This window comes from Mobula hypostoma, chromosome 24 (assembly GCF_963921235.1).
Source record: "Mobula hypostoma chromosome 24, sMobHyp1.1, whole genome shotgun sequence".
In the NCBI taxonomy this organism is placed as follows: Eukaryota; Metazoa; Chordata; class Chondrichthyes; order Myliobatiformes; family Myliobatidae; genus Mobula; species Mobula hypostoma.
Window position 1 is genome coordinate 13,794,599 of NC_086120.1, and position 144,179 is coordinate 13,938,777.

General features: G+C 41.8%; 3 protein-coding genes across 4 annotated transcripts in view; 2 read left to right on the forward strand and 1 right to left on the reverse strand.

The window, feature by feature from the left end:
* Positions 1 to 4,881: 4,881 nt before the first annotated feature.
* On the reverse strand, positions 4,882 to 11,613 carry LOC134337181 (procathepsin L-like). The gene is made up of 6 exons (XM_063032011.1): positions 11,592 to 11,613; positions 9,296 to 9,513; positions 7,825 to 8,046; positions 6,982 to 7,150; positions 5,947 to 6,052; positions 4,882 to 4,978 (listed from the first exon to the last, which is right to left on the reverse strand). The coding sequence occupies exons 1-6, from the start codon at positions 11,611 to 11,613 to the stop codon at positions 4,882 to 4,884; spliced, it is 834 nt and encodes a 277-aa protein (XP_062888081.1).
* An 18,120-nt stretch (positions 11,614 to 29,733) lies between these two features.
* yju2 (YJU2 splicing factor homolog) lies at positions 29,734 to 54,727 on the forward strand. Its single transcript, XM_063032241.1, has 8 exons — positions 29,734 to 29,832; positions 31,619 to 31,719; positions 41,319 to 41,463; positions 46,022 to 46,156; positions 47,481 to 47,662; positions 49,309 to 49,432; positions 50,581 to 50,758; positions 52,905 to 54,727. Exons 1-8 carry the CDS (start codon positions 29,809 to 29,811, stop codon positions 53,057 to 53,059), a joined length of 1,044 nt encoding a protein of 347 aa, XP_062888311.1. The 5' UTR covers positions 29,734 to 29,808; the 3' UTR covers positions 53,060 to 54,727.
* Positions 54,728 to 89,853: 35,126 nt separating this feature from the next.
* Positions 89,854 to 144,179, forward strand: part of LOC134337356 (SH2 domain-containing adapter protein F-like) — a 343,478-nt gene continuing 289,152 nt past the window's right edge. For both annotated transcript variants that reach the window (XM_063032282.1, XM_063032283.1), the window contains exons 1-2: positions 89,854 to 90,154; positions 90,431 to 90,752. In XM_063032282.1, the coding sequence (XP_062888352.1) occupies positions 90,114 to 90,154; positions 90,431 to 90,752 (363 nt within the window). In that variant the 5' untranslated portion in view covers positions 89,854 to 90,113. The remainder of the gene's footprint in view (positions 90,155 to 90,430; positions 90,753 to 144,179) is intronic.

Genomic DNA, 144,179 nt, shown 5'->3' on the forward strand with positions numbered 1-144,179 from the left:
GCTGTGGACATCAAGATCAGAATGCTTGAAGTGAATTGATGAGATAAATCAAGATAGATCATAGAACAGAAATAGGAATTCACTCCACAATCTCTTTGCTGACTATGGTGACAAGCCAAACTAAACTCGTATGTGCACACATTGTCTCTATCTCTCCTTTCCCTCTTTATTTATCTGTCTGAATGCCTCTTAAATATTTCTTCCTCTTCTTTACACACTGGTAGTTTCTTTATCTACCTAAATTTCTTATCCATCAAGAAGGGTCTCTTTCATCAGGGCGAATAATAGAGAGGCACTCCACATATGTACTGAAGCAACAGGGCAATAAATGGAACCCAGTTCTTCAGAAATACTGAAAGGATCAGGGCAGCAGAGGCCTTACACTCCCCTTGAATCAGTGGATGTTAATTTGACAGGATTTAAAATGTTGTTCCACCTGATAATGCCTGGAAACATAAATTGAAATGACCTTATTTTGTTCTTTGCACACTTTCAGAAAAATGAACTCTGTGGTAAATTAAACACGGATTACAGAATTCATCACACGTGCATTAATATTAAGTAATTCAGAAGGAATTGAGAAACTAATATGACATGACAACCTCAGAGAAAATAATTAGCAATTTGCAAATCTGGATCGGTGTTTGAAGATCCAAACCTCCACTGACATGCTGGATTTAAAAAAAGATTAGAGATGCAGATGAGGGCATTTTTCTCTAAATGGGTGAAGAAGTTTTGGAGATCTGCACTGGAGGCTGAATCACTGAATAAGTTCAAGGTCGAGACAGGCATATTTTTGATTTATAGGAGAACAGGCAGGATTGCATTGTGTGTTTTATTTGACCAAGACATGATCTACAATCAATCTTACTTGGAGAAAATAGAGCTTGCAGCTATTTCCAGGTGAAATCATGGCAATTTAAACACTTGTATTAAGCTCTTCTGAACAAAATTCACAATCACCAGACACACAGTTCAAGATATAATCGCTTGATATAAACTGGAACTCGAAACTCCAGATAACAACCCGTCATGATACTCTCAGAGAACTGAGTGTATAGCAGGCTTTCTTCTTACTATACTTGTGATTTTAAGGGGGCATTCTGCTGACATCAGGATACTTCGCAAAGCAGGTTTGGAACTGACTGCAAACTGCTCAGGCATCTCCCTAAGTCCACTGGGTATACTTAGACCAGCAGGGAGTGCAGCACTTCTCGTTGGGCTCCTCATTCAGTGGATGTCTCAGTGGCGATCTGCCAGCAGCACTTCAATACTGGAGCCTTCAGGGTAGATACTGCAAGTAACTCAGAGGGTAGGAGACTAGAAATGTTCACCCTTCAAACAAAAAAAATCTCCAGTGACACCAGGTTGTAACTGGACATTACTGATTATTTTGCTTATAGGTTTTCTTGTGTATGAATCGAGAGCTGTGATTTGGCCGCATTCTTGTGTCTGGACTGCTCTACTGGTAGCGGTCAAGGTTGGAGAAGTGAGCCAAATCACAATCCCACTATCACTGAGTTAAATAATGGTACTTGGACCCACAGGCGAAGTTATAATACTGTAACTTCAAGTAGCCTCACGCTGTTTCTCACAAACCCGTCTTCTGTTATTTTCCATTAAAAAATTTCCAATTTACATTAAATTTGGAACACACACCCCTTTGAAATTCTTCCAGTCACACTCCCTGTAAACTAACAAAATCATTCATTCATTCAATTCTCTTTGTGTCTTATATGGCACATAAAGACCCCCGCCAGAGAATACACTTGGACTTCTCCTTGTTGAAAATTGGACTTAATTCTAATCGGCTCAATAAGCTAAGCATATTTATTCTCCTTCCATATTTGTTCCCTTGCTATATGGGCGTCACAACAGAGTAGTGATTGATTTACAGTGACAATGATCTCCAATCTGGGTTCAATTCCACTGTTGCCTGTAAGGAGTCTGTACTTTCTCTCCGTAGCCACTTGGGTTTCCACTGGGTGCTCTGGGTTTCTCCCACATTCCCAAAAATGTTAGTGAGTTGTAGGCACGATACATTGGCATTGGATGAGTGGCAACATTTGCGGGCTGCCCTGTACATTCCTCATAGATTGGATTTAATGCAAACAAAGCATTTCTCTGTGTGTTTTAATGGCTTGATTTACATGTGACAAATATAGCTAATCTCTCGTAGATTTAATTTCTCATGATGTAATTGATTCAAAGAGCTTTGTCAGGGAACTGGATTGTATAGTTTATTGGTATGCTGGAACTTTCTTTGATGCAGCACCAGTGTCAACTTGAGTCCCATCATACCTTGTTTAATATCAGAAGTCCAACAATAATAATAACTAGCTTTGTATCTAGAAACAATTGTAAAAACACGACTTGTGTTGTTGGTTCATATGGCCATGTTAAATTCAACACAGCTGACACATCTGTAATCACCTTATACAGAAAATACAAAAAAAATACAACACAGGAATAGGCCCTTCCTTCCATGATGTCAATATAAACTGCGCATCTGCCTGCACATGGCCTGTATCCGTCCATTCTCTACCTATTTATGTGTCTTTTTAAGTACCTTTCTAATGTTGCTATTGTATCTGCTTTCGTCACTTACCATGGTTTACAGATACCTGCTACTCTCTGTGTAAGAACTTACCTTGTAAATCTCATATAAACATTCCCCCCTCAGCTTTCAAAGCAATATCCTCTAATATTTGACAACTCCACCTCAGGATAAAGACTGACTCTGTACGTTATCTTTGTGTTTCTTAATTTTACATACATATATCAGATCTCCCCTCAGTCCTCAACACTCTGGAGAAAATAATCCAAATTTGTCCAATCTCTCCTTACACCCAATATTCTCTAATCCACACAAGAGCCTGGTGAAGTTCTTCTTCACCCTTCTTGGAGAGACTTAGAAGGTTATGGTCCAAATGCTGGCAAGAGGGACCCGCTTGGATGGACATCTTGTTCGCCATGAATCATGACTCAATCAGTCAATCAGCCTGTTTCCCTGCCGTATGAGCTCTACCTATGTAATTGATTCAAAATGTGTTATCTCCAAACTGATTGTATATTTTTTGGGTGTGCTGAAACACTCTTTGGTATGGCACCAGTGATATTTTGAGACCTATCAAAACATTGTATGACATGAAGAGTCCAAGTGCTGTGAAGAGCAGGACTATGGCCCAGGAGCTGGGCAGTGAGATGAATCTGGTTCATTTTGGCCTGTATGGGCACATTGGACCAAATGGTAAGTTTCTGAGCCATATTTTTTATGATTTATGTTAATCTGAGTAAGCATCTCCCATAATAGGCCAAGCAGCACCATCTTCTCCTCACCTTATCAGTATTCTATGGTTTCTTTCTCAAGTCCGACAGCCTTCCCTAGCTCTTATGATCATGCCCATCCCTCAGTTTTTCCTGGGTCTACTTAGATCTAGAGTATATGCATTCAACTACTCCAGCAGCAGACCAATTGCTAAAGTAGTTGGATGATTTAGTCTCTTGGACTTCAGACAGAAAAAATAATTATATTACTTCTGAAGAATGCTTGATTCAGTGATGTGAATGATCAGGCACCCAAGCCTTTTGCAATGGCTATTCAATTGCTGGCACATTTCAGTTAGTGTTCATTTAATTATTGAGCAGCAAACAGAAAGAGCTGTTACTTGATGTGATTTTAACCCAGTTTCTTTATTCTATCATTCCAAAGTGCTGAGAATTTTTTACAGGAATCTGGTTTGCTACTGATAGAGCACTCTGCAAACAAATATGTAAAAATTGACATAGATATACATGGACGTGGAGTTATACAGAAATAATCATTTAGACAAATCAATGGAAACATTCTAGGTTGGAAATCTTCCCATCTATCCTTTTACCATGGATTTGTGAATTCTGAGGATTGATGGTGCTGGCTGTGAAGAACATCGGAGTTGGGATCTCCTGAGAAGAAGCTTACTGGGCCTGGGGAGGTGTTAATGTTGGTGTCTTGTGTGGGCACGTGGCCAAGTGGTTAAGGCATTGGACTAGCTACCTGAAGGTCGTGAGTTCGAGCCCCAGCCGAGGGAACGTGTTGTGTCCTTGAGCAAGGCACTTAATCACACATTGCTCTGTGACGACACTGGTGCCAAGCTGTATGGGTCCTAATGCCCTTCCCTTGGACAACATTGGTGACGTGGAGAGGGGAGACTTGCAGCATGGGCAACTGCTGGTCTTCCATACAACCTTGCCCAGGCCTGCACCCTGGAGAGTGAAGACTTTCCAGGCGCAGATCCATGGTCTTGCAAGACTAACGGATGCCTTTTTTGAACACAAGAGTTGGGGAGATGAGGGAACCTGGGAAAGACTCCAGACAGTACTCATTGTTATTGATGGGATGGGAATAGATGGATTTATTGGCAAGTAGGGCAAAATTTGTGCCGAGGAGCTATTGAAGTGGGAAGAAGATTGGTCTTGAAGGAGACCGCTTATTAGGAAAAAGTTGGTTGGAGTAAACCAGGATATATGGTGGTTTCCTCCAACTCACATGAAAATCATTAGAACTCTTCTTTGTTCTCTTATTGCATCAGCTATCTCACTCGCTTACCCAATGTAGACAACAAAAATCAGATTCAATTAAAATTGTCTTTATTGATCACAAGAAGCTAACTGAAACATTCATTATTACATGAACAAAATAAATGAACAAGGGTTTGAAAAATAGGTAACATAACTATATATGCTGATCATCAGGGATTCACGTTCAACTAGCATCTAGAGTCAAATGAATCATCATCACAGAGATTTCAGAAAGGCTACAATAATGTTATTCACATCAATCAACTTCTAGATGGTCTATCCTCTAAAAATAATCATTCCTGCTATTGAAGTCTAAAATCTTCAGATTTCAGGATATGCAGCACAAAAGTTAATTTCACACATGCTGTTGCCTTTAATAATTCTCAGGTAACCATTCTCACCCCAGGATGTTCCCCAGCTATATAAAAAAATAAGAAAAATCGCAAATATCTGAGTCTACTCTACCCACATTGAAAGTGAAAACTCTACTTTTTTTTTGTTTATTTATGCCAAGCATGCATTTTCTTTTAATTTGCTTGGATGGACTTTAGCTGCAAATGCTGACAAAATGGCTAGGTCATTGAAATTTCGGGGATGTCAAGGTAATATGACATGGATAGTTCAATGCAACACCAGCTGATACTAAAAATATAAATTAATTCAGAAGATACTAGGAGTTTTCAGCAGAATACTGGAACTGAATTAATGCTTCATGTTGAGGACCTTTCATTAGAATAGTCTGAATTGAAATGTTAACTCCATTTCTCTCTCCGCAGATGCTACCTGACCCGTTGAGCATTTCCAGCATATTCTGTTTAATTTCATTTTTGTCCATAGATTAGTTGTAAGCCAATGAAAATCCATTCAACAGAAGCCAAAGATTGTTGCCCCTCGAAGGACAGGACAAAGGTTTCAGCTGCTTGGATAATGCAGTGAGCTCCCATGTCAGCTCAAGACAGGACAGAGTCTATTCAAGGGTGAAGCATTACCTGGCATTTGGCCAGAGATTGAACTGAAGTTGACCAGAGGCAGTCAGAGCACTAGATTTCACTTTATGATGAGCCAAAACAAGGCAAGATATTTCCATGTAAAGGAATGTTCATGTGAATGAAAAGATACCTGGTAGGTCAGGGATTTTGTCAGAGAGCTTTAAACAGCAAGAGGACAAGTAACATATTCCCTTATGTTGTAAACATTACTGTGGAAAAATAGATGGATTCTGATATGGTCCACAAAATTTCAACTCAGGTGAAGTCTCTGTACCTTAATCCACCCTTCACTGGGAATTCGAATCCCCAGCACTTGGTACCAGTATCATTCTCATAAAATATCCAGGATTTAAAAGTGTACCATCTTGACAGATGTTCACCCACAGTAGTTATTTACCTGTTTTTAACAATCCAGAAACTCTTTGGGTTCTGATCCACGTATCCCACCAAGAGAACGAAATGATCAATATGCTTTTTGTCACAGTTTACGTTGTCATAGATACCTGCAAAACAGTCAGAGTTATTGCTGATGTCAACGGTTCCGAAGTCATATCTCAAATCTTGTTCAAATAGATTGTGAACTCTGAGTACAATCATGTGTTGTTTTGTCCCAGAATCACTAATGTGGAGAAGTGTGAGGTTATGTGTTTCAATAGGAATGAAAAGGCTATTGTCATCTAACTGGAGTGAGACTGCGAATTACTGAAGTTCAAAGTGAGGTACATTTTTCAGTGCTTGAATCACAAAAAGTTAGCAGTCAGGGCCAACATCATTTCGAACAACAATGACCTTATTCTAGCATATAAGACACTAAAAGGGCTTGATAATGCAGACAGAGTCAGAGCATCTTACAGCAGGGAGAAACGCCTTTCAGCCCAACTCATTCAGCCCAAGCTAGTCCCATCTGCCCTGTCATTTAAAGCCAAGATTTGTAGAAATTTCCTCTCTCAGGTGGTAGTGAATATCTGGAATTCTCTGCCACATTTAAAATAGCCAAATATTTGAAAGATCGAGAACAGAGAGTTACGGGAAGCTGGCACAGCAGAATAGTTGAGGTCAGCATAGATCATCCTTGACATTACTGAATGGCGGGATATGCTTGGGGAGGTTGGTGGCCTTCTCCTGCTCCTATGTTCTTATTAAGAAGACAGAAACAGTCTTCTTGTAAAGAGAAAGCTGAAGGTTTGTGGTCAGAGCGGGCACCGTTCAATAAAGGATTGAAGGATTTCAATCAATGAAAGAGAGGCTGCAAAATAAAAGTGGTTAGTCGAGGAGAGAATGTAATTTGAGAAGGCAGTGGTATGATGACAGCAAATCCAGACTCTGAAAATATTTTACATCTCCATTCTTCTTCCTAGTCGTCTTCTGAAGAATAATTGGGGAATGAGATCTGAATGACAGTGAAGGAATATAAGGTTACAAGGTTCTTTACCTGACTTATAAAACCTCCAGCTACTATGTGAACAATGAACAAGTACAGATATTGGTCCAACGTCTGCAACCATTTGAACCAATTTTTTGTCTTTATTGTTCATAAACCTTCTGAATTTCTTAATTCTGATGACACTCTTATTGCTCTTGAATAAGCATTTATTATTTTTCTGTAATTAAAAGAAATAAATGCATTTTAACAAACTGATGAATAATAATTTCAATGAACTTAAAAATCCTTCACATTGTATTGGACAAAAACTTCCATTCTTTCATTGTCCAACCCTTGCTGATGACTTCTATTATTCCCACAGGATGCAGGCATAAAAATTCCCAAACTCCTCCTCCTAAACATCCACTTCTCCACTGATTTAGTGTAGCCCACCTACAAAATACACTGCAATTACTCACCTCAGCTACACTGGCACACCTACCAAATGCACAAGTCTACTGGTGAGAAGGAATATCAACACCCATAAGTTCTACTCCATGTTGTAACATACCTCTGTTCCTTCATTGTCATTTTCTAATTCCTAGAACTTCTTATCACCATCAGCAGGACTGCAGAGGATTAAGGAAAGAATAAACATCACTGAAAGATACTATAATTTAAACAGAACCACTTAATGAAAGTGATAATCAAGTGCTTGGCCCACTATGGGGATAAATGACATCCCAACTCCAAACTTTTAGAGTGGCTTCTGACTATGATTTCATATAAGATTAACTGACTTCTGAAAACACAAGTTGTTGAATGTTGTCATTAAACTGGAACGTCTCCAGAGATCGTTGCGTCAGCTGCGTTAAATTACATGAAGAGGAAACAGTTAGATATTGAATGTACCTTTGCTTTGTATGGGTATGATTTATGAGTCTGAATGCCGTGATCACGTATGCATTCAAAGGCATGATATGACAAGCAACCCCTGCAGCCATAATTCTTATTATTTGCAGAACAGTCAGTGATACTTTGTTCACTCAGTTCCATGTGTTGCTGCTTTATCTTAGCCAGTTGTCCTTCCAGAGCACCAACAGTACTAAATGCATAGCAGGAATTACAGCGGCCCTGAGGGAAAAGCAAGTAAGTTAGAGATTGTCAAAGTTTATTACTTGTATTGAATTATAATGGTGTGAATAGTAGGAACTGCTCCCATGAGGACAAGAAGCACCAAGGTTGTTCATCTAATTATTTAATTTCATACTCCTGCACTTTCCTATGAATTGATTCATTTTTAGTTGCTTAAAAACAATGCATTGCACAATGACAAAGCAAAAGCCCTGGTCCACCATACCAACTGTTGCAAACAGAATTCCAGCCCTCAGAAGCCGCTCTCAGGGCTTGAGAACAAGAAAAGTGTAAGGTGACGACGGTGACAGAGGAAAACACGTGGGTAGTACGTTCCTCTTATGACTTCCTGCAGTTTCTCAAGATCATCAATGTGGCAAAACAGTGCAATCCACATTATCCTTCTGGTCTAGGAGAACCCAGACTCCAAATCCATTTGCTTTTATTTGTTCAAAAAAACATCATTTGCAGGGGACCATTTATTGTCCTTCCCTATCACGGATGCTCATCCTTCTCAGTGAGAAGATAAGAGATAACTACCAGGAAAAATATACAGGCCAGGCAGCTGAGGGAGACGGGTCTCTTCCACTTCAAGCAATTCAGGGGCAAGATTCTTTTTTAATTCCAGATTATTCATTATTAGCAATTTAACTGTGCCTGAGATGCCTTTTGTGTGATGGTGGTAATTGAACGTGTCCAAACATCATTCATCCAGACCTCTGGATTGCAAATCAAGCACCTTATTCCCACTATAACTATACCCCTCGACCTCCACTCTCTTTTCCTATCTTATCCGTCTCCTACCATATTTCAAGACCACTGCAGCATGGTTTTTTCCTGTAGGTAATTCTATGATTTAAAACTCTAAAATTCCCCATCAATCAGCTCTGATTATATTGTGTCTGAAGTTCCTTCAATACCTTCAGATAACCACAAAGTTAGATCTGAATGTGGAGATTAAGAGGTTCCAAAGGTCATGGAGTTATAAAACTGAAATTTGGTAGCTAACATGAAAATATACTTCAATGCAATTTGGAGTAACACTTTTCACCTAATTGTACTATAATCACCTCATTGCCAGTATCTTCTCAAACAAGAATGTACTCAAAGAAGAAGTTTTAATGCCAGTCTGTTTTTAAGGGTAAAGCACAACTTCTTCAATAAATCACCTGTGCCTACTAAAAATCCTCAGAGACAAAATATTTAACATGAATCATTCTATAGCCCCTACTGACTCCGACAAACTAACCTTTCTGCGTAATTTAATGGAGCAAACCTTGTGAAAAGGCAAAGGTACGTGACCCTTTACAGTTGTGACCCATTTTTTACTACGCCAGTCTACTTTTGAGGGCAAAGCATCAACTTCTTTAACTTCATCCTGTTCTTCTTGTCCAACATCAAATAATACCTCATTGGTGTAATTTGCCAATTTGTACAACCTCAGGTTACTGAACAACTGAACCAACTCTATGGATGTCCAGAAGGAATTATTATTACAAGATTATTTCCACAAAGTATAAAAAGGCAAGATCTATTTGTTTCTGCAAAACTCATTCATATTGGTCCAATAATCTCATAATTCACAAAAGAAAATTGTACATAACAGAACAATGATATTTCTTCTTAGATGAACAATGGATAAAAATTCTGAAAAAAGGGCAAAATCTATCAAAGGAAATAATCGAATTTTTGGCTTCTACTCTCATAAGGAAGAAATTGGCAAGATATTCAATGCCAGTAAGACAAAGATATAAATAGTAGGTGAAATTTTAATAATTATCTTCAAATTATAAGGTTGAACCAGCTACAAAAACTAAACCAGAAGAATATAAAGACAAAACATACAAAATGCTGGAAGAACTCTGCAGGTCAGGCAGCATCTGTGGAAAGGAATGATAGGTGAAGCCAGGTGTGGGAGAATATAGGTGGGTGAGGAAGATATCATTTGCCAACATTGCACCCATTTCCCTCTCCCTACTTTCTTAATTTTGCTTCTTTCCCCCTTCCTTTCCAGTCATGATGAAATGTCTTGGCCCAAGACATCAACTGTTTATTCCTTTCCACAGATGCTGCCTGACCTGCTGATTTCCTCCAGCATTTTGTGTGTGTGTTAAAGCAGAAATATAGCAAGAGATATTACCAAGAAACATTAACTATTCTCCAAATACATTCCCAGAAAGCAAGATGAAAGAAAGAATAGCGGAGGTATTGACTTATCTTAAATATGGCACAAAAACAAGTGAACAAAATCCAGAAAATAACTTACATCAAAGCAAGAAATCTGAATATCGGTTATAAACATTACTTGCCAGATCACCAAACTAATTCATTTCCATTTTATAGGAGGCATTTCCTTGACTATACGGAATATTGTGAGCTTGGATCTTCTCCAGGTTTTCCAGCCACACTGCTTGCCTTGCCTGATCTTCTTCCTGCACAAGGTATGTTTAGATAGGGCTAATGTACAATCTCGGGAGAAAGCGAAGTCTGACATAGCAGTATTTCAGTGGAGTAAAGGAAATTAGTGGTTGAGAGAGGAGGTGGCCTAAGTAAATTGGAAGGAACTGCTGGCGGGGATGACAGCAGAGCAGTAATAGCTTGAGTTTCTGGGGAAAACTGAGGAAGGTGCAGGACAGATGAATTACAAAAACAAAGAAATACTCAAATGGCAAATAGTATGACTGTGGCTGACAAGGGAAGTCAAATTTAATGTAAAAGCAAAAGAGAGGGCATACAACGAAGCAAAAATTAGCGGGAAGATAGAGGATTGGAAAGCTTTTAAAAACCTACAGAGAGCAACTATAAGAATCATTAGGAGGGAAAAGATGAAATATGAAAGTAAGCTAGCAAACAATATCAAAGTGGATAGTAAAAGCTTTTTCAAGTATGTAAAAAATAAAAGAGAGATTAGAATGGATATAGGATTGCTGGAAACTGAGATCGGAAAAATTTTAATGGGGGACAAGGAGGTGGCAGATGAACTAGATGAGCATTTTTGCATCATCTGCACTGTGGAAGCTACTAGCAATGTGCCAGATGTTGTAGTGTGTGAAGGAAGAGAAGTGAATGCAGTTACTATTACAAGGGAGAAGGTGCTCCAAAAGGGTACACAAGTCACCGGGACCAGGTGAACTACACCCTAGGGTTCTGAAAAAGGTAGTGTTAGAAACTCTGGAGGCATTAGCAATGATCTTTCAAAAATCATTGGATACTGGCATGGTGTCAGAGGACTGGAGAATTGCAAATGTCACTCCACTCTTTAAGAAAGGAGGCAGGCAGCAGAAAGGAAATTATAGATTAGTTAGCCTGACCTCAGTGGTTGGGAAGATGTTGGAATCAATTGTTGAGCATGAAGTTATGGAGTACTTGGTGACACAGGACAAGACAGGACAAAGTCAACATGGTTTCCTGAAGGGAAAATCTTACTTGGCGAACCTGTTGGAATTATTTGAGGAGATAACAAGTAGGATAGATGATGCAGTGGATGTTGTATATTTAGATTTTCAGAAGGCCTTTGACAAGGTGTCACACCTGAGGCTGCTTACCAAGTTTGTGTTTGTCCATCATCGTTGATGAGGACCTTGACACCATTATGATGGTGTCGAGACTAGCGCGTGATTTGGATTTAAGTGAGGGAGAGCTGCGCAGCGTCTGCCTCACTCTCTCTTCCCAGTTCCCATCTGGATCCAGTGGCAAAACAGAGTCGAGACGGCTGGAGATTAAGAACCGATGGTATTACAGGAAAGTTGCTAACATGATTCAAGCATTGGCTGATGGGTAGACGGCAGTGAGTGACAACAAAAAGATCCTAGACTGTTTGGCTTCCAGTGACTATTGGTGTTCCACAGGAGTCAGTGTGAGGACTGCTTCTTTTTATGATGGAAAAGGTAGCTTTGTTACCAAGTTTGCAGATGATATGAAAATTGGTGGAGGGGCAGGTAGTGTTGAGGAAACAGGTTGGCTGCAGAAGAACTTAGACAGATTGGGAGAATGGACAAAAATGTGGCAAATGAAATACAATGTAGGAAGATGTATAGTCATGCACTTTGGTAGTAGAAATAAATGTGCAGACTATTTTCTAAACAGGGAGAAAATCCAAAAATCTGAGACGCAAAGGGACTTGGGAACCCTTGTGCAGAACACCCTAAAGGTTAACTTGCAGGTTGAATCAGTGGCGAGGAAAGCAAATGCAATGTTAGCATTCATTTCAAGAGGGCTTGAGTACAAGAGCAGGGATATAATACTGAGGCTTTCCAAGGCACTGGTGATGCCTCACCTTGAGTATTGTGAACAGTTTTGGGCTCCTCTTCTAAGAAAAGATGCGCTGGCATTGGAGAGGGTCCAGAGGCGGTTCACAAGGAGAATTCCGGGAATGAAATGGTTGTCACACGAGGAATGTTTGATGACTCTGGGTCTATACTCGCTGGAATATAGAAGGATGAGGGGGGATCTCATTGAAACCTTTCGAATGTTGAAAGGCCTAGATAGAGTAGATGTGGAAAGGATGTTTCCCATGCTGGGGGAGTCTAGTACAAGAGGGCACAGCCTCAAAATAGAGTGGCATCATTTAAAACAGAGATGTGGAGAAATTTCTTTGCCAGAGCGTGGTGAATTTGTGGAATTTGTTGACACAGACAGCTGTAGAGGCCAGGTCATTGGGTGTATTTAAAGCGGAGATTGATAGCTTTTTGATTGGACATGGAGTCAAAGGTTATGGGGAGAAGGCCGGGGAATGGGGTTGAGGAGGGGGAAAAAAGGATCAGCCATGATTGAATGGCAGAGGAGATTCTATGGGCTAAGTGCCCTAATTCTGCTCCTCTGTCTTATGGTCTTATGGTCTGAATAACACCTAATGCCTTACTTTATTAACTGGCTTCATAAACTGGGAAGTGAACTCAGCTTTATGACTATTTCTTTCCTTAAGAACATTATATTAAACACATAATTCTCATAGCTTCAAAAAAGCTAAAAGCAAGTGGATGCACAAATATCACATAAAAATGGCTGGTGATATTCAAATTTGCCATTCACTGGCTAACTTGGAGATCTCTCCAGTCCTTTAGGCATCAGCAGGTTAGATGGTGGGGGTCTCTGATGCATCTCCAGGTCTCTCCAGACTCATTCCTTGATGACCTATCAGGACTGGCTACTTTGCTGACCTGACTATATTTTTTTGTCTTACAAATTTGATTGTATAAGTGGCAAATTGCCACCATTGCTTGGTGTTAAATATCAAAAATGCTGTGGAGATGTTATTCTTCAAATGGTGAAGCTGGATTTCGTCACATCCGACTGAAGAACATTAGCTGACAATGGGCATGTAGAATAGACAGAACTCCCAAACTACCCCAAAAACAATGCAATAACATCTCAGTACTTCAGTAGAATATCAGCCTGTATCTTTTACTATACTAGAGTAGATCTTCCCATAGCTCCGCTTCCAGATTTCCCATTCCTCATTTATGATTGGATTGGCCAAGGCCTTCGATATAACAGCCAGGACACACGTCACAAAGAGAGAAAGCTCCATGGAAAAATGTTAACGTATAAAATGACTGAGCTAGAAGAAACGTAATAAGATTTAAGTGAAGCAATGAGGTAAGTGTATAATTGCACCTCTCTTTCCCTGTTTCAGTGATTCCTTTTGTGTGAGCTTGCCATGGCCTCTTCTCCATTTAAGCACTTCAACTAAACAAGTGATTGTTACCATTCAGGTGTAAGACGTGGTCAGTTCCCTCAGCCTCCCAGTTCCTGCCTTCCTGTCGAGCAGAGGCTGGATAGCCATGAGCTGCTATTCTGATCAGGGACAGCAATCGGTTGGGTAGACACGGGCTAGCTGAAATCACAGCTTAAGAAGATAAAAGAGCCATCTATTCCTTCTGCAGGAAAGTAAGAAACAAGATTTATACTTCTTGATTCAAATAATAGGAAGGAAAGTTTGTCACTGATTATTATTAATTAATTTGTGGAGAAACACAGTTGATGAGACTTCTACTGAACTTATCTTCAAAATAACTGAACTTAGAAAGTAAAATCATTAATTCTATTGTAATAAACACCACATATTATTCATGTCGTTCCAACATTATCTGCTTAAGTGAAGGTACAAAGCCATTCATTTTCTATTAATTCATCTGGTCCATTATCTAAACCTCATTGATTTCCATATTTCCTTTTGACATAAGAGGAGGCTGTTCAGCCCATCAAGTTTATGCCAGCTCATAAAGCAATCCCATTCCCTTACTAACTCTCCTATTCACAGATCACCCTACAACACTGCCATTTCCATCAATTCCACTCCACAACCCCCCCCCCCCCAAAGATTCTACCACTCACAAAATTTACAGTGACCTATTAATCTATGTACATGCACTACTCCAGCCTGTGGAAGAAAACAGGAGCACAAGGAGGAAATCTACATGGTTACAGGGAGGATGTGCAAACTCCACATACATGGTACTGGAGGTCAGGATCGAACTTGGGTCTCTGGAGCTGTGAGGCAGCAGCTCTACTAACTGAGCCACTGTGCCACTCCTTTAGTTTCCTATCGCACAAACCAATAAATTACATGACACAATTTTATGGTACAACCTTTCTACCCAGAAAGATTTTCATTGCTCTGTTAAATCACTAAGGTTACTTCAGTTATCATTTTGGTTATTTCATTTGATCAAGTGTAGATTACATTATCGTCAGACCATTCACAAGAATACAATAGATTAAAGAGACTATATGCTTCTCACCTTACACTCTTTCTTCAGCCACTCAGCCTTCTTGAGTCTCACTTGTGCTCTGCTGGAGATTTGTCTGGGGTTTATATACCCTTAGAAGTTACAAAATAAACTAGTTCTCTCCCAAAGTCCATCAGGCTCCCCATTATATTTGTTTCTTTTCAGACAAGATAATTTAACACCTGTTTTGAGTCTTCAATCATCAAAAGCCTAGAGTTAGCCAATTGAGACAAGAATATTATGCATAACGTAAGTATCTACTCTTAAATGATTTTGTACCTAAATTGTGATTGTTCGATGGCTTCGCCATGGAAAATCTCATTTCGTTTTGTGAATGAATTGCCTAAGCATTTTGGTCAAGGTACTCCCATGCTCCAGGACCGTTACCATGACCACAATCCATTTGAATGGTAACCTGGGAGTGTGAACGATGACAGGGCCCTACAGTCTCAAGAATTTAAAATAATGAGAGGTGATCTCATTGAAGTGTGCAGTTATCTTAAAGGATTTAGCAGAGTACTTGCTGATCTGATGTTTCCCTTTGCTGAGGTAGGCAAAACCAAGGCTGTTAGTCTCAAGATAAGCGGTTAGCCACATAGGACAGATTTGAGAATATTTTGTGTTCCGACACAAAGGATAGAAAACAATTGAAATTAGGGCTGTGGTGTTTCAGTCACTCAAGACAGAAAATATATGTTTAAATATTAAGAAAATCAAGGGATATAAGAACATTAGAACATAAGAAATAGAAGCAGGAGTGGATTGTCTGGCCTGCCGAGTCTGCTCCACCATTCAATAAGATCATGGTTGATCTGCCTATGGACTCAACTCCATCTATCCACCTTTTCCCTATTACCCTTAATTTGTCTGCTATACAAAAATCTAACTCTGTCTTAAATATATTTAATGAGGTAGCCACGACTGCTTCTCTGGGCAGAGATTCCACAGATTCATTACTCTCTGGGAAAAGCAGTTTCTTCTCATCTCCATCCTAAATCTAATCCCCCAAATCCTGAGACTATGTTCCCTAGTTCTAGTTTCACTTAATACAGGAAGTAACGTTCCTGCCTCTGTCTTATCTATCCTTCCATAATTTTATATGATTCTATAAAATCCTCTCTCATTCTTCTCAGTTCCAGTGCGTATACTCCCGGGGACTCAATTGCTCCTCATAGTAGGGAGACCTGAACTTTACAGAACCACCGGTACCCTGTCCAATTGCAGCATAACCTCCCTGCTCTTTAATTCAATTTGTCTAGCAATGAAGGTGAATATTCCATGTCCCTTCTTGATAACCTGTTGTATCTTTATACTTCATACTATATATATATATATAGTATAAAGTATATGTAGTATATATAGTACCACAGACTACCGGTCAACCTGAACGCTTTGCAATTTGCCCACCGGAGCAACAGGTCAACGGCAGATGCCATCTCTCTAGCCCTACATTCCTCCTTAGAACACCTGGAGAATAAAGACACATACGTAAGGCTCCTTTTCATTGACTACAGCTCTGCCTTTAATACCATCATTCCAAATAAACTGATTCCTAAGCTCCGGAATCTGGGCCTTAGCACTCAGATCTGCAGCTGGATCTTCAACTTCCTCACAGACAGGACCCAGGCTGTAAAAATAGGGGACAAGCTCTTCTCTACAATCACTCTGAGCACCGGTGCCCCACAAGGCTGTGCACTCAGCCCCCTGCTGTACTCACTGTACACACATGATTGTGCAGCCAAGTTTCCATCAAACTCAATATATAATTTTGCTGATGACACAACAATTGTAGGCCGTATCTCGGGCAATAATGAGTTTGAGTACAGAGAGGAAATTAAGAACTTGGTGGCATGGTGCAAAGACAATAACCTATCCCTCAACGTCAGAAAGACGAAGGAATTGGTTGTTGACTTCAGAAGGAGTAGCGGACCGCACAACCCAATTTACATCGGTGGTGCGCAAGTGAAACAGGTCAAAAGCTTTAAATTCCTCGGGGTCAATATCACAAATGACCTGACTTGGTCCAACCAAGCAGAGTCCACTGCCAAGAAGGCCCAACAGCGCCTTCACTTCCTGAGAAAACTAAAGAAATTTGGCCTGTCCCCTAAAACCCTCACTAATTTTTAGATGCACCGTAGAAAGCATTCTTCTAGGGTGCATCACAACCTGGTATGGAAGTTGTCCTGTCCAAGACCGAAAGAAGCTGCAGAAGTTCATGAACGTGGCGCAGCACATCACACAAACCAACCTTCCATCCGTGGACTCACTTTACACCGCACGCTGTCGGAGCGGTGCTGCCAGGGTAATCAGGGACACGACCCACCCAGCCAACAAGCTTTTCATCCCTCTTCCCTCCGGGAGAAGCTCAGGAGCTTGAAGACTCATACGGCCAGATTTGGGAACAGCTTCTTTCCAACTGCGATAAGACTGCTTAAAGGATCCTGACCCGGATCTGGGTTGTAAAACCCTCCAAATATCCGGACCTGCATCTTGTTTTTTTTGCACTACCTTACTTTGCATTTTTATATTTTCTATTTATGATCTATAATTTAAATTTTTAATATTTACTATCGATTTGTAATCCAGGGAGCGGGAAGTGCAGAATCAAATATCACTATGATGATTGCACGTTCTAGTATCAATTGTTTGGCGACAATAAAGTGTAAGTATATATCTGCAAGCCAACATTTTGCAGTTCATGCACACACAGTCCCAATTCCCTCTGCACAGCAGTGTGATCCTTTTATTTCAATTCCTTAATTTATTTCCTTTGTTATCTACATCTAGCTCTCCCTGCTTTTACTGCCCTTGTTTTTAATTGGAAAATACTTTTGTTGAGCATGGTGAAAAATCTTTTCCACTGTTCCTCAACTGTCCCACCAGTCTACACTAACCAGCTCCTCCCTCATCCCATTGTAGTCTCCCTTATTTAGCCATAAATCAATGGTTTTAGATCAAACTATTGCACTCTCCATTGGTATGAGAAATTCAAACATACTGTGATCACTCTTTCCAAGAGGATCGCTGACTACAAGGTTGTTAATTTTACCTCACTCATTGCACAAGACCAGATAGCGTTTTGCTTGAGCGTTTGGACAGCAAAGCAGTGCTGAGTGACAAAACAAGTCATAACATATTGAATGAGAAAGTATGCAAAAGAGAAGGAACAACTTCCTCTTGCATCTATTTCTTATGTTCCTATATATTTTCTAAGCACCTCTGCAGCAGAACTGCCAATTATTGCATTCCAGTACAGTGTACTATAGAAATTCATTACAATTCTGTTGCTTCAGATCTTTTGTAATAAGTTTCTCATTTCACTAAATATGATCTTCATATGGGCTGTATGGGGTGTCAGGGAGGGGTAGCACCTCTGGTGGGGGAACATGTCATGCCTTTTTCAAGGCGGTTAGCCCACCTTTGGTCCCCACCTGGCACTCAGCTCTCTCCTGTGGCTCCCCGTAGCTGTTTGCATGTGACAGCAGCCACACCCTGGGCAACGGCTTCAACAAGCCGGCTAAACCAGGTGAGGGTAGCCAACGGGTCTCAAACCCTCGGTGAGATAGGGAGTTGTCTATCCCAGCATGTGAAGACAGACTCCGGCGGATTGAGCAGACGAGACCAATGGAAGGTCCAACAGTCAAGAAGGCAGTCTCTGCAAGCATTGTGGAACATGTAGAGCACGACAAGACACGGAAGACGTCCTGGTCATCCACTGCACCTAGTCCCATCTCCAGCCGTCTCGACTCTGTCCTGCCACTGGATCCAGATGGGAATTGGGCAGAGAGTGAGGCTGATTCTCCCTCACTTAAATCCAAATCTCGCGCTAGTCTCGACACCATCATAATGGTGTCAAGGTCCTCATCAACATCGACAATGGGCGAACACAAATATGATCTTCATAAGTTCATTAGCGTGCATTGGGGAACAGAAAGCTTTTAGTTATAGTTGTGTAGACTCTTCACAGCTGAAGTATGTAAGAGAATGAAGGCATTTTTCAAACTGATATCAGGTTTGTATCCTTGTGGTTTAGTCAAAAAGTCTTCATTGTCAATCCTTACAAGAACAGATACCAAACCAAAGAGCGACAAGTAAGCAAGTGTGAAGATCACTCAGACTGCCACTGTCAATTAGACCCAGTGGTGCATGACGGGCAGGAGTCTCATGGGTCTCAGGAAGTTCTGATTTAGCTTATCTTATTGTGCATTATGTAATTCTCCCATCCAAATGAGTTTCTCAGCAATATCGCCCAGAATTTATTACTTTTTACAGGTGTCAGTGTCTCTGTGGAACATCTATCATCCATATTCTCTCACAATGACAGCATTCTGAAAGTGCAATCTGGTTACTTATTGAGAGGAAGGATTGGTCTGAGTGTCCCAAAATCCTTAAAACCCCCACAAGAGCATGGATATCCAGAACATTGATGATATTAATATAACTTACATAACAAACATATACTGTACTGTAGACACCAGTGATAGATTTTGGGAGGCTTCTGCTGTTGCTGCAGTGGAGATCTCAATACCAGGCACAGTTTGATATATTGCTGCTTGCTGGAAAGGAAGGGATCTAAACTCCATGCAAATCCCTATGGGAGATTAAAACTCTCTCCATTTCACCTTTCATTCTAAATCTATGACTTCTAGTTCTAGTCTCACCCACTCGCAGCATAAAGTCGACATGTACTTACTCTATCTATACTCCTCACAGTTCTGTATACCTCTATAAGATACCCTTTCATTCTCCTGCGCTCTGGGGATAAAGGCCTAACCTGCTCAACCTTTCCTTATAACTCCGATCCTCAAGTCTCAGCAACGTCCTTGTCAACTTTCTCTGCATTCTTTCCAGCTTATTGTAAACACAAAATAATCTGCAGATGCTGGGGCCAAGCAACACTCACAACACGCTGGAGGAACTCAGCAGGTCGGGCAGCATCCGTGGAAATGTTTCCACAGATGCAGCCTGACCTGCTGGGTTCCTCCAGCGTGTTGTAGGTGTTGCTTTCCAGCTTATCGATATCCCTCTTGTACATTTGTGACCATAACTGTATACAACAGCATATTACTATGATGGAAGCACTGTCTGCCATGGATGCAACAGAAACTGACATGAGATCAAGAAGTTGCAAGACAAAAAAAAGTAGAGCCGTTTAGGGGCACACCATTTAGAGCTGCTGCTTCAGTTCTCAAGGGGGATGGTTTCACTCTTGAACAGGGTGGTTCCTGTGTGGAGATTTCACGCTCTCTCCTTAAACACTCCATGGTCCAAGTGTTCTGCTTTCGAAAAGATCAGTCAAGTGAACTGGCAATTCTAATTTGCCTCTTGGTGTAGGTACATGGCAAAAAAGAATTGAAGGGGAGTTGGTGGGAATGTGTGAGAGAGAATAAGTTTCAGAGGTATAGGGAAATAAGGAAGTGAGATTGGGACTACAGGTTTTGGGATTGCTTCCCTTGGGGAACTGGCATGGACCCAAAGGCCTCTTTCATAACTGTAAGTATTTTACTGTATATTTGCACAATATTACCATAAATCTTTTTTTGAACTATGTGCTTACAAAAGCGAATATAATTAACAGCAGGTTGTGATTTCTGCTCCATGTTAAAACATCCATTGCTAAACCAATTACACCAGATAATACAGATTTTCAAACAGGATTGACAGTAAAAGAACGTTTCTGTGAATTCTGACATAGCAAATAATGGGAAAATTTTGAGTCATTATTTCGTGAATATTTCTTCAATCTCGGGCTCAGGAAGCATGCAAATCAATGCATATTCTGCCTGAGATTAGATTGTCTTCTCCTTATCCTCTGTAAAATGTCTACAATTAAATATTTCTGCCCCATGAGCTAATCTTTTAACAAGCATTCAGCTCATTTGGATAATTTCTGCAATCCATGTTTTCATGAAATTATCCTGCTTCCTATGCAGGTGAAGTCACTCACTTTAACAATTATAGTTAATTGTTCATCATTTAGCCTGATTTACCATTACTGACAGTGTGAAAACGGAGCTAGTCTTAGACCGATGCAGCAGAGAAGTATTGGTTCCTTTCAAGAATAAATGAGAGGGTCAGAGATATGATCATCTCAATAAATTCATCCAGATTTCAATATAAAACGTGAACTAACATAAGTAATTCTTTAATGGCAAACCAATTAGCAAAAAGTATAATACATTATAAATGAAGAATTGGAAATAATTACAAAGGACAATATGTTACTTGATTTGAGATAGAAATCTAGGTTTTCAAAGACACTCGAACTTTAAGGAAGCCTATGGTAATCTGAGATGCAGTCAGGTTAAATTGGATGTCGCTGAAGCGATGGATGTCAAAGAACACTGGACCTTGCCATCTTTTGGGCTGAATGATGTTGGCTGTAGCCAGCATTTCCAAATGCAGCCCAAACTTTTGCTGCCCAGGTTTATGCTGTAAGCCCATGACTTGCTGATTGACCAATGCCAGTGTACCAGTTACTCCTGTCAGTCATTGGACTCTGGTTGGGTACAATGATAGACCCCAGTCGTACTGGGATTTCCCAGAATTGTTCAGAGAAACCTCTGAATATCAGCCATATTAAATGCCCCTCCCTAGGGTGTTCTGGCCAGTGGATAGACATTTAGCAGGATAAGGCCAAAGCAACACCACTGCTGAGGCTACGTAACATCTTGCTGGATGTCTCTCTCCATTTTCTCATCCATTTATTAAAAAAATCATAAAGAAAAGGTGTCCGTGTGCAACACCACTAGTCACTGGCCTCCATGCAGAATACACTCCATCTTCTGCCACCCTCTGCCTCCTGTGGGCAAGCCAGTTTTGAATCAACCCGACCAAGTTTCCATGGATCTATATTTCATGACTTTCTAGATGAGCCTACCATGAGGAATGTCATAAAAGGCATTAATAAAATCCATATACATCGCATCTACCACTCTACCTTCATCAATTTGTTTTGTTACCGCCATAAAATACTCATCAAGCACAACTTGCCCCTCACAAGGCCATGTTGACTATCTCTAAAGAGACAATGGTTCTCCAAATGCTTGTGAATGGTGTCCTTAAGAATCTTCTTCAATAGTTTGCCCATCACTGATGTAAGAGCCGTAATTCCCAAGATTGCCCCTATTACCATTCTTCAAGGTACATCTACAGTAGCATGCATGAGGCCTCCATCTGTCTGGGTTGACCATGGATATTGCATGGAAGATATTACGGAAGAAATGTGGCAAATGTTTAGGAGATATTTGTGTGGAATTCTGCATAGGTACGTTCCAATGAGAAAGGGAAGTTATGGTAGGGTACAGGAACCGTGGGTACAAACCGTGGTAATAAATCTAGTCAAGAAGAAAAGAAAAGCTTCCAAAAGGTTCAGAGAGCTAGGTAATGTTAGATATCTAGAAGATTATAGGGCTAGCAAGAAGGAGTTTAGGAATGAAATTAGGAGAGCCAGAAGGCCTTGGTGGACAGGATTAAGAAAAACCGCAAGGCATTCTACAAGTATGTGAAGAGCAAGAGGATAAGACATGAAAGAATAGGACCTGTCAAGTGTGACAGTGGAAAAGTGTGCATGGAACTGGAGGAAATAGCAGAGGTACTTAATGAATACTTTACTTCAGTATTCACTATGGAAAAGGATCTTGGTGATTGTAGTATTGACTTGCAGTGGACTGAAAAGCTTGAGCATGTACATATTAAGAAAGAGGATGTGCTGGAACTTTTGGAAAGCATCAAGTTGGATAAGTCATCCGGAGCAGATGAGATGTACCCCAGACTACTGCGGGAGGCAAGTGAGGAGATTGCTAAGCCTCTGGTGATCATCTTTGCATCATTAATTGGGATGGGAGAGGTTCCAGAGGATTGGAGGGATGCGGATGTTGTTCCTTTATTCAAGAAAGGTAGTAGAGAAGCCCAGGAAATTATAGACCAGTGAGTCTTACTTCAGTGCTTGTTAAATTGATGGAGAAGATCCTGAGAGGCAGGATTTATTAACATTTGGAGAGGTATAATATGATTAGGAACAGTCAGCAAGGCTTTGTCAAAGGCAGGTCGTACCTTACGAGCCTGATTGAATTTTCTGAGGATGTGACTAAATACATTGATGAAAGAAGAGCAGTAGATGTTGCGTATATGGATTTCAGCAAGGCATTTGACAAGGTAACCCAAGCAAGGCTTGTTGAGAAAGTAAAGAGGCATGGTATCCAAGGGGACAGTGCTTTATGGATCCAGAACTGGCTTCCAGAAGGCAAAGTGTGGTTATAGACGGGTCATATTCTGAATGGAGGTTGGTGACCAGTGGTGTGCTTCAGAGATCTGTACTGGGACCCTTACTCTTCGTGATTCTTATAAATGACCTGGATGAGGAAGTGGAGGGATGGGTTAGTAATTTTGCTGATGACACAAAGGTTGGAGGTGTTGTGGATAGTGTAGAGGGCTGTCAGGGGTTGCAGCGGGACATCGATAGGATGCAAAAGTGGGCTGAAAATGGCAGATGGAGTTCAACCCAGATAAGTGTGAAGCGGTTCATTTTGGTAAGTCGAATATGATGGCAGAAAATAGTATTAATGGTAAGACTCTTGGCAGTGTGGAGGATCAGAGGGATCTTGGGGTCCAAATCCATAGGACACTCAAAGCAGCTGCGCAAGTTGACGCTGTGGTTAAGAAGGCATACGGTGTATTGGCCTTCATCAATCGTGGAATTGAATTTAGGAGCTGAGTGGTAATGTTGCAGCTATATAGGACCATGATCAGACCCCACTTGGAGTACTGTGCACATTTCTGGTTGCCTCACTACAGGAAGGATGTGGAACCAATAGAAAGGGTGCAGAGGAGATTTACAAGGATGTTGCCTGGATTGGGGAGCATGCCTCATGAAAGCAGGTTGAGTAAACTCGGCCTTTTCTCCTTGGAGCGACAGAGGATGAGAGTTGACCTGATAGAGGTGTATAAGATGATGAGAGGTATTGATTGTCTGGATAGTCAGAGGCTTTTTCCCAGGGCTGAAATGGTTGCCACAAGAGGACACAGGTTTAAGGTGCTGGGGAGTAGGTACAGAGGAGATGCCAGGGGTAAGTTTTTACTCAGAGAATGGTGAGTGTGTGGAATGGGCTGCCGGCAACGGTGGTGGAGGCGGATACAATAGGGTCCTTTCAGAGACTTTTAGATTGCTACATGGAGCTTAGAAAAATAGAGGGCTATAGGTAAGCCTAGTAATTTCTAAGGTAGGGTCATGTTCGGCACAACTTTGTGGGCCGAAGGGCCTGTATTGTGCTGTAGGTTTACTATGTTTCTATGTTTCTATCCTAGTTGTCTAGATATGCAAGCCAGGGCACTTAGACATGGAGAGCAAGTTGTTGCCCATACAGTAAGCTCCTCCTCTCCTCACATCTGACAAGCCCAAAGGGACAGCAGAGGCTGATACAGTTTGGCACCAGCAGCATCACACGAGTTGCCAGTCAGTGTTGAACTCAATGTAGGACTGCCTAAGGGACTCCAGCTCCAGAGTTTTCCCTTGGGTTTACTCCCAAAGCCTTCCCCATGAGTGGGTATAGCCACAAGGCAGCAGAGGTTCGAGATCAGAGTGTAGAGCTGCCAACCATGGCCAATGAGCCCCATCTGCCCGAAGTGACCGGTCTTAAGGCACCTGTAACCCGCCTTTGCCTCTTCTGTCAGTAGAAATGGTTCCACCGGGTTTAGTAGCTAAGCCACTTGTGAAGGCCTGGAGCTAGACTTGGATGTCAGAGGCTATTTCAGGCGGACGTCATTGGGGGCACTTAGTACATAGTGGGAACTTGTCCCCATTACCAGCCCCTGGCTATAACAACCCTAATGAACCAACATCTATAGTTAGGGTTGCCAACTGTCCTGTATTAGCCCGGACATCCCGTATATTGGGCTAAATTGGTTTGTCCCATACGGGACTGCCCTTGTCCCGTATTTCCCCCGCTAAGGTAGAGCGTTCCTATGAAACCTTTCTTGCCAAGATGGTATAAAGCGAAGAAGCAATTACCATTAATTTATATGGGAAAAATTTTTGAGCGTCCCCAGACCCAAAAAATAACCTACCAAATCATACCAAATAACACATAAAACCTAAAATAACACTAACATATAGTAAAAGCAGGAATGATGTGATAAATACACAGCCTATAAAAAGTAGAAATAATGTATGTAGAGTGTAGTTTCACTGAACAGACTCACCAAAACTGATTTGTAGAAAAGAAACGGCACGTACACGCATGCGCACACAGGTGCCCGCGCAAGGCTTCATGGTCATGGGAGTCTTTCTCAGGGTAAACACAAGTGTCCTGTATTTGACTGCTACTTTTGTCCCTTATTTGGGAGTGAGAAAGTTGGCAACCCTATCTACAGTATATTTTGTAGATGTAAACGTTGCAGCTTACAGTGAGGGGGTGATGGTAGGAAGATTGTGGAGAGTTAGCAGGTGAATTAATTCCCTTAGAAACCTGGCCATTCATCTACTCATCTGAATATATCTTTATTACTGGTCGGGTTAGATTTTTGGTCTATCTGTTGGTGATGAAAATTTGACAATTAAAATGCCATTGAGCAGTAAGGGACATGATTAAACACACTCTTGTAAGGATGTCCATTGCCCGGTTCTTCTATAATGAACATTATTTCCCACTTGTCCTTATTTCCTACCAGGGTAGAAGGAACTATTTGGGGTATTGTGTGTAGTTCTGGTCACCACATAGAAGGATGTGGGAGTTTTGGGAAGAGTGCAGAAGATGTTTACAAGGATGTTGCCTAGTTTTGAATATATTATTTATACGGAGAGGATGGACATAAGTGGAACATTTTCTCCGAAACACTGGAGACTGACCTGAGAAGTATATAACATTATGAGAGGCATAAACAGCGTGATAGTCAGAGACTTTATCCCCAGGGTGGAAATGACAATAACTACAGGGCATATGTTTAAGGTGAGAGGTTGAAAACGTAAGGAAGATTTATATGCTTTTCTTTACACAGGAATGAAAGCTGGATTGTGCTGCCAAGGAGATGATAGAAGCAGGTATGATAGCAACATTTAAGAAACGTTTAGCAGGCACATGAAGCAGTAGGGAATAGAAGGATATTGTCAGAGTGCAGGTAAATGGGATATGTTTACAGTGCTTTAAATTTAGTCCAACCAAAGCTTCCTTTATTTTACAGTCCTCTCAAAATGAATGAAAATATTGCATTGGTCTCCTTACCACTAACTAAACCTACAAATTAACCTTTAGAGAATCCTGTACTAGGATGCCCTTTGAACTCTGATCTCTGAATTTGCTCCCCATTTAGAAAATTGTCTTCACTTTATTCCTTCTACCAAAGTGCATAGCTATACACTTCCCTGCACTGTATTCCATCTCTCTCCTTTGCCAATTCTCCTTAATCTACCTCCAGTCTGATTCCTCACTGTGTTTGAAACTTCTACTCCAGCTCATCAGTTCCTAACCAAAGTTTCTCAATCTGTAGTCACTTGCTACACTAATTTCCAATACATCTCCTCTACTTCCACAGATCAATTTCATCCTTTAAATATACAAGTCTTTGCCAATTCAGAATCAGAATCAGGTTTATTATCACCAGCATGTGTCATGAAGTTTGTTAACTTAGTAGCAGCAGTACAATGCTACACGTGATAATATAGAAAAAATAATTAAGTAAATCAATTACAGTAAGTATATACACGTATATTAAATAGTTAGATTAAAAATAGTGCAGAAACAGAAATAATACTTTAAAAAGTGAGGTAGTGTTCACGGGTTCAATGTCCATTCAGGAATCGGTTGGGAGAGGGGAAGAAGCTGTTCCTGAATCGCTTAGTATGTGCCTTCAGGCTCCTGTACCTCCTTCCTGATGGTAACAATGAGAAAAGGGCATGTTCTGGTGATGGGGTTCCTTAATGATGGATGCTGCCTTTCTGAGGCACCACTCCTTGAAGATGTCTTCAATACTATGGAATTTGCAGTAGGGTTCTGTTCCTGCAGACTGTGAACTGTTCATAACTCAGGCAGTTTGTAACCCAGAAATCTAGCTGCAAGCCAGGTTTCCAGGTGGCAGAAGATGACAGTTCTCCAACAGCTGCCGGCAAGTCCATACCACCAGGCTCTCGATGCTTGTTGGTATGTACATAGGCTGGGTGTTTGTAACCCAGAGAGAGCCTGCGAAGCTGCACCATTGCCCCTGCCTCACTGAAGTCCCACTTCATCAGTCAACACTCCATGGATCATTGTATTATAAAACCGCTGTATTGTTTAAAGTTGCTGTTGAATCATAGTGAATTATTTGATGGAATTTTACAATTGATTTTGAAGCTATTTCTTCTGCCTAGTGAAGCACTAGAGTGAAAGTCAGGGGTTAAAAACTTTACTTAGGCTGACTATAGGAGAAACCAATCAGGTCAGTAGCTTGTGAAAATTTGCCTTAGAGAATTCTGATATTATGTCAAAATATATATCAAGCTGAGTTTTTTTTAAAAATAAGATTCAATGGATATATGGAGTGAGGAAGAGAGTGGATTTGATCTGGAAGGGCAGTAATGCTATTAAAAGGTGAAGTAGACTCCAGGATACCATGAATCAGTTCTGTTCCTATTTCTAATCTTCTGATCTTTTTAAGACACTTCCACCACAATGTGATTGGCTGCCCTGCAAGAGGCAGCCCATTATTTTTACATTCGATTAGAAGGAAAATTTTAAAATGTATTGTTTTGTGTACAGTGTTTCAAGACGTTCTGAGAAAACGATTGGTGTGCTAAAAATGAAAACTCGTCCACTTCTGCTTTCACTTTTCTCTTCATCACTGGAATTGTCATTGAATGAAGAGCCTTGAGCAGGTAATTTCTCCAGCACCTCTCACTATTCTCTTACTATTCTGCTTCTTTACGGTTTTTGTTGATTCTATTATGGTTATTATTCTATTATAAATTTATTGAGTATGCCCACAATAAAATGGATCTCAGGGTGACATATATGTACTTTGAACTTTGAGAAACTGCAGAACATAGTCATCCTTATGACCCAGTGGGGAATCGCAAAGGACATTTCCAAACTTGATCAGAACCTGGAATACAACTTCAGGAAGACAATAACTTACCCAGTGGTTGTAATGATCTTTATTTGGAGGTAATTCGCCTCACTATAGGAAGGATGTAGAAGCGTTGGAAAGGGTAGAGAGGAGATTTACCAGGATGCTGCCTGGTTTAGAAAGTATGCATTATGATCAGAGATTAAGGGAGCTAGGGCTTTACTCTTTGGAGAGAAGGAGAATGAGAGGAGACATGATAGAGGTGTACAAGATAATAAGAAGAATAGATAGAGTGGATAGCCAGCGCCTCTTCCCCAGGGCACCACTGCTCAATACAAGAGGACATGGCTTTAAGGTAAGGGGTGGGAAGTTCAAGGGGGATATTAGAGGAAGGTTTTTTTATTCAGAGAGTGGTTGGTGCGTGGAATGCACTGCCTGAGTCAGTGGTGGAGGCAGATACTCTCGTGAAGTTTAAGAGACTACTAGACAGGTATGTGGAGGAATTTAAGGGGGGGGAGGGTTATATGGGAGGCAGGGTTTGAGGGTCGGCACAACTTTGTGGGCTGAAGGGCCTGTAATGTGCTGTACTAGTCTATGTTCTATGTTCTATGTAATAGGTAATGACATCAGCCAGGGCTGATGAAGATACTTCTCATGGCCTTTTGTAGCTTATGCTAAATCAAAAAACATCTGGGATGTGTTGAACCATTTCAGCATGCAAGCATCATGCCTGCCTTCATGGAATGTGGCATAGATTTCCAGGAATTTTTGAGCTGTATGGATACTGATTAAATGAAGTGCCTTGTGGTTGATAAGTTCTATTGATTGGTTAGTAGATGCTCTGTTTATCATGTGTTTGCTATCAATAAAACTCTGCACCTGTGAGGCCAGGGGAAAGGAGAATTCCAATCCTTGTCCTCAAATTATTGTCTGCACATGAAAGCTTCACTATTTTCCTTTCCCTATGAAAGAACCCATTCAGTATTTGTCTTGTGCAACTTTGAGAATCTAATGAAACTGCGCAGTTCCACAATCAACTGTGATCATCTTAGGCTTCAAAAGCACTTCTTCTCTGATAAGTCAAGAAGTTAAACCTCTGTCTATACATCCTCAAAACAACAAGTTCATGCCTATTATTGCTTCCTTCTCTGCTGACCATTGTAATTCTATCTATTGCTAATCCTTGTTAATATTGAGTTGTATCCTCTTCAGTTTTCTCAATTAAAGGCAACTATTCCTGAGACCTATCTTGAACTTCCCTGTGTGAGTATCTCAAACATCTAAATATCTCTCACTCTTTCAGTGAACTGTAAGTGAAGAACCTTTAGCAACATTGGGCTTTAATCTTCTTGACAATTTTACAAAAAAAAACACTGTAGTTGCTGGAAATCTGAAATAAAAATTGGAATGATGGAAATGCTCATCAAGTCAGGCCATGCCTGGAAAATTAAATTTTTAGATCACCCCAATAAACCACTGAGAAATCTTGAAAAAATTCTCTGGTAACTCACCTTGCCTTCATTGATCTCACCAATGGCCCCGAATGACACTGGAAGAGACCAATTTAAATGTGTCCATAATATTTTGATATAATGCTACTCTTGTAGGTAATGATAGCCATTTAAAATCTGCAAAGAAATTCCACAGATTGGATCTAAATTTGCCAATAATTTTCACCCATAACCTAAAAAGTTAAAGTGTAGGTTAAATCGACGGAGTTAAAGAGTTAAAGGCTTTAAGTTTCCTCTTTTTAATTGACTGGATTCCGGAACAGAAATATGAACTCCTATTGTCAGACGGACATTTTAACGGCGGCCTGCATCCACAATCTAACTTGCTGAAGGGGGCGGGTAGACGTTTAGATTGATTCAGAAAACAACCAATAGAAAATCAGAACAGAAGAAGGAACTTCGTCACGCGGAAATCTGGTGGAGAACCGGCGGTGTTTAAGCGCAGAAGTTTGGTTGAAGTGGTCACTGTGAACGGCTGAACAATGTCGGAGCGGAAAGTCTTAAATGTGAGTGTGGAGGGGTAGTGGCAGTCCCAGAGATGGGGTTCCGTTCCTGATTACGATCCCAGTTTCGCGTGTCCAGTCATAGAGATCTCCCACAGCTGTCCCCCTCACCTTTTATCTGGACACCTCTGCTCTCTCCACCATACTGCTCCCCTGCACCCTACTCTCCTCCTTCCCTCTTCCCCACCAGATATCCCGCACCCTTGAACTTCCCCTCCTTTTCCTCGGCGTTCCACAAACCCTCCACCCCAAACCCCACCCAAATCTTCCACCCCTCGCCAAAAACTCTTTCCTGCCTATTGTAGGACCTTGTGAATTGTTGGGGATGTCTTTTGAAATCTGTTACAGACTAATGATGCATCTATATTTTGTCATGTTACTCCTTAGAGACTACTTCAGCTATACCCACTTGGTAGTATGTTATCTGTTTGAACTTCAGTGCTGAAATACCTCTGATGCCAAGACATACACAAGGGTACAGTGAGTTAAATGTTCCCTTCAAATCCAGTCCACAGTGCTGGATAAATAGCATTTTAGAGGAGGAACTAATTGTCCAGTACCAAATTACTGGAATCACTGATACAGGTAAAAGGGTCAACTTTATTCACCACATGCATTAGGAATTTGCTGTGGTGTGTTGGTCGGGGAACAACATACAACAAAAACAACATTCAACAATTATAAAGAACAAAGAATTATGTATCTAAAAACAAAGTTGGGAGGTTAAAATATGGATATAGAATAAAACTTGCATAAATTCATAAATGCCAACATATATTAACAATGTAGACAGCATTATAAGAAAGTGGTTTATAGTGTAGTGACGGGAGTAATAAGTAGGGTGCCACTTTAGCTTAGCGGTGCAATGCTATTTGAGCTTAGAGCACCAGAGTTCAATTCCAGCCCTGTCTGTAAGGAGTTTGTACATTCTTCTTCTGATCACATGTCCTCTGATTTCCCCCCACCCCCAGTCCAAAGACGGAGGTTATTTGGTCATTGTAAATTGTCCGGTGATGAGGCTGGAATTAAATAGATGAGTTGCTGGCTGGCACGGCTCATTGAGTCAGAAGGGCCTGTTGTGTGCTGTGTCCCTAAGCAAACTACAAAACGTACTCAAATAAATGAAGGGGGTGGAAGAGCTAACTAGAATGGTTGATTAGGTTAACTGCTTCAGGGGAGAACTTTTGAGATGGCATGAATTTTTGTTTTAATAGCCCTATGGTGCTTTCCTGAAGGGAGCATTTGGCAAAGGCAGTTTACAGGGACGGTCAATTATATTTATTCTGCCTGCTTCTTTGTCCTGGACACATACAAAACGAAATGGAAGGAGAAGGTCATAGTCATAGAGACATACAGGCTAGAAACAGGCACTTTGGACCACTGATTTCAGCAAGCATCAACCTAGTATTTACAGTGATCTCTTTTTATGCTCTGCACATTCATGTGACTCCCTCCTGATTCTGCCACTGACTTGAAAGGTAGGGTCAATTTACAGTTAATCTACAAATTAATGGACCTTTGGAATGTGGAAGGAAGATGGGGTACCTGGAGGAAACCATTGTGCAGGGAGAAACTCTGCATTGATTGCATCTGAAGTCAGGGTTGAACCTAGAGCTTTGCCACTGTGAGGCCGCAGTTCTGCTAGCTGTATCACCCTCTGCCATACTTCACCTTGATGCTGTCACTCCATTCCAACATCTGCTTTCTTAATGCTTATCAGAGCATGTACACCAGATGAGATTTTGTTACTGATTGGTTCACCATATATATTGCCTCTTTCTCTCCCTAGAAATACTACCCACCGGATTTTGATCCATCAAAAATCCCAAAACTCAAACTTCCCAAAGATCGACAGTATGTGGTCCGGTTAATGGCTCCTTTCAACATGAGGTGGGGACAATGTTCTATCTGTTGATCAGTTTGTAATTAATTTTGTACTTCCCTTGAAAATATTTGTAACAACAATAATGAAGTTGATTTAGTTTTGACTTGTGCCCTGAGAGAGTTGAAAGGCTTTATATTAGCCCTCAGGAGAGTTTTTATGTCAGAAACTGATCTAATCATATGTTTCATTTTTAACTTTGGCTCAATTGTTATATAATTTGTTTACATTACTGTGCTGCATTATAAATAACTTAATGTTTGAAGGAAACGAGGAAAATGTGAATGTTTTCTGGAACTTCTCACCTCCTTTAGTCTTTCCTTCCACAACCAACAGGTCATTTAAACTCATCCAAGTTCAGCATCGCCAAACTATCGCTCCTGAACTTGGTATTTTTCACTGTATTTTGATCTTTATTAGAATAACAGCAGACGCAGAAGCAGGGTAGGCCAGTCAGCCAGTAGGAGCATGGTTGATCCAATTGGCCTCAACACATTTTCCTGCATTCTTCCTGAACTCAATGGCTTCTTTGCAGTTTAAATATCTGTCAGGCTTCACCGCGAATATTTTCATGTATTCATTTGGTTATGTGCAGGTAGATAAGATTAGTGTCATTTGGCATCGTGGTTGGTACAGACAGCATGTTGTGATGGGCCTGTTCCTGTCCTCAACTGTTCTGTTTTATTTGTTGTCTTTTGCCGCCTCAGCTCTCTGGGGTGGGTGTTGCCAAAGATTTGTGACCCTCTGAGGATAAAGGAATATTTCTCCTCTCTCTCTGGAACAGAGAATCCCTTTATACTGAATCAATCTCCCCTAGATCTCAATTTCCCCACAGCAAAACATTCTCTCAGTATTCACCTTGCCATTCCCCATTTATGTTTTACTAAAATCACCTCCTTTATTCATCAATGCGTATCTGCCCAATCTGCTTCATGTGTCAACCTCTTCACCTCAGGACTCAATCTAGTGAGCCATCTCTGCACAGTCTCAATTATGAGTACAGGTGTCCCCCGCTTTTCGAATGTTCGCTTTACAAAACCTCACTGTTACGAAAAAAAAGCAGCGGGAGATAAAAAATACAGCACGCAAAAAAAATCAGCCAGTGATAAAAGGCAGCGCACGCCCCGAGCAGCCGCTCTCCCCCGGATTCGAAACGGCATTGCTTTAACACGTGCCTGTGAGCAGCCATTTGCAAGATGAGTTCTATGGTATCGGAAAAGCCTAAAAGAGCTTGTAAGGGTGCTATACTTAGCGTAAAACTAGACGTAATTAAGCGTTTCGACTGTGGTGAGCGAAGTAAGGACTAAGTGAGTTTGGCTTGTGGAAGCTGACGAAGATGATGTTGAAGAGGTTTTGGCATCCCATGACCAAGAACTGATAGATGAAGAGCTGATGCAATTGGAAGAGGAAAGGATAACAATCGAAACCAAATGCATTAGCGAAAGTGAAGCAACTACGTGAGATTTTCGCTGCAATGATAAAGTACGACTTTAATTTTGAAAGGGTACGTAGGTTTAGGGGATATTTGCAAGATGGTTTGAGTCCTTACAAAGAACTGTATGATAGAAAAATGCATGAGGCTCAGCAGTCAAGCAAGCCTTCCACATCAGCCACAGCAGACGACGAACCTCAATCTTCGACATAGAGACAGGCAGTCATAGGAGAAGATGAGCTGCCTGCTCTAATGGAAATAGACGACGAGATGACACCCCAGTGTCCCACCACCCCAACACCCAGGCCGCGGACAGATACTGTACCGATTCACAGAGAATGCAGCAGTAGCCGGGAGGCACACAGCACATCTTTAAGAAAAAAGCCAAAATAAACATGCTAATTAATTAGGTGCCACCCAACACGCAATTGTCAGCCCAGATCAGAGACGATGCAATCGGCACTGATCTGGGCCGACAATTACGTGCCGGGCAGCTCCTAATCAATTAGCATGTTTATTTCGGCTTTTTTCTTAAAGATGCTTCCCAGTTACTGCTGCACCCCTGCATGCTTTGCAGCAATGTATCGGTCGGCGGCCTGGAGGGTGGGGGCCACTGCACCAGCCAACCTGCGACGACTCAGTCTAACACACCATCATCAGTGTGCTCAGCACTGTCTTCCCAATTCCAGTAAGTGATACTACCCTGTACATATTATTTCTACTTTATATCGGCTGTGTATTTTTACGTGTTATTTGTTATGATTTGGCAGCTTTATAGCTTAAAGATTACTGGAGAGCGCTTGCGCCGTGTTTTTGCCAACAGCACTTGCGTGAGATTTTCGCTACAGAGAGCAGTGCAGTAATGATTGTGGAAAAGTATTTCTACTTTATATAGGCTGTGTATTTATCCTACCATTCCTGCTTTTACTATGTGTTACTGTTATTTTAGGTTTTATGTGATATTTGGCATGATTTGGTAGGTTATTTTTGGGTCTGCGAACGCTCAAAAAATTTTCCCATATAAATAAGTGGTAATTGCTTCTTCGCTTTACGACATTTCAGCTTACGAACCATTTCATAGGAACTCTCTACCTTCGGATGGCGGGGGAAACCTGTACATCATTCCTTAAGTATGGAGACCAGAATCATTATTCAATCCTCCTCCTGAGGTCTCACCAGTATCCCGTAAAGTTGCATCTTTATAAGGTCTGCTGGAAATCCAAATACACTACCTCTGCTATTTCTATTTTATTCACAACTGTTTTCTAATCCTCAAAGAACTCCAGAAAATTTGTCAGACACCAGTTTCATTTCACAAAGCTGTGTTTACTCTGCTTGATTGTATTATGATTTTCTAAATGTTATGCTCTGCTTCCTTGATGAATTCCAGCATTTTCCCAAGGACAGATTTTAAACTAATTGGCCTATAATTTTCTGCTTTCTGTCTACTTTCTTTCATGAATAATGTTGTGACACTTGCAAGTTCTAATCCTCTGGAATTTGTCCAGATGTTGGAGAATTTTGATAGATTCTAATAAACCCATCCACTATCTCTGTAGCTACGTCCTTAAGATCCCAGGCTGTAGATCGTCGGGTCCAGAGCACATGTCAGCCTTTGGTTTGTAAAGTACGTTTGTACTACTTCATAGTGATTGGGTTTGTTTTAAGTTTCATGCTCTGCATAGTCCCTTGATTATTTGTGAGGAGTTTGTAACATCAACCACAAAGATTGAGTCAAAGTAATTATTTAGTAATTCTGCTATTTCTTTATTTTCCATTATTAATTCTCCACTGTTATGTTCTATAAGGCCAATGTTTACTTCAGCTACTGCCTTTCCCTATAACTATGATGTATATCGGCTTTTATATTACTTGCTAGTTTATTCTCATGCTCTTATCTTCTGTGTGTAATTTTTATAAAGTCATCCTTTGCTGGTTTCTAAGACTCTCCCAGTTAGTTGACTTCCCACTAATCTTTGCAACATTGTATGCCTTTTTTATTTTATATCATCTGTAATTTCCTTAGTTGGTCAAGCATGGAACATCCTCTAGAGCAACACACACACACAATGCTGGTGGAACGCAGCAGGCCAGGCAGCATGTATAGAAGGAAGTATAGCCAACGTTTCGGGTCGAGACCCTTCGTCAGGACTAACGAAAAAAAGAAATAGTAAGAGCTTTGAGAGGGGGAGGGGGAGACCCGAAATGATAGGAGGAGACAGGAGGGGGAGGGATGAAGCCAAGAGCTGGGAAGGTGATTGGCAAAAGGGATACAAGGCTGGAGAAGGGGGAGTATCATGGGATGGAAGGCCTTTGAAGAAAGAGTGGGAGGGGAGCACCAGAGGAAGATGGAGAGGCATCCCCTCCCCCTCCCACTTTCAGATTTCTTACTATCTCTTTTTTCTGTTAGTCCTGATGAAGGGTCTCGGCCCAAAACGTTGACTGTACCTCCTCCTACAGATGCTGCCTGGCCTTCTGCGTTCCACCAGCATTTTGTGTGTGTTGCTTGAATTTCCAGCATCTGCAGATTTTCTCATGTTTGCGTTTTCACATCCTCTAGAGCCTTTCTTTCTCACTAGTATATAAGCTTTATGATATTTATGAAATATCTGCTTAGCTTTTTGTTGCCTGCAATCTGCTATCTTAGCCTTCACAGTCTACTTCGGCTAAGTTTGTCCTCATACCATGGGAATTGCCTTGATTTAAATTGAGGTCACTAGCTTCACCCCCAGATTTCTCACACTGAAATTGAATTGAAATTCTGCCATACTCTCTCTAATACTTTTCCTAAGGAATTCTTTGCTATATTAATCCTGTTTTATTTCACAATACCATTTCTAAAATAGGGTAACATACATCAAAGTTGCTGGTGAACACAAATAAAATAGGGTATTCCCTGGACTGTTCATCAATGTACTGATCTTATAAAGCCATCCCAATTACACTCAGTCTGCATGTCTTCAAGATTGCCTTACCAATTTGATTTGTCTGCTCATGATTCTTTCTTATTGTCATTATCATTTTGCCCATTATTTCCTGATTTATACCCTATCCCAAAATGTAACTACTAATAATCAGCTTGTATATTATTCCCACCATCCCCCACCTAGCTCTATCTACGCTTTATTCTTCTCCCCTCCTTGGCCCATCGTGACCCCTCTCACCATTCACCCTCTCCTCTTTATACTGACTATCTCCCTTCTCCACGTTCAGTCCTGATGTAGGGCTTCAACACAAAATATCGTCAATTCCGTTTCCCCACAGATACTGCTCGGCCCACTGAATTCCTCTAGCAGATTATTTGTTACTTCTTAGCCTTCATTTTCTTTCTCCACTGCAGTGCTCCTATATCTCAAACCTCTGAGCCAGTATCATTTCTCACTACTGTAGTGATTTTAGTCTCTATCAACAGACCTTTTGCTTTCTGCCTATCCATTCAAAATGTCAAGTACCTCTGAGCATTTAAGTTCCCAGCCTTGGTCACTTGCCACCACATTTCTATTATAGCTGGAAGGCTATACCCATTTATTTCTATTTGTGCCAACGACACATTTATCTTGTTTCGAATCCTGCATGCATTCGAATAAAGTGCTTTCAATGTTATCATCGTTTTCTTTATTCTGCCTGATTTTGCTACTGAACACTCATATCACTGTCATTACCCTGTATTAACAATTTTTCCTTTGTCCTTGCCTTCATAAATTCCTTCTGAGTTGAACCCTTATTCTCTATTTCCCACTCTTAACTGCATCCAAAAGGGACAATCTGATTTTGAACGTGAGTGCTTTTGGGAGCTCTTGCACGACCTGTCTGTCATCTAGTTTGTTTTAACAGTGCTCCCTTCATTCTCTGCCTCCATCTGCTTAAGCTGTGATGTGCTGACCTGTCTAAAGATGTTGTTTCCAGACTTATCCTCTCCAAGTAAATTAAGTCAATCAACTACACTAGCTGCATGTATTCCCAGCCAGTATTCCACTAATCTGTTTTTCAAAATCAACACATGCACTTAGGAACAGGCAGATTATCCCTTGACATATCAATTGACAGTAACACTTTCCATCTCTGACACGTTACATACAGCAAGCTATTTTTAACTATTATCTATAGTTAACTGATTAGAGATAATAAAGATCCTTCTTCACTTCCCTGGTAATCCTACCACATTATAAGATTTAAGTCTCTGCACATCTATTTTGGATTTGATTTTTTTTTTATATATATACTAACATAAACAAGATCCATCCCCTCACTACTCCTTTCTTACTTTAATGCCAAATGTAGCCCCTCATTTATTCTAGTCTTCATAACAATAACAGAAATGTATACCAGAAGAGCTATTTCAGAACCGACATACAGAAAAACCATAGCTGTATATTCCAATATAAATTCTAATCTGTGGAATATGATCCAAATCGGAATGTATGCTTGGGATGCATTTCTATTTCAATTTGAATCTACGTTTACTTGTACAAGTTTGTATTGGGCACGTGGCCAAGTGGTTAAGGCATTCGCCTAGTGATCTGAAGGTCGCTGGTTTGAGCCTCAGCTGTGGCAGTGTGTTTGTGTCCTTGAGCAAGGCACTTAATCACACATTGCTCTAGTGTCTGTGTGAGGAGTGGCGCCCCACACAGACTTCCAATCTGTGCCTTGTAAGGCATGAAAATGCCCGACACAGGCCTCTCGTGGTCTGATTCGACGTTCCCTCCCCTCCCCTTGTACAAGTAAACAGAGAAGATCCTTAGTATCATTTTAAGGAATATGAACAGTACAGTACCAAGCAGATCCTTTGGCCCACAGAGTCTGTGCTGAAAAAGATACCAACCAAAACAACTCCCATCTACATGTATGTGGTCTATATTAGTCCATTCCTTGTCTATTCATAAGGATTTCTAAATACCTTTTCAATGTTACTTTTATGTCTGCTGCCACTTTCCTTGGTAGTACTTTCAAAGCGCCAACGACTTTCTGAGTATTAAAAACAACTTGTTTTGTAAATCTCCTTTAATCCTTGCCCTTCTCACCTTGAAGCTCTGCTCTCAAGCATCTGATACTTCCACTTGGGAAAAAGACTCCGAGTATCTACTCTATCTAGAACTCTCATAATTCTATCAGGCCACCCTTCAGTCTCCGACACTTCACAGAAAATAATCCAATCTCTCCTCGTAGCTAATAATCTCTCATCCGGACAACATCCTGGTGAGCAACTTCTGCACCCTCTGCAAGGCCTCCACATCCTTTCTGCAATTCAGTGACCAAAATTGAACACAATAGTCCAAATGAGGTCTCATTAAAGTTTTATACAGCTTTAATGTGACTTTCTGACTTTCATACTCAACAGCCCAGCCGATGAAGACAAGTTTGCTATATACCTTCTTTGCCACCCTATCTATGTGTTTTCACTGTGAGGGAACTTACAGCTTTCGGGGAGCTTGCACCCCAAGTCCCTCTATCCTTCAACGTTCCCAAAGATTATGCCTTTCACTTTCTGCTGAAGAGGAAACTCTTCCAGTACGCTATCTGATATTCTTTCTTCAAGTCACCAAATGTCATCAAAACAAAAAGCAAGTTATCGAAAAAGTTATGGTATAATTACCACTATTAATTATTTTAATGTTCATTCTTGTATTTATAAATGAAAATGGTGATTTTAGCTGTGTCCGAAGTTCAGGCTTGAAGTTTCTGTAATAAAATTTCACTCCATTTGTTAGTATTTGGTGGATAGAAGAATGCTTCTCCATTAGCTGACTTTTCCCACTTTTATTCTCTCAGTGCATTCCCATAACTCTACCTAATGGACAGCATGGTAGTGGTTAGCACAATACTTTACAGCACCGACATTCACCGCTCAGGGTTCAATTCCCACTGCTGTCTGTAAGAAGTTTGCACATTCTCCCCATGACTAAGTTTTCTCCAGGTGCTCTGGTTTCCTCCCACATTACAGAAACATGCACAGGTTAAGTTAGTAAATTATGGGCACGCTACGATGGCACCGGAAACATGGTGATACTTGCCGGCTGCCCCAGCACCTTCAAGATGCAAATGATACTTTTCACTACATGCAAACACGAGGAAATCTACAGATACTGGAATTTCAAGCAACACACATAGAAGTTGCTGGTGAACGCAGCAGGCCAGGCATCATCTCTAGGAAGAGGTACAGTCGACGTTTCGGGCCAAGACCCTTTGTCAGGACTAACTGAACGAAGAGCTAGTTAGAGATTTGAAAGTGGGAGGGGGAGGGGGAGATCCAAAATGATAGGAGAAGACGGGAGGGGGAGGGATGGAGCCAAGAGCTGGGCAATTGATTGGCAAAAGGGATATGAGAGGATCATGGGACAGGAGGCCTAGGGAGAAAGAAAAGGGAGAGGGGGGAAAAGCCCAGAGGATGGGCAATGGGTATAGTGAGGGGTCAGAGGGAGAAAAAGGAGAGAGAGAAAAAGAATGTGTGTGTATATAAATAAATACCGGATGGGGTACTAGGGGGAGGTGGGGCATTAGCGGAAGTTTGAGAAGTCAGTGTTTATGCCATCAGGTTGGAGGCTACCCAGATGGAATATAAGGTATTGTTCCTCCAATCTGAGTGTGGCTTCATCTTTACAGTAGAGGAGGCCGTGGATAGACATATCAGAATTGGAATGGGATGTGGAATTAAAATGTGTGGCCACTGGGAGATCCTGCTTTCTCTAGCGGACAGAGCGTAGGTGTTCAGCGAAAGGATTTCCCAGTCTGCGTCGGGTCTCGCCAATATATAGAAGGCCACATCGGGAGCACCGGACGCAGTATATCACCCCAGCCGCCTCACAGGTGAAGTGTTGCCTCACCTGGAAGACTCTCTGGGGCCCTGAATGATAGTGAGGGAGGAAGTGTAATGGCATGTGTAGCACTTGTTCCGCTTACAAGGATAAGTGCCAGGAGGGAGATCGGTGGGGAGGGATGGGGAGGGGGAACGAATGGACAAGGGAGTCGTGTAGGGAGCGATCCCTGCGGAATGCAGGGGTGGGGGGGAGAGAAAGATGTGCTTAGTGGTGGGATCCCGTTGGAGGTGGCAGAAGTTACGGAGAATTATATGTTGGACCCGGAGGCTGGCGGGGTGGTAGGTGAGGACCAGGGGAGCCCTATTCCTAGTGGGGTGACGGGAGGATGGAGTGAGAGCAGATGTACGTGAAATGGGAGAGATGCGTTTGAGAGCAGAGTTGATGGTGGAGGAAGGGAAGCTCCTTTCTTTAAAAAAGAGGACATCTCCCTCGTCCTGGAATGAAAAGCCTCATCCTGAGAGCAGATGCGGCGGCAACGGAGGAATTGCGAGAAGGGGATGGCGTTTTTGCAAGAGACAGGGTGAGAGGAGGACTAGTCCAGATAGCTGTGAGAGTCGGGACGAAACTGAAGCACTTGGAGGAAACCCATATGATATCAAAGAGAATGTGCAAACCCCACACAGCACAGGGTGTCACTGGAGTTCAGAAATAAACCTGGGTCACTGAAACTGAGGCAGCTGCTTGTACTAGCTATGGTAATGTGCTGCCCAAGCTCTGATTTCCCCACTTCTCCCTCCCTGACTCTGATCCTAGTCCTCTCCCTCCAGCATCTCCAGTCTTTTAGTCATCTCATGCAGTTGCTCTTTTCCAAGAGGGTGACGGATCTATGGCACTGGTTGAAAGTTTGTAGCATAGATGCTATTTCACTGCATTCTTTCAAGAACAACGTGAACCATTATAAGAACAGTAAATACAGCTGGCTTAGACAGGATCCATGGAAAGAGAGAAGAATAAGTACTTCATATCAATAATCTTTCATCAAAACCGAATTCTGATCAGCCAGTAATGTTAATACTGTTTCTCTCTACCTGCTGAGTTATTTTCAGCAGTTATTGTTTTTGTTTGATTTGCAGCACAGTAACCACCTTGTCAAAGAACTGTGTGTTCTGTTCATAAATCATGACTAATGCACCCTCTGAAATAGTTCTGATTGTCTAAAGGACACAGAGGGGAATTTTCCAAATTATATTTTGTGAATTAGCCACCCTTTTTTTTTGTTTCCAATCAAATTAAAGTGGATGCCGGTACAGATGGAACTTCTATAACAAGATGCGTGGTGCGTGACTAATGTATTGGAATGCCTTGGATGGGCCATTTGTCTTTGTTAGTTGGTCAGTTTCTTTTGTTCTTGTTGTTTCAGATGTAAAACATGTGGAGAGTATATTTATAAAGGCAAGAAATTCAATGCACGTAAAGAAACTGTACAGAATGAAGTGTATCTGGGACTGCCTATTTTCCGCTTCTACATCAAGTGCACCAGGTGTCTGGCAGAAATCACATTTAAGGTAAATATTCTTGAAATTTACTTTTATTTCATTTGTAACAGTTTTTTTTTCCCCTCCAAGTTGTATTTGCACTGAATCAGTTCAAAAGGAAAATAATTTGCACGTAGGAAATGGCATTGCTTATTGGAAATAAATCATCCTGGCCCCAGCAGATAACTGCTAGTGTTTCTTGGGGCAGTGTCTTTGGCCCAGTGATACTCATAAACTTCATTAAAGATCGATCTTCTGTAGTAAGGTCCAGAGCAGGGATGTTTGCTGTTGACTGCTTCATGGTCAATTCCATTCGCATAATCCTCAGCAAATGAAGTAGTCCGTGCCTGCATGCAGCTAGAGCTAGACAACATTCAGACATGACTGATAAATGGAAGGTGATATTTATGCCACAACAGGGACAGACAATGAATAGAATCTGACCGCCAAACTTGATATTTGATACCATTGCCAGGCCCTCCTGGTGAATATATTAGTGAACTTTGACACATGCAATACAACTAACACATAAGTAAAGGGGGAATTTCAATTACCCCAATTTTAACTGGAATACAGTCAGTTTAAAAGTTGGAGAAAGCTACTAAGCAGATAAGATTTTTTTAGCTACATGTAGCAAGCCCAACTAGGGGACAGTGCTGATTTAGTAATGGAAGAACATTTTTGTGATAGTTTATGAAAAATGAACTGGAAACAGCTTCATAAGTCAGTATCTGAGCAATGTGTGCATTTAAGATGAAAGATGACATTTAAGTAAACTAATGTATCTAGAGGCTTTTGGAATGGTAAGGTGCATGGAGGGGAAAGAAAGTTGAAAAAAGAAGCGCGTCAGATTCTGAGAGCTTAATATGGTGAAATTAAATAGAAATTTAGGAAGGTATGATAAAAGAGAAAGTATGAAAAAATGTTGGTATTTAAAATCAATGAAAATATAAGTGTATTTTTAAGTACGCAAAGAGCTGATGGATAACTAAGGAAACAATAGGCACTCCTAGAAGCTAAATAAATAACCTGTATGTGGAAGCAGTGGAAGTTGTTAATGAATACAGTGCCTTGTAAAAGTATTCAGCCCTTGCTCACACAAATGAGTACTACAACCAGGGATTTTAACTGAGAATTTCTGTTTGTGAACCACATGCTTTTTTTCACAGTAGAGTTCAAAAACTGTGAAATTCTTAAGTGTGAAAAGCTAAAAATTCAAAAACTGAATTGTCAACAGTTCAAAAGTATTCATCCCCATTTGCTCAGCACTTAGTTGAACCACCTTTTCCGGCTATTTACAGACTTTTTGGATAAGTCTCTGAGCTTTATACAATGTAATGGAGCAAGATTTGTCTGTTCCTCCTTGCAAAGTTGCTCAAACTGTGCAGGATAGTTGGGGAGCGGCGGTGGACAACAATATTGAGGCCTTGACAGAGGCATTTGAATCGGGTAAAGTCAGAACTGTGATTGAACCACTCACGGACATCGATTTTTTTCATTGAAAGCCACTTCATGGTTGCTCTGGCAGTGTACTTCGGGTCGCTGTCATCCTGAAAGACGAACTTTCTCCCCAGTTTAAGCTTATTGGCAGATTTTTCTGTATTTAGCGGCATTCATCTTCCCATCAATCCTGACCAGATTTCCAGTCCCTGCTGCTGAAGAGCATCCCCATTGCATGACGGTACCTCCGCCATACTTTACACTAGGATGGTGTTACCTGTCTGATGTGCAGTTTTAGATTTACGCCATAAGTACTGCTTAATGTTGAGGCCAAAAAGTTCAACTTTAGTCTCATCCGACCATAAAACCTTCCAGATCTTGACAGTATCTTCTCAATGACCCTTTCAAAGTCTTTATGGGCAAGGATATGTTTTTTTTTGCCAGGGTTTCTTCTTTGCCAACCTTCCTAGATACCCTTTCTGTGCAAGGCTTTAGAGATTGGAGCCATGAACTTCACCTCCAATTGCAGCCACTGACCTTTGCAGCTCACTCAATTGGCATCACAATAGCCTCCCTTACAAGTGCTATTCTTGTTCAGTGACTCAGCTCAGGGAGGTGGCCTGACCTAGGCAGTGTAGCTGTGGTTTTATATTTTGTTCAGTTTGTTACGATGCTCGGAGGTATGTTCAGTACCCTAGTGATGGTCTTGGTACCTTTCCCCAAATTTGTGCTTCTCTATTATCATTTCCCTGACCTGAATGCTCTTTATTTTCTTCATTTTGGTTTGGTCTGTTGAAAATCTACCATACTGTTGGACCTTACAGAGAAGGGGGGTATTCTTATGAATTAACTGAAAATAGGTGATTCTCCAATTTTCTACATCAACAAATTAGGTGAGTTGGTAAGATGATATATAGTGTTGCTCCTGAAGAAAGTTGGCGTGGTAATTACAAAGGGGATGTATACTTTTGATTTGACATCGTGCACAATGTTTTGTAGATTAGGTATAAAAATGCTTTCAATATATTTTAAGTTAAGAAAATGAGACAGTAAAATGTGAAAATAGTTGTGGAGGTTGAATACTTAAAGTCCTGCGTTTTGTGACTATTGTCACAAAAGAAGGGATGATGTATATAAGATACACAAGTGAAATATTGGAAGGGATAATGGTAGTAAGAGGGAGGTATGAGTGATTCACCATCTTAGAAAGGGATATGTTTCCAGTCCTGGATGTCCCAAGCTATTAAAATAAACAGGAGGCAATTCTTCGGTTCCCTGTAGTTATAGGGCTGGTGCCAGAGGGTGAGGGGACTGTTAAAATACCATAAAATAAAAGGTTTAAAGGATCAACCAAGTAATTACAGTCCAGTTAGATTAACTTTAGTTCTGGATAATTATGTGAGTATCTAAGAGACATTGTAAAAACTGATTTAGAAAGGTACACATTAATCAAGGACGGTTAAATGGATATGTAAAGGGAAAGTCATGTCTAACTAATTAGGAATTTTCAATGTGGTAACAAAACGAGTAGGTGATGGCAGTATACTTGATGTGGTTTACTTGAATTTTAAAATGACATTTCATATCGTCCCTTATGGCAGGCTGGTTAAAACAATAGGGCTGGGGGAGTGGGTAGAGTGAAAAATTGATTCCAAAACTGGCTTAGTGACAGGAAGCAAAGAGTAATGAATATCAAAAGAAATTGTAAATGACAGGAATTTAAAATAAAAGCAAAATCCTGGCAACAATTGGCAAATCTGACCCCTAACCATTTAATCCCTTTACCCTGTTCAGATCTGACATGTTTTTTTTATACAGTGCTGTCTGACCTGCTGAGTGTATCCAGCATTTTCTGTTTCTATAGCAAAGGGTTGAAAAATGATGGAAATACTCACCAGGTCAGACTACATATGGAGGAAAAGACAAATAGTTAATGTTTCAGGCAGAGATCCATAGTTAAAATAGTTCTGACACATGGTCTTTAACCCGAAATGCTAACTCTGTTTCTCTTCCTACAGATGCAGCTTGACTTGCTGAGAATTTCCAATATTTTCTGTTTTTAATTTAATTTGCAGCATCAGCAGTTCTTTTTTATTTTCATCAATGCTAGGAGATCAGTAGTCCTTGACAGTTATATCATCATTATTATGTGCCGTGTCATATGACCTAGATGATCATGGTCTTTTGACCGTGATTTGTTCTTGGCAGATTTTTCTACAGAAGTGATTTGTCATTGTCTTCTTCTGGGCAGTGTCTTTACAAGACAGGTGACTCCAGCCGTTATCAATACGCTCAGAGATTGTGTACCTGCTACCAGTGGTTGCATAACCACGACATACAATATGCACCAGCTCCTCATATGACCATCCACCACCTGCTCCCATGGCTTTATGTGACCCTGATCAGGGGGCTAAGCTGGGTCTATACGTTGCCCAAGGGTGACCTGCAGGCTAGCGGAAGGTAGAGACGTATCTCCACCCTGACAGTTATATAGTGACTTGACAGTCAACATTAGTGAGTTGTGATAGTACATCAAATAATATGCACTGGAACCACAGTGACCTGGTGATAAAGCGTGTATATGTTTAAGGTGGTAGTCAAACATAATAACATTGGTTTGAATATTTCTGACTATAGATGGAATTGCAAGTGCAGAGGGTACCTTCAGTCCCCTGTGAATTGTGCTGCTGTTCATCAAAGGCCAAAATATATTTGACTATTCCTTTGATTGTAAATGACACGATCTAATGTGGCTTTAAAACTGAATAGTAGAGTGTCCACAGGTGCGTTGTTTCCAGCTAGTGTAATAGATTGGAGATGATGGTCAATGCAGGCTGATTCTCTGTCCTTTGCATCTCCACCCACAAGCCACCCTGTGTGTGCATTCATGCAACTTGTCCACATGCACAGAAACATTGTAGGAACATTAACAGATCTAGGTGAAATTAACTTAGTCTGCTTGAGCCAGTGAGATCTTATATTCTGTGTGCAGGCAAACAAGTAGCTGCTTGTTAATTATATTTATCTTTAACCCACTGTTTAGTATGCATTTGTGATGATTAAGCATTTGGGAAAATATTTTTTGAAAATCTTCCCTGTTTGGGCCAGAGCATGTACAATCATTGTTGTGGTATGTGTAATTTTATAGACTGATCCTGAGAAGACAGATTATGTGGTGGAACATGGAGCAACGCGGAACTTCCAAGCAGAAAAGCTGCTAGAGGAGCAGGAGAAACAAATTCAGAAAGAACGGGAAGAGGAAGAGCTGAATAACCCAATGAAGGTATTGCATATAATTATCAGCACAGAAACAGACCATTCTGTCTGTCAGATCTTTGTACTGCAGATGCCACCACCCATCCCACCCTCACAGATTCTTGCTCTTAACTATCGAGCAGAACTAGTATGGTTTCAGAGCCTCGATAACATTTTCTCTTCAATTATTTTTTGGATGAAGATTTGGAAAGGAAATTCCTTTATAAAGGCTCAGCCCTTTTACTTAGTTGAGTAAACTTTGAAATTCAGACACCATAGAATTGAAAGGGATTGGGGCTATGAGACTGAAGAATGGTCTTAACAGAATTAGAACAATTTGTTTAGATAAAAGGTAAACATGGGTGTGACCAAGAGATGTACTTCCATTTAAATTACAAATTGTACCAGTTGTATTTTGAAAAACAACCAGGCTATCCAAATACTGATTCAGTCATTTAGATAGATTATGGCTGATGTGCACATGGACTTCATCAAGCAGCCTTGCTTAACAGGAATGTACATGTAAATTTTCAATGACCCAGCCTTGATGTTTTTTGGGGAGAATCTTCTGTATTTCCACATTTTGTATAAGGAGTTTCTTTCTGATATTTCCCCTGTATAATATAATACAGGAACACACTCCTTGTTCTGGACTTTTTTTCTAACAGCCTTATCAATTCTTCAGTCATAACACTCCAGTCAGATCTTGTGTACACCAGGGAAATATGAGCCAATCTTTGCATCCTCCAGTGTATAGTTCTTCTGCTTATATTTCCATTCTAGTGAACCAGCATTACATCCCTTTCCCGAGAGGCAATATCCCATTACTAAATATTGCTCTAATTATTATCTAACTGAGATTCTAACACAATAGCACACCTTTATATTGTCTGTTTTTCCTATAATAGCCTTAGATATGCATTGCATATTTGAGTTTTTTTCATGGATGTATAATATATAAGCAATGTATAATGTTGTCAAAGGTAAAGTCATAGTCATATTCATGGTCATACTTTATTGATCCCGGGGGAAATTGGTTAAGACATTCTCCTGTGTGTTCCAGGATCCCAGAATCATTCTTCACTTTTGAGTTTAGCCCGTCATGAAAAAGGGAAAAACACCAGATTATCAAGATGACATTTGATATCACTTATGAAGTGCCTTTGGAGATTACGGAATAGTCTTCAGGGGCAGGAGTCTGAAATCTTCTCTCACAAAACAATGACTCCAAATGCTACCATCCAGTATCCTAACTATGAAAAGAAGCAAAAGTGAAGGAAGCTTGTATAACTTTGTTTTTGCAGGGCTTTAGTTATTCCAGTGCTCACAGGTTCCCTTTTGTAATCATTAAGGTTCTAGAAAACAGGACAAAAGACTCTAAGATGGAAATGGAGGTCTTGGAGAACCTGCAGGAGCTGAAGGAACTGAACCAGCGTCAGGCCAATGTGGACTTCGAGGACATGTTACAGGAGTATCAGAAATATGATGAGGCTCTGAAACGACAACAGGATGAAGACGATGAGCGAGAGATGAGGTAGGTCAGCTTTCAGAATGGAGAATTGTTCAGTTCTCTAAAGGTGATGACCTAGAACATTAAGCTACAAAGAAAATAGTGAATTTAGTTAGTGTTTGTGGAGTTAATGTTATATAAAATGAGTATAGGGCAGCGGTTCCTTCTTTTCAATGTACTTATAGAAAACATCCAGCAGCAGAATTGACTGAGTTTAAAAGCAATTATAATTGGACCTACAGTGATAAAAGTAAGTTTGATACTTCTATTTATGCCAAGTAAATCCTTTTACAGTGGCTCAAAATAAACTAGGCTCGGTAGCTATCTCCAGCTAACAGCCACGTGACTCTGCATTGCATGGGTAACGGTAAGACGGCCCTCTTCAATAAGCTACACACATCTAGGGTTGGTATGATTAGGGTTCAGCATAAACAGGAAAGTTGGAATGCTCCGTTAAGGGAACGAATATTACAGTGGATGCTATATAAATACTGCCCTGTGCGAAGTTATCCTTCAAAAGGAAATAATGGAACTTACACTGGCATAAACTTAAAGTGGAAGTATATTTACAAATATTTCAACTTTAACAAACAGTTAACAGAAAAAGGGTCCAGCCACAGTTCGAACTTCCCACAAAGTCCGTTACAAACTAACTGGCTAACTCAGGAGTATTGGCATTTCCTGCACAGAAAACTTCTTACAACTATGTCTCTCCTTCAGGCGGGGGCCCACGATCATCTTCCACTGTCTCTGCTCCGTACTTCACTTCTCCCCCAACTCCTGAAAAAAGACCCAAAGCCAACCCACAATCTAGAAATCTGATTCCCCCCCCCCCAACCAATCTTTTGAATGTTCCATGGCATCCCTCTGGACAGAATATTATCAAGACAACACCGATCGGCTGACACAACATTCCTAAGCGGATCAAATGACTCCTTGTCTTAACAGTATCCAAAATACTGGGCTGTAAAGTTTGATTAACAGAACACATTGTTTTACAGGAAAGCTGCAGAAAATAAAATACCCAACAGCATAATGGTAGTAATACAATAAAACTTGTCTCTTAACCAGGGTATTACACAAGTTTGATCATTCCCTCCTTAACACTACATATTTTACCTTGTTTTCACCTTGTATTTTTCTCTCTCCTCCCCTCCCACCTTTTAAATTTACTCCTCACCTTTTTTTGTCTAGTCTTGCTGAAGGGTCTCGGCCCGAAACGTCGGCTGTACTTTTTTCCATAGATGCTGCATGGCCTGCTGAGTACTTCCAGCATTTTGTGTGTATTACTTGGATTTTACTATTAGAACATTTCTCTGGTTTGGAACCTCTGAGTCCAGGCAAAATGTTACTATTGGCACCCTCCCTCCTTTGATTGTGGCTCTGACAACAGCCCTGCTTCCTCTCCCGCACCCCACCCCCTGCGTTCCCCTAATACAGCAATAACAAAATACGTCATATTTGATCGAGAATGATCAAACTTATAACTGCACCCCTTTATCTTAATTTTTTAACTTTGCTCAGAAATGTATCATTTTTATAAATTAAAAGAGGGACCTTGCACTCTCCTACACTCCTTATCTTTTCCCAAACATATATTACTGTGTAGAGAGCCTGCAAGAAAAAAAGGCTGCGTTCCAAATTTTTCACACTGGTTTCAATCCCACAAGGTCCATGCTAGAAAGTGCCCAGGTAAAGAGAATTCTGGAAGACTCTGACTCAGATGAAGAGTTGCGTACATCTTGTGAGCAGAAGCCACAAGTGCCAAGCAGGCCCACGGATATCCTCAATGAGGTAGGAGAATTATGTCAGTTTGAGTGTTTAAAGCTAAGGATTGGATTCTCTGCATTGTTATAAAGCAGATATATTTCAGGAAACTCATTCAATCAGAGGCTGCAGAAGAACCCTGTAGTGTTCCTGTTTCTGCCATCTAATACAGAGGTCCTTTCTATTTGTTTATTACTTGTGTATGAGGGATTCCCCCATCCCCGAATTTAACGTGTGTTTTCTGCCGTATCTAAAACAGATATCCTTATCTGTTCCATTTGTAATCTTACCTTTGTGTAGACTCCTCTTGGTTATCATCTTCTGAGGATTAGCACCCCATTTCTCTAGCCTTCACACAAATGATGAGATCCTCGAACCTCAGAGTTGTACCTTCTTCCACTCTACTGCTTCCATCATTTCTCTTGATGAACGATGCAGGACTCAAGTAAATAAAATGGAAAATCCAGTGTTTTTGCTGCAGCAAGTGACCTGAGCTCAGAATGATTAGAAAATGCTGATTTCCCGGCGTGTCACTGGGTAAGATTGAGCACAAAGATCAGAGATTCCAAATTTGTAGTAAGATGAAGATCACCTCCACGTTAAACAAGTAGGTTTGTGACAGTTTCTTTCTGATTATAACATAACTCATTTGGCCCTTTTGGTCTTTGCTGGTTCCCAGTAGAGCAATCCCATCAGCATCAATCCCTCTCGTTATTAACCTGTGGCTCTGCAATTTATTTCCTCCTACTATCCCCTTCCATTCAATTATTTTGCCATTTACCTACACTATGGGGGATTTGCTAAGCCATTTAACCTCTTGGAGCAACTCTTAAGAGAATAAAAGCTTTACTGTGAACAGGGTAGATTTAGTTGAGGTAGAATATGTTAATTGTCATCAAATCATACACTTGAAGAACAATGGCAAGAGCAACCTACTGGCAGGCTGGCTGTGCCTTTGTGAATTGTGCACTGTCCATGTGAACTTGAAGTGAAGTAATTGAGTGACTGAGAAGCCATGGATGAATTATCTAGATATGGGGAATCAGAGGTGTCAGTCAGTTGCCTCATGGACTGATGACGAGCTATGAACAGTCCTGGTTTGGTTTGACTTCAAGAAGTTGCAAAGCACGTCAGACCTTGTTTTACAATTTTATTAACTACTTCTCTTCCTACAGAATTCTGATCATCAGAGTAAGAAACTGAAGCAAGAGAGTTGGGAGAGGAGTGTGGGAAAGCTCAGTGGAAAACTTCAGTTCTCTCAGCTGGTCGTGAAGAAAGCCCAATGCCCAAAAACAGATTCGAAAGATCTGGAGAAGGGAATCAATATGCAGAATGGTTGCCCAACAAGCATTGGTGAGTGTTGTGTCCAAAATAAAGGGAATCAGATCTGTTTATTTCTTTTCATTTGAATTTGAGTCTGCATTATTAAAAGCAGAGGAAGTGTCATTTTATTTCTCCAGGCACTGTGGGGCTCATCACTGAGTATAGCTAATAAAAGTCCCAAAGTGTGCCTAATCTTCTATGAATCTCAATCCTGCCAATCTTTGGATCTTTGAAATTTGATTAACTAGGAATCCTTTTCTGGTAGTAGTGTTACACAGAGTTAGACTGTTGTGGGTTCAAGTAGATGCCAGAGATTTGAGCCCAAGATTTTGGCGAGTACCATGTTTTGTTTGGATGGTTAAACTCCCTTGTTGGCCCCCTCAAGATCTGGTCCTAATTAAAAAAAAGCAGTGAAATTTTCCTGACTGTACTTCCTGTACAGCTTCCTCTCCTGTACTATATCAACATTTCTGGGACCTTATTTGTATTCAAATTAGTTTTGCTTTCCAGCAGTGGACTAAGACCTAATGCTGACAAGCCTGTGTGATAACTGTTGTGCAATGATCATCTATCTTAAAAGTATTCACATACAAGCATCTTCCATTCCTCAGAAGTGGAGTGGAAGCAAATCATCCTCTATCCCAAGGCACTGCCTAATAAGAGACACTAAAAGCACTTGGCTGTAATGTTTTTTAAAATTTTGAAGATGTGCTATATGAAACGCCATCTTTTATAAATTGGAAAAAGCTGGAAATACTCGACAGGTCAGGTAGCAACAGAGTTCACATTCCAGATTGATCCTTCATCAAACATTAGAAAATCTGCAGATGCTGGAAATCTAAGCAACACACATAAAATGCTGGAGGAACTCAGCAGGCCAGTGTGCATATATGGAAAAGAGTACAGTTGATGTTTCGGGCCGAGACCCTTCATCAGAACTGGAGAAAAAAGATGAGGAGTCACAGTAAGAAGGTGGGGGGAAAGAAATACAAGGTAATAGGTGATAGGTGAAACCAGGAGAGGGGGAAGGGGGAAGTAAAGAGCTGGGGGGGAGATGGGCAAAAGTGATAAAAGGCTGGAGAAAGAAGAATCTGTTAGGAGAGGACAGAAGGCCATGGAAGAAAGGGAAGGGGAGGAGCACTAGAGGGAGGTGATGGGTTGATAAGGAGATAAGGTGAGAGAGGGAAAAGGGAATGGTGAAGGGGGGAGGGGCAATACCTGAAGTTGGAGAAATTGATGATCATGCCATTAGGGTGGAAGCCACCCAGACGGAATATAAGGTGTTACTCCTCCAGCCTGAGTGTGGCCAGACATGTCAGTCCATGCCTCCTCTACTGCTGCAATGACGCCCCCTTCCGCGCAATGAAGGAGTACACTAGGCTGGAAAGCACACTTGTATGAATGTAGGAATGAGAGTTGAATTAGGTTGTAATACAAGACTTTATAGTAAAATATTCTGATTCCACAAGAAAGCAAGACAGAATCTGCACTCTTGGATCAACCCCAGCAATGAGGAAAATTTTTGTCCCATTCAAGGAGGACCTTTTATTTTATATTTACCACGTTCCAGGGAATATTAAAATGTTTGACGTGAATCTGATCACAACAGTGCATTATCTCTCAGCCCATTTACTTAAAGAGCCAGCTGACCTATATTAGAGTAAATGGTTCCTGAGTTGCTGGTGTGGAGAATGTGTTACCATATTTGAAACTCCTACCCTGGTTGATTTTAGAAAACCTTTCTACCCTGTCTTAGAACCTGGAACCTTTCCTCCCTGACAAATTCTGACTCCACTATCAAGCACTCACATCTTACTATTTTAAGTTACCCTTATTAGTTAAAGGTGGCATTTTATTATAGCAATATTCCACTGAATGGCCAGTTTAAAGGGATCAATATAAGGTTCATATGATCCTGTTGGCGTCTTATTTTAATGTTTCACTTGAAGAGCAGCCTCTTTAACAATGCTGTCCATATTGTGCTAAATGCAGTTTAGGTAGTGTGTTCGGCTATTTGTGTAGGATTTATCACAAGCATTGTATATAATTGTTGAGAATGCCAATCTTCGGGGAGATTCAAAAACATTCGCACTTTAGTGAAGTAGAAAATGAATAGATGTTGGGAAGCCCAGGAAAGTATTTTACCCTACTTTGTCTCATGTTTTGTTTTGTTTAGGTGCTGCTGAGCAGAATTCTGTGACGTTGCCAGCAACAGAAGCAATACCAGCTCAGTGTGTGCAAGCACTGCAGGCATCAGCAGCCAGCAATTCATCCCTGAGCCTGCTGGGCACATACTCAGACAGTGACAGTGAAGGAAGCCATAGCAATTAGGAAACACAGTTGATTAAGCCAAGAATGGAGATGAACAATTCTTCATTTATAGTTTTTCACTGAGGTACTGGATCATTCCTTTTTCCATATTGTTAAGGGTGAAACTTCAGTAACAGAGAGAATAATTTGACTTTTTTTTGTCATTCACTGGAATTACTGGTTTCTACAGACTTGGGTACAAATAAGACTGACGAAGTACTTCATATTATAGAAGTTCCAGCACCATTAGAATTGTTCATCTATTCACAATGGTGCATTATCTCTCTTTCCCTATTTAAATAACCAATTGACCTATATCAGAGTAAATAGTTCTTGAGTTGCTGGTGTGGAGACTGTACGTAAGGTGTTGATTAAAAAAAATCTTTCTGACCTGTCCTAATTTGGAACCTGGGACATACACAGCCCCCACCAACCTTGACCCCACCACCATTCCCGCCCTCAAGCATTCACACATTAATACTGGTAATCCACAATACTAGAGTTCAAGCCGCAAGTGTTTTACATACTTCCAAGTGAAATACAATTTCATCTGTACTCTGTTTTGTCACTTGTCATGGATATTGTAAGATTTTTGGTAATGTAGTTCTGAAGCAAGCTCTTTACATTTTTGAATAAATGGATAAACTGCATCTCAGGGAGGCTCTACCTACAGGACAAAATAGTCTGGATAACAATTTAACCTGAAATAATTATGGTGTAAGTTTACAAAGTAAACATGTAAAGTGGTTGTAATAAGAATTGTTTGTGACAGACAGACTGCAAAAGATTCTCTGTAACTATGAGTCATAATATTTATAGGTATAATCATCTGCTTCTATGATCTGTAAATGTAATAAATATGTAAATAGAATTCATGTAATTGAAATAGTTCTGCTGTATTATTAAATCTAATACTTTAGCCATGTACTTGATTTAAAATGTATGAGTGGCTGTTACAGCTGGAGGTAATGTTTTAATAGATCGGTTCAGTGTTGGATTTGCCAGTCTTAGTATTTAGTGATCTTTTTTACAATACATTTTACTCTCATTTATTCTTCTGTCTTCTCATTTTCAATGCATGGCTGATACTTTCTATTATTTTTAAAATGTTCACTGTACCATGAAAGCTTCTCCCAAAAGCCTGAATTTGGATTTCCAATTTTTAATCAAGAGTGATGTAACCTGAATTTGTCTTGTGCCATCTGAGTATGTGCATCATGACTGTTTGTTTTCCCAGCACACTCTAGTAACGGTCAGTCGGATACCGGGGAGGATATTTGAGATTAGTAGGAAAGTTCTTCAATTAACTGCTTCAACTTTAAAAAGCATTGTAAAAATTTGACCCCAACTGACAGAAAGAAAAAAATAAATCTTAACTGTTTCCTCCTTTAGAAGCCGTTCCAATGTCTTATATTTGTATGGTTCATGGAGAAAGTGGCAGATAAGGCATCTAATTTCATCATTCTGAGGTTTTAGAAATTCAGGGGCAGTGATGCAGAAGAGGTAACAGAAAATTTGAGGAAATAAGGGGCAGAAACAAGAGGGGTCAGCTGTGATTAGGGGAGGGAATGAAACCCAGCTGCCGAGAACTATAAATTCTGATCAATCTCTGCTTTAAGAGCAGTTGTGGCAGCTGTTGTGTGCTATGCGAAATCCCCACCCTGAAAAGAACAGAGAATGCAGGCAGCAAAGAATTGAAAGCATTGGAGTGAAAGTCAAGAATGAAATGGAGGAATACAAAGATATCAAACGTGGTTAAGCTGTTCTTTTGAGAGGTAGGTGCAGTTGCAGGATAGCTAGGTTATAGGCATGGACTATTCTGGAAATTACAGTTGGGGAACTTGAATTGTTAATTTGAATATTGTACCATATATAGACCATAAAACAGAGGAACAGAATTAAGCCATTTAGCTCATCGAGTCTACACTGCCATTTCATCATGGCTGATTTATGATCCCTCTCAATTTCATTCTTATGCCTTCTCACTGGAACCTTTGATGCACCGACTAATCAAGAACCTAACAACCTCCACTTAAATCTACTTAATGACTTGGCCTCCATGCCATCTGTGGCAATGACTTCTATAGTTTCACTACCCTCTGGCTAAAGAAGTTTTCCTCAGCTCTGTTCTAAATTGACGGCCCTGTATTCTGAGACTGTCCTCTGGTCCCAGACTCACCCACTATAGGAAACATCCCCACAACCACTCTATCAAGACCTTTCAGTATTCAATAGGTTTCAGTGAGGTCCACTCTCTCCCCCCCCACCCCATTCTTCTAAACTCTAGTGAGTACAGGCCCAGAGCCATCAAACGCTCATTGTATGTTAAACCTTTCATTCCTGGATTCATTCTCGTCAACCTCCCATGGACCTTCTTTGCCAGCACATCTTGGATAAGGGCCCAAATCAGCTTACAATACCCCAAGTGCAGTTTGACCAATGCCTTATAAAGCCTTAGCATTACATCCTTGCTCTTGTGTTCTAGTCCTCCCAGAAAGAATGCTAACCTTGCATTTGCCTTCCTTACCACCAACTCAACCTGCAAGTTAACCTTTAGGAAATCCTGCACAAGAACTCCCGAGTCCCTTTGCACCTATGAATTTTGAATTTTCTCCCCATTTAGAAAATAGTCTACGCCTTTATTCCTTATATCGAAATACATAACTATACATTTCCCCACACTATATTCCACCTGTCACCTCTTTGCCCATTCGCCTAATCTCTTAAGTCTTTCTGCAGGCTGCCTGTTTCCTGAATACTATCTGACCCTCCGCCTATCTTCGTATCATCTGCAAATGGCCACAAAGCCATCGATTCTGTCACTCAAATCATTGACATATACCATGGAAAGAAATGGTTCCAACACTGACCCCTGTGGAACACCATGAGCCACTGGCACTAGAAAAGGCCCTTTTTATTCCCACTCATTGCCTCCTACCATTTAGCCAATCTTCTATTCATACTAGTACAGGTTTCCCCCACTATCCGAAGGTAGAGCGTTCCTATGAAACAGTTCGAATGCCGAAATGGAGTAAAGTGAAGAAGCAATTACCATTAATTTATATGGGAAAAATTTTTGAGCATTCCCAGACCCAAAAAAACCTACCAAATAGCACATAAAACCTAAAATAATACTAACATATAGTAAAAGCGAGAATGATATGATAATACACAGCCTATATAAAGTAGAAATAATGTATGTACAGTGTAGTTTCACTTAACAGAATCGGGAAGATTTAGCCAAAACCAATTTGTAGAAAAAAAAATCGGCACATACACGCATGCGCATATACCTGCCCGCACAAGTCTTCACGGTCATGATAGTCTTTCTCGGGGTAAACACAAGTTTAAAGCGGGTGTCTTTTTTCGTAAAAGCGAAAATCCTCTTTTGGTTAGCGATAACAGGTACTAATGTAGGTCTTTCGTAAAAGTGAAGTGGCGTAAAGTGAATGTTCGAAAAGCGGGGGACACCTGTATCTGTCCTTTATTACAAACACTTCTTATCTTGTTAACTGCCTCGTGTAGCACCTTCCCAAAGGCCTTCTGAAAATCCAAGTTAACAACCACTGACTCTCCTTTGTCTGTTTTTTCCTGTTATTTCTTCAAAGAATTCCAATAGATTTGTCAGCCAAGGTTTCCCCTGAAGGAAGCTATGCTGACATGAGCCTATTTTATCATGAGCCTCCAAGTGCCCTGAAATCTCAACTTTAGTAATGGACCCCAACATCTTCCCAACCACTGATGTCAGGCTAACTGGCCTATAATTTCCTTTCTGTTGCCTTCCTCCCTCCCTGGAGAGTGGAGTGGCATTTGCAATTTTCTGGACAGTCCAGAACCATTCCAAAATCTAGTAATTCTTGAAGGATCATAGCTAATTCCTCCACAATCTCTTCAGCCACCTCTTTCAGAACTCTGGGGCTCAGTCCGTCTGGTCCAGGTGCCTTTCAGATCTTTCAGCTTCCCAATCACCTCCATCATAACAGCAACTACTCACTTCTGCCCCAACACACTCAAATTTCTGGCATATTGCTAGTGTTTCTTCCGCAATGAAGACTGACATAAATACTTTCTTAGTTTATCCACCATTTCTTTATTCCCCCATTAATACCTCTCCATAGTCATCTTCCAGTAGTCTTATTTACTCTTTATATATTTGAAAAAAATACTTTCAGTCTTCTGTTTTAGATTATTGGCTAACTTACCATCATATTTCATCTTTTCTCTCCTTACGGCTTTTTTAGTTGCCCTATATTCGTTTTTAAAAACTTCCCAATCCTCTAACTTCCCACTAATTTTCAGTATATTACATGCCCTCACTTTTCCTATTGTACTGACTTCTACTAACCTTGTCAGTCATGATTGTGTCATCTTGCTTTTAGAATACTTCTTCATCTTTGTGGTGTACCTACCCGTATGCCTTCCGAATCACCCCCAGAAATTCTGGCTGTTCTGCCATCAAACTTGCTTGTGTCCCCTTCCAATCATCTTTGGCCAACCCTTCTTTCATGCCTGTGTAATTCCCTTTACTCCACTGTAATACTGATATATCTGACTTTATCTTCTCCCTCTCAAATTACAGAGTGAATTCACTGCCTCCACCACTACCTTAAGTTCCCTAATCAAATCTGGTTCATTACACAACACCAAATCTAGAATTGCCTTCCCCCTAGTGGGCTTAACAACAAGCTGCTCTAAAAAGACATCTCATAGGCATTCGATAAATTCCCTCTCTTGGGATCCAGCACCAACCTGATTTTCCCAATCTACCTGCTTATTGATAACCCACATCATTATGATAACATTGCCCTTTATACATGCCCTTTCTATCTCCCATTGTAATTTGTATCCCACATCCTGGCTACTATTTGGTGGCCTGTATGCAACTCCTTGAAGGTCTTTTAACCCTTGCCATTTTTTTTAAACTCTACCCACAAGGATACCACATCTTCAGATCCTATGTCACTTCTTTCTAAGGATTTGATTTCATTTTTATAAAAGTGCCACCCCACCTCCTCCGCCTACCTGCATGTCCTTCAGATACAATGTGTATCCTTGGATGGTAAGCTTCCAACTATTATCTTTCAGCCACAACTCAGTGATGCCTTCAGTGTCATACCTGCCAATCTCTAATTGTGCTGAAGATCATCTGCCTTATTCTGTATACTACATGCATTCAAATATAACATCTTCAGTCCTGTGTTCATACTTTCCAATTTTGCCCCCATGTTACAGTTCAACACATCCCACTGACTGCAATTTTGTCCCATCATCTAGCTTTCCTTCCTCACAGTTTCACTACATTCTGCACCTGCTTGTATACCAACTGCCCTGTCCTCAGCCCTATCACTCCTGTTCCCATCTCCCTGCCAGATTAGTTTAAACCTTCCCCAACAGCTCTAGCAAACCTGCTTACAAGGTTATTTGTCCCCTTCAGGTTCAGGTGTAACCCGTCCTTTTTGTACAGGTTATACCTTCTCCAAAAGAAATGCCAAAGCTCCAGAAATCTGAAACCCTGCCTCCTGCACCAGTACTTCAGCCATGCATTCATCTGCCAAATCATCCAGTTCTTACCCTCAATGGCACATGGCATTAGAAGCAATCCAGAGGTTACTACTCTGGAGGTCCTACTTTTCAGCTTTCTACCTAACTCCCTATATTCCCTCTTTGGTACCTGCTCCCTTTTCCTACCTATGTTTTGGTACGAATATTTACCACTTCTGGCTACTCATCTTCCCCCTCTAGAATGATGTGGATGTGATCGGAGACATCTCTGACCCTGGCACCTGGGAGGCAAAATATCGTCCAGGTTTCTTTTTCACATCCACAGAATCTCCTGTCTGTTCCCCTATCACCTCTGCTCTCCTTCCCCATTCCCTTCTGAATCACAGAGCCAGACTCGGTGCCAGAGACCAGAACACTGTGGCTTCTCACTGGGAGTCATCTCCCACCACAGTATACAAAGCGGAAAGAAAATTGATTGGAACAGTCACGGAGGTACTCTGCACTAGCTGCCTATTCCCTTTCCCTCTCTTGCCAGTTACCCAGGTACCTACCCACTGCAATTTAGGAGTGACTACTTCCCTGTCTATCACCTCCTCATTCTCCCTTATGATTCAAAGGTCATCAGGCTGCAGTTTCAGTTCCTTAACATGGTCGTTTAGGAGCTGCAGCTCAATGAACTTCATGCAAATGTAGTTGTCAATGAGACTGGTGGTCTCCCAGAGTACCCACATCTCATGCAAAGAATATACCATTAACTCTGGACCCATTGTCAGTGCACTAGCTATGTTACTAATAGATAAAGGAAAAAAACTTAATAGAAACTTACTTAGAACTTCTGCCTCTGCTTGCCAAGCTGCATCCCAAAGAGTCACTGTGTCTGGGAGCGTGTAGTATACATTCAGCATTGACTACCCTATTAAAATACAACTTGTACTCTGTAAATACATACTGTTTTGTTGCCTAGTGACAGAAGTGAAGGAAGGGCCTTGCATCTTTTAAGCATGTCATCAATCATAAATTTGATTTAGTGACAGAAATAAGCCCATACAATTCCAAACAACAATGCCTTGCTGATGAAAATTGATTAAACCAGAGTACAATAACTTGGCATACATCTTCATATAGTGCCTTGATAAAGTATTCAGTTGCCAACCCTTTGTTCACATAAATATGTATTACAGCCAGTGATTTTGATCAATTTAACTGAGAATTTTTATATGTGAATCACATGCTCCTTTCTTCACAGTAAAACCCCAAAACAGGGAATATTCTAATTTATGAAAAACTTAAAATTCAAAAACTAAAGCATCAGCAGTTCAAAAGTATTCATCCCCCTTTGCTCAGAACTTAGTTGAACCACCTGTTCTGGCTGTATTAGCTGGTAGTCTTTGGATAAGTCTATTAGCTTTGCACAACACGCTGGAGTAACATTTGCCCATTCCTCGTTGCAAAACTGCTCATGTTGTGCAAGGTTAGTTGGGGAATGGCGGTGGACAGCAGAGATGTTCAATCAGGTTAAGGTCACAACTCTGACTGGGTTACTCAAGGACATCAGTTTTCTTCAGTTGAAGCCACTCCATGGTTGCTCTGGCCTGATGAAGGGTCTTGGCCTGAAACTTTGATGTTTACTCTTTTCCGTAGATGCTGCCTGGTCTGCTGAATTCCTCCAGCATTTTGTGTGCGTATGTTGCTTTGGGCTTCCAACATCTGCAGGATTTTCACATGTTCCCCATAGGATGCTACATCCACCATATTTTACAGTAGGGATGGTGTTACCTGACTGATGTGCAGTATTAGATTTATGCCACAGGGGCACCAGAGAGAGGTGATGGGCAGGTACCCATTCCCATTCTGACATGTCAGTCCATGGCCTCCTGTACTGCAGTGATGAGGACACACTCAGGTTGGAGGAGCAACAACTTGTATTCCGTCTTGGTAGACTCCAACCTGATGGCATGAACATCGATTTCTCGAATTTCACCATTCCATTTTCCCAACCTCATCTTATCTCCTCACCTGCCCATCACCTCCCTCTGGTGCTCCTCACCCTTCCCTTTCTTCCTTTGTCTTCTACCCTCATCTATCAGATTCCCTCTTCTCCAGTTCTTTATCTCTTTCACCAATTAACTGCCCAGCTCTTTACTCACCCCTCCCCCCTCTTCCAGTTTCATCTATCACTACCACCTTGTAAATCTTCCTCCCCTACCCCACCCCCACCTTCTTGTTCTGATTTCTCATATTTTTACCATTCCTAATGAAGGGTCTCAGTCCAAAATGTTAATTGTACTCTTCCATAAATGCTGCCAAGCCTGCTGAGTTCCTCTGTGTGTTACTTTGATTTCCAGCATCTGCAGATTTTTTCTTGTCTTGAATGCTCGTTTGTTTTCGTTTTGGTTTGGTCTGTTGAAAATCTACCATATTTTTGGTCATTATAGAGAGAGGGGGTATTTACAGTATTCTTTTGAATTCATTGAAAATAGGTGATCCTCCAGTTTTCTACATCCACAAATTGGGTGAGTTGGTAAGGCAATACTGTATATTGTAACTGAGGAATTTTAGCATAGTAATTACAAACGGATGAATACCTTTTCAGCCTCACAATTTTCACAAGTCATATGATAATATTTCACAACCTTGTTTTTTAAGTAAAAAAAAGAATGATCTTTTTTTGGAATTAAATAAAAAAATGCTATGGTCAGCAGCTTTACCATCTGTGCCATTCATCTGGTGATTTAGGTTAAATGTTCAAAATGAGTCGAGGTAGTTACTGGGATCTAGATTTTGACTCCATAATAAAGGCAGAAGCAGTGATAGCATGGAAATACAGATGCATCCTTCTAAATCATAAAACATCCAGATGAATGAATCATAAAACACTCCATAATCATTCCTGCAGCCACACTGCGTCTTTCCCAGTTAATAGCAGTGTGGGAGTATCATCGCCTTAAGGACTACAGCGATTTACAAAAACTGCATACTTCTAAAATACTGTCTTACCATCCAGACTTGTGTGTGAAGAATTTCAGGATGTATATTGTATACATTTCTCTGATATTAAATGTACCTTTGAATGTTGCCTAGAACACATGGAGTCATAATCCCAGGGGAAATCTGAATCTACTATCCCAGAATATAATGGTGATGTGTTCTTTACTAGGTAATAGTTTGACTTGTCTCTTCTATCATGATGTATACAGATTCATTTCAGATCATTGGATCCATCTGCATTTGGTCTCTCCAGGAGCCTTATGATTTCAGCTACTCAAAGGATAAGAGGAAGAAAATAACAATGACTAAATTTAGAGATACTATGACAAATATCTTTCTCATGTTTAAGGTAATCAAGTAAGCTTCTGTCTTGTGTGACTTACCTTGTATTTTGAGATTGTGACTTTCTAGTTGCCATTACAACCAGGAGAGAACATCGATCCTGTAACTCTTCAAGCTCTTAAGAATTTTGTACATTTAATGATTTCATTCTTTTTTCTTCTAAACTGCAAGCTGCTCTCTGCAGAGCTACTCATTTCTTGTACAGGTCGACCTTCGCTAATCCGGCACCATTGGCACCTGAGGAGTGCCGGATTACAGAAGGATCACATTAAGCAATAGCTAATGGCCTCATCATACCTTTAAAATATCATGTAAATCAGTGCAAGTTAGATAATAATGAAACAGAAATATTAAATGAGTAGCAAGTGAAATTTTAATGTAATATACTGTACAGGCACAGATAAAATAAAGGGGAAAAGTTGAGCACTTCCGCTTCTAAAGTGAAACGTTTAATATACCTTCAGGCAAAGTTACATGTCTGCAAGTGTGGGGTTGTCAGGATCATCAATGTCTTCATTTTGAAAATGAGTGAAGCAGCAGCTGAAACTGGTTGGTGGCAGCACATCTGGGTGAGCAGAAGTTGATGGCACTGGATTTTGAAGTGTTAGCTCCCCTTTTGCACTTTTTCTAACAATTTTCTTGAACATATCTTCCAAGGTAAGCTGTTTCGTATATTTTGGTCTCTCTCTGATTAGTTTATCCTGCAGCATATAAACACTCATTCTTTCTTGCTCTGTTATAAAACTGTGTTGCTCTAATCCTTTCAGCAATTCACCTGTCAACTTAATTAGCCTGTCAATAGAAAGTGTCTCTGCTACAACTTCCTCATCTTCATCACTGCTTTCTCCTCCAATATCTTCCTTCTCTGGACGTACAACCATCTGCACAATTTCCGAGTCAGTATAATGATAAACAGTAGGCTCATCCTCATCTATATTCATGCATTCTTCAACATTGTCATCATTGAACCTTGATGCAAAATCCTTGGCAGCAGGATTAATTAGCTCTTGAGCAAAAGAAAGCAGATCACGTATAATCTGTTTTTCCTTGGAAACTCTAAAGCCTGTAAAGTCATTTCCAGTGTCTTCACCAGGTGCAGACTCAAACATTAAACCTGGCCACAATCTATGCCAACCATTCTTCAGTGTGGATGGCTCTACAGACCTCCAAGCATTAGCAGCACAGTAAATCATCTCTTTCATATTAAAATCCTTTATAAATTCCTCTGCCGGTCTGCCAGCATTAACTGCACTCAAAAGGCGCCTCATAAACAGGGAATGGTACTTCGACTTTAGAGAACGTAATATGCCATTGTCCAGGGCTTGAATTAATAATGTACAGTTAGGTGGCAGGAAGATACCGAAAGCATTGTTTTTTACCAGGAGTTCTGCTTTCAGGTGTGCTGAACTGTTGTCTAAAATAAGCATTATCTTACCGTTGTGGTGCAGGCCAACAGAGTCACAGTGAGCTCGTGCTTCGGGAAGGAACTAATTTTCAAACCATTCTAGTGTGATGCTAGTTATAATCCATCCGCTTTTGTTAGCACGGTAAATTACAGGAAATTGCGTCTTACCTTTGAAGGCCTTGGGACGTAAACTTTTGCCAATGACCAGTAACTTACATCTGTGGGTTCCTGCAGCATTAGAGCAGCCTAGCAAAGTCACACGATCTCTCGATGCCTTATACCCTGTTGACGATTCTGCATCTGCTGTTGCAGTGTTCTTCTTGGTGTACATCTCCAATACAAAGCAGTCTCATCAGCATTGTACACCTGTTCGGGTTTTTCATCGGAGACTAAATTGGCGAACTTGTCAACAAACTGCTGCTGCCTCCTTGTCTGCTTTTCACCACACACTGCACAAAACTGTAAGCCATGACACTGCTTGAACTGATGAAGCCAGCCTTCACTATAGTCACACTCATAATCTAGCCCTAGTTCTTCATGAAACACTTCTGCTTGTTCCTTCACCATATCTCCAGATAGTTCAACACCTTCACTTACACGAAGATTAAACCGCGTTATCAGCACTTTATCTAGTTCTGAACTTCTTCTTTCATTGTTTTTCTTGCGCACATCTGTTTCTTTGAGCCACTATCAGCAAAAGAAATGTAGCAGTTTTTCTTTCTGTTTCTTTATATCATACACTGTGGAAGAGCCAATGTTGTAACACTCGCACAAGCTCTTAACTGATACACCACTGTCCAGTTTTTTCAAGAGTCCAACCTTATCTTTAATGGATAATGTGCGGTGTTTTTGCTTCACAGCATGAGGTGCATTTCTTTCACTCACTGGGGCCAAAAAAGAGCAAATAGTATTAATAAATGCAGGAAAACGAGGAGGAATCGCCTGTCTGCTTACAAGAGCGGGCCAACATCTGAACAGATCTAGCGCAACCAAAACAATGCGCAGCAGATTGGTACGGTGGCCCGGGATATTTGAAATCACAGGTGCGCGGAAAATTTGAAATCGGTGCCGGATTATCGAAGGTGCTGGATTACAGGTAGTCGGATTAGTGGAGGTCGACCTGTATTATGATCGTCACCTCAGTGTACTGATGTAATGATATGATCTGAATGGTAGCATGCAAAACAAAGGCTTGACACTAAGAGTATGTGACAATAATAAACCAATGTATCGATTTACAGAGATAATTAGGGAGTGAAAATGCTCTGAGAGCCAGCATGAGTTAGGTGGACTGAATGGCCACCTTTAAGGTAGAAAGGTAAAAAAGGCAAATAGGATGAGGCAGAACCCTCCATCTCAATGATACTCTTTTATGGAGATTAACATCCAGTGATATGTAATATTACTGAGCCCATCTGTTTCTGGATAAGGACTATACGTTAAAAACATTTTCATTGTTTCAGGTCCTGATGTTACATGAGCAGTAATGTTCTACAGATTTCACTAACCAATTTCCCCTGCCTATTTTCCAAAAACAATTGCAGTTTCTGTATCTGTTTTGGATGAATAAAGGATCACTAAGTACGTTTCCTTGACACAGTGATCTGAAATCATAATAAAAGGCAGCTTAACCTCAGTCATGATATATCACCCTGCTGTCAAGCCCAACCTTGGTTTAATGTGACCCATCCATTTGAATTCACAAAGGGTAATTGCAGTAAATCTCAAGGTCAGTTAGACATTAATTGCCATTGGCTGATATGTGTGAATAGCTGTAAAATTAATGCACTTTTTAAAATGCTCTTGACACATTGAAGTGTGATATTAGAAATACTACTGAGGAGTGCTCACTGTCAGACCTATTGGTACAAAATGACTTGCTTACAGACATACCTCAAATTTGTTCTCCCATTATTCTCCAAAAAACAACTGAAATACTGCTAATAGGCTATTTCCTATCTACGGCTGATTGATTTACACCCAAATCTGTAGCTTGTACCCAATAAAAATGATAAGAAGATCTTTTTTCTTCTAGCAGATGAATATGCTACATTGAGGCATGCTATTATTCTATGAAACAGAGTTGAAAGTTCAAAGTAAATTTATTATTAAAGTAAACATGTGTCACCTGAGATTCATAGATTAATTTTCTTGCAGGGATTCACTTTAAATACAAAGAAACATGATGTGATTTTTTTTTTCTCTTTGTGCATTGGCTGTTTGTTGATCATTTTTTAAATGGGTTGTTTCAGACTTCTTGTTTTGTGGCTGTTTGTAAGCAGACAAATCTCAAGGTTGTATAAATTATACATCGATAATAAATGTACTTTGAACTTTGAATCAATGAAAATCCACATACAACAAAGATGGACAAGCAAGCGTTATGCAAAAGACAACAAACTAAATACAAAAAGAGAATAAAAGCAAAATAATGATAATAAATAGGTAATAAATAGCGAAAGCATGAGTTGTAGAGTCCTTGAAAGTGAGTCCATAGTTTTGGAATCAGTTCAGTGTTGGTGTCCATACCGATTCATTCTTCAGTTGGAGAAAACACTGAGAGGCCACGTTTTCGTTTGATCAATTCTTTATTTAATTTGATCCGAGGAGAGGTAACCACCATACGCATCTACAGCGTCTGGCAATCAACTCTGCCTAGCACAAGTACAAGGTTACATTTATATCCAAAAAAAAAGGTTTCAGTTAGCACCTGTTTCCCCTGTCCACGCTTATGACGGTTTTGTGGTTAGCAATTTCATTATGGTCACAACAGCTTCACGTGCAGAGATACAGGTCAGTAAGCGCTTCTATGCTAAGAGATGAGCATGCAGTTGCAACATCCTAACCGTGCCCGGTTCTGTTGTCTAGTTCCCGCCCCTGCTATATTTTCCAGGTCACATACACCATTTAACCCTTCCTATCCCGTATTCTAACCCCCTTTTCACTTACACATTGGGGTGAATGAAGTTGAGTGAAGTTATACCCTCTGGTTCAAAAGCTTAATGGTTCAAGGGAAATAACTGGTCCAGAGCCTGATGGTGTGAGTCCTGAGGCTCCTGTAATTCCTTCCTGATGGCAACAGCGAGAAGTGAGCATGGGCTGAATGGTGGGAGTCCGTGATGATGGATGCTGCTTTATAGATGTGCTGAATAATGGGAGAGCAATGCAATTCATGGTAACTGGGGGAGATTACAACAGGGGTGCCTGAGAGTGGCCCTCAGACATTCTATCTTGGACAACTTTGCAGTTAACTGAATACTGGCCACTTACTGAGCTGACACAGAGCTAGGAGTTACTGGGTGATTGGTATTTCCTTTCAGGTCTAATATAGGTGATCGTCCCTTGTGATAGCTAGAGGTATTGCAGAAATTTTTCAAAAAATCAGTCAGCTTTAAGAGTCATGGACTCATACAGAATGGAAACAAACCCTTTGACGAATTGTGTCATGCCAACCTTAGTATCCATCTATTCTAAACCCATTCTTCAGCACGTATCCCATAATGTTATATGCTATAGTGAAACAGTTCCTTATCTAATGCCTCAGGTAGTATGTTCCAAATTTCAATCACTCAGTGAAATATTTTCTTCATTAGGTTCTCCCTCTTCTCTTTACCTTGAACCTATGCCTTCTGATTTTAGAAATATATGCTATGAGAACTGTTTCTTATCCTCTGCCATATCTATGCCCTCATAATTGGAATACCTCATTCAAAGCCCTCACTGCTGTCACCCTCACCAGCCACCAACTCTGCAACACACACCTGGCTCCAAAGTTCTGTCTGTCAACACAATAATATTCATTAATCATTATTGATATGCTCCATTTGATCCGTGGTAAAGACAGCAAGCATGTAAAGGCAGACTGAGTAAAGAGCTGTCACCAGTTGTAAACAAATGTTCTGTTCTTCTGAGAATGTGATCCCTCCTCATCCCGCACTCACCATTCATGGGAAATAATCTCCCAACATTCTGCAAAGGTGTAATAATAACAGGGTTGTTGTGGTGGGAGATTTTAATTTCCCAAATATTGATTGGCATCTCCCTAGAGTGAGGGGTTAGATTGGGTGGAGTTTATTAGGTGTGTTCAGGATGGTTTCTTGACACAATATGTACACAAGACTACAAGAGGAAAGGCTGTACTTGATCTGGTATTGGGAAATGAACCTGGTCAGGTGTCAGGTCTCTCAGTGGGAGAGCATTTTGGAGAAGGTGATCACAATTCTATCTTCTTTACCATAGTATTGGAGAGGGATAGGAACAGACAAGTTAGGGAAACATTTAATTGGAGTAAGAGGAAATATGAGGCTATCAGGCAGGAACTTGGAAGCATAAATTGGAAACAGATGTTCTCAGGGAAACGTATGGAAGAAATGTGGCAAGTGTTCAAGGGATATTTGCCTGGGGTTCTGCGTAGGTACGTTCCAATGAGACAGAAAAGATGGTACGGTACAGGAACCGTTGTGTACAAAGGCTGTTGTAAATCTAGTCAAGAAGAAAAGAAGAGCTTAAGAAAGGTTCAAAAAACTGGGTAATGAGAGATCTAGAAGATTATAAGGCTAGCAGGAAGGAGTTTAGGAATGAAATTAGGAGAACCAGAAGGCCTTGGCGGACAGGATTAAGGAAAGCCCCAAGGCATTCTACAAGTATATGAACAGCAAGAGGATAAGGCATGAGAGAATAGGACCAATCAAGCGTGACAGTGGAAAAGTATGGAACTGGAGGAGATAGTAAAGGTACTTAATGAATACTTCGGTTCAGTATTCACTATAGAAAAGGATCTTGGCGATTGCAGGGATGACTTGCAGCGGACTGAAAAGCTTGAGCATGTAGATATTAAGGAAGAGGATGTGCTGGAGCTTTTGGAAAGCATCAAGTTGGATAAGTCATTAGGACCGGACGGGGTGTACCCCAGGCTACTGTGGGAAGCAAAGGAGGAGATTGCTGAGCCTCTGGCGATGATATTTGCATCATCAATGAGGACGGGAGAAGTTCCAGATAATTGGAAGGTTGCGGATGTTGTTCCCTTATTTAAGAAAGGGAGTAGAGATAGCCCAGGAAATTACAGACCAGTGAGTCTTACTTCAGTGGTTGGTAAGTTGATGGAGAAGATCCTGAGAGGCAGGATTTATGAAAATTTGGAGAGGCATAATATGATTAGGAATAGTCAGCATGCCTTTGTCAAAGGCAGGTCGTGCCTTACAAGCCTGATTGAGTTTTTTGAGGATGTGACTAAACACATTGATGAAGGTAGAACCGTAGATGTAGTGTATATGGATTTCAGCAAGGTATTTGATAAGGTACCCCATGCGAGGCTTATTGAGAAAGTAAAGAGGCATGGGATCCAAGGGGACATTGCTTTGTGGATCAAGAACTGGCTTGCCCACAGAAGGCAAAGAGTGGTTGTAGACGGGTCATATTCTGCATGGAGGTCGGTGACCAGTGGTGTGTCTCAGGGCTCTGTTCTGGGACCCCTACTCTTCATGATTTTTATAAATGACCTGGATGAGGAAGTGGAGGGATGGGTTAGTAAATTTGCTGATGACACAAAGATTGGGGGTATTGTGGATAGTGTGGAGGGCTGTCAGAGGTTACAGCGGGACATTGATAGGATGCAAAACTGGGCTGAGAAGTGACAGATGTGAGGTGGTCATTTTGGTAGGTCAAATATGATGGCAGAATATAGCATTAATGGCAAGACCCCTGGCAGTGTGGAGGATCAGAGGGACCTTGGGGTCCGAGTCCATAGGACACTCAAAGCACACAGACACAGGTTGACTCTGTGGTTAAGAAGGCATACGGTGCATTGACCTTCATCAATCATGGGATTGAGTTTAAGAGCCGAGAGGTAATGCTGCTATATAGGAGTCTGGTCATACCCCACTTGGAGTACTGTGCTCAATTCTGGTTGCCTCACCACAGGAAGGATGTGAATACCATAGAATGGGTGAAGAGGAGATGTACAAGGATGTTGCCTGGTTTGGGGAGCATGCCTTATGAGAATAGTTTGAGTGAACTTGGCCTTTTTTCCTTGGAGCGATGGAGGATAAGAGATGACCTGATAGAGGTATACAAGATAATGAGAGGCATTGATTGTATGGATAGTCAGAGGCTTTTTCCCAGGGCTGAAATGGCTAACACAAGAGGACATAGTTTTAAGGTGCTTGGAAGTAGATACAGAGATGTCAGGGGTAAGTATTTTACGCAGAGAGTGGTGAGTGCATGGAATGGGCTGCCGGCGGTGGTGCTGGTGGTAGAAACGATAGGGTCTTTTGAGACTCTCGAATAGGTACATGGAGCTTAGAAAAATAGAGGACTATGGGTAAGCTTAGGTAGTTCTATGGTATGGACATGTTCGGCACAGCTTTGTGGGCCAAAGGGCCTGTATTGTGTTGTAGGTTTTCTATGTTTGTAATATTTGTTACATTAAACCTTTACAAAATTTTCGTTCTTTTCAGTGAGATTATCTGATAATACTTCTGATCTGATAATGAATTACTTCCTCTTGGGACAATCTCCTCATCCATAAAAATCCAGTAAACTTCCATTGCAGGCCCTTTATTGAATGAATGAATGAAATTTATTTCGGTCAGTACAAACATAACAAAAAGCATCATTTTCAATGATGATTTCATAGGACAAAATGACAACAAAAAAAAACATATGTATTCTTTAAAACGGACCAAAAGGGTGTAGGCTGAAGCTACAGCTTATTATGCTTACCCCTCTTACTTATACAACAACATATTTGGCGTCAATCATCACATCAAAACAAAAAAATTCATAATCTTTTAACACAAAATCCAATTCCAAGTATCATTTATTTACATTACTCTGATTCATTTTAAATCATGTATTTTATATTTGTTCATTAAATTATTTTTAAATAATATTTTAAACTTGTTAAGTGTGGTGCATATTTTTAAATTCTCACTACAACTGTTCCATAGATTCACCCCTCTGACTGAAATACAATGGTTTTTCACATTTGTTCTTATCCTTTGTTTCTGAAATATGCATGTTCCTCTCAAATTATCTTGACTTTCTCTTATTTTAAACCACCTTTGCATAGTTTGTGGTAGCTGTCCATTTTTTACTTTATACTTAGTAGGTCAGGCCACATCTGTGGGAAAAGAAACAGTTATTGTTTCAGGCTGGAGACCCATCATTAGAATTGAAAAAAAAGACAAAATAACTTTATAAGCGTGCAGGGAGTGATGTCTCAGTTGGAGTAAAACTGGGGTGAACAACTGAAGAAAGTTATCTGGTTCATATTTGAATGAGAACAGTGTGAGAGGGGAAACATAAGACTGTGAGCTACAGGAGCAGAATTGCCCATTTGGCCCGTCTTGTTTGCTCCACCATTTCATCATGGCTGATCCATTTTTTCCGCTCAGCCGCAACCTCCTGCCTTCCCCCCCTTATCCCTTCATGACCTGACCAATCAAGAATCTATCCTCTGCCTTAGATATACATGAAGACTTGGCCTCCACAGCTGCCTGTGGCAATGAATTCCACAGACTCACTGCTCTCTGGCTAAAGAAATCCCTTCTCATCTCCGTTCTAAAAGGACACCCCTCCATTCTGAAGCTGTGTCTTCTGGTCTTAGACACTCCCACCATAGAAAACATCCTCTCCACATTCACTCTATCAAGGTTCTTTCACTATTTGATAGGTTTCAATTAGGTCACCCCTCATTCACTGAATTCCAGTGAATACAGACCCAGAGCCATCAAACGGTCTTCATATGACAGGTCATTTATTCCTGGAATTTTTGTGAACCTCCTTTGAACCCTGTCTGGTTTCAGCACATCCATTCAAAGATATGGGGCCCCAAACTGCTCACAATGCCCCAAGTAAGACCTCACCAGTACTTTATAAAGTCTGAACATTACATCCTTGCTTTGATATTCCAGTACTTTTGAAATGAATGGTAACATTGCATTTCCCGCCTTCACCACAGACTCAAAATGCAAATTTCCTTTAGGGAGTCCTGCACAAGGACTACCAAATCCCTTTGCGCCTCTTTTTTTTAATGTATTTTCACTCCATTTAGAAAGTAGTCAACCCTTTCATTTCTTCTACCAAAGTGTATGACCATACACTTCCCAAAACTGTTTTCCATCTACCACTTTTTTGTCCATTCTCTTAATTTGTTTGTCCTTCTGTAGTCTCTCTATTTCCTCAAAACTACCTGCCCTTCCACCTATCTTCGTCTCAGCTGCAAACTTTACAACAAAGCTATCAATTCCATCATCCAAATCATTGACATATAATGTAAAAGGAATCAGTCCCTGTACAGACCCCTGTGGAGCACCACTAGCCACTGTCAGCCAACTAGACAAGGGTTCCCTTATTCCCATTCTTTGCCTCCTGCTAATAGGCCACTGCTTTATCCATGCTAGTATCGTTTCTCACCATGGGGTCTTAGCTTGTTAAGCAGCCTCATGTGTGGTACCTCAGGAAAGGCCTTCTGAAAATCCAAGTACACAACATCAACCAATTTTCCTTTGTCTGTCCTGCTTGTTATTTCTTCAAAGAATTCCAACAGATTTGTCAGACAAGACTTTCTCTTCAGGAAATTATGCTGACTACAGCCTATTTTATCATGTGCCTCCAAGCACCCTGAGACTCCAACATATTCTAAGCACTGAGGTCAGACTAACTGGCCTATAATTTCCTTTATACTGCCTCTCTCCCTTCTTGAGTGGAGTGACCGGCAATTTTCTAGTCTTCCAGGACCATTCCAGAATCTAGGGATTCTTAAAAGATCATTACTAATGACTCCGCAATCTCTTCAGCCACCTCTTTCATAACCCTGGGGTGTACACCATATGAAGATGACTTCAGACCTTTCAGTTTCCCAAGAACCTTCTTTCTATAATGGTAACTTCACACATTTCATGACCCCTGACACCTGGAACTTCCACCATACTGCTAGTGTCTTCCACAATGAAGACTGATGCAAAATACTTATTCAGTTCGTCTGCCATTTCCTTGCCCCCATTACTACCTCTCCAGCATCATGTTCCAGTGGTCCGATATCCACTCTCACCTCTTTTACACTTTATGTATCTGAAGAAACTTTTTGTATCGTCTTTAATATTATTGGCTAGCTTACTTTCATATTCCATCTTTACCTTCTTAATGGCTTTTTTAGTTGCCTTCTGTTGGTATTTAAATGCTTCCCAATCCACTAACTTCTCACTAATTTTAACTTTATTATATGCCCTCTCTTTGGATTTAATGTTGGCTTTGGTTGTGTCATCTTGCCTTTGGAATACTTCAGAATGCCTTTAGAACATAGACAAAAGAATTTAGGAATTGTAAGATGCAGAACAGGAGGATAAGCACAGAGGGTTAGCTGGATATGTCATCCACTCCCAGCGAGAAAAATCTGTATGGAACAAGATGAACTAATATTACAAATACAAGTGATTCTGTGGATGCTGGAAACCCAGAGTAACACTCACAAAATGCTAGAGGAACTCAGCAAGTCAAGCAGCATCTATGGAATGGAATAAAGAGTTGATGTTGTGGGCTGAGACCCAAAATGTCGACTCTTTATTCCTTTCCATAGATGCTGCCTGACTTGCTACACTAATATCACAAACAGGTGGCTAATACAGACTGAGAACTCAGGTTACCTGGAGTTGTCATATTGGAGTATTAAATCCAGAAGGCTGCAATGCAGAGGTGGAAAATGAGTTGCTGTTCCTCAAGCTGTGTTGAGCCTTACTGTGATGGTACAGGGGGCCACAGGACATCAGGTGAGAGTGGGTTGAGAAATTAAAGTGGCAGGCAATGGGGAAGCTTGGAGTCACCACTGCAGGGTAAATACAAGTGTTATGCAAAGTGATCACATTTGTTTTCTCCAATGTGCAGGAGACCACATTTCCTACAAAGTGTGGTCAATAAACAATCATCAGTCAGTACTTCAGAAAAGGTTGAAATAAAATAAAATTTGAAACAGATCAAACTTCACCCTGAAATGACCTACCATATATGCCTCCTGCCAAGCCATTCCCCGCTCATCCATACCACATCTTCCCAAGGCAGTGAACCCAGGGAGCCAACAAATGCAATAACAAATGAGGGAGCAGCCAAATTCAGCCTGCTATTGAATGGATTCTTCTTGTGATTAAAATGTTTCTTGTAGCCACCATAATTTATTTCCTTCGGGATACTGGAATGAAATCAGATCTCTCTTTGCACTGCAAAGAAAATGCAGTGCTAGGAAGATGAAATCAAAATGTTTAAATGGTACTTTTCTTGCAATATTACAAATTCTGGCAGTAATACTGAAGGGCTCAACATGACATCCTTATTGCATTTGACATAGATATCTACTCCCTTGTGCAATCTTCGCTCCTCTACCAGAACTGAGCATTCATATATATTTTTATATATATATGTATAGTATTTTGGCAAGGACATCTGGAGATTATATTTTGATTTCGTGGATTTTTTATTAAATTACAAAACATTATAGTTTCAGCCTGTCGCACACTTGCAAAGCACATTAAATCAACATTTTTTCTTATGAAAATCATATTAAATGAATGATTACAAAATTACGTGACGGAAGAGTGGAACCAAATTGAAATAATGCAATGGAAAAATGTCAACAATGTTCTCTGTTTTCCTCTGTTATAGATTTAAGTGATTTACTCTTTCAATCTTCTGGCTGACAACCCAATTTCTAACAGAGCTATGGAGTGTAACTGAATCTGGCAATATTATAAATCACCCAGCACACTGTAGCCACATTCAGTAGAAGTACAGAGGCAAAACTAGGGGTTACATTACTTTTCCCCTCACAAGTCTTTTTCTGCCTGTCTCAAGAACAAATTTCCCTGCCTGTCTCAAAAGCAGTCCTAAAAAAAAACTCAACTGACCCACTCCATTTCCACAAATATCAATCCCAATGACACGGTACTACCATATATAACTTGTGCAACTTCTTGATTTAATAGGATAAGAGAAACACAAGAATTAGGAACAGGAGCAGGTCATATGCTCCTCAGACTGCCTCTGCTGTTCAATAATATCTGATCTATTCTATTCATGCAATTTTCGACTCCCATATGAACTAAGAAACTACCTCAACCTTGCAAATGTTCAATGTTCCTACACCTCCAAAATTTCGAAGATTTGAAATGGAGTAAGGACACCTTATTACACATGTGCTGTACCTTAGCAAGCCCACTCTTGGAGCACTCTGTACAGTTTGGTCACCTTAATGAAGAAAGGATGTATTTGCCATGGGGGAGTGCAGCAGGGATTCATCGATCTCGTTCTATATTTGGTAGGGTTATCTTGTATATGTTGGGACTGTGTTCTCTATGAGCTGTTTCCAGGTCACAAATGGAGACAGGTATCAGTGAAAGACAGTGAAAGACACTTATTACGATACCCGAAATTTGTTGGTCTTCCAGTACAATGAGATGTTTGTAAGGGAATGTTGCTGAATGGCATTCTACAGTGAGGGGTGCACTGAAGCTTGGTACAGCCAATGCAAAGGCTCTGTGGGGAAGGACCACAGTTTACTGGGTGTGGAGGGATGAAGTCAGGTGGGGAGGCCTTCCAACAACGTATCACCCCAGGGGGGCACGAGTGGCAATGGTGCAATTGTATTTCAAAATGTGTTAACACTACTCAATGTATTGACCAAATGAAACTAAGAATGTAAAAGGATTTTGCACTGTATTTTTCTTTTCCTATTTTATTGTGAATAAAATTTATCTTTGAAATAAAAGAAAAAGTCATATTCTGTAGCACTTAGTAGAGTGATCAGAGAATCGCAAAATTCGAGAAAGGTCCGGACTTTGGGAGGATGTTTTATTGGCTGAGAAGCTGAAGAGCAGTTTCAGGACAAGTGATAGACTAGTTATCATTGGGATAAGGAGAACTTACTCCCTCCTTGAAGCATGTGGAGGATCAGTCATTGTGTTCAACGATAGATTTCTGGGAATCGGAGTAAATGGCACTAGAGTTAAAAATCTGCCATGACCTCACTGAAACATCAGATTCAATGGGCTATAAGACCTAATCCTTCTCTTATTTCTTATTCATGGCCGTCTAAGAGAAGAAATTTCTCCTCATCTCTGTTTTAAGTGGATTACTCCTTATTCTGAACCTATTCAGATTCAGATTAATTTATGCAACACATGTACATCGAAACATACATTGAAATGCATTGTTTTATTAACAATCAAAACAAACTAACGACGTGAAGGGAACAGCTCACAGTGCTGTCACACGTTCCAGCGTCGAAATAGCATGCCTGCAGTGCTTGACAGAACAACACGGAACACAATAAGCAACAAACAATAACAGTAAAACCAACATCATCCCTCCATCCCACCCAACCATCCACGCACATACACAGTCCTCCAATCCCAGGACAGTCTGCCTTCAGCCTCCCAAGGACTCGTAGATTTGTAAACATCTGGTTTTGACCACCCCAATGGACTCACAGACCCAGACTTCATCAGACTTCCCGACTTCAAAACAACATTTGGGTTTCGATATTGAAAATCAACTCCAGAACTCACTGATGACGACCTTGAATTTTGGACTCTCTGATGACGGGACCCCAAGCACTAGGCCTTGAACTTTGGTCTCACTGACTTGCGTACCTAGTTGTTTACTGGCCCTCGTGCCTCCTGCCTCCTGCCACTGAACTCTGAACATGCCAACAACTCACTGACCTGTGAGTCACTACCACTCATCCTCACTGATCTGCCTGCCTGACATCCAACTACAGATGACCCACACCCGCATTGTTGGCCTTTGAATGCACAGTGGGGGCCTGGACTCCAGCATGACCTCTAATTCCCCCATAGCCCTGTCACTAAACCCTAACCTGACCACTATCTCCCCTCTTTGTGCCCAAAACCATCCCTACAAATCAAAAGTAACAAAGTTTGAGTCACAACCTCAATGAAGATTGCAGCTTGGCTCCATATTAAACCTAGTTTTTCATGACTGCAAACACCCTTTCAGCACCTACCCCATCAATCCAGCTCAGAATTTTATAAGTTTCAGTAAGTTCATCATTCTTTTAAACTCTATTAAGTTTAGGCCCAATTTGTTCAATATTGACTCCGTAAACCAACATCCCAGGGATCAATCCAGCAAGCTTCCTCTGAACTATAATAATGAAATGATTTACAGGGTTGTATTGATTAGGAGGATTCTAGTTCATTTCCTCTTCAGACAAGGAGCCGCACAATTGGTCACAATGACTTCTGAGTTTAGTGGGGGGTGGCAGTGTAGTGATAGGGTGAAGTAAATAGCCATAGTTCTTCCTTCAAATCACAGTCCACTGCCTTTTACCCTGAGCACTGTAATAAGGGAAACCTGGGATTTGCTACCACAGACAGAAATTGAGACCATTTAAAGGAAGTTAGGTAAACATACTGAGGAAAGGGGAGTGGAGGTTAATGCAAATGAAGCCAGTTGAGGTAGGATGTCAGGAGTAGATCATAAACACTGACATGTGACTGGATGGATTCATTTTGCCCCTTAATATTCTATGTAAAGGTTCAACGTCAGAATTGTACAATGTATTCTGCCACACTGTCTCTCCCATCCCCTCAAACTAACTCCTCTCACCTTCTACTGATGAAGTTGGCTCAGTACCTTCTGCATTCTCCCAATCATCTTTAGAGGCCTTACAATTAGCCAATACCATGAATGAAGGCAGAGTATTCTCTCACAAGCAATACATTGCAGCCAAGCAGTTGTCCAGTTCTAATCTCAGTGACAGCCAATTACTCGTCCTAATCATGATGACCCACGGTACCGCCACCTAGCTCGTTCTCCATCATGACTCCAGTAGCCCTTCTCTGTCTTTGCTGTCAATATTCAGCAGGAGTCTTTACTTCCAGTGGTAGTATAGTTAAATCATGTGAGGAACAATTAAAAAAACATGCTGATTCTCCACACATTGGTCTCAAAAGCATTACCCCTGATGCTTGCACATTTCTGAAGCAAATTAAAGCATCTTAAAGCAAATTAAACCTGAACACCAACCTGCCCGTCTCCTCTGGCCCTGACACCCTGACCCCCTCAAACTGGCCCGGTGCCCAAATGGTTTCCTCACCCATTTCAAAGACGTACAGGTTAGTAAAGTTTAGTACTTTGCGGGCATGCTATGTTGGCACCAGAAGCATGATAACACTTATAGGCTGCCCCAGCACATCCTTGAACTGCATTGTCTGTTGAAGCAAATGACATATTTCACTTGTGCTTCAGTGTACATGTGACAAATAAATCTCATTTTAATCTTTTAATTTCTGTGTGTAGTTCAGGTGTTTCGTGCAGGGAGTAGTATGGCAGATGCTTGAGAACTTGTCACTAACTTCAAGACTCCTACACAAACCAATCACTTCCAACAATGGCTGTATTAATATATATTAATATACTGTCATGTCACCATTCAAAATGTTTGGGAGAATGAATAGAGTCAAACAGAGCAGGATACCTGCTGGAAAGCTGAGGGACAGGAGATGGAGAAGGACTTTTAACCATACGCCATTTCCCCCCAAAATCTTCACAGAATATAATCTCCAAACTAAATTTCAATAGAAAACACTGTATGAGATTTTAAGGCTTCTTTGAAGAATTCCCCACTAAAATTGATCATCGTCTGCAGCCACAACTTTTTTTTAGATTATGAGGACACTCAGTCCTCATTTATTGCCATTTAGAAATGCATGCATTTAAAAAATGGTACAATGTTCCTCCAGAAAGATATCACAGAAACACCGGACAAACCAAGACTAAAACTGACAAAACCACGTAATTATAACATATAGTTACAACAGTGCAAAGCAATACCATAATTTGATAAAGAGCAAACCTTGGGCACGGTAAAAAAAGTCTCAAGTCCTGATGGCCCCATCATGTCATGCAGACGGTAGAAGGGAGAAACTCTCCCTGCCATGAACTCCAAGCGCCGCAAACTTGCCGATGCATTGGAAGCACCCGACCGCTGCTGACTCTGAGTCCATCCAAAAACTTCGAGCCTCCGACCAGCCCTCCGACACCAAGCACCTAGCACCATCTCCGCCAAGCGCTTCGACCCTGCCCCGGCCGCCAGCAACAAGCAAAGCCGAGGACTCAAAGCAGAGCTGATGTTGGTTGAGTTAAACATAATAGGAAACTGCCAGAGAGACAATTTCATCTCTGTCTCTTTTTCCAGAAAACAGCAGAAATAGAGGATGCAAACACGAGGAAATCTGCAGATGCTGGAATTTCAAGCAACACACATCAAAGTTGCTGGGGAATGTAGCAGGCCAGGCAGCATCACTAGGAAGAGGTACAGTCGACGTTTGAGACCTTTTCAAGTATTATAGACTTCCTTTGGCACAGGATAAAGTGTCATATTGATTGGAGAAATGCAGGAATATGAGATGAAGGGTAGGTTTATTAATCCTTCAAAGCTATTCCATCATTTAATGAGACCATGGCTGATCACTGACCTTACTCCTTTTCCCCAAATTTCTTAATGCTTTTGGTTATGAAAAATCCATCAATGCCAGCTTTAAAACTAATAATTGACGCAGTTGCTGTTGTTTGTGGAAGAGAATTCAGAATTTTTACTACTGATATTGGTCTGATTCCTTACTTCTCTTCTTAGTCTGCATCTCATTATTTTGGTTCACTGACTAACAGAAATAGATGGTTTCCTCTTCTCCTCTATTAGAAATCTTCAAATAAATCACCCTTAACTTTATAACTTCCAAAGATTACAATCTAAGTTTGTGAAGTCTCAACTCGTAACTTAACTGGTTATACACCAGGTTAGTAAATATAAAATCCTTCCTATTATCTATTTTGCCACTGGTGTTTAGGGCGGCAATGAAGGTCTTCTATCCCTGGTGGTGTTCAGGGCCTCCTTCATCATCTCAGTAGCTTGGTTTTCACTACTGTCAGTCATGCAAGTTCTGGGTGGAGATCGAGGAATACCTTTGCACTCAAGTATAGAAGGATTCTCCATTGCTGTTTCTGTAACAATTTTGTTTTATCAGTCAGAGTTGCTGCCCTGAGCTGAACCTCCAGAACTGGAGGACCGGTGGACTACTCTTAGTCTGGTCTCTACTCTTTGACTTACTGGCATGGGTGACCCTATTAGAGACAAAGCATAAAGCTCTGACTCCAGCCAACATAACTCTCTGTGTCATTGAGGCACACAAGTCTTCAAACCATGACACGGTTGTGGTCCTATTGGAGGAAATATAAACTGAACTCCCTGAAAAGCCAATATCCTTCCTAAGGCATGGTCCCAGGAAGAGCTCAGGTGCTCCAGCTGAAGTTTACCCAGGGCTTTGTATGACCACAGTGTGACTTCACTTTTCCTCCAGTTTTGCAGATTTGAAGGTTTGAATGCAAGTATTTTATTTGTCCTCTTTGTTGCCCTGTCCATGACACCTTAATGGGTCATGTACCTTGGCCTCCAAGTCTCTTCAGACCCTAGCCTATTTTTTTACTACTTAGAAAATATTCACATCCAAAATAGATGGTCTTATTAAAGCCTACTTGTTCATACTATTCATTGTGAGCTTTTGCTTTTATCTGAACTGTTTACCTCGCTGCCTATCTTAATGTGATCAGCACATTTGAACACATGGTTGGTTGTTCTATTATCTCAGTCAATTATGAATAAGGTGAATGTTTGATGCCCCAGTATAAATCCTTGTGGGACCCCATTAGTCACATCCTGTCAGTTTGAGTACTTGCCTATTAGCCCCACATCTGCCACAATCAACGCCCTCACAAGGTCAATTTCACCCAATACGAGCTTTGCTCACTGTTCACTGCATATGTGCCTCGTGTCAAATCGGTCCCAAGCTTCTTCGTGCTCTGCAAGCTTTCAGGTGTCTTCTTTCAATACAATAAACATGTCATTTGCCTTCTATATCCTCAGCTGTTTTTCCACAGAAGAACAATTGTGTGAATCTACCCTCTACAAAGTTGCAACTTTTGATATGTGTAACCCAGCATGGTTCCAGGGGGTAGCATCCCACAATGCAGTACAGACCAAAGTCAGCAGTTTCATTAACGGGAAATCTTGCCTGACAAATCTGTTGGAATTCTTTGAGGAAATAACAGGCAGGATAGACAAAGGAGTGGATGTTGTTAACTTGGATTTTCAGACAGCCTTTGACAGGGTGCTGCACATGAAGCTGCTTAACAAGATAAGACCCCACGGTATTAGAGGAAAGGTACTGGAATGGGTAAACAACTGGCTGAACGGCAGAAGGCAAAGAGTGGGAATAAAGAGGGCCTTTTCCAGTTGGCAGCCGGTGACTAGCGGTGTACCACAAAGGTTGGTGTTAGAACCACTTCTTTTCAAGTTATATATCAGTTATTTGGATGATAAAACTGATGGCCTTATGGCCAGATCTGCGGATGATACAAAGACAGGTAGCGTTGAAGAAGCAGGGAGTCTGCAGAAGGGATTAAGCAGATTAGGAGAATGGGCAAAGAAGTGGCAGATGGAATATGATGTGGGGAGGTGTATGACCATGCACTTTGGTAGAAGGAATAAAGACATGGACTGTTTTCTAAAGAAGAAAAACATTCAAATATTCAAGCAACACACATCAAAGTTGCTGGTGAACGCAGCAGGCCAGGCAGCATCTCTAGGAAGAGGTACAGTCGACGTTTCAGGCCGAGACCCTTCGTCAGGACTAACTGAAGGAAGAGTTAGTAAGAGATTTGAAAGTGGGAGGGGGAGATCCAAAATGATAGGAGAAGACAGGAGGGGGAGGGATGGAGCCAAGAGCTGGACAGGGGATTGGCAAAAGGGATATGAGAGGATCATGGGACAGGAGGTCCGGGGAGAAAGACAGGGGGGGGGAGAACCCAGAGGATAGGCAAGGGGTATAGTCAGAGGGACAGAGGGAGAAAGAGGAGAGTGAGAGAAAGAATGTGTGTATAAAAATAAATAACGGATGGGGTACAAGGGGGAGGTGGGGCATTAGCGGAAGTTAGAAAAGTCGATACTCATGCCATTAGGTTGGAGGTTACCCAGACGGAATATAAGGTGTTGTTCCTCCAACCTGAGTGTGGCTTCATCTTTACAGTAGAGGAGGCCGTGGATAGACATGTCAGAATGGGAATGGGATGTGGAATTAAAATGTGTGGCCACTGGGAGATCCTGCTTTCTCTGAAGGACAGAGCGTAGGTGTTCAGCAAAGCGGTCTCCCAGTCTGTATCGGGTCTCGCCAATATATAGAAGGCCACATCGGGAGCACCGGATGCAGTATATCACCGCAGCCGACTCACAGGTGAAGTGTCGCCTCACCTGGAAGGACTGTCTGGGGTCCTGAATGGTGGTAAGGGAGGAAGTGTAAGGGCATGCGTAGCACTTGTTCCGCTTACAAGGATAAGTGTCAGGAGGGAGATCAGTGGGGAGGGATGGGGGGGAACGAATGAACAAGGGAGTCGCATAGGGAGCGATCCCTGCAGAAAGCAGGGGGGGGGAGGGAAAGATGTGCTTAGTGGTGGGATCCCATTGGGTCCTGATGGCATGAACATCGACTTCTCTAACTTCCGTTAATGCCCCACCTCCCCCTCGTACCCCATCCATTATTTATTTTTATACACACATTCTTTCTCTCACTCTCCTTTTTCTCCCTCTGTCCCTCTGACTATACCCCTTGCCCATCTTCTGGTTACCCCCCTCTTGTCTTTCTCCCCGGACCTCCTGTCCCATGATCCTCTCATATCCCTTTTGCCTATCACCTGTCCAGCTCTTGGTTCCATCCCTCCCCCTCCTGTCTTCTCCTATCATTTTGGATCTTCCCCCTCCCCCTCCCCCTCCCACTTTCAAATCTCTTACTAGCTCTTCCTTCAGTTAGTCCTGACGAAGGGTCTCGGCCTGAAACGTCGACTGTACCTCTTCCTAGAGATGCTGCCTGGCCTGCTGCGTTCACCAGCAACTTTTATGTGTGTTGCTTGAATTTCCAGCATCTGCAGAATTCCTGGTGTTTGCGTATTCAAATATTCAAAACTCCTTTGGGAGTCCTCAAGCAGGTTTCATTGAATGTTAACTTACAGGTTGAGTTGGTGGTAAGGAAAGCAAATGCACTGATAGTATTTATTTTGAGAGGACTAGAACATAAAAGCAAAGATGTAATGCTGAGGCTTTATAAGGCATTGATCACACTGCACTTGGAGTATTGTGAGCAGTTTTGAGCCCTTATCTAAGAAAAGATGTGCTGGCATTGGAGAGGGTCTAGAGGATATTCACAAGAATGACTCTGGGAAGGGAAAGGTTAATGTATAAGGAGAATTTGATGACTCTGAGCCTGTACTTGCTGAAGTTGAGAATGGTGGGGAGTGGGGTCTCATTGAAACCTATCGAATATTGAAAGGTCTAGATAGAGTGGCTGTGGAGAGGATATTTCCTATAGTAGGGGAGTCTAGGACCAGAGGGCACAACCTCAGAATAGAGGGATGTTCATTTAGAACAGAGATAAAGAGGAATTTCTTTACCCTGAGGGTGGTGAATCTGTGGAATGCATTGCCACCAACAGCTGTGGAGGCCAAGTCATTGAATATATTTAAAGCAGAGGTTGATAGGCTCTTTATAGGTAAGGGTATCAAAGGTTATGGGGAGAAGACAGGAGAATAGGTTTGAGAGGAATAATAAATAGTCATAGTCATAGTCATAGTCATAGTCATACTTTATTGATCCCGGGGGAAATTGGTTTTCGTTACAGTTGCACCATAAATAATAAATAGTAATAGAACCATAAATAGTTAAACAGTAATAGGTAAATTATGAGATAAGTCCAGGACCCACCTATTGGCTCAGGGTGTCTGACCCTCCAAGGGAGGAGTTGTAAAATTTGATGGCCACAGGCGGGAATGACTTCCTATGACGCTCTGTGTTGCATCTCGGTGGAATGAGTCTCCGGCTGAATGTACTCCTGTGCCCAACCAGTACATTATGTAGTGGATGGGAGACATTGACCAAGATGGCATGCAACTTGGACAGCATCCTCTTTTCAGACACCACCGTGAGAGAGTCCAGTTCCATCCTCACAACATCACTGGCCTTACAAATGAGTTTGTTGATTCTGTTGGTGTCTGCTACCCTCAGCCTGCTGCCCCAGCACACAACAGCAAACATGATAGCACTGGCCACCACAGACTCGTAGAACATCCTCAGCATCCTCCGGCTATAGTGTAATGGAGTAGCAGACTTGATGGGCCAAATGGCCTAATTCTGCTCCTATTTTAAGGTCTTATAATATCTCACTATATGTGGTTCCCACTCAGCACTATCCTTTAAACCATGGGCAGTTTTTAGTACCTGCCACTGACTGCAGAGGTGAGTGAAGGGATGCCTTTATGATAGCCTTCCTTCTTTGCTTCTCCTATCCTGCAAGGAGAGTAGAGATATTAACGTATAGAAGAGCAAAGGCAACTGAGCAGTGAGTGTAGTAGAATCAGAATCAGAATCACCGGCATACATCATCAATTTTGTTGTTTTCCAGCAGTACTACATTGCAATACATAATGATAAAAAAAGTATAAATTACAATAGCAAATACATATAAAAATGCAAAAAGGAGAAAAAATAGTGGCATAATGTACATGGCTTCATTGTCCAATGAGAAACTTGATGGCAAGAAAAAGAAGTTGCTCCAAAAGTGGTGAGTGTGGCTTCAGGCTCCTGTCCATCCTGTGATTTGTCATGGAAAAAAAATGGAACAAAAGGATACAATCCTTAACGTACTCATTTATTAAAGGAAATGTCGTTAGCCCATGTACATAGAACAGTAAAGCAAAGGAAATGCCCTTCAGGCCTAGTGTTCTGTGCCAAATGCATCGCTAAATTAAACTAGTCTCTTCTGCCCGCACGTGGTCCGTATCCTACCGTTCACTACATATTCATGTGTCTGTCTAAAAGTCTTTTAAATGTCTCTATCACATCTGTTTCCTCCACCACTATCAGCATGCTTCAGTCACTTGTCATTCCCTGTGTCAAGAATTTGCCCTGCACTCTCCTTTATTTTCCCCCTCTAATATTTGACATTTTTGCCATGGGGAAAAGATTCTGACTGCCTACTCTATTTATGCCTCTTATAATTTTAAAGACCTCTAATGCTTTAGAAAAATTCCAAGAGGCCTGAACATTTGCACAAGAGATTCTGCAGATGCCTAAAGTCCTGAGCAACGCACACAAAATGATGGAGAAACTCAACAAGTCAGGCAGCATCTATGGAAGGAAATAAACAGTCGGTATTTCGGGCCAAGACTCTTCAGCAGGATTCATGAAGGGTCCTGCTGAAGGGTCTTGGCCAGAAGTGTTAAATGTTTTCTCCCCTTCATCGATGCTGCCTTACTTGCTATGTTCCTCCAGCATTTTCTTTGTGTTGACTTGGTTGGTTCAGTCGTGGTTTTCATGGCGTTTGTTCCTAAACTGGCCAGCAAGTGGCACTGTTGCATTTGGCAGCTCAAGTCCACGTATATTTGACTCGGGGCTTTCCACAGCAAATCCTTCAGGCATGCAATCAGTTTTGGTTCCAGCTGATGTGTTGATAATTTTACATAATATTCCTGCAAGATAGAAGGCAGGCGTTACCATCGTTCACAGTTGCAGTTGTTCTCATTACATGAGCCTATTAGTGTGAAAGAATCAAGCACAGCCCATAATGTACCCAAGAACAGCCACAGTTAGTTTGAAATTTGTTTTTTTTTGTTTTTGCTTATTACTGTGGAAACTTAACTGACACATTCTCACGTCCATTTTTTCCACTGTAATGTCTCTTTCTCCTGCACTGTCCCTGCTGAGGGTGCTACATCACAGGTGAAACTGATTCAAAGAGCAGAAGAAACCCCCAAAATGAAAATCACTGAAGATGCTGGAAATCCAACACAATAGCAAATATTATTGGAAACACTTAGCAATTCAGGTGGCATCTGTGAATAGAGAAATATTTCAGGTCCAAGTAACCAAATAAAGCCCTTCTCTGTTTTGAATATGCGGGAGATTCAATAACTAATCATGATAGTCTGCCATGCTCTATGCAAAGTGTATATTGAATGCAATGTGCATTGGAGAGTTGGCCCACCGTTCTTCATGTGTAAACCAGAAAGTGAGTGCAGTCAAAATTCAGATATCAATGGGGGCATCTCATTTCAAACCCATCCTCGCTTTGCTCTCCCTACTTTACAAGTGCATAAATGAATCATGCAGAAGGAGATGTGGGTAACACTCAAGAACTGGAAAATGTCCTTTTATCCCCTCGGAATACTGGAGTAAATCATGACTGTTTGCTCCTGCCCTAACTGAAGTCAGTGGGCTTGAAGCATAGGAGACTGAGATTGATCTTTGGTAGTGTAGTAGTTAGTACAAAGCTTTTTAGTACCAGTGACCTGGGTTCAATTCCCACCGCTATCTTTACGGAGTTAGTATGTTCTCCCTGTGACCGCGTGGGTTTTTTCCCCGGTGTTCTGGTTTCCTGCCACAGTCCAAAGACATACCGGCTGGTAGGTTAATTGGTCATTGTAAATTGTCCTGTGATTAGGATAGGGTTAACTCTGGGGTTTGCTGGGCGTCACAGCTCGAAGGACTGGAAGAGCCTCTTCCATGATGTATCACAATTAAATAAATAAATAAATGACCATGAGAGGCATAGATAAAGTGAAATCACACAGTCGTCTTGACAGGGCTGGGGAATCAAGAACTAGAGGGTATAGATTTCAGTTGAGAGAGAAAAAAATTTTTGGAACATGACAGCTAAAACTGTCTTACACAGGAGGTGAGACATATATGGAATGAGCTGCCAGAGGAAGTTGGTACAGTAACATTTACAGTAAAAGACAGCTGAAAAGTCACGATACATAGTTAGGAAAGTTTTAGAACGATATGGACTAAGCACGGCAACTCAGACTAGCTCGATTGGCTTTGACCAGTTGGACCAAAGGATCTGTTTCTCTACTGTATGGACTCTGAAACTCAGCTCAGACGATACACCTGAAATAGTTCGATAGTATATTGAACCCAGCCAGGACGACCACTTGATGCAAGGAGGTCACCAAACAACAAACAACACTTTATAAATTCCCCTCCCACCTTCCTGAGCTGAATTGTTTCCTTTGCTATATATTTCTAAATTAATCAATGAATTTTTCTCTTTGGATTGGTTTGGAATAATGAGGAAGCTGATACTAGAAAATGCTGGCAGTACTGAGCTGGTCAAGCAACAGTCTTGGAAGACAGAGAGTTAGGTAGATTGCTGATCTAAACTGGATAGGGAGCACTCATGTGGTTTGTGGCATCGTCAGCCCGGAAGTGGTAGAGGCTGACATAACTGCAAGAAACAACTGCTCTGAATTCCAAAGGCTATGAAATCTGATTATTGAAAATAATGTGCATTTTGAGTCAGGAGAATTACATGGAGCTGAGGAGCTGTGAAATAAAATGGCACTTTCTCAGATCATATTGTTTTCCTGGCTCAGGCAGGCACTTCAGTGACTCTACTGTATTTTAGTGTTCTAATGAATGATCATGAACCATGTGAAATATTAGTTCTGTTTCTCTCTTCACTGGGGCTGCATCACCTGCTCAACATTTCTCATGCTTTTTGTTTCAGATTTCTAGTAGCCTTTATACTGTGAGTGCTCAATTGATTTAACAGTATCTGTGGAGAGAATAAAACAGAGTTGAGGCTTCAGGTCCATGACTCATCAGAAATGGAAAAGTGAGAAAACAGCAGACTGAGGAAGGGGTGGAGAGAACAAAGGGAATGGCCGCGATAGGGTGGGGACTAGTTATCCAGGTGACGGAAAGCTGTTGATACATTCAGGGGAGGATAATGAATGCTTGTTATTTGTAGGTGATCTGTCTGATGAAGTGTGAATAGGGGAAGATGAGAGGGCTGTAGAGAGAGCAAAAACAAAATTCTGAGCTGGAACTGTGAGCTCTAGAACACAGAGATGCTGGCAATTAGAAATCAAACGGAATGAAGTACTTGGTAGGTCAAGCTGTATCTGTGATGTGAGAAATAGAGTTAAAGACAGATTACTTTACATCAGAACTGGCCAGGCAAAGCTGGCTATCTAAAATTGTTGAATTCAATATTGAATTCTGAGGGCGCAGTGTGTCCACATTGTTTTACTTTTGCATTAAAATTGATGCTCTCTTTGACCATCTCTGGAGATACACTATTGGAGTTATTTTCTTCCTGCCTCCCGTCCAGCTTTCTTCCCATAAGTAATATCTTGCCAGAGCATCACAAAGATTCACAAAGTATTCACCTCCTGTGATTAGCAAATGTGGCTGCTGAATAGGCCAATATAACAGAGTGCACCACACTTCTGTACGAATCTCTTTGAGCCTTCTGTAGGAACCATGAGAAATAATTGGATTCTACTCAAGACTGAGCTCTCCCTTTTATTTTATCAGATGCCGGTCTCCTGGGATCTGAGCTTTGGGGTGCAGACCCAAGGGACCCTGGACTAGAGGAGCAGCAGTTCCATGTTGTATTGTAAACAAATGCATGCATATTTTCACAGGCCAGTAATGTGATTAGCTGCAGTTAGGCAGGTATTTGACACCAGATTTGGTGGCTCAAAAATAGGTCTGCTGTTGGTCACATTTCTGTAACGTAATTATTCCCACTACATAGACATGGACCCCATCCAGACAGGCATTGCAAGATCCAGCCCCACTATCAGTTAAGTAAGCTTTTCTGTTCTTGGCCTGGGGCTGTAGGTGATGTGCTGGCAGAGCAAATAGGGAAAAACTGCTTCCAGAGGCAGGAGAATCAGACACCGCCAAAGGAAAGATGAGGAGACATTATCATTACACAGCAAATCAGCGACACAGGTTATACAGATGCTGGGAATCTTGAGCACCATACACAGAAATTGCTAAAAGAACTCAGCAGGTGAGGCAGCATCTATGACTAGTTGACATTTTGGGATGAGACCTTTCATTAGGACTGAAGTTATTGAGATATGGAATGTTTTACCTAAAATAGTGATGAAAGTAACTCAAGCAAATTTTGTGAAGTTGAGGGGGTATTATTGTGGAGTCAGAGGTAGTAGTGTCGGAGTATGGAGACCTTGTCCAAAGATTCAGCACAGGCACAATGAGCTGAATGCCTTCCTTCAACGTTGCATGATTCCCTAAAGGTGATTAAAGTCGAAGCATCCCCCAAACCTCTCACTGCGACATTCTCCACATAATAAGGTTGGCATTTCAGCAACAAAGGCAAAAACTTCAATCTGAGTCATGGCCTCTGTTTCTCTCTCCACAGATGCTGCCTGACCTGCTGACAAATCCATTATTTTCTGCTTTTTATGTCTAAAACCTTAACTTTAGGAGGGATGCTTTGCATTCAGCACTGATGGACATTGGAAAGATGACCGAAAACTTGGCCAAAAATGTGGTTTTGAAGAACAACAATGAGAGCTGGAAGATCAAAGGGTCATGGACTGCTGAAGGTATGGCTGCCAATAGCAGGTAAAGGAAGTGGAAAATGCATAGGAGACCAGACAGAGTTCATGGAAAATTGGAAAGAAACCCAGTACTCATTGTAACATAATCAACTAAAGTTAACAAATTAATCCGTGCTGTTCTTCCCCACACAGATCAATCCATTAAACATTAACATGACTCTAGACAGGCTGATATGCATCAAGGTCTGGTTCCTGTGGAATTATGTGAAGAGTCAGTGATGTTATGGTGAAACTATGTTAGAAATGGTCATCTTTGTAAAATTTACCAAAGAAGGAGAAAACTTTGATTAAATTTTTTTCAGTCTAAGATTCAGTTCTGATCTGCATGATGGCCTTTTTGTGTGGTCCTTTGCAAATCCCTTAGAATTTGAAAATACAACTTTAATTATAATATATGATAATTTATAAAATGGACTGTGTATCAGATGTGTATTTTCAAAATATTTCAATGGACAGGTCCCTTTTCTAAAGTCCAGTTGTTATTGTTGTAGAAAAAACCATTTTGTGAATGGAAAGATTCCACCAGGTGTAGGGTATAAAACCATTTTTGTTGTTGCTTGAGGGAGAAGTGAACTAGAGATAGCTTTGTGTGAGCTCGTTACTTTTTTATTGGAACTGAAATCTTATGGCTCTGAGCTTCAGTTTAATACCATCTGCGAAACTGCATCGTTACAAACACTCATTTACCAGCTGAGATTGTGCGTCCAAGGTCCTTTGATGGGACATCTGCTTACAAAGCGACACTCTCCCAAAGCTTCATGGTGATGCATCAGATAATGAGTATTTAATACTGGAAGATTCAGTTACGAAAAGAAAATCAGAAAAAAAAATGCTGGTAATGTTACGCAGGACGATCCCGGCAAACAGTTAACATTTCAGATCAACGAGCTCTCCTCAGAATGAGACCCTATTGTGACTGGAAGTAGAGAACTGTGCTTGCAGAGTTCGCCTTTTTTGAACAGAAAGGGTGCTCGGTTAATGCTTTGCCTTCTCGCGTGTGGCTGAAGTTTTTTTGTGTGTGTCGGCGAATAAAACCATTTGCCTACAGGAGCAGGCGTTCTTTCCCTTTAAGGAAAAGGGTGCAAGCGGGACTTGTGCTGTGGGTTATTGCTGCTAGACGTTTCACACCTTGAAGCTACGGGGGGGGGGGGGGAGAGAGAGGAGAAAGAGAGAGGGAGAGAGAGAGCGCGAGAGAGCGGGAGAAAGAGAGAGCGCATTCGATTGAGCTCCGTGGAGTTGGCCAGCCCCATCACTCTCCCATAGCCACTTCAGACAAGTCTGGAAACAGTACATTTTGACTTTCTGAATTTCAGTGGGAGGCATTCGCGAGACGGAGGGCCGAGGTTGATGCAAATCGTCACATCGCTGCAAAGAGCAGCGGCCAGCAGGTAACCAACTCTCCGTCTGGACGTGCTGTTAGGGGGGACTCTTTTAATTGTTTGCCTCACAGCCGTAGAGTGCCTATTGTTGAAAGTAAAATCTAAACTGTAACATTGAAAGTTAAAATGGAACCAATTGATTTGGAAAATATTTAGCAGAACTGTTTAGATTGTTTTTGGAATAAATAGTGGGCTTTTAAATGATGCGTTCCCGTGTCTACAAGACCGGGATCGGTCAGTAGGTTTCCAATGAAATTAATTTGTTGTTGTTGGTCAACTTCAAAGCAAATCCGCGGCGCCCGCGATGGCCCGGTGGCTGAAGGATTACTTGAGTTTCGGGAGTCGCAGGGTCCCGCCTCAGCCCCCCAAGCCCGATTACACCGAGAGCGAGATCCTGAGAGCGTACCGAGCTCAGAGGAACCTGGACTTCGAAGACCCGTACGAGGAGAACGAGCATCCGCCCGTCCCTTCCCAGCACCAGAAGCCAGCCTCCCCCGACATCAAGTATGTGTCTCCCAAACACCGGCTCATCAAAGTGGACAGCACCGACCTCGGCAGTCGGCCAAAGGTACTGAGTACCGAAGAAGCCAAGAGTAAACCCGAGACTGTGAGTAGCAGCAGACCCAACGCGATCGCATTGCTCCCGTGTCACCTTCCAATCTCTGTGTGTGTGTGTGTGTGTGTGTGTGTGTGTGTGTGTGTGTAAAACTTGTGGACAACGTCAGGGTGAATAGTGAAAGTGTCTGGGGTACATTTTCCGCGCACTTTACCAACGGTGAGGCACCTGTCACACGCCTGTGGAATGGGTTTCACCCTTTGAATTGGCGAGCGTGGAGTTAGTGTGTCAGTCACCCTGCTCCAAGCATCACTCTCACTCTTTCCTCCCCACTGCTCATCGTCGCTTTTCTCCCGCTCTGCCTTATTTTCCTCCTTATTTTATCACATTCCCCCTTTCCTCCCCTTTTCCTCCTTCCCTCCCTCCCCTGTTTCTTCTTCCCCTTTCCTCACCTTTCTTTTCCTCACATCTCTTTTCCTCACATCTCATTTCCTCTCCCTCTGTCTCTCACCCCTCTATTTCTTGTATCCCCTTAATATCCCCCTTTATTCCCCCTCCCCTCCCTCTTCTCTATCACCTCTCTGCCACCTCTGCCCCCTCTCCCTCTGCCCCCTCCCCTTTCACACTTTATCCCCTTGATCCTCCCTTCATTCCCATTTGCCTACCCCTCTTATCTACCCCTTTATTTATCTTTTTATCTTCCCCCACTTTATCAACCTCCCCTTTATATACCCAACATTTCTCTAACCCACTTTATCTAAACCCACCGTTATCTACCCCCTCTTTATCACCCCAAACCTTCTCCATTTTCTTCCCCCACTATTTTCCTTCTAACCTCTTTACCTCTCTTTATCCCCTCTTCCTCCCCGTTCTTCCTTTTCCCCTTCTCCTTCCCCTCCTCCCCTTCTCCTCCTCCTCCTCTTCCCCTCCCATCCTCCTCCTTCCCTTCCCCTCCCCTCCTCTCTCCTTCCCTTCCCCTTCCCCTTCCCTTCCCCTTCCCCTTCCCCTCCCCTCCTCTCCCCTTCCCTTCCCCTCCACTCCCTTCCCCACCTCCCCTCCTTGTAACACTTCCCCCTCAGCCCTTCCTGTTCCCAATTCCCCTCTCCTCACCCCCTCCCCTTCCTCCCCTTTCCTTCTTCCTCCCATTCTTCCTTCCTCCTTCCTTCCTTCTCGCCATACCCATTCCTCCCCCTTTCTCTGCCCCTCCATCCCTTTCCTCCACTTTCCACCATTATTCCCTCTCTCCCCCATTTCTCTTCTCATCCCTGTCTTCCCCATCACCACATTCCACTCTCTTCCCTGTCTGCTCTCTTACTTCAACCCTCATTTTCAACCCCCATCTTCACCCTCTGTCTTCATCTCCCTACAACCCCTTTTGCCACTTCCCCTTTGCTCTTCCTCACCCACGTTTACCAATCATTTTCACCTTCTTCCCTGTGTCTCCCCAATCTCTCCCAACTCCCTTCCCTTCCTCTCTCTCTCTCCCCATTTCCCCTCTAGCCCCTTCCCCTCCCCCTCTGTCCTCTCCCCTTCCCCCACATTCCCCTCCCTTCCCCTCTTTCCCATTTCCCCCTCCCCCATTCTCCGCTTTCCCCCACTTTCCTCCTCCCCGCTCTCCCCCACCCCATCCCCCTCTCTGCCCCACTTTCCCCCTCCCCCCCCTCTGCCCCACTCTCCCCCCTCTCCCCTCCTTTCTCCCCTCCCCCTCTCTCTGCCCCTGCCCCCCTCTCTCTCCCCCCTCCCCTCCCCCTCTCCCCCCTCCCCTCCCCCTCTCCCCCCTCTCCCTCACTCCCCCACTCTCCCCTCCTCTCTCCCCCTCCCCCACTCCCCCTCCCTTCTCTCCCCCACCCCCCTCTCCCCCACCCCTCACCCCTCTCCCCCACCCTGTCCCCTCCCATCCCCTCACCCCCTCTCCCTCTCTCCCTCCTCTCCCTCCCCTTCCCCAACCCTCTCCACCACCCTTTCTCCCCATCCCATCCCTTCCTCTCACCACCTTTCTCTCTCCCCATCTCTCCACTCCCCACTTCCCTTCTTGCCCCCTCCCCCTGCCCCCTCACTCCCTCACTACCTCCCTTCCTGATGATCCTATACAATCAAGAGGGTTGAGGAGGAATGCAGTGGTCAAAATAATTACCAAACTAATTGGATTTCAATGACCTAATTTATTAAGTGTTTTAACTGAAATGCTCAGGTTACTTGATAGCCTTAAAATCATCCCATTTGAGCTTTGATATAAGAGCCATAGACCGAATGACTGCTCTTGTAAGGAGGAAGGAATGGGAATGAATGTTTCTTGAGGTTTTAAATACAACTTACAGTACTTTCACATCACTTAGCTGTTGCAGCCTATTAATCCTGTATAATTTAACCAAGTCTTTACCTGGAGCCATAATATTATTGAGGCATCACACGTGGAAAAGCCGATGATGAATGTGATTTTCTTTCTGTTGCTTGACCCTATAATTCTTCAGGACGCTGCACTTAGCCTTGTGGAAATGCTTATCTTGAGTTGGTATTGTTGGTATTACTTTCCTTCCAACAGCATGTTAAATGACAGAATTTCATTCAATTTATGATTTGACTGCCGAGTACCTTTTTACACAAGCTTTATTAATTCCTGTCATTTCTCATGTAAACGATAAAGCCTTTCTTTGTTTTATTTAAAACATCCATCCTGCTCAACTGCCCCCCCCCCACCAAAAGCTCCAGGCTCACTCCATTCTAATTTCCTACCCGCCTCTCCAGAATCCCCTAATTCCTACTGCTAAGCAGTTCCAGTCCCATTTCTTCGATCTATTCCTCATCCTCCTGATGCTGATGTGTTCTACAAGCCCACTGCCTTTGCATGCCAATTGGATTGATCCTGCTTCTATCAGTTGGTCTTTCACCCCCATCTTTATCATTTTCATAACTAGTAAATAGAAGGGTGCAAAGAGTTGTCTTGTGATTTTCTGCCTGAGTTACTTGCAGTGGTGTAGCAATATTAACATTCAGTTCCCACAAGGTTGGCTGCCCCAATGCATTGACTGTCTCTCCACCGATGAAGGTAGATTTTGTGTCAGGGTTATTAATGTGTGACATGGGGTGTACACCTGAGAGCTGCAGGCCCATAGTTGTTGCATTTCCAGAGGACAGTCATATTGAAGAAAACCCCAAATGACTTCCCGAGCCTGAATCCGCAATAAATTGTGGCACTGCAATTGACACTTGAACTTCAGCTGACATCTCTTGGCTTAGTACTTAGTGCTCCAAAAGGAAAATGGGCCATTGAGGGAAGGCATAGCAGCTGGGGGAAATGTGCCTATATCACAATGATCTATTGTCATATTACTACATTTATAACAGAGACTGGAAAATGGGGCAGACCTTTTATCAATTCCATTTCCTTTCATTTTCTCCTCTTTCACAGAATACTGATTGTGAAGTGGATAAAATGTTGCCTAATGTAAGTTATGAGAGATGGATTCCTTCCCTGGAGTTTTATTTCTCAAGTTTATTGCACTGGTTCAGATTTGCAGTGTTATTTTATTGTTCAAGGTGCCATCAAGTTGGAAGGTCTCTACCTTTCATAAAGAGAAAACAGATCCTAATGGCTATCACAATGACAAGAGTCATATAGATGGAGACTGTTCAGCCCATTGTAAACATGCTGGCCAAAAGAAGCTAATTATAGCTCCCAATTTCTTCAATTTGCAGCATTTTGAGTACTTATCCTTCCAGTAAGATGGAAGCATGCTTGGAGCAGTGGCTCTACAGGGCCAACCAACAGTTTTATTGTCATTTCTTAATGTCATTTTTACAATCACAAGACATTGCTGCTCATTAAGAACTTAAAGTACTGTGAGTTGCTCATTGGCAGAGGAGCTGGACTTGGTGCGGACCATGTTATTGCTTGCTACAGAACGGTGCTGGAGTCAGTGTGAGAAGGCGGAGTGCAATCTAACAGCGAGTGATAGTCCTGGTCGTTTTTTTCACGTGATCGCAAGACCCTGTTGGACTTTGGTTGTATGGAATGCTGCAAGTCTGGTTCATTGGTTTAATGGTGGGACCAGCGGTGGGGGAGCTGCATGACCGTGGCTGTAGTGTGGAGTTGGCCTCATGTCGTGGTGTCGCCTGCTGCAGCTGTCCAGGAGAGATGACGCTGGAGGTGATGTGGCAGGGTGAACAAGCTGGTGTTGGTGCTGCTTTCTAGTGTTCTCCTGGTGGAAGACAAGTGGATTGTGTTCATCTGCAGACTGTTGTGGGCTTGTTCGTGCTGACAACATTCATGGACTCATAGATTTGGGCTATTTCTTTTTTTGTGTGTGTGACTGTATGATTACTTTCTATATTATATATGCTATGTGTGTCTTGTGCTGTGTATGACTGTTGGTACTGTGTGGTGCACCTTGGCCTTGAAGGCACGCTGTTTCGTTTGACTGTATTCATGGGTATTCATGTATGGTTGACTAACAATTAAACCTGTACTTGAACTTTTCAATGAAATAAGGGTTTCTTCCACATCAACCTGTCCAAACAGTATTCTTTAAACCCTGCCACTCATATGAAATAAATATTTACTCAGTTCCTCTAATCTTTGAATGAAAACAAGCTCTTTTAAATCACTTTTTGCGCATTGTTAATATGATTTCAAAGCCAGTTCTGTTCATCCTATCAATTTTGTACTTGTTAATCCTATGAATTTTTTTTGTTCCTTGGAAAGCAGCTTTGGCTTTGTCATCTCTCCTCTCAACTAAAGTTTTCCAGTCTTGCAACATCTCCTTATGTCTCCTTTGCACCATGTCTAGTAACATAATGGGGTTCCTGCATGACTGTACACCTTACCCCTCAGCCATGACCAATCTTGTCCTCCATACTGAATATCCTAAAATACAAATGTTGGAAAATTGAAATACAAGACAAAAAATTCTGGAAGCATTCATTGGGTTTAGCATCTATTGACAGAAGAACAGAGGTAACATTTCAGGTTCAATTCTTTTAATTAGCCTGACCTTGCTCTTGCACTCTGTACCTTACAAAATCCCTTGTGCTGTCTAAACCTCCTTCTCCACCTGTCCTATCTTCAGAAAATTCACTCTGAGGTCTCTCAGTTCCTTTACGTTTTTCAGTAGTTTGTCCCTTGTTGTGTATACACTTACCTTGTTCATTTTCCACAAATGTATTGACTTGCATTCACTCGACTAAATTCTATTTGCCATGTTTTGGCCCACCTAACCAGAAAGCTATTTCTTCCTTGCTGAACACTGCACTTCCAATTTTGGTATCAATTGCGAAGAACACAGAGGGTATTTACAGGGCTATTGTAGAACTGGAGAACTTTAGATTATGAGGAGAGACTGGCTAAACAAAGTTTGTTTTCTTTGGAACAGAAGAGGCTGACTTGAGATTTGATCGATGTGTATGAATCTGTGAGAGGTCTAGACTGCAAGAATGGGAACAACCAAACTCTCTCTGCAAGCATGGCAGAAACTAGGGAGGTAGATTTAAGATAGCTGTCACATAGACTATAGGGGATTTCAGAATTTTATTTTCAACCCAAGAATGTGTGAGTATGGAAGCTCCAGCTAAGCTTGGTATCATCTGCAAACCTGTTAATCATGGTCCGTGTATTTAAGTACTTATCATACATACCACTGCAAACAGGGAGCTCAACTATTGAGCACCTTGCAACCACACTACCAACTGCTGTCAATCATTAATCTTTACTTTCTCCCACCACCAAGTGCTATATCCACTTTCCCTTGAATCCCAGAGGCTTTCATAATAATGATTGACATGCTACTGTCAAATACCTTACAAAAATATATATGTACTGCATCATGTGGGTTATCTTCCATAATCTTACATCTCCCAATTCTCATTTGTCAGTCAGGCCCAACTTTCCATTATTATAAAGTCTATTTGGATACAGCTATTTAAATTACTATCTTTATTGTCCCTCTATCCTTGTGAGGAAGGAAAGATGGAAAGAGGAAGATGTCTAGTCGACAGAAAGATTGAAATTTTTTTTATATCTCATAAATTGTAGGAAGAAAGGTCCTACAGGTGAAATAAAATCCTTTTTGACAATGAGGAAAGTAGTGAGGTATTAGGATTAGGAAGAATATGAGTGTTTAGGATAGTCTTTTCGAAACTTCACCAATTAAGCAAGGTTTGGTGCATTGGTAACCATTTAGTTTTAACTAAATGGAACACTAGAGAATTTACTGCTGGATGAAAGATCAGGCAATGAGCTTTTCTTGCACCTTGTGCCTCTCTATGGGATCTCTGTGTGGGGGGGCAGGCTTTGTATCTTGAACAGAACTTCTCTCTTTACACAAAGAAAAAAGTGAAGGCATGGAGACCAGAGGGGATGATGCGTCTACTGTATATTTAGGGCAGACTTGGTGAGTGCCAGGAAAAGAAATAGTTTCAGAACGTTGAGTGTCACTTCCTGCAGTGTCTGTGAAAAGCAGCTTTCACAGATGCCACTGTCAGTGCGGAAAATACACCGACCCCAGGGAAGCAATTGCAGTCTGTGCTGTAAGACATAAATATTTCCATTAATTTCCATATGAAAGTTGAAATCCAAATTGTTTTTAATGCTTAATACGTTTCAATTAACTGTTAAATTAAAAACTTGATTGTAGGAAAAGCGACTGAAACTGGGTCTTTAATGTACTTCCAGGGAATACCTTTGCTGCTTTTGCAAGGATGACCTATATTGGACTGCAAGACCCAAAGCAGTTGGCACTGAACCAATAGGCTATCAGGCAGCTAGCAGGCATCCAGCTTTGCAGAACAATTAGTGTCAGACAAGAAGTAGTATTGACTTTCTCAGCAGTATCCAAATCCTAAGAAAGGTAGTGTCATGATGTAATCTCTACCCTCTCCCGAAAGAGGTATCCAACAGTTGGCTCCAGAGGAAATCCTTAGATGGCCATCTATGTTTGTTCTTGTGCTGACTTCTTGATCTCTATTCTAACATTTTTACACTCCGTTGTTCAAGTTCAATTTTAATTGTCTTTCAACCATACGTGAATACCTATGTATCCAGCCAAACAAAGCAGCGTGCCTCTGGGACCAAGATGCAAGATGCAGTAGCAACAGTCATACCCAGCGCAAGGTACATATTGCAGTAAACATGCGGTCATAAAAAATAATAATATAGCCCATGTCCCTGAGTGTTGTACTGTAGATTGATTGTGCTTTGGATGTTGTCCTGGAGCTTTGTTTCTGCAAAAAGAAGTATGTAGCAGCCCAGTCAACATTTGCTAGTGCAGCTGCAGATGAACACCATCCAGCTTGTCTCTCACCGAGCGAGCACCAATGGAGAGGCCAGCCTCCAATCCAACATGGACGCCCAGAGCACTAGGCCGCAGCAGGAGGTCCTGGTCTATGCAGCTACTGAGGCCATGCCTCTCTCCCACAGTTAGTCTTGCCAATGAACCAGCGAACCGGACCTGTAGTGACTTGTTTGGTTAATAATGAAAGGCAGTTATATTTACTAAATGGGCTAGAAACATACCATCTAAGGAAAAGTCTGCAATAAAAAAATACACATCAAAGTTGCTGGTGAACGCAGCAGGCCAGACAGCATCTCTAGGAAGAGGTACAGTTGACGTTTTGTGCCGAGACCCTTCGTCAGGACTAACTGAAGGAAGAGCTAGTAAGAGATTTGAAAGTGGGAGGGGGAGATCCAAAATGATAGGAGAAGACAGGAGGGTGAGGGATGGAGCCAAGATCTGGACAAGTGATTGGCAAAAGGGATATGAGAGGATTATGGGACAGGGAGGAGGAAAAGGGGGAGGGGGGAGAAAACCCAGAGGATGGGCAAGGGGTATAGTCAGAGGGACAGAGGGAGAAAAAGGGGAGAGAGAGAAAGAATGTGTGTATATAGATAAATAATGGATGGGGTACGAGGGGGAGGTGGGGCATTAGCGGAAGTTAGAGAAGTCAATGTTCATGCCATCAGGTTGGAGTCTACCCAGACGGAATATAAGGTGTTGTTCCTCCAACCTGAGCGTGGCTTCATCTTTACAGTAGAGGAGGTCGTGGATAGACATATCAGAATGGGAATAAAAAAATACTATCTGGTTTTTATATGCTGTTAAAAAGAAGAAAGGTTGACTTGCTCTTAAGAATCTTTAGTAACTTCATGACCCTAAAGCGCATTGCGGCCAGTGAAGTACAGAGCAAACTCCCAAAGACACACACACAGACGACAACAAATGCCACTGGAAGATCATCATCCTGGTAAAAGACACCCTTTGGTCTCCCTGAGACCTGTCGGTCTGCCAGCACATCGAGATGTCCATGAAGTGGAGGTTGGTGCAGCCACACAAGGGCTCAGTGGGGAAGGACAACAGTATATGGTTCTTCTGCTACTGGACAGGCAGGGACCAGGTTGGGTGAGGTAGCACCTCCATTATTGTAGGAGTGTACCACTACACTAGGGCCATATAAGTAGCAACAGTGCTATTTGTTTTTAAGAAATGTTATAGATCACGCTTTGTGTATGAATATAAGAATGAAAAGGGATTGCACAGTTTATTCTTTCAGTTTCTTTATTTTTATGCATGAAGTTTATTTTGATACAGTATATAAAAAAAGCTTGATGTAAACCAGTGAGAAATGAGCAGAGAATCTTCCTTGAGAGTTGGTTCATGTCTGCAGGCAAACTCCCTGTCATGGGATTCCTCGTCAACAATATTATCAGCTGCTGTTCTGAAAGGTCAGCCTAAATTATGTGTTCAAACCTAGAGTGGAATCTGAATTCACAACTCTCTGATTTAGATATATGTTAGAGCATACAGTAGCTTGGTTTTGTTCTCTTGCTTCCTTATATACATAATGTCTTGTATCACATATCTTCAAATGCTTGACACAGAATTATTTCGTTTGAAGGTCAGGAGTATTATTATATCAGTGAATGTGACAAAAAATCTCTCATAGCAACGACATCCTCCAAAGAGACAAGAGTTGAATGGGAAGCTAATCTGTTTATGGCAACGTTGTTTGATTGGGGAATGTTTGGCAATACACCGGAAGAACTCATTATTTGTTTTCAAGTGGTGCCAAACTACATTTACAGTTTCTGGAAACACCAGAATAGACCAGTGTTAAACTCTGGGGCTGGTTTCTGCTCATGTGTCAGTTAATGAGCTAATTCTATGCAATCCAAGCACACCCATCCACCAGTTTTGACCAACAGAGATCATGATGTCAGATGGCTTAAACTATACACTCGATAGCAGTTCAGTCTGTTGGTAGTTGATAAGACCCAACAAAAAGGGTCTCATTGTAACAGGAAGAGCAAGGTATGCCAAATATTCTCCAGTGCAGCTGTTGCTAAATCTTTGCTTCTCAGTCTTTCAGCTGCACCTTAGGTGACAGACAGCTTGTATCTAAGCACACTGTGGCTTCAGGAGCACCTGACTCTAAACCATGAGATCCTAAGCCCCAGCTCCTCGGAGGCAGCTGAGTTAGTTTTGAAGTTTGTCTACCAAAAGAAGATAAGGAAGCACAGCTTGAGGAGAGGAGATATAAGCTGAGCGAGAGAATTGGCCTATTTCTGGAACAGAACTGTCACTGGAATGACTGGGATTATTGCTTCTTCTGGGACTGGTGCAGTCCTGACTCATCCGTTCAGGAACATTAATCACAGGCTATTCTCATACTGTGCTTTCACCTTTGGGACTTCAGCCCTGAATCCAATCCAAGTTGGCTGTCTTTGACAGCTGTCGACAGCTCTGTATTGTAGTAAACCACAATCCATGTTTACATGGTTCTGCAAAATTTCCCCAAGGAGCAAGTCCATAGCAGCTGGCATGGCAGAGAAACGGCAGCGTAGGCAGTTTGTTTTATCCCCAGTGCTATTGTGCTTGTGTGATGTGTCTTCACTTTGGGGGTGAAGAAGCAACAACATGTTCAGCAGTCTGTATCCTCCACTGCTTCTGCTTTGTCAGACAGGTGTTTGAACATACAGGATGTGCAGTGATTTCCTTCTGCGGGAATGCTGAACCCATTGTCTTGTACCCCCATCAGAACTCTGTTCCCTCACCACCAAACTAAATACCTTCTTGGTTGTTACCTTGGATAAACCAAACTGACTGTCTTGCAATCGGGCCTGACCCAGAACTGAAATTTGGACTTGACATTCTCTCTGCTACAAAGGCCTCAATAACACTACACATCTGCCTCAACCCATCCATTTTTCCCTCATCCCCCAAATTCAGCTGTTAAATCTTTTCCTGGCTTTTCCAGTAAACCTTGGCTCATCCAGCATCATTTTTGCAAACTCATGTTATTTAGCTGTCACTATTGTATTCACTGAATTTTATTCTAAAATACAATATCTAGATTTTAAAATTTTCTTCCTCCTATTGAAATTCTGCACTGCAACCATCCCCTGCCATTGCTAAGTTCCTCCAAAGCTACAATCTTCAAAGAAAACTGCAGTCTTCCCAAGCCAACCCATTTGTATGCCTCTGTTCACTTTCCTTACATTTTGACTGCCCTCTCAAAAGTTTTACTTCTTCAGAACTTGCCTCTTTTCCTCATCCAATATTCTTCTTAAAATGTTTTGACCTTTGGATGTGATGGATATTCACTGTCCAGGGTTGGAGTTGTTTTTGCCAAGCTCAGCTTTTTAACACAGTAACTGACTCTTCAAAGGAGTCAAGGAGTTGTTTTTGAGTAAGTTAATCTTGCATCAAATATTCCTTTCTCAGCATCTTGTCATAAACAAGAACCAGTCTTCATTTCTTACTGTAAATTGCAAGCAATAATCAGTCTGAAGTTAGAAGGAGAGCTTGGCAAACAAAGAGCACTGTTTGTAGAGCACAGGCTGCTAGCCCACAGCAGAGGCCTGGCTGCTTAAGAGATACAGTGCAAGGCAATAGAGTTGTGTTAATTGGGGCTGCATCAAACCAGACAAGTTATTTAGTTCAAAGAAACTTGCACAAAGACTGATGCTATCACTTAGCACATCAAATAGCTGATTTATCGATATATCAGAGATTTGTGTATTCAGAGAGTCAGCCTTCAGAGCGTTAATTTTGGGTTCTGGGATCCCAGTCCCCAGAAGCTTTTAGACCATACATATGAATTTCACAAAAAAGAATCTGAAAGAGTATCACATCTGTGTGAAGTCACCAAGTAGCAAAAATAAAACAGTACAAATGTAAGAGAGCAGTCAGGCTTGTTAGGAATGATCAAGGAATAATGAGAAGAATGACAGAAAGATGAGGTGACTAGTATCCATTTCTCTGCCTTCAATTTCTGCGATGGATGACCTGTTCATCTGCAACTCATTCATGTGTCTTTTTAGTGAATGGGGATTGTACCTGTATTTTGGAATTCCTGAGTGTTTTAGAAATTGTTTTCTATTTGGAAACTTTTTATAAGATAGAAATCTTCTGAGTTTTAAATGTGTTTTAAGAATTTTACCTAAATTTAAATGTGTATCACTTAAAAATTAAACGATTTGTTTTTAAGCTGTTTAGGTATCTCCTCCTCAAGTAGCGGATATTGGCAGCTAAATTTGCCATGGAAGATAAACAGTAAAGTGAGCTAGCCTTTGAAGCTGAAAGGCAGTATATCCTCCCTTTAGTGAGTATCTATTCTGGATAGGGCTTAAGATTTTCATTTGAATTTACGGGCAGCAAACCCAATACATGGTTCCTTCCAAGTCAAGCTCCTATGAATTGGCTTGTGATATAGAAATACAGAAAGTAGGGGCAGTAGAAGGCCATTCAGCACTTTTTGTCTATCATAGTTAGAGAGAACTTAGAGAGCGAGGCAGAAAGCTGAGAAGCGGGGCCTCCAGAGTAGTAATTTCTGGATTGCTACCTGTGCCACACGCCAGTGAGAGTAGATCAGGATGATTTGGCAGATAAATTTGTTGCTGAGAAGCTGGTGCAGGGGACAGGGCTTCAGGTTCTTGGATCATTGGGATCTCTTCTGGGGGAGGTATGATCTGTACAAAAGGGACGGGTTGCACTTGAACCTGAGTGGGACTAGTGCTCCTGCCGGCAGGTTTGTTAGAGCTGTTGGGGAGTGTTTAAACTAATTTGGCACGGGGATGGGAACTGGATTGAAGGGACTCAGGATAGGATGGATGGTAAAAAAGCAAGGTTAGCGTGCAGTCAGATTGTCAGGAAGGTTAGGCAGATGATAGGACAGAATTGCAGCCAGCAGGGTGAGTATCATTAGGGATGCAGTATCATAAAGGGTAGCAAGTACAGTACTCAAATGTTATATCTGGATGCACGGAGTATAAGAAATAAGGTGGATGACCTTGTTACACTTTTACAGATTGTTGGGTATGATGTCATGCCATCACTGACTCATGGCTGAAGGATGGTTGTAGTTGGGAGCTGAATATCCAAGGTTACATATTGTATCAGAGGGATAGGAAGGTAGGCAGAGGGAGTGGCGTGGCTCTGCTGGTAAAGAATGGCATCAAATCATTAGAAAGATGTGACATAGGATCGGAAGACATTGAATCCTTTTTAGGTGGAGTTAAGAAATTGCAAGGTTAAAAGGACCCTGATGGCAGTTATATACAGGCCTCCAAACAGTAGCTGGGATCTGGACTACAGGTTACAATGGGAAATAGAAACGGCATGTAAAAAAGGCAATGTTATGATAGTCATGGAGAGATTTTAACATGCAGGTAGATTGGGAAATTAGGGTGGTAATGGATCTCAAGAGAGTGAATTTGTTGAATGCCTACAAGATGGCTTTTTAGAGCAGTTTGTCATTGAGCCTTCTAGGGGATCAGCTATACTGGATTGGGTGTTATGTAATATACTGGAGGCAATTAGGGAGCTTAAGGTAAAGGACACTTAGGAGACAGTGATCACAATATGATTGAGTTCAACTTGAAATTTGATAGGGAGAATGTAAAATCTGACGTAGCAGTATTTCATTGGAGTAAGGGAAAGAGCAACAGCAGGATACTCCCAACTGCCAATTATACATCGGTAATCAAGAGGTTGAACAAAAGACCAGCTTTAATTACCTTGGTAGCTTTATATCACAAGATGCTAGAAATAAAGTAGAAATAAAAATAAGAATTGCCATTGCCAAAACCAACTTCCAAAAAATGAAACCCATTTTTACCAACAGACCCATTTCTATGACAACAAGGCTTAGGCTACTAAAATGTTACATCTGGTCAATTTTGCTGTATGCTTCCGAAACATGGGCTTATAACACCAGAACTCCAAAGAAACTTAGAAGCAACAGAAATGTGGTTTCTTAGAAGAATGCTGAAAATATCATATAGAGATAGGGTAACTAATGAGACAGTACTCCAACGTGCCCATACGAAAAGATCTTTAATGAGAACATTAAATGAGAGGAAACTTAAATTCATGGGCCATATCATCAGAAAGGGAGAAATAGAATGCCTTACATTACAAGGCCATATGCCTGGGAAACGCGGAAGAGGAAGGCAAAGAAGAAAATACATGGACACTGTGAAGGAACTAACAGATCTAAGTGTGCGAGATATCATTGACGCTGCATGGGATCATTCGATGCGGAAAGCCATGATCGCCCAAGCGTGTAACGCGCAAGGCACATGAAGAAGAAGAAAGGAAAGAGGAGATGGCCAAAGTAAACTGCAAGGAGATGCTAGCAGGAATGACAGCAGAGCAGCAATGGTTTGAGTTTTTTGGGAAAAATGAGGAAGGTGTAGGATAGATGTATTCCAAAAACAAAGAAATACTCAAATGGCAAAATAGTACAACCATGGCTGACAATGGAAGTTGAAGCTAATATAAAAACAAAAGAGAGGGCATACAACAAAGCAAAAATTAGCAGGAAGATAGAGCTTTGGGAAGCTTTCAAAAACCTACAGAAAGCAACTAAAAGAATCATTAGGAGGGAAAAGATGAAATATGGAAGCAAGCTAGCAAACAATATCAAGGTGGATAGAAAAAGCTTTTTCAAGTGTATTTATAAAAAAAGGAGAGATGAACGTGGATATAGGACAACTAGAAAATGAGGCTGGAGAAATAATAATGGAGGACAAGGAGATGGCAAATGAACTAAATGAGTATGTTGCATCAGTCTTCACAGTGGAAGACATCAACAGTGTGTCAGATGTTGAAGGGTGTGAGGGAAAAGAAGTGAATGTAGTTTTTATTACAAGGGAGAAGGTACTCAAAAAGCTGAACGACCTAAAGGTACATAAGTCACCCAGACAGGATGAACTGCACCCTAGGATTCTGAAAGAGGTAGCGGTAGAGATTGTGGAGGCATGAGTAATGATCATTTAAGAACCATTGAACTCTGGAATCATTCCAGAGGACTGAAAAATTGCAAATGTCACTCCACTCTTGAAGAAAAGAGGGACGCAGAAGAAAGGAAATTATAGACCAATTAGTCTGACCTCAGTGGTTGGGACAATGTTGGAGTCAATTGTTAAGGATGAGGTTATGGAATACTCGGTGACGCAGGACAAGATAGGACATAGTCTGCATGGTTCCCTTAAAGGAAAATCCTGCTTGACAAACCTGCTGGAATTCTTTGAGGAGATTACAAGTAGGATATATAAAGGGGATGCAGTGGATATTGTATATTTGGACTTTCAGAAGACCTTTGACAATGTGCCACACATGAGGCTTCTTACCAAGTTAAGAACCGATGGTATTACAGGAAGGTTACTAACATGATTAGAGCATTGACTGAAGGGTAGAAGGCAGCGAGTGGGAATAAAAAGAACCTTGTCTGGTTGGCTGCCAGTGACTATTGGTGTTACACAGGAGTCGGTGTGAGGACCGCTTCTTTTATGTTGGAAAAGACAGCTTTGTTGCCAAGTTTGCAGATGATATGGAAGTTGGGGAGGGGCAGATAGTGTTGAGGAAACAGCTTGGCTGCAGAAGGACTTAGGCAGATTGGAAGAATGGGCAACAATGTGGCAAATGAAATACAATGTTGGAAGATGCATGGTCATACACTTTGGTAATAGAAATAAATGTGCTGACTATTTTCTAAATGGAGAAAATCCAAAAATCTGAGATGCAAAGGGACTTGTGCACAACACCCTAAAGGTTAACTTGCAGGTTGAGTTGGTGGTGAGGAAGGCAAATGCAATGTTAGCATTCATTTCAAGAGGGCTTGAGTACAAGAGCAGGGATGTAATTTGAGGCTTTCTCAGGCACTGGTGAGGCCTCACCTTGAGTATTGTGAACAGTTTTGGGCTCTTTTGCTAAGAAAAGATGAGCTGGCATTGGAGAGGGGTCACAGGATGTTCACAAGGTTGATTCTCGGAATGAAAAGGTTATCACATGAGGAAAGTTTGGCTGAGGACCTGTATTAACTGGAAATTTGAAGGATAGGGGGGATCTCATTGAAAGCTTTTGAATGTTGAAAGGCCTAGACTGAGTAGTTGTGGAAAGTATGATTCCCATGGTGGTAGAGTCTAAAACAAAAGGCCACAGCCGCAAGATAGAGGGGCGTCCATTTGAAACAGAGATATGGAGACATTTCTTTTGCCAGAGGGTGGTGAATTTGTGCAGTTTGTTACCATAAGCAGCTGTGGAGGCCATGTTGTTGGGTTTTTTAAGGCAAAGATTTATAGGTTCTTGATTGGACATGGCATCAAAGTTTACGGAGAGAAGGCCAGGGTGTGGGTCTGAGGAGGGGAAAAGAAGGATCAGCCATGATTGAATGGCGGAGCAGACACGATGGGCCAAATGGCCTAATTCTTATCCTACGTTTTATGGTCTTTCATCTTAATAATCACTTATCTCAATACCATATCACCAGGGTCCCATGATAACCTCTGATGCAGAAATTTATCCACATCCCTTGAAGTATGCAGTGGGCATTTTGCATTGTTAGCAGCATTGTTAGAAACATCTGGACCAAGTTATCAGAATACAACTTAATCAGTGCTGCCACATAATTAATCATCTTCTTACAGTGGCCTTCAGGTCCAAAAGGGCATAACTTTGCCTCACCTACCGTACCAGGCTTTTTTTTTAAAGGAGGATCCAAATTAGATCTTTTAGTCCATTTTATTATCAACTTGCATGTGGGCAGCCGACATTATGTGTCATGGTGTTGGGCTGTTTGCTGGAGTCAGTAAGAGTATTGACTCCTTTCTTCCACAGACATAATGGATTCAAATTACTTGCATGTGTAAATCCGGCAGCTCAACTGGGCTAGGCTTCACTTTTGTCTTTTCTGGTGTGAACAAGCACACAGCTTCCAGGAGGAGGCTGCAGCATAACAATTGGAGAGCAGCATTCTGCATGATTTCCTATAATTATGATTGGTTGGATCCAGTTAATCCACCTACCACAGAAGCCCTAACAATCAACTAACTCAGAGATTCTGGAAATTGACCAGAGGGTTTTGCAAAATTTAATTCAGAACAAAAATAAAATCCCTTTTATGGAAAATGTTTTGACTTAGTCCTATGGTCTGCTAAGAACTGACTGGAAGTATATAGTCTGTTTAATTATGATGAATATTTCCTACCCTGACAGCTCCAGTTTATTCTTTGAAGACTGGCCAAGAAACCTCAATATTTCCTTGGATATTTTTTCCAACCAAAACAGTCAAGTTAGAAGTGAAAATGATCCCAAGACTCCCTGACCACAAGCTGCCAAGACTCTTGAGTAATGTCTGGATATTACAAAGGCCAGTTACTGGCCTCTGCTTGATGACATTTGTTTGGCTAGAACACATGTTGCAAGTCAGCAGTAATTTGTATCTAATTCTCTTTGCAATAATGGGCTGGGCTTGCAAACACTGAGAGAAATGAGATCCAAGGGGAGAATTCTCTGTTGGTACCTTTAGAAAAGAGATTCTGCTTTTATACTGTGCAAATACATATGGATGCATTTTAAGGTATTATCTATCCTGCCCCTGCTGCAACCTTATTTGAGGACCCTTCCCTCCCCCACCCCTTTCCATGAGTTCTGGATTCTCCTCCAGTCCTCTGCCTCCCTTTAAATATTCCCGTAAAATGTCTACCTCGTTTTCCAAGCTTTTAGTTACACCTCCAAATCTCATTAAATATGCTCATTTACCCATGTGCAAGGAGCTGTTAAACTCAAGGGATTGGTGGACTGCAAGTAAACCTCTTGTCCAGGGGGTTTCTACCATGTTGAGTCGGTAGTGAAGAAGGCGAATGCAATGTTGGCATTCATTTCTAGAGGAATAGCATATAGGAGCAGGGATGTGATGTTGAGGCTCTATAAGGCACTGGTGAGACCTCACTTGGAGTACTGTGGGCAGTTTTGGTCTCCTTATTTAAGAAAGGATGTGCTGACGTTGGAGAGGATACAGAGAAGATTCACTAAAATGATTCCGGGAATGAGAGGGTTAACATATGAGGAACGTTTGTCTGCTCTTGGACTGTATTCCTTGGAGTTTAGAAGAATGAGGGGAGACCTCATAGAAACATTTTGAATGTTGAAAGGCATGGACAGAGTGGATGTGGCAAAGTTGTTTCCCATGATGGGGGAGTCTAGTACGAGAGGGCATGACTTAAGGATTGAAGGGCGCCCATTCAAAACAGAAATGTGAAGAAATTTTTTTAGTCAGAGGGTGGTGAATCTATGGAATTTGTTGCTACGGGCAGCAGTGGAGGCCAAGTCATTGGGTGTATTTAAGGCAGAGATTGATAGGTATCTGAGTAGCCAGGGCATCAAAGGTTATGGTGAGAAGGCGGGGGAGTGGGACTAAATGGGAGAATGGATCAGCTCATGATAACATGGGGGAGCAGACTCGATGGGCCGAATGGCCGACTTCTGCTCCTTTGTCTTATGGTCTTATCTAAGCTCAACTAGTGATGAGACTGCTTTCAAATCCCTTTGTATGGCACAGATCATGTGAAGTTGCTGATCCGCATGCCAACAACTGCACAGATAATCAGTTTTTCGACTATTACTAGAGTATTCAACTATGAGGGCATCACAGGAGGAGCTGATTCCGTCATTGCCTGAAATCCAAGTGTGTGCACATTCAGCCTAGTACCTGGGAGTGAAGCGGACATGAGTCAGATTCATCGTTATACCAGTCCATTGTAGTCCGCTCTGTTTGGAAGTATTCCTAAAGGTACCATCACGATTGCTTCATCCCCACTGAGTCCACCAGACTTTTTTTCAATCTTACACATTCAATCATGAAGAAGAGAATAGCCAAGCTACCTAAAATGAGGAGGCATGGGTTTTGTGTAAGGGGAACAGGTAGTCAGAGGAAGATTTAATATTTAATCAAGAATGTAGTTGCTAATTAGATTGCTCTGTCTGAAGGGAAAGACTCACAAAGCAGTTATGAAATATTTGGATGAGCAAAGCATGGTAGGCAATGGATCAAGTCCTGTTAAATGGGATTCATGTGATGGGTACTTTCTAGTTGGTAGAGAGATTGTCCAAAATGTGGATAAGCCTACAAGAGGAGAGGCTGTACTTGATCTGGTATTGGGAAATGAACCTGGTCAGGTGTCAGATCTCTCAGTGGGAGAGTATTTTGGAGATAGTGATCACAATTCTATCTCCTTTACCATAGCATTGGAGAGGGATAGGAACAGACAAGTTAGGGAAACGTTTAATTGAAGTAAGGTGAAATATGAGGCTATCAGGCAGGAACTTGGAAGCATAAATTGGGAACAGATATTCTCAGGGAAACGCACAGAAGAAATGTGGCAAATGTTCAGGGGATATTTTTGTGGGGTTCTATGTAGATACATTCCAATGAGATAGGGAAAGGATGGTAGGGTCCAGGAACTGTGGTGTACAAAGGCTGTTGTAAATCTAGTCAAGAAGAAAAGAGCTTACGAAAAGTTCAACAAAAAAGGTAACGATAGAGATCTTAAAGATTATAAGGCTAGCAGGAAGGAGTTTAAGAATGAAATTAGGAGAGCCAGAAGGGGCCATGAGAAGGCCTTGGCAGACAGGATTAAGGAAAACCCTATGGCATTCTATAAGTATTTGAAGAGCAAGAGGATAAGACATGAAAGAATAGGACCAATCAAGTGTGACAGTGGAAAAGTGTGTATGGACCCGGAGGAGATGGCAGAGGTACTTAATGAAGGAGAGGTTCCGGAGGATTGGAGGGTTGCGGATGTTGTTCCCTTATTCAAGAAAGCGAGAAGGGATAGCCCAGGAAATTATAGACCAGTGAGTCTTACTTCAGTGGTTGGTAAGTTGGTGGAGAAGATCCTGAGAGGCAGGATTTATGAAAATTTGGAGAGGCATAAAATGATTAGGAATAGTCAGCATGGCTTTGTCAAAGGCAGGTCGTGCCTTACGAGCCTGATTAAATTTTTTGAGGATGTGACTGAACACATTGATGAAGGTAGAGCCATAGATGTAGTGTATATGGATTTCTAGCAAGGCATTTGATATGCTACCCCATGCAAGTCTTATTGAGAAAGGAAGGAGGCATGGGATCCAGAGGGACATTGCTTTGTGGGTCCAGAACTGGCTTGCCCACAGAAGGCAAAAAGTGGTTGTGGACTGGTCATATTCTGCATGGAGGCTAGTGACCAGTGGTGTACCTCAGGGATTTATTCTGGGACCCCTACTCTTTGTGATTTTTATAAATGACCTGGATGAGGAAGTGGAGGGATGGGTTAGTAAATTTGCTAATGACACAAAGGTTGGGGGTGTTGTGGATAGTGTGGAGGGCTGTCAGAAGTTACAGCAGGATATTGATGGGATACAAAACTGGGCTGAGAATTGGCATTCTTTTTGGATTCTTTTTGGATTCCAGACCTAATCAGTTCCCCTCTACCACCACTCTGCTCCGTCTAGCAGAATTAGTCCTTACTCTTAATAATTTCTCCTTTTGCTCCTCCCATTTCCTCCAAACTAAAGGTGTAGCTATGGGCACCCGTATGGGTCCTAGCTATGCCTGCCTTTTTGTTGGGTTTGTGGAACAATCTATGTTCCGTGCCTATTCTGGTATCTGTCCCCCACTTTTCCTTCGCTACATCGACAACTGCATTGGCGCTGCTTCCTGCACGCATGCAGAACTCGTTGACTTTATTAACTTTGCCTCCAACTTTCACCCTGCCCTCAAGTTTACCTGGTCCATTTCCGACACCTCCCTCCCCTTTCTAGATCTTTCTGTCTCTGTCTCTGGAGACAGCTTATCCACTGATGTCTACTATAAGCCTACTGACTCTCACAGCTATCTGGACTATTCCTCTTCTCACCCTGTCTCTTGCAAAAACGCCATCCCCTTCTCGCAATTCCTCCGTCTCCGCCGCATCTGCTCTCAGGATGAGGCTTTTCATTCTAGGACGAGGGAGATGTCTTCATTTTTTAAAGAAAGGGGCTTCCCTTCCTCCACTATCAACTCTGCTCTTAAACGCATCTCCCCCATTTCACGTACATCTGCTCTCACTCCATCCTCCCACCACCCCACTAGGAATAGGGTTCCCCTGGTCCTCACCTACCACCCCACCAGCCTCCGGGTCCAACATATTATTCTCCGTAACTTCCGCCACCTCCAACGGGATCCCACCACTAAGCATATCTTTCCCTCCCCCCTCTCTCTGCATTCCGCAGGGATCGCTCCCTACACAACTCCCTTGTCCATTCGTCCCCCCCATCCCACCCCACTGATCTCCCTCCTGGCACTTATCCGTGTAAGCGGAACAAATGCTACACATGCCCTTACACTTCCTCCCTTACCACCATTCAGGGCCCCAAACAGTCCTTCCAGGTGAGGCATCACTTCACCTGTGAGTCGACTGGGGTGATATACTGCGTCCGGTGCTCCCGATGTGGCCTTTTATATATTGGTGAGACCCGACGCAGACTGGGAGATCGCTTTGCTGAACATCTACGCTCTGTCTGCCAGAGAAAGCAGGATCTCCCAGTGGCCACACGTTTTAATTCCACATCCCATTCCCATTCTGACATGTCTATCCACGGCCTCCTCTACTGTAAAGATGAAGCCACACTCAGGTTGGAGGAACAACACCTTATATTCCGTATGGGTAGCCTCCAACCTGATGGCATGAACATTGACTTCTCTAACTTCCGCTAGGCCCCACCTCCCCCTCGTACCCCATCTGTTACTCTTTTTTATGCACACATTCTTTCTCTCACTCTCCTTTTTCTCCCTCTGTCCCTCTGAATATACCTCTTGCCCATCCTCTGGGTCACCCCCCCCCCGTCTTTCTTCCCGGACCTCCTGTCCCATGATCCTCTCGTATCCCCTTCTGCCTATCACCTGTCCAGCTCTCGGCTCCATCCCTCCCCCTCTTGTCTTCTCCTATCATTTTGCATCTCCCCCTCCCCCTCCAGCTTTCAAATCCCTTACTCACTCTTCCTTCAGTTAGTCCTGACGAAGGGTCTCGGCCTGAAACGTCGACTGCGCCTCTTCCTATAGATGCTGCCTGGCCTGCTGCGTTCACCAGCAACTTTGATGTGTGTTGCTTGAATTTCCAGCATCTGCAGAATTCCTGTTGTCTGAGAATTGGCAGGTGGAGTTCAACCCAGGTAAGTGTGAGGTGGTTCATTTTGGTAGGTCAAATATGATGGCAGAATATAGCATTAAAGACAAGACTCTTGGCAGTGTGGAGGATCAGAGGGATCTCTTGGGGTCCGAGTCCATAGGACACTCAAAACTGCTACGTAGGTTGACTCTGTGATTAAGAAGGCATACGGTGCATTGGCCTTCACCAATCATGGGATTGAGTTTAGGAGCCGAGAGGTCATGTTGCAGCTATATAGGACCCTGGTCAGACCCCACTTGGAGTACTGTGCTCAATTCTGGTTGCCTCACTACATGAAGGACGTAGAAACCATAGAAAGGGTGCAGAGGAGATTTACAAGGATGTTGCCTGGATTGGGGAGCATGCCTTATGAGAATAGGTTGAGTTAACTCGGCTTTTCTCCTTGGAGCAACGGAGGAGGACAAGAGGTGACCTGATAGAGGTGTGCAAGATAATGAGAAGCATTGATCGTGTGGGTAGTCAGAGGCTTTTTCCCAGGGCTGAAATGTCTAGCATGAGAGGGCACAGTTTTAAGGTGCTTGGAAGTAGGTACAGAGGAGATGTCAGGGTTATGTTTTTTACGAAGAGTGGTGAGTGCGTGGAATGGGCTGCCAGCGGCGGTGGCAGAAGCGGAAATGATAAGGTCTTTTAAGAGACTCCTGGATGGATATATGGAGCTTAGAAAAATGGAGGGCTATGGGTAAACGTAGGTGGTTCTAAGGTAAGGACATGTTCGGCACAGCTTTGTGGGCCAAAGGGCCTGTATTGTGCTGTAGGTTTTCTACGTTTCTCTGTTTCTATGACTCTAAAACTTGTGCATTTCGCAACAACCAAAGGGATTCTCTCACAGATTTTGCTCTGCTGTTGAGCAGATTAATTCTGAAGTCCCAGAGACTCAGGAAAAGTCCTAGAGATTTGACAACTTGGGTTGGCAAGAACATCACAGAAAACTTTCCCAGTGTCTACAGGCAGTGAGCAGAAAGGCTGGGAAATAAAATCCTCTGTTGTAACATCTATTTGTTAAAGCAACTGGGGCTTGTGTGGTGGTCTATGATTCCCATTTTCTAGTTAGCACAGGCCAGGAAGTGGAATCGATAACAACTGTATCATGGCATGGGTTTCCAAACACTGAATGTTGTACCAAGACTTTGTTTCTTAATGGAATGCTGTTGTGCCTTAAAAAAGTAGTTTTACTGACATTGGAATTGCTATAATTTTAAATGCCTGGGGTTCTCCTTGGGAGATGAAAAACTGAACTCTCAGGATTTTTTTTTATTCAGAAGTGATTGTCAGCAGCAGAGGGCTGGTGAGTTTATATAGACATCGGGAGAAGAAGAGGCATGCACACCCGTCCCTTCTGGGTTGTTGCTAGGTGGTTACAAGAAATCAACGCAACTGAGAAGGCTGTTTATCTCTCCAGAGTCTTGGTGCTCGCCATGTTTCTTGTAGCGGAACACAACAATCCTGATTAATCAGTATATTGCTTAGAGCCTTAAGTTTAATTCCCCAGAAGATTCCCTGCTTTTGTTGAGGCCCAGATCAACTGGGGCTCATTTAGTGCTGAGCACAGTGCGTTATGTGGATTGGGCCCTCAATGAAGTTACAAAATTTGCTTGCTGCTGCTGTAAGTTAACCAAAAACTGGATTAAGTAATCCTACTGCTTCAAAACAGGGCGCAAATTTGAAGGAACATAATCGATTTAATTCTAAGTAGGTTACAGTCCTACAGCACCAGTTCTTTTCACCATGGAGCTGTCAAGTTTCCTCCAAGTTGCAGCTTTGGTACTGAGCAACGAGTGTGGTGGAAAACCTTGCACAGCACATTTTAAGTGCATGTCCCACCTCCACACAGCGATGTTGCAGACTCCAGTGGAGTGGTGATGTTCAGGGAGAGCACAGCATGCATTTGCAGGCTGTAATTTACATCTCGATTCTAAGATCTGAAAAGCTATTAAAACCCATGCATCTTGTTTATTCCACTCTCTAATTGTACTACACGTCTGTTTAACTTTTGTATATCTACGGCACCTACGATTTGCCATTTTTTGAAGAGAAAGAGGGACTTTTAGCACTGGTGTTGTATTCACTCCTTACCTGTGAAAGGTACAACGGCTCAGTTCACAAGATTTTTGTGTCATTTCCTTTGATCTCCATTGAATCACTTCCTAAAATTGCTCCTGATTACATAACTCTTTGATATTCTCTTGCACAATTTAAATGGTTTGTGTGTACACTTCTGACTCTAGACCACAAGATTTTTCTTTGTGCCACATTTTTCAATGAGCAGTCCAACATCGTGTGTCTAAGTTTGATGGACAGTCTTACCACACAAACCTTGTCTAATTGTTTAAAGTGTTTCTCTTCATAGCTTGCGCGATTACTTATTTCTATCTTAACTGTCCCACACCCTCAAGGTTCAGCAGAATTAAGCACAGCCACATTCTGAGTCTTTTATGTGTAGTGAACAGCAAAATGCTAGCGTATTTCAGAATGTAGTGTTGTGTTCTGGTTTAGCAAAAGGCTGGATAATCAGTTCTCTTGGCTAAAGTTATGAACATTTGTATTATTTGAACTGTACAGATCTGGTTTGGTGATAACTTTGTCTCCTACCAAAGATTGACGGCTATACCCTCTGCCTCATTAAATTAACTGCATTCCTTTTGCTAACATGATTCTCTTGCTGTTAAACACATTGGGGGTCTCTCACCCCTCTGAAGACTTGATTAATCCATTGCTGCATCTTATAGGTGCAGTCTCCCTCTATGCAAGAACAGTGAATACCAAAGTGTTAAACTAGGAATCTTTAGAAGCCTCATTATTATTTCTCCTCATGTAAAGCCTGGCCTGTATTACCTCACATGCCTATACTTGCTAGAACCTACTCACAATTAGCTGCCACTCTGTTCATCATCACTGATGCCTCAAATTGCTGTTTGGATAATCAAGTGAGTCTTGTTTCACTTGGTCTGTTTTCCTTCTTTATGTAAGATTTATTATTAGTATCGTCGTTATCAGTTTGTAATGTGTGTTGGGTCTTATTCTATTGCAGGGAATATAGAATCATATAGAGAGATGCTAAAACATATACATCCCATTTACTCCATTCTCATCAAATATGGTTTTTTACATGCCCAATAGCTATACGTTATACTGTATGTGAGACATTTGACATTTGACTACCCAATGCAGTAGCCACAATTTCTCATCCATTAAAGTGGAAAGTGCATTCCAGGAGCTCCTAAAATGAGGGATTGGCCCTGACCTTTCTATTCTGTGTGTCTTCTGAGGCCCACTCTCTTTAACCAAATCCCACAGTGCTGTTTTCCCTGTGCTCTCTCAACCAATATGCCACCTAGCTAGAAAGAGAGTTAATCATTGTTATTTGGGATCATTCTGAGTACAAATATTCTCTTTTTCTTTGTGTGTCAAACAGGTGAGTAATGCCATACACACATGTAATGCACCTGATCTTTCTGGGGAATATTAAGTGTTAATGAAGATGGACACATTTAAAGGTTATGGTATTTGCTCATAAATCCTTTGGCCCAAGATGAGTGAATGTTTGCTATGACTCATATCCGTTATCTCCCATTATATTTCAGCCTGCACCAACTCATTATTCCATCTGCAAATGGCTCCAGTTCTAATGCCAGTCCAGCTGCTATTTTTAAGAATGAGAATAGTGCACTGGTCTCCCAGCTTTTCTTTATTGGTGAGAACCAGACAAGGAGAGCAGTAGTCAATAAAAAGGCTGGAGTACTGCTACTGTTGCCACTATTCCCAGCACAATCAGTATCGAGAATGATTTACTTCCACCTCAGTTTGTGTGGTGGTTAATGAGGTCAATGAGGATAGTTTGTGAGATGGTCTACAATTCTTTCAGGGCTATGTGCAAGATACGGGCAGCACCTATGGAGGGCAATGTATAGTCGATGTTTTGGGTCGAGGCCCTTCATCTCTCTTCACACAGGCATCGGTCCCGAATTCTCCTTCTCCACTAAGCACAGTTATTGACCAGAAGTGGGGCAGGAGTCAGTGGCTATTTACATTCTTCAGTGAGACTTTTTAAAAAATATTTTTTAACTATTCCCCCGCACCCCTGTTCATTAAGGACCATCGGATAAGTGAAGTGAGCAAGTTCCTAGCTTTGAAGTCAGAGGAAAGAAGGGACTGAAAAGTGAGCTGAGACTTGGGAAAGGGACCTTCTGCTTTTGAATTATTAATTTTTAATCTTGTTTTCTTTCCACCCTCTTCCCCTTCTGTTAAACAGAGTCAGGATGGGGGGGAGGGTGGGCACGTGTTGTTTGCAGTGCCACAAGGGTTAATCTGATTAGGATAAGAATTTGAGATTAGGATAAGGATTTGAAATCAGGCAAACCACCTGCTGTGGAGAGTTCTGAACAATATTCACAGCAATTAAGTAGGGCAGCCTCAAGTATTTCAATAAGGTTATAGCCCTGCCTGACCTGTACCAAAGGCCTGCAAGCAAACTGCAATTTCTTTATATCTTGATCATTTCCAGTCTGTGGCAAAGTGGGCACTGATATCATTCTACTCATGTGAACACAAAGCAAAGGAAGTGGTAGCTCAGTGCTGAATTCCTCTGATGTTTATACGTGGATGTGTGCCCATCATCACCAACACACTCCCCCAATCCCCCTCCCAACCTATTAACCTGCAGCATTTTTAACAGTTGCTGCCTTACCAATGCAAAAACAATTTCCCCTCACACCAAGCTTGAGTTGACTCTGAGTGCATTAATAATTAATTGCTCTTCAGAATGATTAACCTATCTAGCTTCCTTAAGCTTTAAAAGCATTATTCTGGGATCCTTCTTGTTCAGTCTCACTCTGAAATGCGAAGTGAAAGGAAATGCCTGCATTTATAAAGAACCTTCCACATCTTTCAGTTGATAAATAGATAAAAGATTAATTGTCCAGGTGGTCATGACCTGCTTGCTCAGTCAACGTATTGTGGATGGATGGATCCTCGGTTTCATATCTCCTCCACGTGGCAGTACTGCTGACAGTGTAACATTGTCCCAGAAACTACAACTAAACAAATCACAGTAACACCACAGTAAAACTACCTCCTGGAAATTCTTTGGATCCAAATGCAACTGCAAGACTGGTAATGCACGGTGACCATTTCAGTCATAGGCTACCCACTTAGTGCTGAAGCGCAAAGCCTCAGGGGCAATCAAACGGATGAGGCATGTTTTCATATGTGACCAGTGACATCACTAACAGGCTAGACCGGTCAGGCTGCAATCTGAATAAGTTCTATCTATAAGATGCCAGGGAACAACCACCATCTCTAGAACCAAATTTCACTCGTGGAATGAAAGGCATTTGGTCTCTCAAAGCCTGGTGTGGAATCCTCGGAGGTTATTCGCTGACCCATTCTATACTGTTTAACTTTCCTCAGCTGGTTACATTGACCAATGAGAGTTGCAGCTGTGCTGGCCTTCTAAATTTTCAGTGGTTTTCAAGGAAACCAGCTAATAAGTTATTTCAGGGAATTTGATTAGTACTCTATGTAACTGCCATTATGCTTGTGGTCTGGAAAAAGATTACAAGTTTCCAGGTTTGGGTTAAGTTCACTTTTCTTTTGGTCAGTTTCAATTTGGATTGGGTTCTAATTTTATATCCAAGCCAAACCCCAGTACTTGCCTCAGAGGACAGGTTCAATCCTGGCTTTCACCAGTCCCCACACAGCTGGTATCACACAATACAAGGCAGAGTAAAATCAAACGTAATTGTTTAGCATATCTTGCAGATAAGTTTTGTTGAGTAATTGGCCAGAAGTTTGGTCATATAGAATAATGTATTTAAAAGGATACGTTCAAATAATGAACATTATTTCCCAATTTGCTTTGTATCGTTCTATAAATCTGTCTGAGAATTTCTTTGGGGATCCTGTACCACTGGAGAGTTAGTATTAAAATTAGTCCATGCTGTTCTAGGACTAAGCGTTCCCTGGACAATAGTTTTTTTAAAATCTTTCGAGCTCCTCCCAAATCTGAGTCCCATTAAGGAAAGTACTATATTTTGCTATATTACCTCGCAGTCCTTCTGCGTCCTTCAATTCCACCTCCCCTCTCCTCCCCATTCCAAATCAACCGCAGGTTCCCTGAACAATTAACTTGGGACTCTTAGTTCCATAATTACCAATACACAAAATCCCGTCTCCTTGCCCAGATACTAATTGAACCTTTTATGCCCAAACCCAGTTTGATAGAGCCTTTGACCATTTAGTGTCCCTTTAACTTTTAATCTGTAGAATTTCCTCCATTTCCTTTCCTGAGTTAGATCCAACGTCCCTTCCCAGCTCTCCAATGGCTGGTGCGACTGATCTATCTCATAGGTTCTAACGCTGTATATTAATTCATAACCGAATAGCTTTGTCATACTTATCCTTTAGTAGCAGTTCGCCATCTGTTTGCAGCTGACAAAAGATAACTGGCTCTTAACTGTTTGTTTTTGAAAATACACATTCACTAGAGAAACTTGGATCCATTTTAAATGAATGTCTGTTAGATTTTCTGTCTTGTGCTTGTGCCATGGTTACTGCTAGATGACCTGTAACCAAGGGAATAGAGGAATTAAACTCCATGGTGATCTCTGCCCTGTGATTTAAAAGCAATACTCTCTATATTGAAAGCTCAAGATGTATTGTGCAGAAAAATATTTAACCCTTAATTAATCTTTTATACATCCATTTGATTTCTCATGAGACCTATAAAATCCATTATCTATTCTGTTGCCATCAGGATCTTATCAAATTATTGCTTCTTTGTAAAATCAGATACACTTTTTAATTGGACAGACTTGATTAAAGACTCATTCTCAAAGACATGGACAGCATTGAAAGTAACCGAGATGGTGGATAAATGTATTGATGTTGGACTGAGATTGAAAATCTAGCAGAGTGGTTCCTCAACAGAAACCTCTCGCTCAGTGTCAGCAATACCAAGGAGGTGATTATTGGCTTCAGGAGGATGGAACTGGAGGTCCATGAGCCAGCCCTTTTCGGGAGATTAGAGACGGAGAGGGTCAGCAACTTTAAATTCCTTGGTGTTAACATTTCAGAGCATCTGTCCTGTGCCCTCTAATTTTGTAGATGGTTGCAAATATTTTGTATTTCATCAAAGATTTTGATCAACTTCTGTAGATGTGTGCTGCACTTTATATTGACTGGTGGCATCATGGCCTGGTATGGAAAGACCAAAGCCCTTAAACAGAAAAGCCTACAAAAGGTAGTTGTTACAGCTCAGTCCATCATGGGTAAAGCCCTCCCCACCATTGAGCACATGTAGATGGAGCACTGCTGCAAGAAAGCAACATCCATCATCACGGATGCCTATCCAGGCCAGGCTGTCTTCTTGCAGGAAAAAGGTACAGGAGCCTCAGGACCCATACCACCAGGTTCAGAAACAGTTATTGCCCCTCAACCGGCGGGGATAACTTCACTCGCCCCAATCATTGAACTGTTTCCTATGGAGTCAATTTCAATGACTTTTCATCTCATGTTCTCAATGTTTATTATTTATTTATTAATTTTTTAAAAACTTTTTTTCTCAGCTCAAACTGGTAAAACCTGAGGTACGGGCATAGCCAAGCACGCTCATTTGTCATTGGCTAGGAACTTTTGGACTATTCTACTGGTATTTAGTATTGTGTCTTTCTGAAGATATTATCATGTAGCCCTCATTGTTTAATGCTATTGTGTAGTGCCTATGGGATGACACCAGTTGCAAATATTACTATTGAGACAATGTATACCTGTTCATGTTCCATAGTCTTTCAATTTCCTCTTTTAAATTAGTACACTTCTGGAGTTTTTCACTTAATGATTTCTGTAAGTTATGTGTCTTTGGTATGGCTATATACATTAAATAATTTGTTCTTACTTGTTTATCCTGTAATATTACATCTGGACAGTTATTATGGTTTGTCCTATCTGAACTAACTCATTAGTTAATATATAACTTGTGGTATTCTAACTCAAAAACTGGATCAGGCTTGTATTTATAGGAAGGTGTGATTTTATTTATGAGTATGTATTTTAAAGGAAGATTTTGGTGAATGATGTTTGCCACTTGATTGTGACTGTGTAAGTAATCAGATTGTGTTAAACTGCTACAGGATCCTGTAATGTGTTGGATTTATTATTATTTATTTTTCTCTTTCTTTTTGTATTTGCACTCAGTTTGTTGTCTGTTGCACATGGGTGTTTGCTCGTCCTGTTGGGTGTGGTCTTTCATCAATTCTATTGTGTTTCTTGTACTTGGGTTCAAAAGTACATTTAATGTCAGAGAAATGTGTACAATATACATCCAGAATTTCTTTTTCTTTGCAAGCATCCCCACGGCAGCTAGCCCATTGCTTCTGATCTTCCGTGTTCTCCTGCAACACCTCAGTTGGGGGCACCAGCCTTGAATCAGCCCGTCTCCAGAGCCCCAAAAATCTGGCACCCTGAAGGCATCCTTGAGATATCAAAAAGCGGGCGGTCGTGATGCCCCGAGAGCAGGTCCCATTCCTGCAAAGAATCGTAGTCAAAGTGTAACTCCAGGTCAGGGTCTTCAGAAGAACCTAGTGTAACCTCCAGGGTCTGTCAGCTGTGTAAGTCCTAGGAAGACAATCTCCGGCCCTGCCAGACGGGTGAGATGGAGATGCGAGTCCACCCCGAAACCCAAACAAGAGGAATTCTGCAGATGCTGGAAATTCAAGCAACACACATCAAAGTTGCTGGTGAACGCAGCAGGCCAGGCAGCATCTCTAGGAAGAGGTACAGTCGATCTTTCAGGCCGAGACCCTTCATCAGGACTAACTGAAGGAAGAGTTAGTAAGGTGGTACCTTATATTCCGTTTAAGATGAAGCCACACTCAGGTTGGAGGAACAACACCTTATATTCCGTCTGGGTAGCCTCCAACCTGATGACATGAACATTGACTTCTCTAACTTCCGCTAATGCCCCACCTCCCCCTTGTACCCCATCTGCTATTTATTTTTATACACACATTCTTTCTCTCACTCTCCTTTTCCTCCTTCTGTCCCTCTGACTATACCCCTTGCCCATCCTCTGGGTTCTCCCCCCTTTCCTTCTCCATGGGCCTCCTGTCCTATGATCCTCTCATATCCCCTTTGCTAATCACCTGTCCAGCTCTTGGCTCCATCCCTCCCCCTCCTGTCTTCTCCTATCATTTCGCATCTCCCCCTCCCCCTCCCACTTTCAAATCTCTTACTAACTCTTCCTTCAATTAGTCCTGACGAAGGGTCTCGGCCTGAAACATCGACTGTAGCTCTTCCTAAAGATGCTGCCTGGCCTGCTGCGTTCACCAGCAACTTTGATGTGTGTTATTTCCACCCCGAAACCCCCCTGTTTGTGTGGATGCTGCTGATTTGTTCCCCTGTTACACATCAGTACCACGGAACAACAGACAGTTCACAGCATACAGTTAAACAATTTAGCTTTATAATTCTTAATTTGATTACAGTGTTAGTGAAGAAAAAGCAAAAAAGGAAAACAGCCCATTTTAATGAAACAGTTTAATGTGCACAAGTTGGAGCTCACGGTTTCCCCTTTGCTGATCCTTCTTCGATCTCCCCAGCCTTCGTCGGGTCATGGCTCTGCTCCAGCGTCTTCTCTATTCATCTCCTGCCAAACAAAAGACCCAGATCACCCTGGCGTCAGGCACACGGCACGAGGAAACCCTCCCATCATTGGATGGCTCACGTTCCAAAGCACCCATCATCTCTAACCATAACCCAGACACAGCTTCTACAGAAAGAGCATTACATTAGCAGTGAAACCAGGATGTTACACTTGAAAGGAAAAAAAAAGATATCAAAGATAGAAATAGAGCTATTTCCTAAGATACAAGCAAAGGAATCATCGTTTAGCACCATCATGATGATGCTCTGCCCTCCGACTTTACTGTGATTGCCCACAAGAAAATTAACCTCAGGGTTGTATATGGTAATATATATGTACTTCGATGATAAATTTATTTACTTTGAACTTTTTGTTTTAAACTCAAGTTAAAGGAAAAGATACCAAGAGGAGGAAATGTGTTCCAAGTAAGCTTGGGACTTTCGGTATTTGTTTAGGCTATTCAGCTCTTTGTGCCTGATCTTTTTACCTCAGTGCCACTGTCTTGCACCACACCCTTGATTCCAATTGCATCTAAGTATCAACCAATCAATGACTGGAATGTATTCAGTGGCTGCCCATCTACAACACTGTTGGGCACTGAATTCCACAGATTCTCCATCTTCTGCATGAGCTCTGTTCTTATCAACATCTTGAGTGGCTGACCCTTTATATTGAGGTGAAGATCACTTTTTCTAGACATCCCAGTCTCAGGAAACATCAATTCCACATCTACCCTGTTATGCCCACAGGAGTACTGTATGTTTCATTGAGATCATTTTTCTAAAGGCAATGTTTTTTAAAAATTGTTTAGGTACATGGGTCTTGATGCAGCTAAAATGGCAAACCCATCTTCTCCAAGATACTCTGTACCTTTACTACTTCTATTTTATTTCTAAAACAATTAGTAATTTTCATTTTTAATATGAAGGCATTTCAAGCTTAACAGTCCTGAAATCAGTCACTGTTGGCACAGAACGTAAACCTCTGCTTCAAAGCAGCCAGGGACCGTGAACAGCTTGATATAGCCAAAGTGATTAATTTTAACTGAATATCTAGGACACCTCTGGGGAAAATATTTAATATGTTTGCATCTTGCAGAAGAAAAGTCTTTAAGAAGTGAAAATTCCTTAAGTGCTGGAAATGCACAGCAGGTGAAAGAACATCTAAATGACATAGTTAGGTTGGTGTTATGGGAAACCTCTTCGTCAAAAAGAAAATAATGATTTGCATTAATTATAGAATGTTTTGTGTGCCTCTCATGATGTCCTGAGCCTTTTTGCAGCCAATTAAATGTTTTTTGAAGTGTAGTCACTTTTGTAATTTGAAGAATGCAGCAGCCATTTTGCGCACAGCAAGCTCCCACAAGTGGCTATGTAATAATGACCAGCGGACCAGTTATGGATGTTAATTGCAGGATAAATATTGACCTGGATACCAGAGAGAAGCGCCTCTTAGAATTAAAACATGCTGCTGTTTCTGGAAATCTGAAAGGAATGTGCTGGAAGTACTCAGGTGAGACCATAGCTATGGAGAGAGAATTAATGTTTTGCATTGGAAACAAAAGAGACTGTAGAACTGGATTATAAAGCAACAAGCATTCTGCTGTTGGAATTTAGTAGGTCAAGTTGAATCTCTGGTTGGGGGGTGGACAGTGGAGGAATTGTCGAATTTTTGTGTCATGACTGGATGAAGGGTCTCAATCCAAAATGGCGATAATTCCTTTCTTGCCACAGACCCGGCTTGTCCCACTGAGTTCCTCTAGCACAGGGGCCCCCAACCTTTTTTGCATTGCGGTCCAGTTTAATATTAACAATAATCTTGCGGACCGGCCGACCGGGGGGTGTGGGGGGGTAGGGTTGCCAATGGACGAGAGTAGCAGTCAAATACGTTGTGTTTACCCCAAGAAAGACTACAATGACCATGAAGCCTTGCGCGGGCACCTGTGTGCGCATGCGTGTACATGCTGATTTCCCCCACCTTACAAATCGATTTTAGCGATTCCGTTTGGGGGGGCGGTGTTAATCACGACCGGAATATAGGTGATAAGTGGTTAATACACTCAATTTTGTTTCTAAAAGAGTTTATCTAACGAATTTTATATTAAACACACAGTGCATATTTTCCTCGTGTGAATATAGTGATCAGTCAATTATCAGGGGAGCTTGAAGAAAGTGTTGAACGAACTTCCAGTAGAAGTGGTAGAGGCATGTTTGATATTATCATTTAAAGAAAAATTGGATAGGTATATGGACAGGAAAGTAATGGAGGGTTATAGGCTGAGTGCAGGTCGGTGGGACTAGGTGAGAGTAGAGGTCGGCACAGACTAGAAGAACAGAGATGGCCTGTTTCCGTGCTGTAATTGTTATATGGTTATATAAGTAAGTCAATAGCATCATAACATTTTAAGTTAAGTTTGGATATTAACCACACAGCACATATTTTCCCTGTATGAACATATAAAATCATTGCAACACACCAATATCGCTGAATCAGTGGGAGCCCTGGGCTTGTTTTCCTGCAACAAGACGGTGCCATCGAGGGGTGATGGCAGACAGCGATACTCCAACGGGGTTTCTTATGTCCAGTCTATACCGCAATTTAGTTTTCGTTGCATTCATTGCAGAGATATGTTGGAACTGGAAGCAATGTTTTCAGTGCTTTCGTGGCTATCTCGGGATATTTAGCCTTGGCTTTGATCCAGAATGCCGGCAGAGATGTTCTATCAAACATACTTTTCTGCCCGCTGCCATTTGCAAGCTCGAGGAGCTGATCTCCTTCCTGCGCTGACATGGTTGACGCACAGGTAATGACCGCGCATGCGTTCAAGCTCAACAGTGGGCGTGACAGGGAATGAGGAAAGGTGCAGCTGATTCCTATTGCCAAATCATATTGTTTCCTCGTGGCCTGGTAGCACATGCTTTGCGGCCCAGCGGTTGGGGACCGCTGCTCTAGCAGACGTTTCAGGTTGATGTTCCGACAAGAAGTCATTGCCCTGACACAATTTCTCATTCTACTTAACCCATTTTTTTTTCATTGCTTTCTGTTTTCCTAACTTGTTGATTTATTTTCTATAAGTTTCTGGGAAGCATTGATCCATATTTTCCCTTTTCCTCACTCTCTCTTAGAAGTTTGATACCTGGTGAGATGGGGTGATGGGAATCAGCACTGAGTAGTCCAAAGTAATGTATGGACACTGAGGTAACAATTATCCAATGACAGCCAAAATAACAACTGTGGAACTCCATGTTATTGAATAGCACGCATACTAATAAACCCTTTTCAGGCTTCCAGCCGGTTACAGGTATCAATTTTAACCAATGTTTCATGACAAACTCTGCAATAGTGCCTGGGCATGTCTAGTCTGGTTGTATATATATCCCCATCGTTCATTGGCCCTGATTGGTTAGTCCTCATCCAATCAGGTTTCTGCTGTCCCACCACATTTACAATTGAATTCCAGTTCTTACTTAGAGTGAGACTTTTCTCTTAGTTAAAATTCATTTTCTCTTGTTTTATTTCGATGGCTTAGCCGATCAGGAGGGATGGACTACGGGCGTATAAATACCCCCGGGCCAGACATACCTAGGCATCATCCCTGATGAAGATAGCAGAGTTTTTTCATGGAAACGTAGGTTAAAATCTATACCTGTACCCGGCTGGATGCCCAAGAAGAGTTTATTCGTCATATATGCCAGGAAAGCACAAGGTCCTTTTTCAGCAAGAATACTGTGAGAGGAATACAAGCCTCCATGCCCCACATACACACATGGTTATGTGTCGTGGGAATTCGAGGCTGAGTGAAAATTCCACCTAACAAGCCTTTGTTTAGTCTTGGTGGAGATGATGCCAGCTGAGAGTCCATGTGAGCTTCATTTGAAAAGGCTTTTAAAGTTTTTCAGGCAAAGTTAAATGATCCTGGAGGGAAACAGCTGCTGAATTATCAGATGTGGTTGCCAAAAAATAATTGACCTTTACAGTATTGGTGGAAGATAAACTGTACAACTGTTTTGACAGAGACTTTGGCGTCATTTTGTCCTCTCCAAATGTACACAGACATACATCTAGCTTAGCTCAGTTAGCAGTGCTATCACCTCAGGTTTCAGACTCAAGGTCCATACTAATTTGATCTGACATGCTATCCAATCTGAGGCAGTACTGAATCGTCAGGGGGACTAATGAGGAAATAAATTAAGACCCCGTGCAAAAATCCCAGCACATTAGGACATTAAAGATTCTTGCCTCAGCCACATCACCTAATAAAATCAACTGATCTCTGACTGTGGGCTCCAGCCCTGTAATGATTCCCATTATAACAATGTCTGAACTTGAAAGAGCTTGCTTTTACATGCTACTTTTCTCCCTTTCCTAGTGTTCCGAAGCATTTTTAGACAATAAACAATAAAGTTCTTGGAAGTGATCTGTCTGCTAGTTTTGCGGCACTTAATTTGCGCATTGCATGATTGGAACAGCAGCAATTAAATAAAGGGCCAATTAGTCATTCTAATTGAGAAATAATATTGAAAACTGCTCTGTGGCCTCTTAAACACGAGGAATTCTGCAGATGCTGGAAGTTCAAGCAACACACATCAAAGTTGCTGGTGAACGCAACAGGCCAGGCAGCATCTCTAGGAAAAGGTACAATCGACGTTTCGGGCCGAGACCCTGCATCAGGATGCAGGACCTCGGCCGGAAACGTCGACTGTACCTCTTCCTAGAGATGCTGCCTGGCCTGCTGCGTTCACCAGCAACTTTGATGTCTGTGGCCTCTTAGACTGTCACACTGAGGCCTAAAACAAGGTTCAGGAACAGCACCTGGGCACCTTGCAGCCTTCTGGACTCTAATAAATTCTACAATAACTGCTCTTATTCACTCACTGACCATATAAGATTGTTTGTAACTCATCCTCATGGTCACATCAGTTTTGCACAAAAAAAGATGCATGCCTCCCAACCTTCCCTACAGCTTTACAAGCTCCCTTTTCTCCTTCCCAAGATTTGGGTCTTCAACTCGAAAATTTAACTCTGTTTCTCTTCCAACAGATGCTGCCAAACCTACTAAGTATTTCTCACATTTTCTGCTTTGTTATAGTTTTATTCAATGATTAGAGGAATAAATCACAGTTGTCTTCAATAATACCATGTTAGGACATACAGGACCTCAGTTTCCTATCTCATCTGAAGGCTGGCTCCACAGGGTGTACGTTGCAGTGCAGTACCAACCTGCATTCCGTGCTGTTAACTCTGGAATGACTTCTGAACCTCGGCAAGATAGCTAGAAAAGAACACTATCATGGGTCTAAGATTGCAACCGTGATGTTAATTTTCTAAGTGAAGTAACTTGGGATAATCAGAGTTGATGTAATGAGGAGCAAAGCTAAGTTTGTTCTTAATGTTACTTTCTGATCCAGTTTTCTAGAGGGCGCATCCATGTATTGTGGGGAAGATACTTACTGGCTTGCTGGTTTCTGAATACTTTCTCCTGATGGATGATGATGCTATCAGGCTTTTTACAAATTAGCTCTGGCAGCTCTCCTGAGGCAGTGACAGATTTCAATACATTTACAAGTGTAATTGCTTCAAAGGTGGTGAGCTGATAACGTGGCACGAGTTCACTCAAGTGTGAGCCTGACAAGGAGGCCACTCGACTCAGTCTACAGGAAGCCCCAGGTGGCACAATCAGCCAGAGATGCATGGACCTCCAATACTTGCCAATATTGTTTGCAACCTTGCACCACTTACTTCCTTGCAGAGCCTCGCACACACATGATATTTGCACCAGTGCTCTTTCTCACAAGGCACAAACACTTCCATCCTTCGGGCCACGCAATGGATTATAGAATCTCGGGGAATCATATATTTAAGTTGCAAACCGTCCTCCCAATGGTTTGCAAATATAGAACTGAATTAGAACTTGTTCACCAACGAAACTATAGACCTAAAATTAGAACTAGCTTTTTCAAAACCTCCGGGCTCACAGAGTAAATAAGAAATAACAATGTGATGGGATGAAAGCATAGAGGGAATTAAAATCTAAGAGTAAGAACTTGAAATTTGGAATTTAAACTTCCTAGGACATTGGGGAATATCCTGAGTACCAAAACACCAGAGTAGACTAGGATAATCTAGAAAAATTGTGGTCTTTACTTGGAAATAGGACCCTTTTCCATTGCAAAGGAGAGAAAATCTGCAGATGCTGGAAATCCAAGCAACACAAATGAAATACTTAAGGAATTCAGCAGGCCAGGCAGCATCTATGGAAAAAAGTACAGTTGACACTTTGGGCTGAGACCCTTCAGCAGGACTGGCTTTTCCATTGCATAAGCATTTGACAAAGGTGGAGCTATCAATGGAATATCTTTTTTGACAGACAGTAACTCTCACCCAAAGTGAATGTCTGGTGCAAAATTGTATTAACGTTACACCCCCCACTAGGTACATTCAGTTCTTAAAAGTACACCTACGTTTGTATACACCGCTTGCAGAATACTACATGAGTTGAATTTATAGAGTGGAGCATAAAAAGGTGGCAAAGAAAGAACTACATTGCTTGATATTCAAGAGATGGCAGATTCTGAAATCTGGAGCAACATACAAACTGCTGGAGGAACTCAATATGTTGAGTAGCCTTTGTAGGGGAGAAGGAATTGTTGATGTTTTGGATTGAAACATTGACAGTTCCTTCCTGTCCCTCCCCCACCTGGTTAAGAATCTCAGAACAGGCTGGGGTAGTGTCATAGCTGGACATCTTTAGGGTGGAGCAAAATATTAACTTTTAAGTGCAGGTACTATTGAGGGATTTAAAATAGATTCAGCCAAATGCAGTGGCTGATGAGGGCATGGAGTTTGCCAGATTTGGGAAATGATGGGCATTTTTCCTGAAACTAGACAGAATGTCAGAAGAAGAAACTGCCAGTTCAGAGGAAGTGGGGGTGTTAGAGATGATGGTTCAGACTGAATGGGAGTTGCTTTGGACCAAGGGGTTCACTCTTGAAGGGTTGCCTTTGACAGCTCAGGCAGTCAGCAGTTTACAGTTCTCTCACCAATGTTTCCCCCCTCTCACACTGTTACTCCGTCTGGCTTGAGGTGAGGTCACTGATAGAACCCTGACACAGTTTCCCATGGTGTGTTAATAGGAGAAGTGTGTCTCCAAAATTAGGCTGGATTTATGATTGTGGGGAAAAGGAATGGGGGCTCTGTGGAGGAAAAAAGATTTGGAACTGAACATGGGCGTGATGGATGGATGGAGGGAGTGTTTCGGAGAAATGTGCAGAGGGGATGTAGGGAATTACAGGAAATAGGGACATACAGCATGGAAACCGGCACTTCAGCCCCACTTGTCCAGCGAGCTAGTCCTATCTGCCCACACTTGGCCCATGTCCTCTAAATCCCTCCTAACCATGTATCTACTTTAAAATGTTGTTAATAGTGTCACTCAGAGGGTGTTGTGCGTGTGGAATGAGCTGGCAGTGGTAATGATGGATGAGGGTTTGATTGTAACATTTAAGAGAAGTTTGAATAAATACATAGAGGGGAGGGGTATGGAAGGCTATGGTCCAGGTGTGGATCAATGGAATAGACAGAGTAACAGTTTAGCATGGACTAGATGGGCTGAAGGGCCTATTTCTGTGCTTGTAATGCTTTATGACTCTGACTCATGATCAGCAATCTCACGGCTACATACTGTGTTTTCAAATATCGTGTGGTCACATCTACAGAATGCAGGCAACATCAATTTCACCATTAAGGGCAGCATTAAGTTATTTTTAATATCTCAATAAACAATTATTCTTTGGATTTTTAATCCAAGGCAATGAAAAATGAGGTTTAAAAAGTTTCAAATATATTAAACACCAATGCCAACTTTAATAAAAAAGAAATCCCTTCTTCTGCCTTCTGCTGGTTTGCTGTAAAACAGTTATAATTAATATAATCTGTTTAACATTTACATAAATAGGAATGTGTCTAGGTTACAAACAACAATGTTATGAATTAAGGACATATTTATAGATGTTCATTTATAATGACAGAAGAGAAGCAGAGAAGTTTATGGAGCAGAAATTTATCTTTGGTTGAATTTAATGGAACTAAATGTCAAACAGGAATTACAGAGGATGGCTGTTTATTGTTGAATACCGAAAGCAAGTTCTTATGTTTAGGTCTATGCTTAGAATGCCATTGTGTTGATCTCTCAGTATTATTTTACTTATTTATTTATTTATTTATTGATTGATTGATTGAGATGTAGCACGGATTAGCGCCCTCTGGCCCTTCAGTCTGTGTCACCCAGCGACCCCAGATTTAACCCCAGCCTAATCACAGGCCAATTTACAATGACCAATCAACCTACCAATCGGTACGTCTTCGGAATGCAGAAGGAAACCGGAGCGCCCAGAGGAAACCCACACAGTCACGAGGAGAATATAAATAGTCCTTAAGGCTGATTTATACTTGTGCGTACGGGCTACACCATAGGCCTGATTTATACATTTGCGTAGTCCTGCGCCATAGCGAGCATGCTCAGTTGTGTCTGCGTCGCTCTGCAATTCACCGCCAAAACGCTAGTTGGCAGTGGGATTTCTATGCCACTGTGTTGAGTTTCTTAGTGACAGACATGGACGAGGATATGCATTTCAAATATTTTCTGATGTCGGCAGGTAAATTTGACGATTTGGTTCATCGTCTCCAACCATTTATTTCGCATCAGTGTACAGACATGGCGGAGAAAAGCAACCAGAAATGCGTAGGAGGAAATGCGATGCTACCAAGTGAACCAATCACAGTTGTTGCGGTCTGCGTCGCCACGACACGAGTTACATTTTTGGGGAGGTGCACTTCACCCCACGACATAGGGTACACGATACCTACAGCGTACATTTGACGCACAAGTATAAATCAGCCTTTACAGGCAGCAGTGGAAATTGAATCTGGGTTGCTGATACTGTAAAACATTGTGCTAACCACGACACTACCATGTTGCCTGCCTAACTCACCTCTGGCTCCATATCATTACCGGTGATGCGTGCCTGCTTGTAACTTTCCCACTCATCAGTAGGATTTAAAAATTAAATCCAAATCTCACATTTGTGTGGATCAGAAGACACTTGTTTTCAGCCAGTCTGTGTTTGGAGCTGCACTTTTCTCTTGTTAAAGAGAAAGGAAGGCGTGTTCTGTCTGTCTGGAGAGTGGAAGTGGGAAAGAGGGTGTGCTCTGAGGCATAATTACTCTATACTGAGTTTTCTTCCAACGAATATGCTGCCAAGTACAGTATGTAACTTCAGTTCCACTTTTAAGCAGAAGGTCTTTTCCTTGAATTATCTAATCTGCCATTGACAATTTCACAATGGTAGCAGGTATAGCACACTACGGCCATGGTAATGTAACACAGCATAGTGTAGGCGGGTATCAATCCCAGTCTTCCAGCAGGCACTGTAATAGGCTAGTCATCATCATAGCTTGTCACACCAGACAGCCAGCCACTCTAGTGTTGTTTCCTTGATGTTGAGCAGGTCAGTGTCAGCTAAGTCAGGTGAGAGTGGGCAGTTGCGCAGAACATGTTCAATGTTCTGCACCTTTTCGCCACACCCACAGGACTCGCTGGTCTAGTGTATCACGATTACAAGCTATTAATAGTCCAGTATAACACTATTACAGTGCCATCTGTAAGACTGGCTTCAATTCTCACCACTGTCTATAGGGAGTTTGTACGTTCTCCCCTTACTCATGTGGTTTTCTTCCAGGGGCTGCTGTTTCCTCCCTCATTCCAAAGAAGTACAATTAGGGTTAGTGAGTTGTGAGCATGTTATATTGGCATTGGAAGTGTGGCAACACTTGCGGGCTTCCCAGCACAACCTCGCTGATTTGATTTGACGTAGACAATGGATTTCACTGTGTGTTTTGATGTACAGTGCATGTGACAAATAAAACTAATCTTTTAAGGAAGGAATTCCAGTAATTTGACCCAGGGGTGTTGGGATGATGGTGCATACCTATGCTGAGACTTGAAAATGGTAGCTTGTCCATGTTTCAGATTGCCTGGCTGCCAAAAGCTTTACATCTACATCTGTTGAGGTTTGGATGACTTGTTCCAATGCTTATGTGAGTACATGGTACAGGAAACAACCATGCACATAAGCACCTGATCCAGATTCATCCCTAATTCTTTAGTTTCTCGTCATGTGACTTCCCCATTAGCCCGCCAAGCTTTGACAGCAAACCCACCCCAGGAAGCTAGCATCAAGATCAAGGTGACAGGAAGAAGTCCCTCCCAACATTTTCAGGCAAGAGAATAAAATGCAATCCAGTCTTCAGAAGAGGTGTTGGAGAAGAAGTGGGTGAAAAAATTGTACTGTTAGCCAGAACTAAATGTTGGAGTGGCATAGTGGTGGAGCTAGTAGAATTGCTTTTGAAGTTCAAAGTGCATTCATTATCATAGTGTGTATACTACCTACAAACTCGAGATTTGTCTTCTCGCAGTCAGCAACAAAACAAATAAACCTAATAGAACACATTTGGAAAAAACCATCAAACAACCAATGTGCAAGTAAAGAACAAATCGTGCAAACAATAAAAAGTAAACAAATAAGACTCAGAAATAAAGTTCGCTGAAGTGACTCCACAACTACCAAGCCAGTTCATCGTAGCAGCTGGTCCAGGAACCAGATAGTTGCAGGCCACAGCCTCCGTTCAGTGCAGAGATGAGTAAACCAAGCGGAGCAGCAAACCGAACACTGGCCCATCCCTCATCCCGGCACCGACACCACGACTTTTACAATCTGCCCCGGCGCTTAAATCGGCCAGACATTGGCTCGTTCCTAGCTCTTGGACACGGGCCCTACCACTTCAATTCGGCCCCAAATCTACTCCAGCAATGGCCAAACATCAGCTTATTCCTCACCCTCAGGCCCGGGCCTGCCACCTTCCAATGACCACAACCTGGATTCAATCCTGATCTCTGATGCTGTGTGGACTTTGCACATTCTTCCTGTCATCCTCTAGGTTTCTTCCCACAGCCAAAAGAAATGCTAGCTGTCAGTGAAATTATGAATTGTAAACTACCCTTAGTGTGCAGGTTAGAGGTGGAATTGGTGGTAGTTGAGGGATTGTAGGGAAAATTAGTAGAAGGAGATTGCTTTGTCAGCTGCCAAGGAGTCGTTGGGCTGAAGTGGTCACCTTCTGTTGCAAGGTAGAATGAAACTTCTCATTTGCTGTTCCCTGATTAAAATCTGCATACTTAAGTCTTTTAGAGTATTAGTTCATTATGATTCCTTCAGGGAGGACCTAAATTATAAGCCATCTGCTATCTTGGCAACAGTACATTGCCAACTGCCTTCTGTAGAGCAATCATGACATCCTTCTGTTCAGTGCAGCAATGTATCAAAGGAACAGTCTCAGAGTTTTAATGGACAGAGGTATTTATAGAAAACTTCCAAAACATGTAGCACCACAGTAGTATAGTGGTTAGCACAACACTTTACAGTACCAACAACCTGGGTTCATTTCCCATCGCTGTGTGTAAGGAGTTTGTATGTTCTCTCTATGACCGTGTGGGTTTCCTCCGGGTTCTCCAATTTCCTCCTACAGTCCAAAGGCATACCGGTTGGTAGGTTGGTTGACCATTGTAAATTGTTCTGTGATGAGGCTAGGGTTAAATCTGCTGCAGTTTCTGTGTGGTGAGGCTCAAAGGTCAATAAATAATCTTTTGTTTTTGTTGGAATGGTGATGAATAAAGAGTGGCTAAAACAGTCAAAATCTATCAAATGTATTTTTCCTGATCAACTTTGAGATTTGAGGACTATTTCTATGCTGACTTTTTTTTAGCTCAAAAATGTTCTTTGCAATCTCATTCCCCCGGTAATTCTTCCTATGATCACTGTCCCAGATTCAACCATCATAATTTACTGTGCACCAAACTCCCTGTGCCCCCCTTTCACATCAATTACCCATGCCCTCCTCCAGCAGGGTAAATGAAATTCCCCTCCCACTACCCTGTGTAGTTTCAAACAATGTTCCCTCTAATTTGTAATGACCACTGTGTGCAAAAATCCTGTGCTGTTTCATTTTCTGCCCAGTGACAACTTGCACACACTGAATTTTATATATAGAGGTATTCATTTTAACAGCTATCAAAACACTGTCATTAAAAACTTTGATCTCCTCTGAGTTTGATTGTTTTCATTCTTATTAATTTGCACTCTCACAAAACATATGTAGCAGGCCTGAAGTGAGTAATAAAGGATTTTCTTGCTGGAGCTTTTGCACACTGTCCATATGTGATTTGCTTGCTAAATGACACTTTAAAAAGCCAAGTTTCCAAATATCACTCTACTTCTTCCCACATGCAAATCCTCCAACATCTTTTGCATCATGACAGTACATCCAGGTAACAGCAGTTTCTGTATTGTACATAAATATTTTTCATAGATGCACACTCTTGAACTCATGACCTTTTGGTGTAGCAGTTTCTACTGTTTCATTAAGCCATTCCGCTTTAATGAACTAACAGTTCTTTTGTGCTTCACGCCCTTTGCTTCTTTGGAATTTGACATCGTGAATCAATAATTTCTTCAATAAAAACAGTATAAACATGCCAGTTCTAAAATCTACAGATAAATTATCGCAAGCTCCACGTTGTCAACACCGTCCGCATCAGAAACTGGAAAAAGAAATGGGATGTGTATGATTGTGAAATATACTTAAACAGGTCAACGAGGTGGAGGGTGACAACCTTTTGTGCGCAGTTTAAATTCTTTTCTGCAAAAGATGTGTGTGCATCCGCACATGCACATACTTTAGAGGGAACATTGGTTTCATACATTTCAGGGAGAAAATTGCAGCCTTCTTCATTTGCTAAGCTAGTGAGATAGCTTGTTTTGGTTATTCCCTTTCGGCAGTCATTGCACAAGCTGCAGTCTGTATGTTTGTATATATTCATCAAACCTTATAAGTAACACGACTTTAGGAAGCATATGAGATCCTGGGATCCAATGCCATATTTACATTTGCTGATAACACCACTATTGTTGGCTGTTGTGGTGATGAATTGAGATTAGATTAGATTAGATTATGAAGACACGCAGTCCTCTTTTATTGTCATTTTGTAATGCATGCATTAAGATAAGATACAATATTTCCTCCGGTGTGATATCACAAAACACAGGACAGACCAAGACTGAAAAAAACTAACAAAATCACATAACTTTAGCATATAGTTACAAACAGTGTAACAATACCATAACTTGATGAAGTTCATGAGCACAGTAAAAGTTCAAAGTCCCTCAAATGTCCCACATCTCACGCAGACAGGAGAAGGAAGAAAAACTCTCCCTGCCATACCCGACCATGATCCGACTCTGAGTCATCCGAAAACTTTGAGCTCTGATCAGCTCTCCGACACCAAGTACTGAGTGCCATCTCTATCCGAATGATTCGACCTCCATCTCGGTCGCCAACAGCGGGCAAAGCCAGGGATTTTGAGGCCTTCCCTCCGAAAGATTCCCGACCATGCAGTAACGACAACAGCGAACGAGCGTTTCAGAAATTTTTCCAGATGTAAGAATGAGATTGAAAATTTGGTTGAATGTTTCTACAACAACCTCTCATTCAATGACAGTAGAATCAAAGAAAGAAGAGAGCAAAGAGAGCAGGCCGTGCTCTCTGTTCACTGCTGCCATCATGAAGGAGATACAGGAGCCTTAGATCCTACTCAACTAGGTTCAAGAACAGTTATCAACCATCAGGCTCCTTAACCAGAGTGGATAACTTCACTCACCCCACCACTGAACTGATTCTGCAATCTCTGGACACACTTTCAAGGACTCTACAACTCATGTTCCCAGTAGTATTTCTTTACTATTTATTTTTTATTGCTATTATTTGTGTTTTTTTGTATTTGCACAGTTTGTCTTCTTTTGCACATTGGTTACTTGTTAGTCTTTGTTTGTGTGTAGTTTTTCATAGATTCTATTGTATTTCTTTGCTCTACTGTGAATGCCCACGACAAAACAGGCTAGTTTATGATAACATGTATGTATTTTGATAATTAATTTACTTAAAACTTTGAAGTTCGATTCATAAATAGATTTGTAGTGTAGGGAAATTGTATTGAACTCTGTTCAGTCCAAATTCCCTACATTAAAACACTGGGTCGGCTAGAACCGATGCCATGTATCCAATTCTAGTTACCACACTTTAGGAAGAAGGAAAAAAGGAGTTTCTCCGGTTAGCGGACGATTTCCCTCCATGCCTCTCTGACGTAGTGGGGAGCCACGTACGAGGCAAGTTACAGCAGTGGTTTGCCATTGCCTTCTGTCGGGTGAGTTTCCAAAGAGATCACCAGCTCGTAACCCAGCACGGATGGAAAGCGTGCAGGGGAGCCTGCGGGATTTGAACTTGGGACCTTTCATCCCAAAGTCCGACGCTGATGCCACTACACCACCAGCCGGGTCTTAGGAAAAAGGCAAAAGTCAAAGTGAGGGTGCAGAAGAGATTTACTTGCATGATTCCAGTATTGGGGATTTCATCCATAATGTAAAGATGGTGAAGTTGGAGTTGTTCCCCTTGGAGCAAAGAAGGTTGAGAGGAGTTACAAGATCATATCTGTTTAGGCTCAGTAATTAAGGGGAAGTTAGTGGTTGGTTCAAGTACAAAGGGGCATTTAAATTTGTAGCTAAAATCTATGGATTGTATTGGGTTATTCATATGTATTCTTACTGTACACTGGGTTAGTGCACAGCTCACTTGGACTTGCTGTACAGACAATGTATCTTTCACTCATGAATGGGTGCACTGTGCGTTTTGAAATTGTGTCTGTAACTTCAACAATGTTTTTGTATTTGAAATCCAGTCATTCAAGGTAAATGTTCACATGTTGTCACATGCAATGAGTTTCCCAGTCTACCCCATTTCTGGAAAAAAGCAGTCGACATTTCAGGCCAAAACCCTTCGGCTGGACTGGAGAGAAAAAAAAGCTGAGGAGTAAATTCTACTCCTCAGCTTTTTTTTCCCTCCAATCTTGCTGAAGGGTTTCGGCCCAAAACATCGACTGTGCTTTTTTTCCACAGATACTTCTTGGCCTCCTGAGTTCCTCCAACATTTTGTGTGTTGCTCGGATTTACAGCATGTGCAGATTTTTTCTTGTTTGTGATTTGATTATTACCCCACTTCTGCTGTTTTGCTTTGAGCTGATATAACATGTGCCTTTGTTTCCACTTTAGTGTGGAGGGTTCCAACCTTAACTGCACATTAAATCACAGGCTCTCAAGTCTTACTTCAGCAATAAAACAGCTATCCCATTCTTTTCATCACTGTGGTGTTTTGCATTCTTGTCGCACCTCTGCTGTGGAATATAACAAGCTTAGTTGGACTTGGAACAAGAAAGTGAATATATTTTTATTATACCAGTCAATTCTCTAAATTGTATTGAAGCCTGATGGATTGTAATACCTAACCTTGTGACACATTATTTTAAGGTAATGGGGACATAACCACATTTAAAGCATCAGTTTACATATACTAGGTAGCATACACAAGCCACAGACCAATAAATGGAGATCACGCCACTATCCCATTAAAAGGCAATCAAACCCCTAAAGTTGCATAAAGATAACCAACTTAAGGATGTGTGATTGGTGCTCATTAGAACTGAGTCCAGGAGAAGTTTCTCCACCCAGAAGGTGAATGTTTAAAATTCTATGCTATAAAAAGTAGTGGAGGTAAAGTCATTAAGTATATTCAAGAGGGAGGTACAATTCTGATTGCTAAAATGATCAAGGCTTAAGGGGAGGAGATGGGGAAGCGGTGCTGAGGAGAACGTTCAGCCATGGTACTATTGAATGGTGGAGCTGACTGCAAAGGCTAAATTCTCTACCACTCCTAGTTTGCATGTTTCTCGATGTTTTTTCCTTTTGGATAAATCTGCACACTCAGTGCATTCCTTGTCCTCTTTTCATGACCATGGGATTAATGTCTGTACTTCAGTTCATGCCTTTACCACTATTTATTCCTGGTCCTGTTCCCATTCTATTCACTGTTTATTCCTCCGAAGCCGAGTCATTTATAATTTTTGCTTCCCTGTTAAAGCCTTTCACTTTGGCCTCTGACTTTGCTGAAATATTTCTCACTTAGTCCTGTCACACTTACTGCCGTTTGTTCACTTTTGAAGAATTCTCCCTTTTGCTTGGCAGTACCTCACAGTCTTGCCAGTCTCATTTACAGACAATTCCTTATCATCGGCTTAGTATATTGGATTTTCTTATAACTGCACTGTGGAGCATAAACTCATTTGGACTTGTGTCAAAAAGAACACATCTCTGTTGTACTAATTAATGGGCCAAAGCATATATCTACCACGTTGTTAAATTACCTATGTGACACAGTGTCTTAAAGTAATAGGAAACCCCCAACTTTAAAGAAACAGTTGCTCATAACAGCTGGTATGCAGTAATCCTGATGAACAGTGTATATACCACAGATCATCAGGAGTTTGTGAAGTGAAATGGAGACTATATATTTGGAATTCACATCTGGACGTGGTCCAGATTAAAAACGGATTGTTATCAGGAACTTTGTCAACAGGACTTTTCCATCTTGCCGTATGGCATGGCTATCACATATGCCTGCCATTATTCTCGGTTCTTCCTCGCCCACACAAAGAGTGATTCATAGAAGCTAAGCAACCCACCAAGCCTCACGCTGAGATGCAGGAAGGAACTGAAGAACCTGGAAGAAGCCCACACATGATGGGCACATTGTAGTGAAATTTTCTGCAAAAAAAGAACCTGCTACAAAGATTCCTACATGTGCAGACTCTTCCCAGTCTCCACCCAGCTGACACAGGTCATCTGCCACTTGTTTCCAACTCCTCACCGGAAGCCTATTTACATCCAGCTCTAATCCTCCACCCTTGTTCACTCATACAAATCAGTCAGCATAATCGGTTGCTCCTAGCCTTTAGTTAACCTTGTTGCTTTGTCATATTAAATATCTGTCTTCTCTTGTTTTGTGACCCCTCGTGGCTTGTTATTTTGCAGTTTATTAGTAAAGTATCGTTTGCTACTAAATCATCTCCACAGCTCTGCTTTTGGGTCAAGGCTTTTCTACATTTCCGAACAGAATAAGTGAAACCACAATTGACCCTGCAGAGTATGCTTACCTAAAGGAAATTATTTATCAACTGGAACACGTTTCTGAAGCAGCAGGAAACCATCGACTATCTGCTTGCCACTCTCAACCAACCCTCTGTGTCGAGACAGGAACCCAGCATCAGTAAGGCATTCTCCCTCACCGCAATCATCTTGGAGCTTGTAAACCAGATCTTCCAGATCCTACAGCACGAGCCTTCTCCCAACGACATACGTGACAACCACGTGTACATGCCAGAGGCCGTGTGGCCTGAGTCCTTCCAGTGGGCCCATTCCTCACCCCTCTCCAACCATCCAGGCACACAGCAGGTTCTCGATTTTTTGCTACACCAGTTCTGGTGGCCCACCACAATCACAGAGGAATGCCGGTTCATCACTGCCTTCCCTCAAATTGCCCTGTCCATTTCCTCCAACCAGTGGCCCTCTGGGCTCCTGCAACCCCTACCAGTCCCTCCCCGGATTCCCATGATTGCACATTGCCATGGATGTGTTGTCGGGTCATGGATGGAGACCCGACATAGCTTAGAAGACCACTTCGCTGAGCACCTATGCTCCATCCACCAGAAGAAGTGGGATCTCCTAGTAGACATCAATTTTAATTCCACTTCCCGTTCGCATTCCGACATGTCAGTCCATAGCCTCCTCTACTGTCGCAATGAGGCCACACTCAAGTTGAAGGAACATCACCTGATGTTCTGTCTGAGTAGCCTCCAACCTGATGGCATGAACATCAATTTCTCAAGCTTCCAGGTATGGCCTTCCTCCTCCTTCACCATTCCCCATTAACTATTCCCTCTCTCACCTTATCTCCTTACCAGCCCATCACTACCCTCTGGTGCCCCTCCCCTTTTCTTCCTTCCATGGCCTTATGTCCTCCCCTATCAGATTCCCTTTTCTCCAGCCCTGTATTTCTTTTACCAATCGATTTCCCAACTCTTTACTTCACTCCTCACCACCTTCCCAGCTTCACCTACACCTTGTGTTACTTCCTCCCCTCCTCCCACCTTCTAACCCTGACTCCTCATCTTTTTTTCTCCAGTCCTGATAAAAGGTCTCGGTTGGAAATGTTGACTGTACTCTTTTCCATAGTGTTCCCTCCAGCATCTTGTATGTGTTGCTTGGATTTTCAGCATCTGCAGATTTTCTCTTGTTTGTGATTGTCTCTTATCAAAACAAACAACTTTTAGTGTGGAAAGCTCTTAAGCAAGAAAGCAAACAAGAGGCCCCTGGTGAGACCAGTGATTCAAGAATCATTCTTCACACAGAGGACGATCAATACGTGGAATTGGTTTCTGGCTGCAATGTTGGAATTATATGAATTCAGTAACAATTTGTAGCATTGTTAGTTCACTTTACACTTCAAGATGGAAGAGTTAGCATTGGTCAAATGAAAAGAAAAGAACCGTAGGGAATTTTCTTCCTGGAGTGTTGGCACATGTATGATGAACAGATTATCTGTCACCCACCCCCAGTCTCTAAAATCCAACTGAACTGTGGTTATGTTGGTGAAAGATGAATTTCAAAGGGTCATACTTCCCTTTACACTTTTCGACTTGTGATGTGTCCAAATCACTTACATGACTCATGCTTTCAGATTTGATAATATGTACTGCAGAGAGAGAAAATGCAGTGGATGTTGAGTTGGGGGTGCGGCAGTGGGGAGAACAAAGCACTGATTAAATACAAGGACCTTTAGGAAGCTTTTGAGTGAAGGGAGAGAGGTTGTGCACAGAAATGTGTTTGGGGTTTAGTTCCATTGGAAGGGAACAGGAATTAGAGGGACTGGTATGGCAAGCAGGAGGAAGTGGGTGGGATAGGTTGAGAATAAGCTGAGTATAAAAGTGAGGACAGGAGCCTTTAACCAACACTGTCAGATTGGAGTTGCCAAGGTTGGTGCTGATGAAAGGGTAAATAACTGGGGCTGATAATACCAAGACTTAGTTTGTAATTTCTAGTATCATAATTAAAGACTCAATCTGTCTTTTAGTTATGTTATGAAGGCAAGGACCAAGACTAAGTGTTCAATTTCTCTGTGTGACTAGAAATATCTTATGATACTCTTCAGAGATGAACAGAAGAGTTCTCCAAATTGAAAATCAAAGAAAGATGCAGATGCTGGACATCTGAAGTAAGAACAGAATTTTCTGTAAGCAACCAGTAAATCAGGCAGCATCTGTGGAAAGTGAAACGTACTTAATGCTTCAGGTCAAAGTCCCTTCAGCAGAGTTTTCGGTACTGACAAGAGTAACGCTTGTCAATCAATCAACGGTGTGGGTTACTTAGGAAATTCAGTTACATGCCATTGTGGATTTGTTTTAAACAGCTTTGGGTAAATAAAAATTATCTTACACAAAGTGAAATATATTTCTGACTCACTTCTCCAAAACAACCCATAAGATGACATTGCTCCCAAGGCAACACTTCTTTTGGGGCATTGAAGGAAAAATCCTGGGCTTGATCAACAATGGGCATTCTGAGGTAACCTTGTTTTACTGACCGTGCTTGATTGGGATCTCTGTTATATATATATATATTACATGACTCAGGGCCCCCATCCCCCAACATGGCACCAAGTGTCCTCCAACCCTTCCCTCAGTAGTTCCCACTCTCCAGGATTATCTGCCACCAGCCACTTACACCCTTCCCAGCCCTGTTATTTCAATCAGACATCAGTGTTTGTCTATCCCCCCGATCCCCATCCTCATACCCTTCCTCACCATTGGTAGCTTGTGAGTTGACCCATCTCTGAGGCCCTGGTTCTTGTCTGCTGGCCTTTTGTCCATAACATACACTTCCACTTCCACCGATGCAACTTAACTAGTTACTGGTGTGTTCCCATCCTGAACTGCTATTGGAGTGCTGCTGGAACACTCTCTTCCCCACCTGCTTGGGTGACTCAAGTTCACAAAGATCTTGCTTGTGTGGAGGCCTGCTCTACACTCCTTGTCTGGCACACATTTCCTACGACAGTAACTAGGTTTTAGAAGTAATAATCTGCTACTAAACACTTCATAAATATATAATGATTCTTTCAAGCCAGTCAACAATGTGAAATCTATTTCAGCAGGCCTGGAGGAAACAGCTGAGTAATTACTCTGTCTACAATTACAGAAGAGTGACTAGTTGCATTGAGAACTATCTCACTGGTGTAAATAGAAACCTCTCATTAATTTGTCAGAATTAGGCTATGTGGCCCATTGAGTCTGCTCTGTCATTTAAAGGGCCAAATGGTCCAATCCTGTCCCTATTCCTTATGGTTTTATGGTCTCTGACTCCTCCTGATGTGGTTTAGTTCTTGTTTAATGCCAACCTTTTTTTGAAAAATTTATTAAAAGATTAAAAGAGGACAAAGGATCAGATTTCCAGTACTGTTTGTGGTTTCAGCACAGGACTTGTTAGATACAATGTGTTAATTGTTTTTTTTGCCTTATGCCTTCTCACAAAGTGTTCCCCAATCCTATCTGATGGAACTGTTTGAAAGCAAACAAGTTTAGTTTCACTTCGGTAACAGGGCAAAGCCAGAGAGAGAAAGTTGGTGCAGTGTATAATCTTCTGAGGTAATTCTTGTATTTAATACAATTAATTTTATATTTATAAGCAGAGATCAGCGACTTCAAGATTTTTACTTAATATCAAATGAATGCAAAGTGTGGGCAGGCTATTGCTATCCACACAGATAATATAACATGTTCCCAACTTAGATTTACACTATTAATATTAAAATCCTCCTGACCCATTTTATTTCAGGTTGTTTTGGGTCTTGGGTTATAGCTCACAAAGTAGACTTGTGCTTGTCTCCTGCACCTTCCCACCTCTCCTCCCCCACCCACTCTGACCACAAGAGTAGGGCAATTTCAATACCAGCGCAAGAGAAGACTGTATCAGGGTGTTGTTATACCCAGACGTACCCAATGAAAAGAACATCCACAGTCTCCCCCGCCACAGACCCAATGTGGCCAACTTTCTAAGTGTAGCACCTCCAAGAGCTGGAGCGGGTGAAAACTATGCCAGACCTTTTCTCTTGTGATAGAGGTTTGTTCCAGCATATACACCCCGTCTCAGGGACTCTGTAGCATGGTTTAGGCCAGTTGACCTTTGCTGGTATTTATGCTTGAGGTAAGTCTCCACACACATTCATTCATCTCAGCCTAACGACAGATCTTGTATTTTATCCCTGTCTGTCTATTTATCTGGCTTCCTCATGAACCTGTTTACCTCACTTGCTCCATATGTTAGTGAGTTTCACATTTCAGCCAAGCTCCGAGTCCCAGTGACTGTCGCTATATTCAAACAGTAGCCAATTTGGCAAACAACCTTTAAGGTGAGAGCCATATTAACTGCTAAAGCAGCATATTGATTACTACTGTTTATTGGCACACATTGAATGCAATTGTTCTCACACAGACACAGATACACACAGACATAGACACATACTACCATCAGCCTTCCCCTTTGACCTGCTGATCTGCCATTCTCTCTGTCACTGAACATCATTCAAGGGCGCCATGCAACGACTCCAAATTAATTTGGCCTTTGTGCAGGCCACTTCCATCTCTAGGAACATCTGTTCAGGATCCATTGGTCACCGCTCCACAGACTCCCTCTGTATATTTTGGCTGTGTTCCCCACTGCATTCCAATCACATGCTGAGAGCCCTTTGTGCCATGCACCATCCCACATTCTTGCTCAGGAACCTCATCCGGACTTCTGCATGTTTTGACCAGGCGCCATCCATATTCGTGGCCTTGCTCTGCCTGCATCTTGATCCACATCCCGGTCCAGACTGGTCTGCACGTCTTCTCCCATTCCCAGCCACGCTTCATGTGCAGCCTAGTTCATGTTCCCATCCTGACTTCATTCGCTTGACATTCTACATTCCCAACCTCACTCTGTCTGCGACTTGGTTTACATTCCTTGTCATATTCTAGCCCTGAGATTCAGTGGGAGACCTACTTTGAGGTGATGAGGAATCAGAGGCACTGCTCCAAGGGAAGGTAGTTCTGGCTGCCTTATTGTTTCCATTAATCAATAACTCTTGTATTCATGGGCATTGTTGGCTGTGTTTCAGTCTCTTGACTTTATATTTGGAGAAAGGATCCAGAATTGAACATTGGTAATTGGATTATTTTTTCACTATACTGAAGTAGTACAGGAATTAGTACATCATACTTGTAGAGGGGAAAAATAAAATCAGAGTTTGTAACGTTAAGATTATGGGAAGCGTA

What these genes read in the sequence shown, in the direction of transcription:
- LOC134337181 (XM_063032011.1), bottom strand. Translation starts at nt 11,613, where the DNA reads ATGATGGACAAACACAAACTTG. An exon ending in CCATTAAATTACGCAGAAAG is followed by an intron (nt 8,047 to 9,295) that starts GTTAGTTTGTCG and finishes CTTTTCCCTCAG; the next exon opens with GGCCGCTGTAATTCCTGCTA. An exon ending in CTGGAGGTTTTATAAGTCAG is followed by an intron (nt 6,053 to 6,981) that starts GTAAAGAACCTT and finishes ACTGTTTTGCAG; the next exon opens with GTATCTATGACAACGTAAAC.
- yju2 (XM_063032241.1), top strand. Translation starts at nt 29,809, where the DNA reads ATGTCGGAGCGGAAAGTCTTAAAT. An exon ending in ATGGCTCCTTTCAACATGAG is followed by an intron (nt 31,720 to 41,318) that starts GTGGGGACAATG and finishes TTGTTGTTTCAG; the next exon opens with ATGTAAAACATGTGGAGAGT. An exon ending in CCACGGATATCCTCAATGAG is followed by an intron (nt 49,433 to 50,580) that starts GTAGGAGAATTA and finishes CTCTTCCTACAG; the next exon opens with AATTCTGATCATCAGAGTAA.